The 122,251-nt window shown below is 39.1% G+C and overlaps 3 protein-coding genes across 3 annotated transcripts; 2 read left to right on the forward strand and 1 right to left on the reverse strand.

Annotated features, from left to right (window-relative positions):
• Nucleotides 1-11,327: 11,327 nt before the first annotated feature.
• Nucleotides 11,328-18,007, forward strand: LOC104593915 (dihydrolipoyl dehydrogenase 1, mitochondrial). The gene is made up of 2 exons (XM_010254008.3): nucleotides 11,328-11,685; nucleotides 16,612-18,007. The coding sequence occupies exons 1-2, from the start codon at nucleotides 11,404-11,406 to the stop codon at nucleotides 17,860-17,862; spliced, it is 1,533 nt and encodes a 510-aa protein (XP_010252310.1). The 5' UTR covers nucleotides 11,328-11,403; the 3' UTR covers nucleotides 17,863-18,007.
• Nucleotides 18,008-20,547: 2,540 nt separating this feature from the next.
• Nucleotides 20,548-65,664, reverse strand: LOC104593914 (ATP-dependent Clp protease). Its single transcript, XM_010254007.3, has 15 exons — nucleotides 64,418-65,664; nucleotides 63,968-64,029; nucleotides 63,510-63,607; nucleotides 62,668-62,747; nucleotides 61,531-61,581; nucleotides 46,774-46,848; nucleotides 46,601-46,678; nucleotides 29,684-29,740; nucleotides 28,192-28,262; nucleotides 27,982-28,081; nucleotides 27,708-27,812; nucleotides 22,074-22,136; nucleotides 21,857-21,979; nucleotides 21,493-21,642; nucleotides 20,548-20,870 (listed from the first exon to the last, which is right to left on the reverse strand). The coding sequence occupies exons 1-15, from the start codon at nucleotides 65,264-65,266 to the stop codon at nucleotides 20,796-20,798; spliced, it is 2,037 nt and encodes a 678-aa protein (XP_010252309.1). The 5' UTR covers nucleotides 65,267-65,664; the 3' UTR covers nucleotides 20,548-20,795.
• A 13,495-nt stretch (nucleotides 65,665-79,159) lies between these two features.
• DCI1 (delta(3,5),delta(2,4)-dienoyl-CoA isomerase 1) lies at nucleotides 79,160-81,176 on the forward strand. Its single transcript, XM_088887065.1, has one exon. The coding sequence runs from the start codon at nucleotides 79,976-79,978 to the stop codon at nucleotides 80,810-80,812; it is 837 nt and encodes a 278-aa protein (XP_088743191.1). The 5' UTR covers nucleotides 79,160-79,975; the 3' UTR covers nucleotides 80,813-81,176.
• Nucleotides 81,177-122,251: the final 41,075 nt, after the last annotated feature.

A 122,251-nucleotide genomic window follows, 5' to 3' on the forward strand; every position in this document is an offset into this window, starting at 1 on the left:
GTCGATTGGTCTTCCCAAGCTCCGTCAGAGCGGTGCTCGATCCCTACCATTGGTCTGGCGTCGATTCGCATTCTTGGGGGTTATAAGAAGGGGTGGACAGGCATTTCTCCTTTGCCATTTGCGAGAGGAGTTGCCTGGATTGCTTGGCGAGGTGTTGTTGGTATTGCTCGGCCTTTGCTCTTGTTCCTCGGCTTTAAGTTCGGTAAGATGTCTTCCTCATCCTTCTATTCTTCTTCTGCTTCTAGTTCTTCAAGTTCTAGTGAGTCTAATTATGAGTCGGAGGTTGGGGATTTCGAGACTGCCGAGGTTGAGGAGGCTGAGGTTGGTCCCTCCAAGGTAGAAGTCGAGTTTCCCTTGCGGGCTGGTCGTCAGTTCGGGACCACACCCTACGTCTTGACCCCTGGGGATATGGCTCGGATCTGAGCTATGTGCGATATCCCTGAGGAATTCAAGATGAGGTGCCCGCAACCCGACGAGATGGCAATAGATGCTCGGAGTATATTCTGAGCCTTAATCGCTGTACTTGAACTCTTAACTTAATGAAACTTTTTTGCTCCGAACTCGTATGTGTATATATTTTCTCTCTTCTATCTCTTTATTTTCCTTTTTGGGTTCCTTGGCCTTGCCTTGGCCGAGATCTTCAGTCTCCGGCTAGTGGATCCGGAGTATATTCTGAGCTCTCATCTCCAGGATGCTCAGTTTCTGGTATCGGGAGCCTTTGGGGCCCTTCGAGGGCTGGTCGTTGCTCGGCTAACTCTGACCTATTGTTAGTTAGTGGGTGAGTGGAGTTTAATGACCGTCCTCAGGCCTTGATCGGCGAGGGCGTTCTTCTCCACCTTAGGCTCGGGCTATGGACAGCCGAGCCGAGTTGGTCAGCAATATGCTGCCGAGCTATGCGTCGTAGGCTTGAGCCTTTCGAAGATCAGCTGAGTCAGTGAGTTGTGTCGAGCTACACATGTGTTGTGCGGCTATGTGGTGCGGCTGTGTAGTGCGGTGGTGCGTGTGTGTGCAGTGTGTAGGGCAATCAAGCGTGTGGCTGGACTAAAACATTCTACATTAATCACCAAACTACTGATATCGAAGATTCCCTGTGTTCCAACTCCTCAATATTGGTCGGCCATCGAAGTCTTCGAGTCTGTAGGTGCCCGATCCAAGGACTCTGGTGACTCTCTATGGCCCTTCCCAGTTTGGTCCGAGCTTGCCTTCCCCGGGTGCAGGCACAATGACTTTGTAGAGGACGAGATCACCTGCTTTGAACTCGCGTCGTCTAACTTTGGAATCATAGTATTTTTCCATCCTTTGTTGCTACGCTACCATCTTGATATGTGCTCGATCCCGGGCTTCTTCTATCCAGTCTAACTTTGCGCGTAGGTCCTTGTTATTCTGATCTTCATCAAAAAGCTCAGTCCGGAGAGTTGGGGAGCCTATTTCCACGGGTACCATGGCCTCGACCCCATAGGTCAGGCTAAAGGGTGTCTCTCCGGTAGCTGTCCGCGGAGTGGTCTTGTATGCCCAGAGTATGCTCGATAGTTCCTCGACCCACCTCCCCTTGGCCTAATCCAGCCGAGTTTTCAGGCTGTGCAATAGGGTTCGGTTGATTACCTCGGTCTGCCCATTGCTCTGGGGTCGATGTACGGCAGTGGTCCGATGGTCAATCTTTAGGTCGGTGCATAGAGCTTCGAACTTTCGGTTGGTGAACTGCGTCCCGTTGTCTATGATGAAGATGCGTGGAATACCGAATCGACAGACAATACTTTGCTAGAAAAAGTTCCGGGCATTGTGTGCGGTAATGCATGCCAAAGCTTCGGCTTCCACCCACTTGGTGAAGTAATCCACTACTACTAGGAGGAACTTCTTCTGTGCAACCGCGGTGGGGATCGAGGATGTCCATACCCCACTATGCGAATGGCCACAAGTTGGTGATCGGCTTCAAGAGGACCACAGGCTAATGATGGAGATTAGAATGTCGCTGACAACTGTCACATTTCCGAACTAGCTGGGTTGCATCTTGCTTCATCGTCAACTAGAAATAACCTTGCCGGAGTGCCTTGTGTGCCAAGGTGCGCGTGACGGGGTGGTCTCTGCAGATACCTTCATGAATCTCCTTGAGACGTAATCTGCTTCAGCTGGGGAGAGGCACTTCAGGTATGTTTTGTATGCTCTTAGCTTCAATCAGAATGATGTACTTTATGAGTTTATTGTAAATGAATAAAAGTGCATATTTGATTCATGTTCCCTTGGTATGTTTCTGTATAATACCCTTAAACTAGACACTTAATGAGACTCGTGCTAGTTTAGAATGTTCCCAGCTAGTGGGTCGGTCTGCGGAGACCTATCCTGATAAGGCTAACACTGTTGTGCCACCAAGTCGGTCGGGGTGGCCTGTCTCAGCTGCTAGGGTGAGACCCTAGGCACATACAGTGTAGGATTAATTGAATCTTTGAACTGGACCAGATTTCCAGTATTGCCCTGAACCTTGGAGATTGATGGGCAAAACTGGAAAGTTACACCCGACCCCTAGACTCGATTATGATACTGCACTAGGTGTCGGATTGGGCTATCTTTGATGTACCAATCAGTGAGATCCTTAGCGGGGGTCAAAACGTAGGTATGTTGGGACAATCTGAGAATTCATCTGAGTGGGTGATCATAGTGACAGGATCAACCCCTTTGTCAGACAAAGGTAATGATCGGGGATGCACTCTCACTGATGGAAACCAAGACTGCCGGAAGCCGATTTCAATCGTTGAGATTTGTTTTTGCAAAGTATTTTTTATATGAGATATAAAAGTATATATATTATGGTTTCTAAAATGTTTGCAAAAGGTTTTAATTCCCGGGATCCATATAAGTAGAGAGTGCAACACTGTTCCTTGCAGCCGAGGGAGAGGTCCTCTCTTGTCGGGCAGTGTATGGTCATTATGGGCTGAGAGGTTAAGTGTAAGACCATTGAGGATAATACTTGATGGGCTAATCTTGCATCTGCCCACAGTCCCTGGTGTTACAAGGTGGCTTGGCCCAGGGACCATTTAGGGTAAGTATTGGGCCTATAGAACCCATTTGATGGGTTTCAGGGGGTGCACTGTCCATAGCAGTGTATTCGACCAGGGCTTGTAACAAAGGCTGGGCTGAACCCATGTGGCTGATGTGTAGATAAATGCTTGGGTCCCACGCCATACAAGGAAGCCCAACTGTGTAGCAGTTAGGAAGGTTAAGTGAGCACATAAGCTTAATGGGCCTAAAGCCCATTTCGAACTGAACTTATTTAATAAGTTAAATATGGGCGAATTCTGAGATGGATCAGCAGATAGGATAGGGTCTTAACCCTATCCACTCAGAGAGTCCAGATCTGATTCAGATCTGGAAACCTCTTAATGAGATTAGGAGAAGGCTGATCTAATCTGCAGATAAGATAAGGGTTTATCCTTATCACCTAAGGGGATGTCTGATCCAAATATGATTTGGGTTAGCAACTCCTGATGGGATTAGGAGCTAATCCTTTGGGTTTACAAAAGAAGGAGGGGGCGGCAGCCTTTAGAAGAATCACATAATCAGATCCTCTTCAGAGCTGAAATTACAAAAGAAAGATTTCTGCAATCCCTGCAAAGATCTTTTTGCTGCCTCCTTCCTGCAGCCGCTAGACATCCAGTTTGATCTCCAGTTTTGGGAGAAGTCAAGATTCGATCTTGACATCAGTTCTTTGGGAAAGAATTGATAGGAAGCTGTGCTCACGTGCCATCCTACTGTTTCTTGCGAAGGACAGAGTTCTTGGAGAAGAACACTGCTGATACTGCTCCATCCTACATTGCGCCATCTTTAGTGGGAGTAGTCTTTGGATCCTTCCTTGGGCGTGAACACCTTCGTTGGGAGATCTTATTTCTCCGTATCAGGTATAATCCTCTCCTACTCCTTTTGGTTCAGATCTGGTTCAGTTTATGGTGCAAGATTGATCCTTGAAAATATATAGGGAATGCGATTCCTAGTTGAAAGGGAGAGAAAATTTTGAAATTCGCCCCTTTATTCCGCAAGATTTGAGCGTCCATACGATATATCTCTCATCCCTTCAATCCATTACTACTAGGAGGAACTTCTTCTGTGCAACCGCGGTGGGGAAAGGACCGAGGATGTCCATACCCCACTATGCGAATGGCCACAGGCTGGTGATCGGCTTCAAGAGGACCACAGGCTAATGATGGAGATTAGAATGTCGTTGACAACTGTCACATTTCCGAACTAGTTGGGTTGCATCTTGCTTCATCGTCAACTAGAAATAACCTTGCCGAAGTGCCTTGTGTGCCAGGGTGTGCGTGATGGGGTGGTCTCTGCTGCCTTGCTGATTCGATGAGCCATCCATGTGCAGAGTCCATATTTGTGGCGGCGGGGTCGGATCCTCGGAAGTAAGCATACACTCGGCAATGAAGTCTGCCAGAGACTGGGCCTTGATTGCGGGACAGGGTGCATACTTGATGTCGAATTCACTCAGCTCTACGCTCCACTTGATTAGGTGGCCAGATGCTTCCGGCCTTTGAAGGATGTACTTGAGGGGTTTGTTAGTGAGTACTTGGATGTTGTGGGCTTGGAAATATGGCCTGAACTTCCTGGCCAAGGTGACCAATGCCAGTGCCATTTTCTCCAACTTGGAGTACTAGGTTTCTGCACCGCTGAGGACCTTGTTGGTATAGTGGATCAGCCTCTGTACCCGATCTTCCTCCTTAACTATTACCGAGCTAACGACCTCATCCCCGACTGAGAGGTAGAGTAGTAGCTCATCCCCTGGGCTCGGTTTGGTGAGGAGAGGCGTTGAGCTTAAGTACTGCTTCAATCCCTGAAAGGACCGTTCACATTCCTCAGTCCACTGGAAGTCCTTCAGTCGCTTGAGGGCTTTGAAAAAGGGCAGGCACTGGTCCGCGGAATTGGACATAAACCTGCTAAGGGCAGCTACTCTACCGGTGAGTCGTTGCACTTCTTTGTGAGACCGGGGTGATTTCATGTCGAGGATGGCCTGTATTTTTTCTGGGTTGCTTCAATCCTCCTCTGTGTCACCATGAACCCCAGGAATTTATCGGAGATGATCTCGAAAGCGCATTTGGTTGGGTTCAGCTTCATCTTATACTTCCTATGGGTGCCAAAGACTTCTTTTAGGTCGGCAAGGTGGTGCTCAGCCTTCTTGCTCTTCACAAGCATATCATCGACGTACGCTTCTACATTTCGGCCAAGATGATCCTTGAATACCTCATTCACCAGCCGCTAATAAGTGGCATTGGCGTTCTTGAGGTCGAAGGGCATCACCTTGTAGCAATATAGGCCATGGTTAGTGATGAAAGCTGTTTTCTCTGGGTCATCAGGGTGCATTCAGATCTGGTTGTACCCCGAGAAGGCATCCATGAAGCTTAGGAGTTCATGGCCTGCAGTGGCATCGACGAGATGATCGATCCTTGATAGAGGAAAGCTGTCTTTGGGGCAGGCTTTGTTTAGGTTGGTGAAGTTGATGCATATCCTCCACTTTGGCTTTCTTCACCGTCACCACGTTGGCCAGCCAATCGAGGTATTTGACTTCCCGAATGAAGCTAGCATCGAGCAACTTCTGCACTTCGTCTACAATCACTTGCCACCATTATGTTGTGAAGCTCCTTTTCTTCTGCTTGATAGGTCGGTAGCGAGGGGTCGGCATTTAGGTGGTGCGTGATGACTTTGGGGTCAATCCCTGGCATATCCGCTGTCGACTAGGCGAACACGTCGGCGTGATCCCTCAGTAGCTGCACAAGCTCTTCCTGGAGGTGGTCATCTAGGAGAGAGCCGACCTGGACCATCCTCCTGGGGTCTTCTTCGTTGAGTGGTACCTAGATGAGGTCTTCGATAGGTTGACCGCACTGTGCTCTCACCTTGTCCCGTAGATCATAGGCCTCGGCCATAAATGTTTCTGTGGCTGGGCGTGGTCCTCGACAGGAGAGCAAGTAGCATTGTCGTGTAGTTCTTTGGTCTCCATGCGCCACGCCTATGCCATACTCGGTGGGGAACTTCATGACGAGGTGGAACGTGGAGACCGTGGCCTGTAGAGCATTAAGGGACAGCCTGCCGAGGATGACATTATAGGACGAGGGGCAACGAACCATGACGAAGTCTACCATGGTCGTTGCGGTAATGTCGCCATCTCCGATCAAGAGGGGAAGGGTTATCCTTTCAGTGGGCAAGTGGGACTCCCCCTAACAAGCCCATTAGGGGAGTGTTGACGGGGGGGTGAAGCACTCTTTGTCTATGTCGAGCTTCTCAAATGCATCTTCAAAGAGTACATCAGCGTAGCTACCTGTATCAACCATAATCCATCGCATCTTGAAATAGGTAACCTCAGCTGTGATTACCAAGGCATCGTCGTTCGGGATCTAAACTCCTTGGAGGTCGTCGTCGGTGAAGGTGATTGACTGGCTACGCTTCTTCTTGTATCCCCGATTGTCGATTTCACACAACCGCACATACTTCTTGCACCCTGAGCTACTCTCTCCTCCTGCGGCGATCCCTCCTGATATCACATGGATCACACCAGCGGGAGGAGCTTGGGATGGTGGTCGAGCATTCTCCGCAGGCTGTTCCTCCTATGTAGGTTTCTCGTTCTTGTTGACGAAACCGCTGAGGTTACCCGCGCCTGATCAGGTCCTCGATGTGGTTGCGCAGGTAGAAGCAGTTTTCCGTGTCGTGGCCATGGTCCCTGTGGAATTCACAGTACCTATTGCGATTCCTTTTGTTGCCTTGTGTTTTCATCTTCTCGAACCACCGGACGTAAATGCGGTCAGGGATTTGCATCAGAACCTCAGACTGCGGTGTATTCAACGGCGTAAAGTTTCGATATGTCGGCGGAGATATCTATGGTCTGTGATTAGGTCGATGATCTTGTCTGTTGTGGTCCTTATCTGATCTTTTTGACTTCCGCTCCTCTGTGTCTCTCCTCTTTTTATTGGGCCTTTCTTCCTCATCCCGTAGTTGTGCTTGTGCTTCTTCCGCATTGATGTATTTCTACGCATGGCTCATCAGCACAGCTAGGGTCTGCGGGGGGTTCTTGGAGATGGAGAAGTTGAATGGCGAAGGGCGGAGGCCGCGTTGAATAGCGGTGATGGCCACAGACTGGTTCAGGTTTCTAACCTGTAATGCCTCTTTGTTGAATCTTGCCAGGTAGTCTTTGAGGGATTCTGCTTTCCTTTGTCGCATTTGCATAAGGCTGGCTGAGGTCTTTTAGTGCTTATGGCTCGTTGTGAACTGTGTGCGGAACTAGGTTTCCAACTGCTCCCACGACGCTATGGAACATGGGGGCAGAGAAGAATACCACGTTAGGGTTGGACTTGTAAGGGTGGCCACTAGGGCTTTGCACATCAATTCCTCAGAAGATCCGTGCTACATCAGCTGAGCCTTCAACGTCTTGATGTGGTCAACGGGATCAATATTACCATCGTACTTATCAAGTTGAGGTGCCTGCCACCCTATGGGAGGCACCTCGTCCACGATTTCCTAGGTGAACAGCAGTTCCTTGGCGGTTGGCGTGGCTGGTTTTGCAGGTTGATCTACGGTTGGCGTTGTGCTTCTCTGGCCTTGGTTGCGGTCCAACTCTTCCAAGCATTGTCGAATGTCCCGGATTTTTGCGTCTCTGTTATCAAGGATCGTGGTACGCGCGGCTTTCTCCTTCTTGGACCGTGCAGAGCGGTCTTTCACTGAGCTGGACTCAGCGACGCAGACCACGCGAGGTGGCGTCCGCCTGCTGAGCCTCTCTTTGGCGGGATTCCACGTGGTTTGGTGCATCATGCTGCGGTTATCGGGTTCACGAGAACGGGCCGTGGAGGCAGATCTCCTTGCTGTGTCTTGCTTTTCATGCTCGAACCGCGCTCCCCTACTTTTCGGTCGATGTGTTTTGGGGTCCTTGGGATGAGGATCGTCCTTCGTACGTGTCGAGGCGTGAGGGGATACAACCCAGTTGGGCGGTGCCGCGAATCCTAGTGTCTGCATAATCTCAAAGATCTTATCGACCTTCTCTTGCATTGCTCGGAACTGCACAAGGTCAACCGCGACTGGAGATCAGCCTGTTGATCGTTCGGACTAGTTCTTGGGCATCTTGATCGCTTTCTTGATTACGTGATGAGGAACGAAAGATTTTCGGGAAAGTCTTTTTGTGCGTTTCCTACAGATGCCAATCTGATGCTGGTCAATCCGAGGTAGTGCACGAACTGAGGAGAGCAACCAGATAGTCCTTGCCAATAGGGCAGTGTCGAGCTACAAGGACGAAGCCGCGCTTCAAGACCTATGATCAAGAAAGGAGAAGTCAGAGGTCCGATGAGTTATCCCCAGGTAGGTACTCCAACGCTCAAGTCAGTAGGATGTAGTGGATGGTTGAGCCAAGCTACGTGGGTGCTGGTCCGAGCAGAGTAACAGTATGGGTATCAGAAGTTCGATCCCCTACCTTGAGCGGGGAATGCCTCTTTATAGCTGAAGACCCGTGTCTGGGTTGGATTAGGCTTCCAGGGTCGCCGAGATGAGGTTGACCGCCGAGGTTCTCGGGATAGAGTCCTATTCCCTAGCGGAGTTGTCTTCCTCTCTCTTCTTATCTCTAGTTGTGTTTATCCGCATGACGTGTAGCTAACGTGACTGAGGGGATAAGATGGGGGGCCACAATAGTAGCGTAGCTTGGCCGAGCTATCCCGACGTGGCTGGGTTATGCCGCCGTGGCCGGGCTGACTGGGCGATGATTGGGTGGCCATGTGTCACTCAGGACCAGCTCAGCCTTGACCCGAACACAAACTACTCTCAAACCCTTTCCTTTTACCTCCTCGATGGTAAAAAAATTCCCAAACCTAGCTAGTTTTCTTTTTAGGTGCTTTAGAATTACTAGGCCCAACATCATACTAGATTTGCTTGGTAACGGTAGCATTAGTTTCGACATGGAACCAAAGTGTAAGGGGGTCTGAGAGAAGCCAACCATTTTAATAAATATTAAAATCTAAAATTTATAAAAAATTCAACTAACCCGATAATTGCATTCCGTTCATGGAGTTCAGTCTGCCTATTTAATATTTCAACTTAAATGCAAAGCTTTTAAGTATCCCAAATTGTCAACTTCAACTTGAGACACTTGATCAAGCCTCCTTTTTGTTGAAATTTAAAAAATATTAAAAAAATTGAGAGTAGATTATAGAGTAGCATGAGAGTATGAAAATGGGAGATTGTATTTGATTGAATGAGAATGATTGTTGTTGCGATGAAAATGGGTAAGGGTTAGGGTATTTATAGGGGTTAGAAAAAATTGAATTGATCAAAATACCCTCTTAAATTAGTCGTTTATAGTTGTTGAGAGGGGGTATTTTGGTTATTTATAAAGTTTATTTATCACTTTACTTGAAATGCCTCCCCTAAACTTATTTATAGATAATAGGGGGGATATTAGTCATTTTCTACACCTCTTTGGTAAAACACACAAATACCCCCCAAAATATCTATTTATAGCTATTGGAGGTTTTTCTTGCTATTATACCCCTAATAACAGTTACAAAACAATTATATTCAGTCTGGGTTGTGGTGCGTGTCGCGTCTGTGTCAGGCCACGGGCCAAAATCCCTTGGCCCAACCCAACCCAGGAGGACATGCCAAACACGACCTAGTCCGTTTTACACCTCTAACTCCGACCATTGAAGGTCCCATTCCTAGAACATGAGAGAGAGAGAGAGAGGTTTGGTCTAGTGTAAGGGCACATGCCATGCACATTTGCAAGTGTAAGGCTGGTGGTGGATGTGAGGTGGTTTATACTCTTGAGGTCTAAGGAATTTGGCTTGGTTGGCTGAACCAAGAAGGGGAAAAGGGGTAGAAAAGGAAGTGGCCAGACCCCTGTAGTGGTTGCCTACATACCCTCCCTCGAGGGATCAAGTAAATACAGTTCATCGGTGCTGGAATTCTGATGATAGGGGGAGAAAACGATAGATGGCTGCATAGGGAGACGTAAAAGTGGTGATAATGATGAAAAAAGAGAGGAGATGGCTATTAAGGCCCCTTAAAATGGATGGGAAGCATCTTTTGAGTGCACATTCTAGAAATTTCTTAAGTTGTGTTTTTCTCATTTTACCCTCTTATTCTAGAATGTTCTTTCTACATATTTAAAACATGTGATTAAACCTCTTGTTAGTTGTCATTTCCTTATTTATCCTTTTGTCATTTAAATTATATGTCTATTTCCATTCTTGAATGTGCTTAGATGGATTTATTTCTAGAAATGTTAACCTATTATTTACATGTTTATTCTTATTTAAGAGTGCACTTTTGGTTTCTAGAATATTCTTCCTTTAGTTATATTAACTTTGTTATTGTGCTGGAATATTCAACACTTATATTAGTAAAAGTAGACTGAATTGACCCGGGTTTGATCTGAGGTTGGTTGGATTCTATACTTTTGTAGTCTACTTACATTAACCCTTTTAGGCCGGCAAGTAAAGAGAAAATATAAGTTTACATTATAATAAAATTTAACTTTTATGACCTACACCAAAACCAAGACAAGCATCATCTTCAAAATAGTATAGATAGATGTAAAACTAGTGATTATTCTTTGATTTATCTGAAAAACAAAAATGATAAATGTTTTAATAATAAAACAGCTCATCCTCAAAGTATTATTGATAGAGCTTTCAATTATCTGAGTGAGATAAAGAATGGAAATCTATTGACTGGTTCAATCCAAAACTTGAGACCATTAAAGTTAATTTTGATGAATCAAAGCCAACTGCATTGGTTTCATGTCGATTAATCATGTTAAAGCTTGGGCTGTTTGGTAAACTATAAACATTGTTACAAATTTCAAGGACTCCCCAATAGCAAATCAAGTGGTGGATTAGATTATATTGTATCCCGTGAGACCTTAGGTTAATTTTCTTTTTTTATTCTTGTGGCCAAGCTACCCAACTTTATTTTTTATTTTTTTGTAAAAATCCCTTAATGTCATATAAATATATTTACTATTACATATATTATTATAACAATTATTAAGTTGTTAAAAATCAATTAATAACTAATTAAATAATTTACTATAGAATAAGTAATTATTAAAAAATTAAAAAATCTATTATTATTATTATTATTATTATTATTATTATTATTCCTTGTGGGATACTCCGGTTATGGCTACCATAAAGGAGGAGGCATTTTAGGGTATTTTGAAAAGCAAAACAAACCATAAGTGTGAGTGTGTGACCACCCATAAGTGATAAAATGATAAAATCCCAATGGTCTGTGGCAGTCTGCAAATTAACCAAAAAAGTAAAAAAAAAAAAAAAAAGAAAAGAAAAGAAAACAACAAAAGGAGTCGTCCTTCTATTTCTCTAGTCTCCAAAAGCAGCCGTGGAACAAGCGCGCCACAGACTGAGCAGTTGGATTGGAGCGATGGCCATGGCGAGCGTTGCCAGGAGAAAGTCTCATCTCCTATTCAGGAGTATCTGTAACCCTTCTTCTGATGTCCTGAGGTACTCTTTCTCACTATCCTCTTTCTCTAGAAGCTTCACGTCTTCCGGATCCGAAGAGAACGACGTCGTCGTCATCGGCGGTGGCCCTGGTGGCTATGTAGCCGCCATTAAAGCCGCTCAGCTGGGTCTCAAGACTACTTGTATTGAGAAGCGAGGTACTCTCGGTGGGACTTGTCTCAACGTTGGCTGCATCCCTTCCAAGGTATTTTTCATTTCTATAGTGTTGTATTTATATCATTCTAATTAGGTGATATTCCATATGATCTGTTATTTCCCTTCTATGTTTGGATCTGGATTTATGCAAGTATTATATCTGTTGGGTTTATTTCTGAGTTGGAATGCTTGTTTTCTACTGTTTATGGAATAACGTTTCATTTAGAAATCTGTCATTAGACAGAATTTCGTTTTCTTTTCCCTGTTTAATTTTTTTTGTGTTATTTATTCAACTCTATGCTTTTTTTTTTTGAATTTTTTGAGGAATGCTTGACTTATGTTGGTTCTGGTTATGATTTGGAGCTCGAACTCATGAATGCTTCTTTGTCCCTCTAATATTTTATGGTAATTTATTGATTTTAATTTATCTGTTATTCAACAATTACATAACAGATCATTAATAGCCAAATTAGCAATTCGAAGGTTGAGTGACCACACTAGTAAAGCTCACATTAGCATACTAATTTGGGACCTGGTCATGTCTTGGAAGCAAGGCCTTGAAATCTGGCATAGAACCAAATTTTGACCTGGCTTAATGCTGGACCTTTTGAGAAGAAATTTGAGATCCTGTTGGAAATTTTAACAAGCGATAGGCATGCCTTAAGCTTAAAACTGAAATGAAAGGTTAGAATTTTACAAATCCCAAAGAAGTTTTAGTCCAAGTTGAAAGTAGAAGTGACGAAGAGAAGTCATACTAGAGTGTACATGGTGGGCAAAGAATAAGAATTAAGGTTTTGAATTATCAGGGAAAAAGATTAAGATCTGAAGCGAAAAAGAGAAAGAGGTGGAAAAGTTTACCTTTAGAGATAAAAAGAAAGAAAAGAGAGTATATGGGACCAAAGTCTAAGAAAGGAAGTTAAACCCATAATTTTCTGTTGGTCTATATGGGCCTTCATTTGGCTTATCATAATGGGCCAGCAGTTAGATTTTCACAAGTCCACATGAACCTAATGGGCCTAAAATGTTGTAGTAGTAAATCTAAATTGAATAAGTCATTGAGTTGAGCTCAAGAACAACCAAGTTCAGCCCATTCCAGATGCCCCAAGTGGTTAGCTGTCAACAAGTGGGCCTGACATGATTTGAATTTGATTCTCCCAATTAAATCATTGGTTGGATTCTGATTAGATACCGAAAAATGAGTGTATTCCTAATATTTACTTCAAATCTTCAAATATTTTGAATAGTTTTTTTAGCTCAAGTGTTTTTAGTTGTTTATTTGTTTAGAAAACTAAAATACTTTGTAGGTTTTAGTAAATCAATTGTGTTTCTCTACAAATACATCATGCTCATTTGAACCATTTTGTGAAGGAAAGAATGGATGAAGAGTTTTCTCTACTAATATGTTTGGTACTGACTCCCAACTTATAAAGGTTCTGATTTCTAGAGAAACCTAATAATGCTGGATCCATTCTATAATAGGTACATTATCTGCTTATTGTGTCTTGTGTATCTTGTTAATCATAATTTAGTTTGTTATATTCTTCTTCTTACCCTCCTTTATAAATGGATTTCTATAGTTCTCTCTAGTTCCCCCCTATCCTCTTAATATCCCATCTTTCTTTCTTTATTGCTTCTTTTCTAAGACAATGAGGTTATCTAAGAGATTCATTTGTTGTTGTTGTTGTTTCACCCATATGTCCTTCCTCAGCCTCTAATTATTCCTTCCAAATTGTCCATCCAACCCGTAGGCTGCATTTCCCATCTTAATTCCTACCAGACTTGTTCCCTTTTGTTTATTAATTTTTAGAACCCCTCTTATTTTCTGTACACCCCCAATTGGTTGTTAAACTCTATCAGCTCATTGGCTATAAGAATATCCCGGGTATGTTGACCATAGACAAAAGTACTCTGATAAATAGAGATGATGGAGCACATAACCTTCTTCATCCTTGTGGTCAACAGGTTTGCTATAATCTTATATACACTGCCAATAAGGTTTATGAGCCTGAAGCATTTTAAGTCAATTGCTCCACCCTTCTTAGGTATTAGTGTGATGAAGGTGGAATCAATGATTTAAAAGTCTTGCCTAGGCACACAGGCGAGGCATGTTTTAGGGTATGCACCCTCACCTAGGTCCTAGGCACAACACTTTCAAAAGTCGCATGCCTGGTGTGCCTAGGTATGCGCCTAGTGCGCCTTGCACTTTAGCCCAAGCACGCACCTTTTATTAAGGTGGCTCAAAGATTCAAGAATGCATAATGTTTAACATCACATTAGCTATTTGATGTAATACAATTGGGAAAATAATAAAGAGATTAAAAGCTTACATGCTTGTATTCACCATTTTCTCCACCTAAATTATAGAAAAGTGGAGGGAGGTAAACTATCTTAACTCCCCCAAAACAAAGAAAAGAAAAAGTACAAAATTAGAAATAAGCCCAAAACAAAGAATCCCTATTCACCCCTTGCTTAGCTAGCCCATCAACAATGGAATTTGCAGTTCTTTTCACCCAGCTGTACTTTATCACAATATCCCTTGCCAACCAGTTGAACTTTTTCCTCTCATTGCTGTATTTCCACATTTCAGTCTTATCTTCCTTTAACCAATTTACCACTACCTCCGAGTCACCTTCAATAATCAGTCTCCTAATATTCAGGTCTCTTGCCCTTTGAATCCCCTCCAAGGCTGCTAAAATCTCAGCTCCTAAGAGAGTCGCCCTCACCAATCGGGCCAGAGAAAAGGGCTAAGGTATTCCCTTTCTCATTTCTGAAAATTCTCCCAATACCTGATAGCCTTGGAGTGGATTCCCAATTCTTTGCCCAATATACATGATTACCACTTTGAGCCAAGCTCAAAATTCTTTTCAAACATGAAGTTAAATCTTAGTTTTGGTTTGCACAATAGATTATTTAGTTGATCTATTAAATTTATTTTCACTTTCTCTATGTTTAAATTTTGCTTAAACTAGCTCTATTATGTAGTTTGCTTGACAATTTAGCAACATATTATATTGTCTATTAACCTTGTTTATTAGCTTTGTTCAATGGTTTGGAACAAGATAATTATGCTTCTTTTATCAACTATTTTTACATATTTCACAATGTTTGTATTTTACATTATTTCTATACTACATTTCTGACATTTCCAACATGTTCCCTACATTTCATTTTCATCACCAATACTGACGTTTTAAATCTTGGACTGATTGTTTTGTTTTGTAAACCTTCAATATATCATCTTTATATTCCTAAAGACTCCAATTCCTGAATTCTTAAGATTGTTGAGACCATAGCAATCAAAGTTCATCTTTATTATAGTTAACTGATTAGGGGGTACCAATCAATTATCTGGGGATCTTACATTTGGAGCATATTAATTAATTATGATCCCTAATTGTATGGGGATCTTGCACCAATCAAAGGATCTTGGGTTGCCTGCACTACCCCCATCAAAGTTCAGCTTATTAGTGGTAGGTTGGCTACAAAAAGAAGCTGGATTATGGAGCTATAGTAATGAAGGGAAGAAGCTTAGATGATTGATACGAGACATGGATGTGAGATTTAATTGGGTCAAAAGAACAACTAATGGTTTTGCCAATTGTAACTTCTTCATTAAATTTGGGGAGAGTTAAGAGATTTTATCTCTCCCTCTTTGTATTCTATTCTCTGGTATAATGAAATATGAAGTTATTGATAAAAAAAATAATTATGATTAGATGGCCACTAAAGGCCATTGATAGGGCAAAATAGTGGGACATGATTTGTATAGCCAACCTCAAATAGCAGGGAACTTGGGATTGAGTCCAGTGATTTAAAAGGCATGCCTAGGCACACAGGCGAGGCGCATTTTAGGGTAGGCGCAGCCTATTCAAAAGGCGCTCACCTGGTGCGCCTAGGCGTGTGCCTTGCGCCTTTTGAAAATTTGACGCTTTTTCCTTTTCTTGAGTCTAGCGGCTGGGTCGGGGGCTCCACCCCTGGATCCCCATGCCACGCCCCCCGAGGCCAGTCCAAACAAGTCCATGTTAGGGCTTGCCTCGACGGGCATGGCACAAAGGCGGTTCGTAGAATTAGGAATGTAATATGTCACATTAGCTACTTGATTTAATTGAGAAAAAAGAGGTTGTGGGTTTTATATGCTTGAAAATGTTTTATATGCTTGATTTCATTTTTAAATTCTCATTTGAATATGCTTTACATATTATGTTTATGTATTTTAATTTTAGATAATAGGTTTTTTAAAACATTTATTTTAAATTTTAAGTTTATATTTTTATTAATATTATGTTTTATAATTTTTTGATTTTATTTGAATTTTTTGGCATTTTTTTGACATTTTTTTAGCTTTTTTTTTTTAATTGTGCACCTTGCCTCAAAAAGGCGCACGCCTCGCCTTGCGCCTCAGGTGCAAAATGGCCCTTGCGCCTTTCGCTTTTAAAACACCGTTTGAGTCTTACCCTTACTTCATATAGCCAATTAACAACCATAATGCATTTGGCACAAGAGGAGAGAGGGTGAACTTGATCCTCACTTTCTTTGGCTTTCTAATTTTTGTATAAAGGGACCAATAAAAAAATTGCATAAAAGGGACCTCAATCTGCACTAATAATGATGTCTGGTATCAAAATACATTTGGCTAGTTACCCCTATCTCTGGAGCTATTATCTAAGGTGGCATAACAAGTATTTGTTATCCCAGTGAAATGGCACTTTGGACCAAGCTTTGGTTTTCACAGCCCATACATAGATTAGAGATATTTTGTTTATTTAATTTACAATGTTCATCTATAAATACGAGGAGAATATCATGATTTCTTCCAAAGTATAGCCGGTTGCCTTTTATTTTGTAGCTGGTGTGAAGATGCCATGGATATTTATACAGGAAAAGAGTACATCTGGCTTGCTATATTGGATATACCGTTCTGATTTTTGCCTTCAATTGAAGAATTACTTATTGTCCTTTGTTCTCATCTCTCCAGGCTCTTCTTCATTCTTCCCACATGTACCATGAAGCCAAGCATTCATTTGCCAGCCATGGAGTGAAGTTCCCTTCTGTTGAGGTTGATCTGCCTGCCATGATGGCCCAGAAAGACAAAGCTGTTGCCAATCTAACACGAGGTATAGAAGGTCTCTTCAAGAAAAACAAGGTAAGCTATGTTAAAGGCTATGGCAAGCTCATCTCTCCTTCCGAAGTCTCTGTCGACACCCTTGAAGGTGGGAGCACCATTGTCAAAGGCAAGAATATCATAATAGCAACTGGATCTGATGTCAAGTCCCTCCCTGGCATCACCATTGATGAGAAAAAGATTGTATCTTCAACTGGAGCTCTGTCCTTGTCAGAAATCCCAAAGAAACTCATTGTCATTGGGGCAGGCTACATTGGCCTAGAAATGGGCTCTGTCTGGGGGAGGCTTGGTTCTGAAGTAACTGTTGTTGAGTTTGCACCAGATATTGTCCCATCAATGGATGCCGAAGTTCGAAAACAATTCCAACGTGCCCTTGAGAAGCAGAAGATGAAATTTATGCTCAAGACTAAGGTGGTTGGTGTTGACACGTCTGGGGAGGGTGTGAAACTGACAGTTGAACCATCAAGTGGTGGTGAGCAAAGCACTTTGGAAGCAGATGTTGTGCTTGTTTCTGCAGGTAGAGTTCCATTCACAGCTGGGCTTGGACTGGAAAAGATTGGTGTGGAAACTGATAAGGTAGGCCGAATCACAGTTGATAAGCGGTTCACAACAAGTGTGCCGGGTGTCTATGCCATTGGAGATGTGATTCCAGGGCCCATGCTAGCCCACAAGGCAGAAGAAGACGGTGTAGCATGTGTAGAGTTCATAGCTGGCAAGGAAGGCCATGTGGACTATGATCTGGTACCCGGTGTAGTGTATACTCATCCCGAAGTGGCATCTGTTGGGAAGACCGAGGAGCAGGTGAAGGCACTTGGAGTTGATTATCGTGTGGGAAAGTTCCCTTTCCTGGCCAACAGCAGGGCCAAGGCAATTGATGATGCTGAAGGGGTGGTGAAGATATTGGCAGAGAAGGAAACGGATAAGATACTGGGGGTACACATCATGGCACCCAATGCTGGAGAATTAATTCATGAAGCAGTGCTAGCCTTGCAGTACGGAGCATCAAGTGAGGATATTGCACGAACATGTCATGCACATCCAACAATGAGCGAGGCCTTGAAGGAAGCTGCAATGGCCACTTATGACAAGCCTATTCATATCTAGGAGAGGAGTGGGTAAATGCAACTTTTTTTTTTTCTTGTTCTACTTTTTGTTTAGATTTTTTTTTTTTTTTGAATCCTTTGTTTCTTTTGATGTCTCTTACTGGGACAAGACAATTGTTTCGATAGTCTACAAGTTTCCACCTCCACTTCTTTTTCTTCCACAATTGGTATATCATGTACTTAATAAGAGGTGGGAATAACTTCTGGGAAATACTGCACAAGTTTTCTTTTTTACGCTCTTAAAATTTAATCCAAGAAACTCTCATGGTATTAGATGGCTAGATGTTACACTTTGATTTAGGGGGTATTTGGTATATTGGTTTTGCTTTGCTGTTTTGTTTTGGCTTGATCAATACAAATGTGTATTTATAAGAGATTTTTTACCTAAAATGTTTTGAAAGTGTTTCTGAATTGATCGATATAAATTTTCTACCTAAAACATGAAATTTGATGTTTGAACTTTGAACCATAAATAGCAATGATCGCAGTTGCACTTTTCTAGTAGAAATGGCACTCGATGTGATAACATGTATCTTTAGGGTCCATTTGGTTTGCAGGAATGGCTGCTTGGAATCAGAATTGGAATGGGTCCAACCTCCCGGGGAGTGTGGTTCCATTCTAACATCTCAATTTTGTATTTTTGTGACAAAAATACCCCATCCATTCCAAACCCTAATCGACCCAAGTCCTGAACATTTCCTTCAGACCTTCCTCCTAAGGTTCAAAATATCAATACCTCCTAAGGTTCAAAATATCGATACCTCTGATACGTTGGTAGGGGTGTATCGGGCGATATCGATACCTTTTTTTTTAATTTTTTTCAAAACCGATTTAGGGGGCTGGTTTAGGGCTCTCACCCCCTGAACCAGTCAGACCCCCAATACACCCATTGTAGGGGAGTGTCAGAGAGGTCTCGGAACGATACGTATTGGCCGATAGGTGTCAATACTTTGAAACTTGCTTCCTCCAATATCTTCCTCCATCCAAGTAGCCGCCATCGACCACCATCTCCAACAAGGTAAGATTGCCAGCAACCACCATTTCTTCTTCCTATTCTTCTTCTTCTTTTACCACACCCTCTTCTTCTTTCAAATCAACCACTCCTTTTAATTGAGGCAAAACTGGAAATTTTGGCGGATTTCTAGTTGAACCAAATAACAATTGAATCCAATTCTGATTCCCGTCTGAACTAAATAGGCATCAGAAATAGGTGATTCCAATTCTGATTCTGGGATTCTCATTCTGATTCCAATTCCAATCCTGACCACAAACCAAATGGACCTTTGTTATTATTTCTTTTTGTTTCACGATAATAACCTTTGGTGGTTCAGTGCAACTCAAGTTGACACTGCAACTGTCAATCTTGCTTGTTTTTTTTTTTTTTCACATGTTTTCAATTTTCATCTGGTTATTCCTATCGGAGTTCCAACTTCCAACAATGGATCCCGCTGCACCCATGGGTTAATGATTAACTAGCCTCTCTCTTTGATTCCCCCCCTCTTTACCTTCCCCTTTCACCCTTCTCCACGTGGCAAGACCTAGTTGGCTCACACGTTTGTACATGAACAATAGATCTTGGTTAAGACAAATTCTGCTTAGACTTTTTTAGCATAAAAGCTACAAATAAGAAAATTTCAAATCTGATCTATAAATTTGAGGACAATAATTCAATCGCTACACCATGCTCCAATTTCTTGTCCTAGCCACATGGAATCTGAGTTTTAGCTTTTAAATATTTTATTCTTAGTGGAAGTTTGTCAATGAATGTTAAAAATTGGTTATTATCAATTGTATTTATAAATATTAACACTAATTATGTTGTTAATATTGCAATGGAGCTCGTATGAACTATGGTGTGAACAAAGAAGAGCTGGAGAGCCCTGTGGACAGTACGGGCTGTCAAATATAGATATAGCTAAAATTTTTACTAATCTTGGAGGCTCAAATGGTTACAAAAGGAGCAAATTTTCTATTGTTAGGTATTAACACTTTGAGGGGTGTTGAACAACATTGTTTTGTTTTTGAAATGAAAAACAACTGCAACGTTAGCAAAAACAATTTTTGTTTTCAAAAACAAAACCATGTTGTCGAATGTCCACTAAATCTTTTTTTTTTTCTTTTCTAAGCTGTCTTAGGTGGTTTTTGAAATCTGAAAACCAATTAGATATGTATCAATTATCCTTTCACTGCATTTTTGTTGCATATCTGAAAGGCCCACTTATATCTGAAATTTTGCTCACCATTTTTCGCTTATTACTACTACTGGTGATTGGTGAACATTGATTCTACAGGTTCTCGTTTCATCCTCCGGGCTCTTGTTTTCATTCTTCTTCTTTTTGGTGCGTGGTATTAACAGTATACATTGCAATAATATTCATATAAACTATGAAGGCTTAGATGATGAGGATGGTGACAATGGTGATATTTTGAAAACTTCTGTTAGAATAAGATTCAAGAAAGTTCATTACTGTTCATGCCTGTGTCAAGTAAGAGCTTCCTGCAAGTTAGTGACACCTGCTAAACGACAAGTTAGTACTGTGAAACAGCACGCGTAATAAATTCAGTATCTGCAGGAAAATTTGAGTAGGTTAAGCTGAGGCTATGGACAGTAACTACACAGCATTGGAAATTAAGATGTGGGAGGAGACAAAAGAGCCACGTCATCAGCATATGCTAGTGCTAGAAATTCCAAAGGGAAAGATCACTTATTGAATTGAAGGAGCAAATATGTTGTGTAAATTAGCCTTCCCCAAAATTAAAAATGTTTTGTACAAGAAACTATGCTTAAATTAGCAATTTTACAATCTTCCTTTTACACCTCCCAAGCCCTATGGGAAAAGAAGCTTTGCTGCTTTACAATAGTTGATTACATCAATTTCAATTGATAAATATATCAGAGACATTTTACAAGTTAAAAACTTCGTTGGTAGAAACCTACATGCTCATGGCTCTTGATGATGATACCTCTGATTCTCCCTCTATCTCCCCCTCAGCTACCTCACCGTTCCCCTTCAAACAGAGAAGCATAGATCAGTCAAATCCAAGATTAGTTGATTGCCAACAGAACCTAGGTGACTTGCCAACAAAAATCAACTAAAGAGAAAAAAAAAAGTAAACTAGAAAAAAGGAGCTTCTCATCAAGCAGGAATAAAGCCTTGAGCAGTTTCGAGACCTCTCCAAGTGAGTGTTAAAGAGATAACTAATTTTTTAACTTATATAACGGTTACTGTCCTCTCAGCTCTCATGCAGAGGACTTGATAAATAAAAGAGATCACAATTTGTAATAATCAACTAACCAAAAGTCTATAACCATTTTATCCATCATATTTTTTTTGATAAATTATTTTGCAATTAGTATCCACCCAGAAATGATATATAGACTATGGATACAGGGTCATCAGTAAGGAAAGTGGTTAATTACAAACAAGTTCCAACTTTAACTTAGGGGCAAGTCGGCTACGTTACCCAGATAGAGCAAGGACACGGTACCAGATGCAGAATTTACACTGAAAATTGAAGCATCTGACATGATACAGCACACTTTGCACAGGTATCTGGGTATCATAGGAGCACAGTAGGGGAAGACGGTACCTGAATGAAGGGGCATAAGAGAACATCCAAGAAAACATACCTCTGACTTTGTTTCAGAAAGGTATCGCTCCAAAGCACCATCTCCTCTAAGAATTTTTGCTCCAAGCCCTGGTGCATCCACTGATCCAACTGCCTCCTCATCAATCACAACAGCATCAACTCTATCATTTCCTGTCTTGACATCTGGAATCTGAGGATGGGTGATGGGTGCAACAAGATGATTAAATTAGGGAAGGTTATGGCATCAAACACAATTTGCCTGTCTATCATGCTTTCTGTCAGAATACTCAGCAAATAATTTAAACTAAAAATGGCGGCGGGACTTCAACCTCATGGATATAACCCACATGTTAAACATGGTGTCTGTGTATAGAAGTTGAATAAGAGTGGAGGTCCAGACACACCTCATACATGGCTTCAGTAAGAATGCTTTCCAATATGGCTCTCAAACCTCGTGCTCCAGTACTTTTAGCCATAGCTTTCTTTGCAATCAGTCTTAGTGCGTTGTCTGTAAAATGTAGCTTCACCTGAAATGAACTATGAGTCACAAACTATACATAGATCATTTCAACAGCTAGAAGATGTAAAGATAATGAAAAAGGAATAAAAAAGAACACTTACATTGTTCATGCTAAACATTTTTTTGTACTGTTTACCGAGAGCATTTTTGGGCTCCTTCAGGACCTATTTTAGAAAATCACAACATAAAAATTCTGTTAGTTTCCCACAAAGATTAGAAGAAAATCATCATCAACAATCCAAATGCAGTGGAGAGAGTGAATTCAGACAAATGTAGTTTGGTGGGTATCCAGATGGAGAGGTCTGAGGTGGAGGATTGTGCAGCTATCTTGGGGTGTGAAATTCGAGACTGGCCTATCAAGTATTTACGATTACCCTTGGGAGGAAATCCTAGGGATGTGTCTTTTTGGGAGTGGGTGATATATTTATCAAAGGGTTAGCTACATGGAAAAAATAACTATATATTTAGGGAGAGGAGCTACCTAATCAAATCCACCTTATACAGAAAATTGAGATGATGAGAAGTTAATTAGGGATTTTCTGTGGGACCCAGGTAGTATCAAAAGTAATCTCTTTAAGTGATCAGAGGTGTGCAAATCTAAAGAAGCTTGTTGGTTAGGAATAGGTATGGTAAACAAGACAAAAACAAGGCTCTGCTGGGTAAATAAATGGCTTTGGAGATTCACTAAAGAAAGGGATTATTGGGTGCAGCCTAATGGGTGGGATTAGGGACTGGCCAGAAATGCCAATGCAAGAAGCCCGTGAAAAGCAAGTTTGACTTTACTTCCTACCTTCTTGCAAGTTGCAACACATAAGATACAATGCAATATCTGGACAAGGAGTGAAATTTTGGGATATTTGGTGGGGAAGTTCTCCTTTTTACCAATCTTTCCCTACAATTTACAACTTAGCCAATGCCAAGAACAAACCCATTGCTAAAATGGTTAGCCTTGATGGGACAGGGCTGGTTTGGGTTTCAGGTTTGAGGAGACCTTTGAGAGACTTCGAAACAAACAAGCTGATTCCCTTGGTTAATATACTCCAAGATGTTAATTTGATCCCTTCAGGTATGGATGAGAGGGTGTGGGTTTCAACTGTCAATGGAAGTTTTACTTGAGCATCATTTTTCCAAACATTACTCCTTTTAAATGTGGCCCACCTTTTCCCTCTAAACAGCTGTCATCTAGCCCAAATCATAAATACATATGAAACACTCCAATGGAAGTGGAAGAATTGGTCTGTTGTTACTCAAGTATGTGTCTTTTGCCTGAAGAATGGGGGAAACACCATCTCATTTTTGAATTGCTCTATGTGTTTCAGGTGTGGCATCATTTTTTTCCATTGGTTGGAAGAGAATGGATGGCGCCTCATGAAATGGTAGATTTTTTTTTTTTTTATCAATAACAAGAAACTTTATTAAAGATATGAAACTATGTGAAGCTTAAGGTACAAAGAGGAGGTAAAAAGACTTAACTCCACACCAAAAGAATACAATGGAAAAAAGTAAAAAAATTAGCCCAAAAAATCAATTCCCTATTCACCCCTTGCTTTGCTAACCCATTAGCAAAAGAATTAGCAGTCCTCTTCACCCAGTTGTAATGAACCGCAATATCCCTACTCAGCCATTTGAATTTATTCTTCTCATTATAACTCCACAAACTGCTGTCTCCCTCCTTTAACCACCTCCGACTCACCTTCAAAGACCAGACATCTGATGTTCAACTCCCTTGCTCTTTGGATACCTTCCAGGGCTGCAAGAATCTCAGACCTAAGAGAGTCTCCTTTCCCAATTGGGCTTGAGAACATAGCAATGATAGCCCCCTCCTCATTCCTGAACATACCCCCAATCCTAGAAGGCCCTGGGTTCCTTAAACAGCTACCATCGAAATTCAGTTTTATGAACCCAGAAGGAGGGGGGACCACGAAGGACTACAGGTCCTCTTACAGAGGGAAGAGAAAGCTATCTCCTTCCAAGTTCTTACCAAATCAGCCACAGAATAATCTGAGAACAATTCCATAGTTTTCAACCAATGTGCCACCCTTAACAGAATTAGATCTAATAAGTTTTCAATGGTTCTTTCCTTATCTGAAAATATTCGTGAGTTTCTTTCTTCCCATCGAGACCAACACACTGCAGCCCTAATGCTTCTCCACATAGTCTTCCCTCTCTTCTTCTGAAGTAGGTCATTTGTGTTAATTTTTTCCAAGAAAGTTTCCCAGCAAAAACTACCAACCCGAGGAGGAATGGGCCTACTCCAAATGTTCAAATCAGACTCGGAGGCAAAAACTTTTGTGGCAATGTGTGCATGGAGCAGTCTTATGGGGACCCTGTGGAGTGAAATACTAGGATATTTGAAGAAAAACACAGCCAGGTTGAGGAATTGCAATTGATTGACCTCACAATGATAGGAGCTGTGCATTGGGCACTGTTTTGTGAAGAATTTCATGGAGTAAATCTTATGATATTGAGAGCAGAGTAATGCAATGGTCCCGGCAGGGGGGTGTTTGATGGGTGCTGTTTGGGTAATCTGGGGATGTCTAGAATGGGAGTTGTTACGGACCACCAGGGCAATATAATTGTCAGTTATTTGGATCAAACTGGTTTCTGGATGGCCCTAATTCAAGGTTTAAAACAGCAATGATGTAGGGTCTAATGAATGTGGAAGTGGAAGATGACTGCCAAACAATTATAGGCTGGATGAGATCTCAGAATCAGATTCCATGGCAATTCAAGCTTATGGTGAGATTAGCTCGCTCTCTAGGTACCAATTTGAGCAACCCATTCAATTGGGTTCCTAGGAATGCTAATATGTTGGAAGACTATTTGGCAAGAGCTGAGGTTGGAAGAGACTCTCTTGAACTTTAAAATGTCCCTAATTTCCCTAATATTTCCACGACATACTTCCATTTCCATGGGTAGCAACACGAAATTTTACTGAAATTAACATTTCCCCAATAAACACTATCAGCACTATGTGGAGTACAAGAAATAGTTTCTACGACATATTTCCATTTCCACTTGAATGGGTAGCAACATGAAATTTTTCTACAGTCAATATATTCACCAGTGAACACTACCAATACTATGTGGAGTCCAAGAGATAGTATTATAACATAAGTTGGGGACAATATTGTAGGTGCGTGAACTAACAATGTTATTGTCTACCTAACTTACATGATTACCACTTGGGCTAGCTCAATATTCATTTCAAACATGAAGTTAAATATTGGTTTTTTGTTCATGTAATAGATTATTTGGTTGATCTATTACAACCATTTACATTTTCTACGAGTTAAGGTTTACAGGGCAACTTCAGAATGTATTCTTTTTGTCTATAACCTTAGTTTCTTTAACTCATTCTATCATGAAGTTCTAAATCTTAAGGTTTACAGGGCAACTTCAGAATGTATTCTTTTTGTCTATAACCTTAGTTTCTTAGCTTTGTTTAATGATTTGAAACAGGATAATAATTTAAAAAGGTGTGCCTATGTTTCTTTTATCATTTCATAAAATATCATTCTATATTTTGTATATTTTACAATGTTTCTGCCATGTCTATAATTTTTACAATACTTGCGTACGATATTTCCGACATTTCTGACATGTTTCTTGTATTTGGATGATGGACCTTTCCACTGACATCGACATTTTAAACCTTGCTCTTGAATGGGGTTGGCCAGGATTGGGCTGTAATTTGTAATAATTATTTTTCCTCTTTTCATTATTATGAGGCTTCTGTTGTTGGAAGCTGTTATCTTTCTTGGCCCACTGCCCCATTGTTTTTAACAGCTTGGTGTTTGCTTATGATTAATGAAATGCTTTCTGTTATTTATAAAAAAAAATGTCCATTACAAGTCGGTTGCCTGTTATATTGACAAGTTTATTAGAAATAGCACGACTAGCAAGACATCATATTATACAAGATCCAGGGCCAAAGCTGTTGAAACAGTCAATGCTCCACATAAATCCAATCTTACTTCTATCACTCCAACAAGTGCTTCTAGTTAGGAGAGGAATACTAATCCCAAGAAGCATAATATAGAATCATCAAATTTAACAGTAGATCTGACCTCAGACCTCCTCAATGCATATGCATAGGACATAAATTGATATGTAGAATCAGTTATCCATAATCCACTTATCCACTTTCTGAATTCAATTTGCTTAAGTCATTATGGGATCCCAAGAATTTCTCTTTTCTTTAATATTGTTTCTTAAATAATTTTATTTTGGGAAAATTGCAGCAACCACAATTCAGATTGTAGAGAGAATGGGTCGAATGGCCCATAGGCTGCTTTTATTTGTTTATGTTATTAATGGGCCTTCTAACTAATGGGCCTTTTTTATGCTATGCTTAATTAAGTTAATCGCCCAATTAAGGGCCTCTCTGTAAATACCAAAAGTTGTAAATTATGTTTAATGAAAAGGGCTTAGGGAAGAGAGAATTCATTTGACAGTTTTCTCTCTAAACCCTATCTGCCGCCATCTTCTTCTTCTTTTCTCTTTTCTGCTATTTTCTCACACCTTTTTTCTAACACCTTGTCTCCAGTTCCAAAGCAAAGTAAATATTGATTGCCCAATCTGACAGAAAAATTTAGAATTTCCTTGTGGAGATTTTCTCTTTTTTTTTCATTTCCCTTTTCACATTCTGAAAGAGGCAATTCTGAGATTCAACAATTGTAAATTGAGAGTTTGAGTGAACTAAGTCATTTTATCAAAGGAGAAGACTCTACTAATGTCTTTCACCTCACCTTTGCTTTTTATGCCATCATATAAACCCTAGAGCATAATTATTTACAAGATGTATATGACTGGTCTAATCTCACATCCATGCACAAGCATGTATAATTATGCACATATGATGCATTTTATTTATATAAAACATCTTTTTCTAATTATATATGTATATATGTATAAAATATTGTATATATGCATTTATCAATGGCATGGCATTGTTGTATATTTTCAATCAACTATACTCTTAAATTGAGCTATAAAACATAATAAAAGGTGAACGTACAAAACATGTTAAAAAGTCCTTTCAAACCTAATCAACCTGCCCAGGCCCAACCAAGCTTGCCGGGCCCAATCTGTGTTGGGTTAAGCTCAGGTTGGGCCTGGGTTGGTAAATGTGAGCTTGACCGCAGGTTGGACCAGGCCCAAGCCCAAGGTTCAAGTCATAGAGTTGGGCCTGGGTCAACCCTCAACCCGACCCAACCCACTGAAATTGCACTCCAGCTAGGGAAATCTTCTCTTTGTATAAAAACCATTTCTTTTTTCTAATATCAATAAAATCATATTACTACCCATCAGAAGAAAAAAAATCAATTGTTGTTCTTTTATAACCGGAGAAGGTCAGTAATGAATATCATGAATCAGGATTCATAACATATTAAAAAGGTGAATCTAACAACTTACACATATGCATTGTAAGTATAAACAGTTTTCAGAAAGTTGTTTTGTATTTGAAATCTAATGTTTCATTGACAATAATATGAGATGCACAGATCAGTTGAATCTAAGATTAAGTTAAACTTTTATATATGAGTCCTCTTTTCTTATTCTTCCTTTTTTTCTTATATTAATGTTTGATTCAATACTCAGAACACCCACAGCCTGAGCTCACTAACTTAACGAAACTTTTGATATTACATCTGGCCATGCCTAGCCTCTACCCAAACATCCAATGAACGTTGACATGTACACACATTTACAGGAAAAGAAAAGGGAATCACCTGAACAAGTTGGCCTTCATTTAGAGCTGACAAACTAACTAGAATTGGAAAGCGGCCAATAAATTCTGGTATGAGGCCATATGCAATAAGATCTGCACTTTCAACCTGCAAATGCAAAAAATCAGGTTAGAATTTGCACAGTTAGAAAGAAAATTCTGTAATAGCTATTATTTAACATTCAAGGAACACTACCTAAGAAACTTAATATGTTTATTTACAATATTATAATTTAACAGATCCTGTCCCTTTGGCCTCAAACAATCTTGGTTCTCACCGATTCCAGTAAGGATGATGTCACTGCAGCATTAGTTAGTCCACCTGTTCTCATATTTGCACGAACTGGTGCTCCAAAGCCAATAGAAGAATCTTGTCGTCTGGTAAAAGCAATTGAAACATTTTAAACTTCCTTGAAGCTGCATTCTAAACAACCACAATAAAAAAGCTAAGGAATACTGCCAACAAGCAAAATGACAAGCAGCAGTACCTTTCTGAAATAGTCTTTTCTAAATCGACAAAGGCTCCACCGCATATGAAAAGGATATCTTTTGTATCTATCTGCCAATTCTCAAATTATATTAGAAATGAATTTCACTTACTAATAGCTAGGGTGCAAATGATGAATTTAAAAGCATCAAAGAGAAAAAAAAAATGCTCAATCTTTCAATTTCCCACAATTTTATGGATCAAGTGAAAGTGAAACTACCAAAACAATTAAACTGAAGCTCTAGTCTACTATACACCTCATCTTTCTTTTCCACACAATATCTTCTTTATAAAAATCTTCTGTAATTGAACAAAGAAAAGGAATCATCACTGAGAATCAGGTAGGTTAGTGAATGACCACATAGCCTAAGTCAAACTCAATTTAAGGAACTACTTATGTTTTCTCAATATAAAATGCTAAGACATCCAAAAGGCATATAAACTTGAAACTAGAAGCCAGGATTAGAAAATGAAGCTATTAACAGTTGCACACCTATATACAATGCACAGACTTGCAATACATGCCAATATGAAAACTAAGAGAAATCACCTCTGATTGTGAGGATGGATAATTGAACAATTAACTGATATGCTACATTGACATGTGTTGGGTGATACTCTGAAGTCTATGCTATTCTCTTTTCTAGGAACTCTGTAGGTAAGATAAGAACTATGAATGAAAAGGTAAGGTAAAGTATTATATTCACTGAAGGGCCATTAACTGGTATAATGGAATCTCAGGCTGGCAAGTCTAGGAACACGGATCAGAGTTTGAGGCGGCCACTTTGTGCATAAATGCCAAAGGTTAGGACCGAACCAAGTCTACCCTCCCAAGACCCTGATAGCTGGGATCAACATTGGGTAATGGCCTTAAGGTAAAGTATTATATTCACTAAAGAAAAACTATTTACAGACCTTTGTACAATGAGATTCTGTATAGAAAGATAACTTCTATTGCATTAAAAGATAGAGTACATGAGATGATGTACAGCAGAACAAAAACAATAAAAGTTTCTCAAGGATTACACAGGCTGGTCTGATCACTACACAAAGAATCCAAATAGGGCCCCAATTTTGCAAGATCATCTACTACTACATATAGTTCCCTAGATCCCCCTTCTCATAATCAAAATCACAACCTCTCTTAAAATATGGGTAAGTCTCAGAGGCAATGGAACTTGTCTCAACTTTCTCATTCCAAATTTAGTAATACTTTACCAAATGGATGTCAAAAAAGGGATTTCCTCCTTCAGATGAATAAGAGCAATGATGGTGAATGGCTTGACATAAATGGGATCAATCATAGCACCCAGTTGCAAATGCACCAAGAAATATCATTACAATATATAATGAACAATATCTAGATTGGGAAGCTTAGTTATAAGAGTCACTATTTCATTCATCTGTATACACCATTAGATGGAAATATTTAAATTTAAATAATGAACTATATGCTTAGAAAACTAAGGAAGCATATTTTAAATCTAGTATACCTGAATGTTGTCACCACGAGGATGCTTCCTAGCGCCCTTCTCAGGAACATTCACTATCTAGACAAGAAGAAAAAGCTCCGCATTTAGACAACCAACAGTGATCATTTGATGGTTTCAAAACTTATTTTCCGCATTTTGAAAGGAAAACACATACCACATGGGACTATAGTCTAAAGAGCAATTAGATTTGTCAAAATGAAAAGGCATGTAGAAAGAATTAAATTAGCAAAGTGACTGCAGCAGCATAAGATGACAAAAATGTGAAGGATTAGAAAATAAGCTTACTAAAAAAATAGATACTACACTTCCTGTAAAACCATAAATATTATCAAAGTGTGTATTCTGGACTTGGTTAAGCTCACTAAGTTCATTTGTTGAAATAGGTAAGGCAAGAAAAAAAGAGCAATAACAAATGAAATTGTGTGACTTACAACCTGGAATGTCTTTGTTCAAGGATACTCTACCAAAAATATACACAAATTCGTCCAAATAGTTACTCTAATGGGTTTTTAGCATTAGCAGGGATACTGGTAAGATGGGTTAGGATAAGTGACCTACAACCTGGAATGTCTTTGTTCAAGGATACTCTACCAAAAACATACACAAATTAGTCCAAATGGTTACTCTAATGGGTTTTTAGCATTAGCAGGGATACTGGTGAGATGGGTTGGGATAAGTGATTTAGGAGGTTTGGTTTAGAAGTACTGGGATTAGTGTATCAATTGTTATGCATGTACTGTGTATCTCTTGACCCATCTGGTCTGCTGGATTTTACTCTTGCCTTGTAGTACCAAAGAGATTCTCTTCTGCTGGTTTTAGCATTAGCAAGGCTAATGGTGGACTGGTTTTTATTCTTGTCTCCTCTGACTCTCTCTCCCTCTATTTCTCGTTTGCTTTTATTATCTTTATCTGTCTTTTCCTGGAAAAGAGGTAAGGTGATGGAGGAATGACCACATTATGACGCCAAATGAACTGATTATAATGTCTCAGATAGGAAACTCATGGATATGATTAAGTCACTCGTGGGCCCCATATAGGCCCCATGAGTATGGAATACTGATGTGTCCATCACGGGTTGGTTGTTTTTGCTGGGAAGCCTACTTGGAAAGAATACCAAAGAGCTGTTCGTCTCCTTACTGGTGTTGTCTTTGTAAGGTTGATGGTGAGAATTGCTATCATTTATTGATCTCTTGCTCTTTTGTTAAAGGTTTATTGGAATGGTTTTCTTCTTTGTTTGGAAGCAGGTGGGCCCTACCATGAGATGTGAAAATTCTATTTGCTCCTTTCTTCAGGCTGCCAAAGAAAAGGGGAAGAATAATGTGGTGTTGTGTAAGGGCTGCTGTTATATGGACTATATGGGAAGAAAGGAATTCCAAATTATTTTCAAGAAAGGAGAGGAACAAGGAAACTATTCAGGAGGTGTTTGCCTCAGGGTCTTCCATTGGATTAAATATTTTACTCTCTAGATGATCTGTCAAGAAAGTGGAAAGAAATTGCCTTTTCAGCCCTGGCCCAGGAGGTTTCAGCTCCAGTTTGGTCCCCTCCCCCAAGTGGTTTTTACAAAATGAATTTTGATGGGAGTAGTATTGGCAACCAAGGGCCTTTAGGTATTGGAGGTGCTTTTAGGGATGAGAATGGGATTATAATTGCTATGTTTTCAGGCTCAATTGAAGAGGGTAATTCTCTTAGATCTGAGATTCTGGCGGCTATAGAAGGTGTTCAGAGAGCTAAGGACTTATAGTCAAGGAAGTTGATCATCGAAGGAGACTCCAAGCTGGTGGTAGAATGGCTGAAAGGAGATAAAAATGGTTTGTGGATGTACAATGATGAGAAGAAGAAATTCCAATGGCTGATAAAAGACATGGAAGTTAAGATGGTTTGGGTTAGGAGATGTGCTAACTCCCTTGCTGATGAGCTAGAAAAGCAAGGGGTGAATAGGAGGAATTTGTTTTGGGCTCAATTGCAATCTTTCTATTTTTTCTTGTTTGGGGGAGATAAGAGAGGTTATCTCCTCCCTTTGTACTCTTTTTACTCTTTTTATTGATTAATGAAATCCTTTGTTATTGATCCAACAAAAAAGAAAAAAAGATAGGTTGCCCAAGAAGATGGGTTCATCTGGATTCTAACTAATGTGTACAAGCCTACTTCTTAGTTCTTATAGGGAGAGAGAGGGTTTGTGGGAGGAATTAACAGCAATTACAGGTCATTGGCAGGGTCCTTGGTGCTTGGAAGGAAATTTTAATGTGATAAGATTCTTACATGAAACAAACAACCCTAGCCACAGGATTACCTCAAGCATGAGAAAATTCACTCAGTTTATGAATTCTAATGAACTTAGAGAGCCGCTGTTGTTACAAGCAAATTTTACCTACTCAAACTTTCAAGAGGCACCCATCTGTTGCAAGAAACATGCCAGATGAGACTATCCTAAGAACATGGGGTTACTGCATCTTGAATTCACAGTCAAAGTGAAAGAGTGGTGGGAAGAGGATCAAGTGGAGTTTACATGGAAGGGATATAGATTCTAGATGAAGCTACAAAGGCTGAAGGCTAGGATCAAAAGTTGGAAAAAGGAGGTTTTTGGCAGAGTAGAGGAAAGATAAGATTGGATTGCACACAGGATAGGGGAGTTAGATGGGCTGGAAGGAGAAAGAGGTCTAGGGGTGGAAGAAAGAAAACTTGAGAAAAGAGGAAATTAACTGGAGACAGAAATCCAGGTGTAGATGGATAAATGAAGGTGACGACAACACAAGTTTCTTCCACTTGGTAGCAAATGGTAGAAAAAGGAGAAATATTGTTTCCCAGTTAGAATGGAATGGACAAGTTTTAACCAAGGAAGAGGATATAGCACTAGCCGGACCACTTCAAAGCCATTTATTATGGCACGGGTACAGTGAGAGAGAGCTTAGAAGACTTTGTTTGGAGGAGCGGACCTAGGGAGTTAATGGATGCTTTGAAGATAAACTTTGAAGTCTGGGAGGTAAAGGAAGCCATTTTCTCAATGGAGAGGTCCAAAGCTCCAAGTTCAGATGGCTTAATGACAGCTTTTTATCTAGATTGTTGGGAGATTGTTGGTGCTGAATTTTTTGAGAGGGGTAAATTTAACTTGGGAGCTAAGGTGACGTTTATTGCTTTAATTCCTAAGGAGGGTGCAATCCAACCAAGGATTGATTTTAGGACCATAAGCCTAGTGGGAAGCATGTACAAATAATTGATCAAATCCTTATTGCTAATGAGTGTGTAGATTACAAGAAGAAAAAGGAAGAAGGCTTGGTATGTAAGTTGGATTTGGAAAAAGCCTATGACTTTGTGGACTGGGAGTTCTTACTAGAAATCTTAAAACAAAGGGGTTCTGGAGTGAGATGGTATAAATGGATAAAGGGTTGCATATCCTCTTTTCACTACTCTATCTTGGTTAATGGAGTAGTTAGGGATTTTTTTCCTACTAGAAGGGGCTTCCAACAAGGAGATCCTCTTTCCCGTTTCCTCTTCACCTTAGTAGTTGATATCCTAAGTGATTTGACATCAAAGGCCGATGCTAATAATCTCATTAAGGGTTGGAGAGTTGGGAGGGAAGGTGTGGTGGTTACACATTTACGGCTTGTAGATGACCTTGTCGTTTTTTGTGAAGGGGAGAGGGAGGAAATGATCAATTTGGAGAGGGTGGTAACCCATTTTTCAAGGATCTCTAATCCCGAAATAAACCGGGGTAAGAGTTGTGTATCAAGAGTTAATAAAGAGGGAGAAGAGATGGAAAACCTTGCTAGGTTGTTGGGTTGTGAGATAGGGGACTGGTTGTTACTTTACTCGGGGGGGGGGGGGGGGGGGGGGGGGGGGGGACTTTGAAAGCTTATGGTACCTAGTTCTGGAAAGATTCTCAAAGAGGCTTGCAAGGTGGAAGAGAAATTACATCTCCTTAGGGGTAACCTTGATCAAGTCAACCTTGACTAACTTTCTAGTCTATTTCTTATATACCTTCAGAATCCTTGCTAGAGTGGTCAAACAAAATAATGGAGTTCCTATGGGAGCCTAGGGACACAAAGAAAGGTAATTGGTGAAATGGGAGATAGTTGCTAGACGTAGGGATGATGGGGGCCTAGGTATAGGAAATATCAGACTAAGGAACCTAGCATTGTTAGGAAAGTGGTTATGAAGATTACCTTTGGGACAAGATAAACTGTGGCATAAAGTGATTGTAAGTATCCATGGCTTGGCAGACAATGGTTGGGATGCTGGTCTCAACTATGGGGTGTCATAGTCTTCTCCTTAGAAAGCAATACACAACATCTTGTCACCTTTCCTTCCATATATCAGATTTGATGCTTGTGTAGGGAATAAAGTATATGTTCTAGGAAGATGTCTGGTTCAGGGATACCTCTCTTAAAGATAGATTACCATCAATTTATGCCATCTCCCTAAACAAAGGAAGAGTAATCTCCTTTGTTTATGGAAATGAAAATTCTTGGGATTTGGGGTTGAGGAGAGGGTTAAGAGAGTCTAAAATAGGGTTGGTGGATGACCTCGTTTTGGACAATTTGGTTGGTGTCCCCTGCTGGTTCTTCTACTTGTTCCCCCTTCACTGCACTTCTCCAATGTTCTAACCTGGCAGGATCTTTTTTTTTTTTTAACAATAACAATTTCATTAATTCACCAAAGAGATTACATAAGGAAGACAAATACACTTATCTTCCAAGTACAATCAAGAAAACAAAAGAATAGGTAGAGACAAAAAATTACAACTTAGCCCAAAACATTGAATCCCTTTCTGCCCCTTGTTTAGCTAAACCATCAGCTAGAGAATTGGCTGATCTTTTGACCCAGCACATTTTAACTTCTATCTCCCGCACCAGCCACTCAAATTTCCACCTCTGATTACTGTACCTCCATAAACCATTGTTGTCTGCCTTCAGCCACCCTATCACCACCTCCAAATCCCCTTCAATTAAGAGTTTTCTGATGTTCATCTCCTTGGCTTTCTGGACTCCTTCCATAACTACAAAGATCTCAGCTCTAAGGGAGTCACCCACTCCAATTGGGCCTGAGAACAAGGCAAAAATGACCCCATTCTCATCCCTAAAGACACCCCCAATCCCTGATTGTCCCGGGTTCCCCCTACTACTCCCATCAAAATTTAATTTCATGAACCCAGCAGGTGGAGATGTCCAAGACACACTCATTACTGACTTGGTCTGTGTGCACTTTGCTATTTCACCCCACTTCCTCAACATGCCATCCACTGTGTAACCTGTGAATAGTTGCAAAGATTTCAGCCACTGTACAGCCCTAAAATAAATGATAGCCTTTAGTTCTTCCACCCCTCTCTCAACCGCTGAGAATATCCTGAAGTTTCTTTCTTCCCATATTGTCTAACATATTGCAGCCCTCAAACCTCTCCACATAGTCCTTCCCCTTTTCCTATGCCACCTAAAGACAGAAGGGGAAAAAAGGCCCTGCAGATCTGATGGAGGGTTCCATCTACACCCAAAGAGGGAAAAGCCCATTCCCAAATTGACCTTGCAAATAAGTGAAAACCAGTCTCCCCATCCGCTTTACATAGAACACACCAATGGGGTGACAAGCAAGTATTGGGTCGCTTCTTTTGGAGTAGATCACCAGTGTTGAATCTTTCCAGATAGGCTTCCCAACAAAAACTACCAACCCTAAGAGGGATTGCTCTGCACCAAACCTCATCAACAGGGAAAGGGGGGGTTATAGGACTGGTGGACTGGCTTAGGACTTTGAAAAATGAAGCACAAGAAAAGAAGCCAGTGGGGGTAGGGGTCCAAATTCTAGAGTCCACCCTTGTGGGGTCTAAGACATTATTATCAAGAAGTTCAAGAAGGCTCGAAATATTAGCAAAGTCTGAATCCCTCAAGGCCCTTCTGAGACCCAAATTCCACCCAAGCCCAGAATTGGAAGAGGACGGGGTAATGAAGGATGAAACTGGCTCATTTTTAAGATCAAATAGAGCATACAAAGAAGGAAACTGATCCTTTAGAGGGGCATTCCCCACCCAAGTTTGTTCCTAGAATTTTATGGAGTTACCGGAATTCATATCATACCTATTATTGGGGGAGAATACTGGAAGCAGGTCGTGAATGGCTTTCCAAGGAGAAAAGCTTGTGGTCCTAGCTTTGATTCCAGCATCCCAACCATTGTGCTCTAGCCCATGTATACTTGCCACTATTCTAGCCCATAGCTTCTCCTTCTCCAAGGGGAACCTCCACAACCACTTCCCTAAAAGAGCCATATTCCTTCTCCTAACATTCCCGAGCCCCAAACCACCACAAATTTTACTCCTAGACACTACCTCCCAGCTGACTCTATGATCCCTCTTCTCCTCTCCCAGCTCCCACAAGAAGTCTCTCATCAACTTCTCCAACCTATTAGATACCTTCACTAGGATTTTGAACACAGACAGGAAGTAGATGGGTAAATTAGCAAGCGTGGCCTTAATCAGTGTAACTCTTCCACCAAGAGAGGTAATTCTTTTTCCAAGAGACCAATCTTTTTTCAAACCTTTCCAGCATCGGATTCCAAAAGCTCTCCCTCGTAGGATTGTCACCTAATGGTAACCTTAAGTAATTCAATGGCCACCCTAACACTTCACACCCCAACACTTCTGCACTCTCCCTAATCTCTCCCTCCTCCATATTCACCCCTACTATACAACTTTTCCCAAAGTTCACCTTCAAGTTAGACATTTGCTCAAATAGTTGTATCACCAACTTCAAGTTCCTGATAAAGCTCACATTGCCACCTTCACAGAATAGAATCGTATCATCAGCAAACTATAAGTGAGTGAGGGGGGTTTCCGTCCTCCCAACTCTCCAACCTCTAATGAGACCCCTCGAGTCTGCTCTGTGAATCAATTTCCCCATGACCTCCGCAATTAGTATGAACAAGAAAGGAGAGAGAGGGTCTCCTTATCTTATACCCCTACTGGCTGGAAAGAACTCTACCACTGTCCCATTCACTAGCACTGAATAATGACAATTCCGACACAGTCCATGATCCAATTGCACCATCTACCACCAAACCCAAATTTGATCAAAACTTTCCTCAATAATTCCCAGTCCACCAAGTCATAAGCATTTTCCAAGTCCAACTTACAGACCACTCCCTTCTTTTTAGCCTTCTTAAAGTTCTCCGCACTCTCATTAGCAATTAAGATTTGATCAGTGATTTGTCTTCCACTCACAAAAGATCCTTGATTTTGTGCGATGATGTCTGGCAAAACCTCCTTCAACCTCAATGACAACACCTTAGCAATGATCTTGTACATGCTATTAACCAAGCTAATTGACCTAAAGTCCTTCGGGTGGGAGGCATCTTTCTTTTTTGGAATCAGAGCTATAAATGTAGAGTTCACACCCGGATTGATAATTCCTCTCCTGAAAAACTCCTCAAACACCAGCAAAAGATCATCTTTCAAAATATCCCAACAGTCCTGATAAAAATCCATTGTTAACCCACCCGGTTCTATCCATAGAAAACACAGCCTCCTTAATCTCTTCCAAATCAAATCTTCTTTCCAACCTTCTCCTGTTCTCCACCCCTACATCTAGCCAATCCAAGCCTTCTACCCACACCCTTCTACTTACCGGCCTTCTTAGAATGGATTTAAAGTGCTCCACACAAGCCCCAGCTAACTCCTCTTACTGTGTTAACTCAACTCCACCTACTACCAATTTGGAGATAAAGTTCCTCCTCCTTCCATCTGCCAAAGAGTGAAAATACCTAGTGTTTCTATCTCCCTCCTGCAACCAATTACACCGAGATTTTTGCCTCCAGCTTATTTCCTCCTTATGCAGGCAATCCTCTAACTGTCTTCCCAAGCCTCTCTTGAGTTCCTTATCTTCCTCTCCAAACTCTCCCTTTTTTTTCTTTAGAGTCAATGTTTTCAAGTTGGTCCATCAGCGCTTTCTTTCTTTCTTCTACCCTCCCAAACTCCAAAAGATTCCACTCCTTGACCTTTGCTTTCACAAATTGTAGTTTCTTATGGAATCTTATCCCCTCCCAATCCACCATTGGATTACAGTCATACCACCACTCCCTTACTTTATTGGTAAACCCAGGGTGGAGTACCACATGTTTTCAAATCTAAATGGGGCGGCTCCTCCACTCCTTCTTTCCTCCTTACAAATCACTATGGGCCAATGGTCCGAGGTCACCCTTGGGAGAGCTCTCGAAGCCAAATTTCCCCAATGTTTTTCCCAATCCAAAGAGAACAGGAATCTATCCAACTTAGAGCAGATGGGACTAGATTGGAGATTTGACCATGTAAATGTTTTGTGGGCTAAAGGAATCTCTTTAAGATCAAAGGCATCCACAAACTTGTTAAACTTCCGCATGCTTTTTGTCACCCTCTGATTAATCTTATTGGTTTCCTCCGAGTATCTAATCACATTAAAGTCCCCACCCACACACCATGGCCCATCCCACAACACTCTAACGTCAGCCAATTCCTCCCACAACTCCTTTCTCTCTCTGTAGTCATTTGGTCCATATACATTTGAGCACCCATACATAACCATCCTCTTGCTGCTTAAACTTCATGGAAACCGAATACTTCCCAATCAGCTCCTCCAAGCCTTCAACCGCATCCCTCTTCCACATTGTTACAATCCCCTCGAAGCACCCCACGAAGGAGCAACCACCCAGCTAATCCCCTTGGCTTTCCATACACTCCTCGCCCAACTATTATTAAACTCCATTCTCTTGGACTCCTATAACAGAACAATATCTGGGTCATACCAACTTATCACCTCTTTTATTGTTGCTCTTTTTCTTGCACTCCCTATTCCCCACACATTCCAACTAAGTATCTTCATTGCCACTTCTTTCTTGACCCCCTCTCTACCTACCCACTACTTTCCCCCTTTTCTTTCATCTCCTGTTGCCCCGAACTTCTTATCCCCTTCTACATCTCTTTTCAGTCTCTTTACTTCACTCAGCTTCCTCTTCTTTGTTTTTATCTCCTTCTTCCTCTTCTGTAGACCTTTCAGCACATTCAAATCTTCTAGCTTATACCCCATCTTCCCCACAAATTCTGCCATCATGTCCTCTTTCACCAAATCCTCCACCCCTATCCTTCCTGCACTTTCCCCTCCAACTCTGCCCCCCTGCCCTTCCCTCCTCGCCTCTGGTCCCACCCTTCTTCTCTCCTCTCCAACCATCCCCCCACTCCTGTTACCTGCCTCCAGCCATATTCTCTCCCCACATTCCTCTCCCACTCTACCCTCCTTCCTTTCCTTCCTCTCCACTAACCCCTCCCCTCTTCCTTCCTTCCCACCCCTCCTCCAAGTCAGAATTCCTTCAACTTCACTAAACACTCTTTCAATGATTTCCCACACTTTTTCGTTCCTATACCTCCCTTTGCGCTCCTCCCCACAGTCCTTCACTCCCTTCTCCACTACCTCGGACAACCCACCATCTAGCTTGGTTGCATATTCATGGGCTATAGTACATGGCGCCGGGATGGAATCTAGAACCAAAGACACAGGAGACACATTAGTAGCACAAACCGAATTCACTTTGTTACCTGGGATTGATAGAAAGGTTGGAAAAGGACTATTCTCGGCCTCCCTCTCTTGTTCCAGAGGTTGGTAAACGTTTGTATCCCTGAGTTGGTTGGAAAGTACTTATGTCCTTTGGTCACACTGGTGATCTCTCCTCTCTACCCCTAAATCACCCCTAGGAGGTGTGTTCTTGCTCTGCTTCAGGTTCTCCCGATTTGCCCCTTTTGTTGTGCCTTGCACACTGGAGTCTTGGAGATGAATTAGTCTGGTTACAACCTTCACCCTGAAATAAGCTTGCAATATTCCACCCATCCATGTCACCTCCGGCATAGCCACCTTCGTCGTTTACACTACCCACGTTGGTACCATCATCTGAGCTTTCGTCCAAATCTTCATCTTCCTCACTGCATTACGCCCAGCCTTCATCCGCCTCTTCCCTCTCTTCTGCTCTTTCCCTTGCATATCTTGGATTCGGCCTGTCTAAGGAGCGTTGTAGGGAGCTAACCTCCTCAGTTCCGGCGGGGGACCCATTGAAAGTTCCCCTTCTCCAACTTCTGTTGTTGCGGACGTCCCCCATCCATTCTCGCCATTTGGGACGAAGATAGACCAATTTCACTGTCTAGTAATGGTCTATGTTGTGTCTCCTTACCCCAACCCACGTGACAACTTAAGTTATCACGTGGGTCATTCGAAAAAGACCTGTGTTCGGTATTAGGCCCGCTCGACCCGCCCGCATGGCCACTTAAGTTGTCACGTGGGCCCTTAAATGAGTGGCCCAGTTCACTTTCCAACCCACCCACGTGACTTTTTAAGTTGTCACGTGACTCCTTCCAAATTTGTCCCAGTTTAAACTTCAGCCCGCCTGACCCACCCACCACCTTCACCGGCTCGGACCAAGCCATTTTGCTCCCAGAAGCAATCTGCTTCTCTGTCATGTCAGCATAAGATGAAGAGTCCGCCCTAATTTTGTTTAATTCAAACCCATTTGAATTAATTTCCTTAAATAGGTTGCCTACCGTTTGGCTTTCCCCAGCCGACACAATAACCCCAGATTTAACCTTCATCTGCTCCACCTTTTCACCGCCCTCCTTCTTCCCTCCATGTGTCCACCACCCTGCCATCTCATCATCTTCAACCTTAGGACCTCCTTCCCACCACAACCGTTCGACTTCTGAAGCCACCCACACCTTGTACCAGGCTTCATCCGAACAAATATCAAAGAACCTCAGCAAGTTCTCGTGTCTAACACCAGCAACCTGTAACTCCACTGCACTCAGGTTACGTCTATCAGCCTTCACTAAAACACCTCCCAGGCTCTGCACTATATACTCAAGAACAGGGTCCCGCCATAGGTGAAATGGAAGGCCTATTAGCTTCAGCCAAACACACCCATCTTGAACTTCGACTTCATTGCAGATTGGGCTCCAGTTCTGAACCTGTATCAGACCTCCATCCACCACAACTGCTTTGAAGCTTAGTTCCTGGTTGCCTACATCAAGCATAGCTTTCGTCTCCGCAAAAGGAAACAGCATTGCTTCATTCCCAGCACCTATCTCTCCTGCAACTGTACTCAGAACCTTCTTCCAACCTGTCACCCCTTTATCAGCCACTAACACCATTCTTTTCTTCCATTCCTCCTTCCCCACTCCTACCAATATTCTTCGATGAATAGAAGAGCAAGCAACCACCATTTCAGGACTCAAATGGCCTTGCACTTCTACACTTCCAGAGGTACCAATCGATGCTGCCTCCTCCTGAGTTTTTTGACTCTGGTCTTCAAGCTTTTGGCCAGTTGCCTTCCCTCCATCCACTCCCTTCTCTTCCGAGCTACAAGGTAAGACTGCAGCACCTGCACAAAAGCCATCCACCCTTTCTGCAATCTCCCTTCCGGCACACAAAGCATTTGTTTTCCATTTGTTCCAAAAAACTCCACCACAGTGACAAACCACCCCTTCTCGTTTCTATTCAGTTCTGTTGCATATCTCTTGCCTGGAACTGACATGGAGTTTTTCCAACCATTCACCTTACCAGAGTTGATAGCCCCATCTACGAAACCTTTCATCCATGCTATAACCTCTTTTGACACCAACACTGTCACCCTGTTATTCTCTCTGATTTTCAGTACAACCTTGCCTTTGGTCCTTTCCTCTTCGAACTTGAACGTCTTGGCTTCGATCGATACCTCAGACCTCCATCTTCCTACTGCTCTGAAACCTCTCTCACCCTCCATAATCATCTCCAAGACTATGTGGTTTGGTTGTTTACTGCTGTAAATTTCAGAAGACAGAGGGTTTAAAGGGAGTGATTTTTGGGTAAGTTTTATGTTGGTTTCTGGTTTTCTGCAGAAAATTGCAGCAGTTGGAGGGTTAGTTTTCTTCTGTAAAACCATAACAAATTGCAGCAGACATGGTGGTTCCTAGTAGAGGTTTCAGAGTTGGTTTGGTCACTTGGTGTAGGTTTTCTGATGCAAATTACAGCAGTTGGGAGGATTGGGAGAGGTATTCTTGGGACTGGTTTACTACAATAAGGGATTTTTGCTACTGCTATCCTCTGGTCTATTTGGGAAGAAAGAAATAACAAAACCTTTCAAGGAATTGAAAGATCCACAGAATAAGTGATTGACAGCATAACTATTAAGATTATACACTAGTTGAAAACACTTGAGATATTCCAAGATTACTCGGTTGAGGACATTCATACTTTCTTAGAGGCTGGATGCCACTCTTCTCTAGAGTTGGGGGAGCTTTCAACGATAGGGAGGGGAGACTGATTGCACTATATTCTGGACCAATAGGTGTGGGTAACTCGCTAAAAGCTTTAGTACTGGCTTTACTTCAAGGCTTGAGGCTGGCTAAGCAATGGGGACTGCAAAACTTTGAGGATGAAGGAGATTCTAAGTTACTATTAGGCTGGATGCAAACAAAAGACAACAAATGAGGGAAACTTTCTGCTTAGCAAGGGAAGCAGGGGCAATCTTCAAATGGTCCAGGAGATATGACAATTATCGTTCAATGGGAAAGGAGGTCAGCAAATGGGTTAGCTACAAAAGGACAGGAGATTAATAAGTGAAAGCAAGTTTCTTCATTAGCCTTACACATAGCACACCAATGTGAGAATAAGCACCAATTAATTCTTTTCCTTTGGGGTAAATCGCAAGTATTCATTCTTTCCAGGAAGACTTCACAACAAAAACCTCCTACTCTTGGAGGGATAGGATTACCCCAAACCTCCTTTACAGAAATGGTACCGCCAAAGAGTCAAAAGGTTGAATGAGGGCCTTGGAGAAGAAGCACAAGAAAAGGCACCAAAGGAGGATAGGGTCCAAATACGACTGTAAAGTTTCGAGGAATCCAAGTAAACCCCATTAAGGATATGAAGAAAGTCAAAAATTCACCAATTTTAGAAACCCTCACACCCCTCCCACCCCTCCTCAAACCCAAATCCCAATCAAAACCATTTCTTGAGCTTGATGGGAACAAGAAAGAGAACACAGGTTTATCTTTATATCTTTCAAAGAGAGAATAGCCACCCAAACCAGTTCCAAAAATTTTATAAGGTTATCAGAATATAGGTCATACTTAACAAAAGGTAGGAAAGATAGGAGGATAACATGGATGGCCTTCCAAGGAGAGACTCTAGTAGCCCTGTCAGTATTCCAACATCCCAACTGTTAGCTACAAGCCCATGAATGCCAATCACTATCTCAGCCCAAAGCTTGTCCTTATCCACAAGTAGCCTCCAAAGCCACTTTCCTAGCAAAGCCACATTCCTTTTTTGTAAATTTCCTAGACCTAACCCACCAAACTTCTTGCATCTACTCACCATTTCCCAACTAACTCTACGGTCCTTTTTCTCCTCCCTTGGTTCCCACAAGAAGTCCCTCATCAACTTTTCCAATTTTCTACTCACTCATCAGAATCTTAAAATCAGACATAAAATACATAGGAAAATTGGCCAACATAGCTTTTATTAGTGTGATCTTCCCCCTAAAGACAAATAGCTTTTCTTCCAAGATGAAAGTCTCTTGACAAGTCTTTTTACTACAAGATCCCAAAATTTGCTCTTTTTTGAATTATTCCGCAAAGTAAGCCCTTAAATACTTTGGCGGCCATTATGACACCTCACAACCCAAAATATTTGCATACTCCAGCATCTCTCCTTCTTCCATATTAACACCCACAATATAACCTTTATCAAAATTCATCTGAAGGTTGGAAATTAACTCAAACTGATATACTGTCGACTTAAGATTCCTAACCCAATTTCTATTTCCTCCTTCACAAAAAAAGCAAAGTATCATCTGCAAATTGTAAGTGTGTAATTGGAACACTGCCATAACCAACCTTCAAGTCCCTCAACAACTCTTGTGAGTCTACCCTAGACGTAAGCATTCCAAGGACCTCAACGATTAGAGTGAATAGAAAAGGAGATAAGGAATCTCTTTGTCTAATCCCTCTTAAGGCCATGAAGAAATCCACCACAGTTTCATTCACAAGGAGTAATAACAAGTCTTAACACATCCTCTTATCCATTTACACCATCTTTCCCCAAATCCAAAACTCCTCAAAACTTCTAACAAAAAGGACAAATCCACCATGTCATAAGCTTTCTTCAAATCCAATTTACAAACAAAGCTTTTCTTTCCAACTCTTTTGAAACCCTCCACACATTCATTAGAAATTAGGATTTGGTCAGCGATTTCCCTACCCCTTACAAAAGCACCCTGATTTGGAGAGATGATGAAAGGGAGAGCAATCATAATCCTCAAAGATAAGACCTTAGCTAGAATTTTATAGAGACTATTTACCAAGATAATGGGTCTAAACTCACGAGGATTTGTTGCATCACTTTTCTTTGGCACCAACGCAATGAAAGTTGAATTAAGGCCAAGATTAATTACTCTTCTTTCATAAAATTCCTCAAACACTCCCAATGGATCTTTCAAAATGTCTCAATAATCTTGGTAGAAGGCCATTATGAAACCATCCGATTTTGGTGCTTCGCATCTATCCATTGAGAAAATAGCCTCCCTAATTTCCTCTTGCTCAAATCTCCCCTCCTAGTTCTTCATTTCACTTGGGATCCTCACCCAATCAAGCCACTCAGCCACACTCTTTCCTTCAAATTCCTTCAAAGGCATGCACAAGCGAGGCACATTTTAGGGTATGTGCCTTGCCTAGGTCCTAACCTAGCACTTTTAGAAGGCGCATGCCTGGTGTGCCTAGGTATGCACCTTGTGCTTCAGCCCAGGCACGCGCCTCTTGAAAATATATGCATTTTTTCTAGGGGCTCCGCCCCTGGATCCCCAACCAAGCCCCTCAAGGCAAGCCCAAACAAGTCCATATCAAGGTCTTAAATTCTCAATCCCTATAAAAAAAAGGTTTAATAACTTTAAGTGTCTTTTAAAACTATCTTTCATTTGGATGAATGAATGAATGAGCAACAGTAGCAAATATGTTTACATGCTTGAATATTTTTTATATGTTATGGTTGACTTTATTTTTAAACTTTCATTTTAAATATGCATTACATGTTATGTTTATGTATTTTAATTTGAGATAATAGGTTTTTAGAGCATTCATTTTAAAACTTAAGTTTATACTTTTAATTAATAATGTGTTTAATATTTTTAATATTTAGCATTTTTTAGAATTTTTTGCATTTTTGTGCCTTACTTCAAAAAGGCATGCATCTCACCTTGTGCCTTGGGTGCAAAATGGCCCTTGCACTTTTTTTGTGCCTTGCACTTTTAAAACACTGAACTCTATAGAAACATTTTGCTCTAGTGGCGAAAATAAATTCAATCCACATTCTCTTACCTGTTGTTACTACATGAGATTGGCCTCTTTATCATTTGGATGTTGAAAATTCCTTCCTATATTAGATTCATAGGAAGAAGTTTATAAACAACCTCTAATTAAGTCAGTAGAAGAGAAGTTCTTGAAAAGCTGCAAAGCTTTCAACCAATGTATAATCTTGATGGTAATGCCCTCAAAAAGTGCTTCCTTGGATTTTTCTTGCCCTTGGAAAATCCTGTTATTTCTTTCTTCCCAAACCGACCATAGGACTACTGCTCTTATTGTTCTGCACATCACCCTACCCCTCATCTTTGGTTGTTGGAAGAAGCTAGAGTCAAAAAAGTTCACCACACACAAGGGAGGATTCCACCTACATCCAAAGAGAGAGAAGAACCATTCTAGATATAAGATACAAAAGAACAAGAGATTAATAGATGAATCTCGCAATCTCACCACTCAAACAAAGGATACAAACATGTGGGAAAAGGCACCAATTTGGCTTTTTTTTTTCTTTTAAGCATGTCCATAGTATTGATCTTTTGGAGAACCGCTTCCCAAAAGAAAGCCTGAAACCGTTGGTGGAACAGGAGTACACCACAATAGCAAACTAAAGCAATGCATTGAAAAATAAAGAGCAAGAGAAGAAACCGAAGGACTCCTACCAAATTCTATTATCTAGGCAAGACTGATCTAGGAAAACTAAACTTAAAAGGGAGAACAACTCATCTCCAAAAGCCACTTCTAAGTCCCTCAACCCTCTTTTCAGGCCTAGATCCAAAAAACCCTTAGACACACGTAAGGAGGAAAAAACCTTGAATTTATTTAAAGAAAGAGAATACATAACTCGGAATTTTTCTTAAGGAGAGTGCTTCCAATTTAAATATCCCCCCAAAACAGAATTTTGTTATCTGAGCAAGCATCATATCTGATGAAAGGTTGAAAGGAAGGCTGACTCCAACAATGACTTTCCAAGGGGAGAAATGAGAAGCCCTAGGGTCGATACTAGCATACCATCCATTTTCCACCATTCCATGAATACTTACTACCACCAAATGCCACAAACTATCATGCTCAAAGAGAAATCTCCATAGCCACTTCCCTAACAAGGCTAAGTTTCTTAATATGATATTACCAATGCCTAAGCCCCCATGTTCCCTTTTCTTGGAAACTACTTCCCACTTCACTAGATGGTCCTTTTTTGAGTCCCTTGGCTCCCAAAGAAAATCTCTCATAAGCTTTTCAATCTGATTTGCAACCTTGACAGGTAGATTGAAAGTGGACAAGAAACACACACCATAGGTTGACCAAAGTAGACTTGATTAATGTGATTCTACCCCCTAGTGATATGTAATTTCTCTTCCGCCCTACCAACCTCTTTGTGAATCTTTCCAAAACTGGGTATCAAAATATGTAAAACCAGTATCTATCTTTTATTTGTACTTTTCATTTAACCTACAAAAAAAATGATACAACTTACTAGAAAAAAAATAGTAGTAGAATCCCCATAACCAGCACTACTTGTCAAAAGTTCACATAGAAATTTTCTTAGTAATAATAAAATTGAAATGAAGACAGCAGTTTAGGTTTCATGAACTCACAGTCCCTTCAAGCATTTTCAGTAATGCCTGTTGAACACCTTCACCAGATACATCTCTGCTAATGTTTAAGCTCTCAGCCTGCAAAAACCTTAACAATGATGTATGTGGCCAATACATAAATCAATGCATTCTACCAATATTCCAAAAAGAATAAAGAAAGAAAAATAAATGACCTTCTTAGTGATCTTATCAACTTCATCAATGTAGACAATTCCTTGCTGAGCTGCTTGCACATTGAATTCAGCAACCTGAAGCCATATTTAAGAGAAGAAGAAACTGCATTAGTAGTTATTGACAGTAACTAGGTAAGCAGCATAAACAACCCAGGATAAAAATGAAGAGTTCTCATCTAGGAAGCAAAAGACAGTGAGGAGTTCATATCATCTGGAGCCAGATTTTATTAAAATAAATTTTGATGGCAGCAGCATTGGCAACCCAGGACTCTCAGGTATAGGAGGGGTCCTTAGTAGCTAAAAAGGAGAGATCTGTACTTTGTTCTCAGGACCAATAGGGGTTGGAGACTCCAGGAGAGCATAACTGATGGCAGCAATGTATGGGATGCAAAAGGCTATGGAATTGGGGGTTGGAAAAACTTGCTACTGATGGAGAATCGAAGACTGTGATAAGTTGGTTGCTGTATTCAGAGGAAGTCTTGTGGGAGTTCAGAAATGAAATTAAAAAAACTAAGTGGTTTCACAAGGGGCATGCAATTGAAGTTTCACTCCTTGAACTTGTCTTAATTGGATCGAAAGCATATGCATCTGAAGGCTGTTAGTCTCTGTTAGTTTTGTTTGTTTCTATCATTTGTTTTGTATTTTGGGTGATGCCTCAGCACCTATTACCTTGTGCCTTTCTCCATTTAATGAATTTTCTTCTTTTTTTATCTTCAAAAAAAAAAAAGATTCAGTGGGTTCATAGATCAGTAAACAACATAGCAGACCATCTTACAAAACAGGGCACATTTAGAGACCACCTTTTCTGGGCTACATTATAAACTATTTGGGGGAAAACTTAAGGGTTCGGGTTGAACTTCTTTTCTGTTGATTTACTCATAGAGTTCTGTTTGCTTATTGGTTATGTTGTAAGTTCCTTATTGGTTAGCTGAGGCTAACTTTTTTTGAGTGTGCACTTATCAAAAAAAAAAACAAACTGTTTTTGAGTGTACTCTTGAAAAAGTTTAATAAAATTCTCCCTTATTTATAAAAGAAAAAATGAAAGGTCAGTTTTGAACTTTTAATTTAATGAAAGGATATGTTCCAAAAACACAATTGAAAGTTTTGTGATAATGTCTATCACATTCTTGCACCCAGTGTCAGCAAAAGACCAAGAGTATATTCATACATGAAAATGAAAATAATTGCGGACCCCGAGCCTCAAGAAAAAACCATGAAATAGAAAAGAAAATGCAATTGAGGAGCTTTTGCATACTTTTCTATGTTCTTTTAATTTTAGTGCCCATTGGGAGGGCTTTCACATAGTGGCTTTTGGCTTAGTAAGGTGAGCCCCATCTAGGCAGCCTATAAGCAATGTTTGGTGAAGAACTCGAAAAGCCTAAATTAGATGTATTTCAGCCAAAAAATGGCTTTTCCAGAAAGTTTGTTTTAGTGGCTCCTCCAAAGAAGTTCAACAAAAGTAACTTGACAAAAGCTTCAGCCCTTCCAAATAGGGATGCAAACAGATCGGATCGGATTTGAATCAGGGTATATCTGAATCCGATTCAATACTATAAACTGTAAGTCTGATCCTATACGAAGATCCGGATCTCACAAACATTGATTTGAATTCGAATCTGACAAGGATGTCAGATATCCAAATTTGATCCGATCCTATATATATATATATATATATCAGGTTTGATCCTTTCAAATCGGATAGGGGGCAATCCGACTTTGATCCAATTTTTAATTGGATCCTATTATCCGATCCAATCTGATCCGAAAATCCAAAATGGGGATATCCAAATCCAACAAAATGGATCGGACTTTGGATCGGATCGAATCATTTACCAATCAGGCCCTTGATAAAATATTTTACCGATCAAAATAAAAATGCACAGCCCTCATGAGGCTACCTTGTAGAATTGGCAGATCTAGGAATCCAATATGGGGACTATATCCCACCCATCTCAATGGATCTATTTTGAAGGCCGTGCACTGGTAAGTCCCTATATAAATGATAAAAGCTTTGTTCTCATGAATTGATTTGAGAGCACATAATTAAAGAATGGATATGGCACTGAATAGAGCAGAATGGCGGAAAGGATTCATATAGCCAACCCCATATAGTTAGGACAAGACTAAGTTGAGATGAGTTAAGTTGAGTTCACTTCTCATGCAATCCCTTGTGCCAAATGATCCAACATATACCAGGATCACCACACCTCCATTATCCTTGAAATAATCCTCCACTTCTCTCAACATTTATCTATCAAGAATCTTTCTTGGATACCAAGTAAATAGATAGATATTCTACCATCTCCTTTTTCCTCTATTCTATAGTAGATAAAATCATTATTATTAATAGTCAACAACAGTCGATTGTACTGCAATGATGGGAGCACCTTAAGGATTAAGGAATGGAACAAGGATCATTTCACAATATTAGAGGAAAGGAAGCTGAATCTTATGACTCGAATTGAGGAATTGGATGAGGAGAATCAGTCTAATCTTAATGAGGAAGAAAGAGAAGTAAGGCGAAACTTGAAGAAGGAATTGGAAGAAGTGCTTTATAAAAGGATGAGATCAGTTGGAGGTAGAAGGCAAGATATAGATGGATCAAGGAGGGGATGGGAATACTATGTTTTTCCATGCATTAGCAAATGAAAGAAGAAGGAAAAATTTTGTGGCCAAACTAGAGGTGGGTGGGAAGTCTTAACTAATCAATAAGAGATAGCTAGGATTTTTGTGGACCATTTTAAGTCTATTTTTAGAAGGCAGTTCAATGAAAGGATAAGAATGGAAGGACTGGAATCGCCAAATTTGGGTAATGATACAGTTAGATGGTAGGAGAAAAACTTTGAAGAAGAAAAAATAAGGAAAGCAGTTTTCTCAATGGATAGATCTAGGCCCCTGGTCTGCACAGTTTTACCATGGCTTTCTATCAAGATTGATGGGATGTGGTGAAGGATGACTCACGTGAGGTGTTCTTTGAGTTTTCAGATAGCCCACGTTGTAAGCTTGGGGATCAACACCATATTCCTAGCTTTGATACGTAAAAGGCCCAATACTAGTCACCCAAAGGATTTCAAGCCCATCAATCTAGTGATTTGTATTTCAGGTCCTATCCTTGAGAAGGACAAGGAGTAAAGATTTTGTCTGTAAAGATTTGGAGAAGGCATACAATTTGGTAGACTGAACTTTCCTTATTCGAGTTCTGAAAATCTATGGCCTTGGAAATAGGTGGTGTGAGTGGATAATTGGCTGCCTACAATCTTGCCACTACTCCGTTTTGGTTAATGGGACAGTCAATGATTTCTTCCCTATTTGTAGAGGCTTAAGACAAGGGAACCCTTTCACCCTTCCTTTTTACCTGTATAGCTGATGTGTTCAACAGGTTAATCTGCAAAGCTGATCGGGAAGGGGATTTTAAAGGCTGGAGAGTGGGAAGGAATAACATTGCAGTCACCCACCTTCAATTTGCAGATGATATAATAATTTTCTGCAAAGGGTGCAACCTTACAAAGGTGAGAAATTTGAAAGCTGTTGTTAAGAGTTTAAAATTGTTATCAAATTTAAAAACAAATTTGGAGAAGAGCTGCATTGCAAGATTGCAGGAATCAATTTGAAGGGGAATTAGACTTAATAGCTGCTTGCTTAGAGTGTTCTACCCCTAGTTGGACCTTAACTTATTTAGACCTCCCATTAGGTACAAACCCAAAAGAAAGTAGTTTTTGGATTCCAATGTTAGAAAGGTGTGCCAAGAAGCTAGCGGCGTGAAAGAGGAATTACACCTCCTCAGGGGCTACGATTTCCTGGATAAAATTTACTCTTGCTACCTACCGGGTTTTTTATTCTTTTTTTATCAGCAACACAAATGATTTCATTAAAAATAGAGAAAATAATTACAAGAGGTTGTGGGAAAAGAGAAAAAATTAGCTTTAGAAACCATCCAAAGAATTACAATTGAGCCCAATACAAGGAAGTTGATTGTACCCCTTGCTTAGCTAAACCATCTTCCAGACTGTCGGCAGTTCTCCTAACCCATTCAACTTGGAATTGTCATGTCATTTTACAGCCATTAAATCGCTTGAGTTCAATTATTAGATGCCATGACACCCCCTCCCCCATCAGCCAGTTCACAACAGTTCTCAAATCATCCTCAATGAGCAGTCTATCAATACCAAAACCTTCTCAACCCCATATACTGCAGCCAATAGCTCTGATGTAACCACATCACCTTGTTCAGACTATGATATTTCCTTCCTCATCTCTAATGACCCCTCCTATGCCTAAGCGGCCCAGATTGCCCACACAACTTCCATCAAAATTCAGTTTCTTCCAGACACAATTTAGGGGTGACCAATCAACTATTTTCTGTTTTTATGGGCAATGAGGCAGCAATTACACCCCAAGACCTGAAGAAGTCCTCAACTTTAAAATCTGAGAAAAGTTTCAGACTTTTAGCCCAGTGTACCACTCTTAGAGTTATGACTTCTACCAAAGCTTCCTTATTTCTTTCTTTTATCTTCAAAAATTCTTGAGTTCCTTTCCTCCCAAACAGTCCAAAGCACCACTGCTCTAGTACATCTCCCCAAAATCCTGCCCCTCCTTTTAGTACAGCTAAAAACAATAGGGCTAAACAATCCTTCCAAACTGCCAAAAGAAGACCATCTGCATCCAAAAGGAAAAGAAAACCAATTCCAGATAAGCTAACAAAAGGATAGGAGATTAAGAAATGAAAAGCAGTCTCACCGTTTAACATACAAAGGAAGCACCAGCTGGGGGGGAAAACACCAGTTTGGTCTTTATCTTTGAAGCAAGTCAAATGTATTAATACAGCCACGAAACACTTCCCAACAGAAAACATTGATTTTTGGGAGTTAGGAAAACACCAAACTTCCTTGACTAGGAAAGGAGAAGGGGAGGTGGCTACCAGGGAGTTAAAGAAAGTTTTGCAAGAGAACAAACCATCAGGATTAAGGCCCCAAACCCTAGAATCCAAGCCACCTTCTCCCAGGAAGGAAGAGAGTGCTGGCCAAAAAAAATCAAACACCAATTTACCCTAAAGACTGGAAAGAGCAAAAAGTAAAGGAAATCTCTCCCCCAGAGGGAAATCCCCAATCAACACATCCTCCCAAAACCTAACTTTTTGACCTGAAGCCAAATCATACCTGGCATGATTAAGGAAAGAAGGAAGAATCTCATGAATAGCATTCCAAGGAGCAGACAGAGTATCTCTACGAAGATAACCAGCACCCCATCCGTTGCTTGACATGCCATAAATACTTGCAACAACTTTGTGCCATAACCTCTCATTTTCTTTGGGGAACCTCCAAAGACATTTACTAAGCAAAGCCAGATTTTTCAACTCGACATTACAAATTCCCAAACCCCCTTTTGCCTTTAATTTCACCACTTTCTCCCATCTTACTAAATGGTCTTTCTTTCCTCCAGCTCCCAAATAAAATCTCTCATGATTTTTTCAACTTTCCTCACTACCTATTGAGGCATCCTAAACACTGACATGTGTACACTGGGAGGTTGGCAAGGGTGGACTTAATAAGTGTTAGTCTCCCGCTTGGTAAAATATAGTTCCTCTTCCGCCCAGCTAACCTCTTCTCCACCCTCTCTGCCAGTAGGGTCCAAAAACTAACAGATCAAGGGTTGTCACCTAAGGGTAACCCTAAGTATTTCATAGGCCACTCCCCCTCTCACAACCTAAAGAATTTGCCATAGCCCTCAAGTCATCTTCTTCTATGTTGATTCCAGCTATTAAACTCTTAGACCAGTTAATCCTCAAATTGGACCATCGCTCAAAAAGCTTCACCACCAACTTTAGCTTTTCCACCACATCTCTACAGTTACCATCACAAAAAACCAAGATATCATCTGCAAACTACAAATGGGAATCAAGATGCTATCTCTCCCAATTGACCAACCTTTGAACAAGTGCAAACAATTTGCTCTTGAGATCAACTTACTTAGCACTTCAGCCACCAAAGTAAAAAAGAAAGGGAAAGAAAGGGTCGCCTTGTCTAAGTCCATGGAATCCCTCAAAGAAATCGGACACTGACCCATTAACAATAACTGAGTAATGACTAGTTTGTAAGCATCCTCTAATCCATTTGCACCACAATCCCCAAAGCCACACCTTCTCATGATATTAATGAAGAAATTCCAATCCACCAAATCATAGGCTTTCTCCAAATCCAACTTGATTGCAACTCCCGTCCTCTTTAACCTCTTTTGGGCCTCTACACGTTCATTAGCAATCAGAATTTGATCAATTATTTGTGTATCTTTAATAAAAACCCCTTGAAATTGTGAAAAAAGTGGGGTAATCACCTTCTTTAAGTCTCAGAGATAACACCTTTGCAATTGCCCTGTAGATAGCGATGACTAGGCTGATAGGTCTAAAATCCCCTGATTAGTTAGCATTACTCTTCTTTGGGACCAATACAATGAAGGTGGAGTTCATACCCAGACTAATGACACCTCTTCTATGAAACTCACTAAAAACTCTGAGCAAGTCAGCTTTTATTATGTCCCAACAATCTTGGTAGAAGGCCATTGTAAAACCATCAGGCCCTAGAGCTTTTGACCTATCCATTGAAATTGCTTCCATAATTTCCTCCTCAAATATTCTCTCCAACAGCTCCACTTGATTCTCCCCCAAGACCTCCCAATCAATGCCTTCGACTATCCACTTGTCATTTAGAGGTCTTCTATAAATTTATCTAACATGATCCAAGAATGTCTTACTAATTCCACATTGGTCTGTAATCTCATTCTCCCCCACCATTAAGGATGTAATAAGGCTTTTTCTCCTACAATTTGCAATAGCATGGATAAATCTTGCATTACCATCTCCTTCCTTGATCCAATTCTCCCTGGACTTTTGCTTCCAACTTATTTCCTCTCTTAATAATGTCTTCCCCAGTTCCTTCTTCAAAGACCATCTCAACTCCTTATCATTAACTACTAAGGAACCCTCCAATTCTTTCTTATCAATTTCCTCAATTTATGATATCAAAGCAATTTTTTCTCCTCCAATCTTCCAAATTTCACCCTATACCAATCTCTAATTTCCTTTTTCATTAGTTGCAGCTTCTTTAGGAATTTTTGGCCCTCCCAGCTTGGTATCTTATCTAAGCTATCCCACCAAGACTTGACCTTCTCTTTAAATTCCAAGTGAGTGAGCCACATGTTCTCAAACCTAAAAGGTATTGGGCCACCACCAGTAAACCTTTGGAGCAAACAAATGGGCCAATAATCTAACATGATTCTAGGTAGAGTTCTCCCAAATAATCATTTCTAATGCTCTTCCCAATCAAGTGACACTAGAAACCTATCAAGCTTAGAACAAATGGGATTAGATTGAAGGTTTGACCAGGTATAGAAGATTGACCCAATGGAATCTCTCTCAACTCAAAGGCCTCAATAAAAGCATTGGATTTCCTCATGCTCAAAGTAATCCTTTGTCTACCCCCATTTGACTCACCCACAAATCTGATGGCATTAAAGTCTACCCCTAAGCATCATGGTCCTTCCCAAAGTCCCCTAATGTCCTCTTAACTTCTCCCACTTCTTCTTCCTTTCTCTATTAAGAGTTTGGCCCATAAACATTCGTGAGAACCCATTCAAATCCATCCTACACACTCCTCAATTTAGTAGAAACTGAAATTTTGCCCACCAATTCTTACAAGCACTATACCACCTCTTCTTTCCAAATTGCTATTATGCCCCCTAAGGTACCCCAAGAAAGAACAAAACTCCAATTGGTATTCCTCTCTATCAAAAATTCCATATCCACTCCCTATATACTACTTGAATCTTGGATTCCTAGATCAACACAATATTCAGCATCTCCCTCCTCAATAATTCTTCAATTCCTCTTCTGTTTGTAACGCTCCCTAACCCCCTCACATTCCAGCTAATAATCTTCAAATCACAAAGAAACCTAAATCCAACCCTCACCTTTCCTACAAACCTCTCTTTCTTCTTCCTCCTCTAGCACTAAACTCCTTATCCCCTTCCACATCATTAATAAGTTTTTCAACTTATTTAACTTTCTTCTCCTCTTGCCTCCCCTTTCTTTATTTTTCTTACTTTGAGATTTCACTTCCTTAGATTTTTCCATCTTCAAACCCATTTTGTTAGCCAGTTCCATCATCAGATCCTCTGCAATCTGTACTTTTCCACTTGTTCTATTCTTTCCAGACTGGCAAGAGAGATAGAGAAAACTATGAGGGGTTTTCTTTGGGAGCCAAGAGAAGGAAGAAAAGATGGAACTAGTGGCAGAAGTAAGGAAGGTAGAGGGTTGAATTTTTTTCTTTTTTTTTTTTGAAGAAAAATAAAGAAGAAAATTTATTAAACTAAAGAAAAAGGATTACAAAAAAGGGGATAAGGCATCACCCAACACCAATAAACAACCAAACCACCCCCAAAAACTAACAAAACCACCTACCTTGTACCAGACCCAATAAGACTCTCATAGCCAACCACAAGCAAAGCCCAAAAGAAGACACATGAAGCCCGACTTACCCCCCAAACTTTCCTTAGAATAAATCTAGTCAGTCCCCTAAAACATAAAACAAAACCCATTCACTTCCCCTCCCATATACAGAAAACAAAATCCATTCACTTTAGTCCTTCACCAATTGAAAAACGAACCCCTTTTTTCTCTTCACGATTTTTTTTGTCCTCTTGACCTTCTTGTTAACTCCAACCCCAAATAAGCCTCCCCTCAATCTATAAAACACCTTCAAGACTGGCACAATTCAGTTATGTTTTTGGTGTCTAAATCTTTTAATTGTGTTGGGAATGACCTCAAAACTCTTCTTCTCCCCAAGATTATCATTAGTCCTTTCAAGTTCCAGAACCGCATTCTTCTCAAAAACTTGCTCCGCTGTCTAAACCACGATCTCTCCAACTCTACAACTGTAGATTTATCCACAAGGTTCAAGCTGCCCTTCTCATGAACCTTCAACTAACTACCAGAAATTTCTTCAACTTCCTTAAAGGCCTTCCTTGCAAATTCCTCACCCCCCAAGAAAAATAAGCCCAGTGTTTTGCTATGTGTTTCATCCAATATAATTGCATCATCCTCCTCTTCATCTTCAGCTTCCAAACCCTCATCAATAGGTTTCATTCTATAAGTAATTTTTCTTTGGTATACCCTTGTTCCGTTATCCCCAACCTCTTCCATCTGCTCCTTTATCCGATCCATCCTTTTACTGCTAATTCCCTGATTTATCCTCCTCTTCATTTCCAATCTTCCTAAAGTCCCTTTCCACCTTTTCCTTTTCCTTTTCTTCAAACCTCTTCATAGTATCTTCCCTTCCATATACAATGACCAAAATAGAATCAGTTTTAATTTCCTAATTAACCTGTTGCAGCCTGCTGCTAAGAAGAGAATCCCATAACTCGCCCATAACCTCCTCTATTGACTTCTCAATTCTAACCTTCTCAGCTCCCTGAAAATCATCTGACAGGTGCATGTTAACAGTCATCCCCAAATCCACCCACTGAAAACTAAATGAAGAGGACGATGATGGACCAAAAGAACTTTCCATCAACATAAAAGCCCATAAGCCCCGTCTATTTTCAAAGGATTATAAATATATGACTCAGGTTCCTTGCCAGTTAGTCACATGATTATTTAAAATATAAAAGCCCATAAGCCCTGTCTATGTTCAAAGGATTACAAACATATGAACCAGGTTCCTTGCCCTGCCCAACATCTGGGCTTCATCGACATGGGCCAAAACATAACACTCAAATTTCCTCCTGCGTGGTTACTTACTTACTTGAGCCATCACATGAATTGGCTTGAAACATTTCAATTCTCACTTCCTCAAATGGATCACTTCCTGGATCATGAACAAATGACTTGAATTCCCTCCTTAAATTGGCATGAGCTATCTGGCAAAATCTGAGCATGACATTTAAATCCATCCACCTGAATTGAACAGCCCATACTTGAATTTTGTAGAACATGGCAATTGGTGCCCCCTCTTTTTGATTTCTTGACAGTTCAACTTCCTCTAAAGGTGAAAGTTTGCAGTGCTCACACATGTCCTCTCTTCTAGAACCAAGTGTGCTAAACAAGAAGAATATAGCATTGCTAGCGAAATGGTTGTCGAGGTAGCCTATGGAGAAGGAAAGGTTATGGTATGAGGTTATTCCCAATATTCAAGGCAGATAGGAAAGTGGATGGGATGCACATTTATCCTACAAAGCAACTTTGGCATCACCCTAGAAGGCTATTCACAACATTCTTCCCTTTTCCTCAATTTTATAAGGTTTGAAGTTTGGGAACTATGTTTGGTTTTGGAAAGACTTGTGGCTTGGTATTTCTCCTCCCTATTTTCTATCTGTGTTCAAAAAGATGTCTGTGTTAAACTTCATTAATCCTCCTATCGTTCCTTTGAGTCACAAATGGAATTTTGGTTTTTGTAGAGGGTTGCTGGATGATGAATCAGTAGTTGTGGCTAACCTTCTGCAATTACTTGACAAGGTCTGCGTACACCCTCCCTAAACAAGATAGAAGAGTTTGGATCCCACATCCTAAGAGCGTTTTTTCTTGGGCCTCCTTTTTTCGGCCTCACCCCAGGTTTTCCATTAATGCATTGTACTGAAGTCTAGTGTAAACTGGTCCCCCCCCCACCCAAAGTAAGTGCTTTTTGTTAGGAAGTGTGTGTTGGGAAGGTCAATACCTTGGACACCTTGCAGAAAAGAAGAGCTTTACTTTCTTATCCCCAAACTGGAGTAGTCTTTGCAAATCAAACAGAGAGAGTTGTTACCATCTACTAGTATCCTGTTCATTTACTGTGGATATTTGGGAATGGCTGTTTTCTTTATTTGGGTGCAAATAGAACTTGCCAGTAGAGGTGAATTGTCTCTTCGACTCTTCTACTTTTCTGTGGCCTAAGAAATGTGGAAGAACCATGTTGAGATGTGTAAAAGTAGCTTTAGTCAGGACCATCTGGGAAGAAAGGAATGCAAGAATTTTCCTATAAAAGGAAAGAAACTTGGAAATGTTAAAAGAATGTATACTGGACAATGGCAATCAATTGGTTGAAAACTTTGAATACTTTCTCACTGTTCTCTTTTGATGACCTTTTGAGGAATTGGGAGGTGGCAAGAAGTTCCTCTACAAAGGAGAAAGCAGGTACAGCTTGGAAGCCCCTCCAAAAGGTTTTGTAAAGATTAATTTTGATGGGAGCAGCCAAGGCAATCTAGGCCCTTCAGGAGTTGGGGGTTATATGGGATAAGGACATGTCCTTGCTCTTTTCTCAGGACCAGTGGGGAACTCAACTAGAGCTGAATTGTTAGCAGTTTTGCAAGGAGTTCATGTTGCAAATGAGCTGAAGGTGAGACTCTATGCTGGTGGTGGGGTGGATGAAAAGATCTGGAATCTGTGATTTGGAGTTACAGCAATGAAATAAGGAAATTCAAATGGCTAACAAGAAACATGACCTTGAGTATACATTGAGTGAGGAGTACTGTTAATACTTTTGCAGACATTATAGCTAAGCAAGGGGTGAATAAGGATATGTTGTATTGGGATCATTCATAAGCTGGTATTGTTATTATATCATATGAGGGGAGAGGTCAAACCTCGCACCTCTCCTAGGGAGGCTTGTACCGGAAACTACTTTGATTAATAAAATTCATTTTTTTTATGAATAACTATTAAGTTTTATTAAAGAAGAATAATTGTGAAAACAATTCTATATACAAATAGAAAGAGATAAACTCTCTTATCTCTCCCCAAATCCTTCTGCCCTATTTTACAAGCATGCCCAAAATAACTGATTTCTTCCCACCCCCTATTTACTAGAGCATTGGCAAAGGAGTTTGCACTTCTTTTGACCCGTTTTATCTTCACTTCTATGTTTTGTGTCAACCATTTGAATTTCTTTCTTTCATTGCTGTAACTCCATAATTTTGCCTCCTCACTTTGTAACCATCCCGCAACCAGTTTGGAATCTCCAATAATTAATTTTCTAATGTTCATACTTCATGTCCTCTGTAAACCTTTGACCATTGTCAAGATCTGATCCCCTAGAGATCTACACTGATTAGGCCCGAGAATAAAGCCAAATTTTTTCCCTTTTTATCCCTAAACACCAGCCCCTCCTATTCCTGAAATTCCCAAGTTACCCAAGCTACTTCCATCAAAATTGAGCTTAGTGAACCTACTTTCCTTGTGGAGACCAAACAGGATTGGTAGAAACCTTGTTTATAGCAGAATTGGCCACCTCCTTCCAATTCCTAAGTATGTCTTCCACTGAAACATTAGAGAAGATTTCCTAAAAATTCAACCAAAGGACCATTCTAATCATAATAGTCCCAATGAGAGCTTCTTTGTTTCTCTCCCTTCCCAAGAAGATTCTTGAACTCCTTTCCTCCCATATAAAATCCATTTTATCTATCAATTAAAAAAATCAGATAGCAAGGGAAAGGACGCAATACACAGCACTAGGCTGACAACTAAATTAAAATAGTAGATAAATTCATAAAGGCTTTGTTCCTTTAACATAAAATAGAGGGAAACTTTTCCAACCTATAAAATCTCAACAATATTTCTTCCTTTTTAAGGCCAAAACTTTGCTTCTGCACCTTCTACAAGGAATCAAATGCAGCCTAAAGGAAAATAAAACACATACAAGGAGTACATGACCAAAATCCAAAAACCAGAAAAGAAAACAGAAAAACAAGGAGTGCCATATAGAAAGAACCATCCCTGAAGAACCCTCTCTTTATACCCACTACTGTACCCAAAAAAAAACACTCATCACCCACATTTTTTTATTGGAAACTTGATCGATTTTATAAAGGAGACCTACACCCCTAAAGGGGGGCATTACTTGGTGTAATGGTAAAATCTCAGGTAGACAAACATCAGAACACAAGCTAAAGCCTAAGAATTGGATTTTAGATGATCCACAGTTAGCATACAATCCGAAAACAGCAACCATGCAAAAGCCCCAACCCGTGGTGGAATTGGATACCCCATATCCCATTTTGTTGGAACTCCCTACATGATTTCTTGCCATCATTTCATATTAACAGGAAGTGTTCCATCCAAACATTCTTTCAACCACCTTGCATCTGGTCCACCCGTTTTTATCTTCATCGCTTCCAATTTAGAAAATTAAATAGTACACTCCTCTATCTCTCTATCCAGCAGTTTACACCTGAATACTGTATTAGTGTATTCCATACAATCTGCTCACCCCCTTTCCAAAAAGATTCACTCAGCTTGATATCCTTTGTGCTTGGCCTATATAGACTTGACAGTTGACAATACTACAAATCCTACCATTCATCTTCCAATATATGGCTGGGAAGGTACTAGGATGAATTTTTGGGGAGATGTACCACCAAAAAATCTCCCCAAAAACTCATCGTAGTACCTTCCACACCTTATACTTGGAAGACCTTGAAATTTTCAAAATTCAAATAGAACTTCATAATCCCTTTTTAAACACACCCTGCACATAAGATGACTTCATCCAGCCAAAATTAAACCCACCCCACCAAGTTCATAGCAGATATGAAGAAGAAAATATTCAAAGTACAAAGATGAGTTTCCAAAGGGAAGCTGAATTAGCCAAGATGAATTGAACCACTCAAAAGAGATGCTAGCCCTGGGCTATTTTGTATTCCCTTCATCCTCATGCATGAGGTATGAGGTTTCTTATTTCTAAGTATAAACTTATTCACTGTTATTGATGAAAAAAGGGGAAGCCAAAGTAGCCTGCATGGAGAATACTTGTATCTGAAACTTATCAAGAATAAATAAATAAACAAAAATGCATGTATCTGTACTGTTATCATCCATACCATGGATGCTAAGAAAAAAATTTGTCAATGACCATAGCCATGACAACCCCAACACCTGTATGGCTCTACACTACCATTAGAATTTTCAATGACAATAAACCATCACATGAAAACATAGTAAAAGGGGGAAAAGAGAAGGAATCCAAAAATAGGATAAGTTTTTGAGCAACAAAAAACTACATATCTGAAGGGGTTTTCACATCATCATCAAGGAAGAGTAAAATACAAAATGAATGGGAACCACCTGAAGATAATTTTTTCAAATTAAATTTTTATGAGAAGAGCAGTTCTGCTAATCCAGGCCCTTCAGGTGTGGGAGGGGTTTTAGGGACAAGGAAGGTAATATATTAGCTTTGTTTTGGGGTCCAGTTGGCTTAGGGGATTCCACAAGAGCTGAACTTCTTGCTGTTTTATATGGAGTACAAAAGGCAAAAAGAAATGAAATTAGAGAGGGTAATCATTGAAGGGGACTCTAGGTGGTGGTTGGATGGATTAAAGATGAGAAGAAAGCAGTTTGGATTCACAAAGAGATTATAAAGAAGATTAAGTGGTTAACAAAGAACACGGTGATAAGAACTCATTGGGTATCAAGGGTTGCAAATGGTTTAGCTTATTCTTTAGCTAAGCAAGGGACTAAATCAGTCGTATTGGACTCAGTTCTAATTAATCATATTGGAGTGAGGTAGGTACTTCTACCTCACCTTGGGATGACATAATTTCTGTTTATATTAATCAAACTTTGTTCCTTATAAAAAATACATATCTGAAGCAAATAGGTAAAATGTTACATGTTTGCAATCCCAAGCATGCTCAACAATTCTTAGATTCCCAAACTAGTTTAGATGTGTTATTCAGCAATTCAGAAAACAACAATCAAAAAGTCTGCATGTATATACATGAAACAAACAAGAATCATACCGTAAGTAGCTTGTATAAAATGGACTCCACATCTTCTCCAACATAACCTGCCTGCACAAAACAACAATTGCGTATTTCAGAATCTCATTTAACTTAAATAACTATCACAAATATATGGAAGCAAATCCATAACACTGAAATAAGAACAAAAACGATATCAATGACTTTGTCTGCCTACTGTTGCATTTTTCTGGCATTCTTTCCATTTTCTTCTAGAAAGAAATGCAGTTCTTTTACAATCATTAAGTTTAACAGACAAGCATGAGAATGCACGCTCAAGTTTGAGATCAGCCACTTTGTGTAAAAAATGCCAAATGTTAGGTCCATATCCAGTCTATCCTCATGATACCCTGGATAGCTGGAACCAACATTGGGTAAACGTCCCTTGATTAAGTTTAACAGGTAAGATCCTTATAGCAGGGACCTATCTAAGAAGGGCATGTCTGTGATTGTGATGTTGAAGATATTGTATGGAAATTCACATTGATAGCCAAGTCTGATAAAGTTGCTTTGTGTAAACAGCCAGAGATTAATCTTGGAATAAATAAAAAAAATAGAAAAGAAAGCAGAAACAGAGAAGAAAACAAGACGGAGAAAACAGAAGGAACGAGAGGAGAGTAAAATGGGAGTTAAAAATCTGTCCTCTTCCATCTGCCACCTACTATGTATTATAATATGATAGCAAGTACAATGACAACTTTGCCCCTCCTTAAGTAAACTGACCAATCTACCCAGCCGCCTATACATATAGAAAATCTAACATATTTTAGCACTTCTAAGCTTTTTCTTTAAACTTGGTATGTTTTATCATTACTGATTGAGGAAAAGAAAGAAAGATAATTTGTATAGTTTAATTTTACGTATTTAGATATAAGAAGGAGAAATGTCAGACATAGCCTATTCAGGTTGGAAACTTTAAATCTCAAAACAAACCCATGTGTATTGCAATGACACAATACACATTGATAGTAATCAATTTCAGAACATCAGAATGATCCATCACACAATTAGAGATGAAAGCACTTCCCAATTTATACTAGGAACTGAAACCATATAAGAATCCAGCTCTATTGCTGTAATATGATTTCCACCCCTTCATCATGGAAAGTGCCAAAAAAGATAGAATAAGAAGCTTGCCTGAGTCAATGTTGTCGCATCAGCAATGACAAAAGGAACATTCACAAAACGAGCCAGTGTTTTTGCAAGTAATGTCTTTCCTGTCCACACAAGTATGTAAATCAGACTAGTGTTGCAATGAATCTCCTAAATGGAAGGAATGACCACGTTGGAGAAGCATCAGACTCTAAAACTTAATGGATTATTGAGGAACACTTCTACATAATGTTTTCCTCTCTCCTTCGCTATAAATGAACAGCTAACATACAGAATGAGTGACATTTTTCTTATAAAATGTTATTAAGCAACAAAGATAGACTTTAGGACCTTTTCCTATAGATAAATAATGGTAAAAAATAGTTTATACATTTTTATATAAAAAATAGTTTACACATTTCCAGCTTATCAAAAGAAATAGTTTATACATTTTTATATACTAGCAAGAGGAAGGAGGGAATAAATGGACTAAAATTTTTGGATGGTTGTCATTTTGACATGAGTCCAAGGCAAGTATAGGCATATACTAAAGATGTGTCTGTGAGTATTTTTTTTGTCTTGCTGAGTTCGAGACACGTTTTGGATTCTGATTTTTGTGTCCGTTTCCATGCAACACTGGATTAGACCAACATACATACTCAGTAACTGTTTATCATGCTAAAACCATAAATAAATATTATAGATACCACTAAATTACTAGCAAGCCTGATACAGCAGCAGTTGCTTGGTTAGATCAATTTGAGGCTCTTTGCAAGCTTTAAAAAATCTTAAAGATCTGAAAGACAAAAGGCCTGAAAAGGTGTCATGGCCTTGTATCTTCATCACATGCTGCAATAAAGGTTTGGAATTGCAAGCAATGGCCATACCTGACCCAGTAGGCCCCATCAATAGGACATTGCTTTTCTCCAGCTCCACTGAGTCATCGTCATTTTCAGCCTCTGAATTTCCAGGTTCTGCTCCAGACCTGGAACTTAAGTGGTTTAGCTTTAACAATAAGCAGTAGAAATTATTTAAGGGCCCATAACTTAACAATGGATATGGCACTAAACGGAGTGAAATGGTGGAAAAGGATTCAAGTAGCCAACCCCATATAGTTAGGACAAGGCTTAGTTAAGTTTGAATTGGGTTGAGGTTAAACTAGCAGCAGTGCAGCACAACAGAAACAAGCACTAAATCTCTGGTAGCTAAAGAAAATATATGCCAACTGTTCACAAATTAATTGGATCTAAAGCAAACAAGCTGAAAACCCAGGATAACCTGATCCATGAAACATTAATATCATTGACCACAAACCAAGTACAACAAAAGGTTCATTACAACTAACCCTTTTTGCAAGGAGGCATGATATATCCTTTTGTAGTGGTTATATACAGCCACAGAAAGAACCTGCACCATGAAACATCGATTAAAGGTGCACAACACCCAGAAACACCCAATAAACAAAACATGGAAATACACACAACTATAAATTCAAAGATGAAATTTGCATTCCAATGCAAGGCTAAAATTCTATTCTTTGTGTACCTACATCTAACTGCAAATTCTATAAAACAAAACCAAGAACAGGAAAAAGAGAGTGAAAGAACAGAAGACTAATAAAAGTGCTTATACACATCAGTCATCAACCCTAACAATCAAACAGCACTCAAAAACCAGACAAGAGAAGAAAAGAAACAAAAAGGTTCTACTTAAGGATTCTCCTAAACATCCATCATCAGTAAACTGTAAAAGACAAAAGACAAGTTCATGAATAAAATGAGCATAAACTAGCAACCTTCTTTGCTCGTTGCTGTCCAATAACAAACTTGTCGAGATTCTTACATATCTCTTTGGGTGTAGGAAAATCCTTCCCCAAATTCGACCCACCCCATCCATTCTTCTCTCCAAAAGACCCACCACCGCTCCCGTTGCCGCTGCCACCGGACCCACCGGGCCCAGACGCCCGTATAACGTTCACCCCAGGCGCAAAAGGCGGGCCTGGAGGCGTATGCACCGCCAATCCATTCCCATTCCCCGGAGGTGGAGCAGGTGGAGGCGGCCAATTCTCAGGTGGGTCCCCACTAAACGACCTCAAAGTCTCCCAGAACGAAATCCGAAGCCTATTCCCGTAATCATCCTCTCCGGTAGCATCGCCATTGCCACTCCCACCATCGCCGCTGACGGATTTCTTCTCCGAATCCTTTCCTCCTCTAACCCTCCCAATCTCAATGAAGCTTCCCTGTAAAGGAGCAATCTTGGAAGGGCGGAAATAGTAAGCGGTCTTGCAATTGGGGCAGAGGTTGACGGCCTGGTAGCTGCCTCTGTCAGCGCCGTAGATGGGTGGATGCCGATTGGAGAAGAGAAGGTCCATCTGCTTGGAACATCTCGGGCAATTGGCTTCAGCCCGAATCTTCCGAGTCTGGAAATCGTCAGAACCGCCCTCCCACTTGTGCCGCTCCTGGTAACCGATAAGCGACTCCCGGCGACGGTAAGTCCCGACGTGAAGGCAATTGAACCGAGTACAGATGGGCGATTTCTGCGAGAATCGGTAATTTGACCGGGTTTCCGATACGGAGAACCGGGCGGCTCTGCCCGCCGTTTCTCGTATTACCCTTTTCCATCTGAAGATTCCAGACCCAGACATCCCTCCAATTCAAAACATAGAATTGAAAGACAGACTAACACTGTGAGATCAGACTTCAAAGAGAGAGAAAGCAAGGAGCTTGGAATCTGTTCGTTGTTAGATGTTAGATTAGATGAGTTTGTTTGTTTGTTTCTCTTGTATTTAACGTTTTCTTTTCTAGCTTAATTTATAAGGCGTGAACAGAGAGAGGAGAGAAGGAATGTAATAAGAGAACATGCACACACAAACACACATAGAGAGGGAGATTATCGTTAATGAGAAAAAAACGGAAATTTTTCAGAGATGGATAGAGAGTAGATAAAGTTTAGAGATTTTGTAGGAGAAAATGGCGAAATTCACTCTCCATCTTTGGGTGATTGGGTCTCTCTCTCTCCGTCACTCTGATTCACAAATTGATCTTAATCCATGGAAAGTCTTTCGTTTTTACTTTTTTACAGTGCTATTTGGTGACACGTAGAGACACGGTCTAAGCCAAGTTTAGGATGACACTTGGACTGGGAAGGGTTGAGAAGTTGCTTGCGTCAAGTCAGTGCCCTTTGCCTTTCTTACTCAGCAGTGCTGTTTTTTGTCTTCCATTTTTTGGATCTAGGCACATGGGTGGAGATTGTTGAGAGAGAGAGAGAGAGGTGCATCATATTAGGTGTCACGTGCTCAGGAAGAGTAAAATATACGAATTTTCTAAAATTCAGGTTTCAATTTATTCGGTGAAGCCGGACTAGTAGTGGTGATTGTGGCCATGTTGATCATCTTCATCATCATGGTAGTGATGAATGTCTATCTTTGTGTTCATCAAGGTTTTGACCATTTTATGTAGGTCAATGGTTTTAAATCCTTCCTTCACAACAAATCAATGTTTTTGAACCATCGTTGATTTGGATAGTCAAACCATTCTGCCCGAAAATCGTTCAAGCAATTGATTTTGTTTCACCCTTAATTCATTCTTGGGTAAAAAATAATTTATTTCGTCAGAAATCCGCTAACCCGGGTGGTCGAACTGTCGACTCGTTTGACTTGAACAGCAATTCGCGGTTTAAGAAAATTGTAGAGTGGGGAGAAACTGAGAGTCTGAGACACAAACTTAGATATGAGATCCAACAGAGAGAGAGAGAGAGAGAGAAAGAGAGGAGAAGAAGAAGAAGAAGAAGAAGAAGAAGTTGCACATAAATCGATCTCAGATCTGAGATCCAGAAAAAATGAAAAATCGATCTCAAATCTGAGATCCGAGAACTCATATCTTAGAGCTTCCATTTGTGTCTATTACCACCGCCTCCTCGTCATCGTCGCCATTATCATTGTCGGTGAGTGTTGAATCATTCTCCTCTTCCATCCTTCCCTCTTTCTTTCCTTCCTTTCCTTTCTCTCTTTTTTCCGTTTTTCCTTTCTCCTTCCTTTCTTTCTTTCCTTCTTTTCTTCTTTCTCAATCGACAACAGTCTCTTGACTCTCTTCTCCAGTTCTCCTTTCTCATATAAGTATATAACTATTTGCCTTGACGCAAATCGTCCAAACCGTTCGACCTAGACGGTCGAAACGCTGACCCGAAAATCGATAGCTAGAACGGTTTCGTTTCCGGGTAGGTTTTTAAAACCTTGTAACAAACTAACTTGTTATTCATTAAAATAAGATAAACTCCAAAAACATCTTTAAACTATGTAGGGTGGAAGTAGGATTTCTTCTTAAGAGTGGTCAAAAGCTAATAAACATGCTACTAAATATAGATGGGTCAAAATATAAGTGGAATACAAATGGGGATTGTAATGTAATTACATGTAGATTGACATCAAGGAGATTTTAAATAGGGCCATGATATCATGCAAAGGTAGCCACTATAGAACTTGCGATAAGCATTGTAATCGTCGTCCGAATTGTCATGAAATCATAATCACATACCTTTGCAATGACTCAAAATTGCACAAGGATGACAAGCACACATATGCATACTTGTGATGTTCTGTACAAGTCGCTCATAACTATGCAAACTCGACAATGAAACATGGTGTATGGGTGACCATGACGGTTCTCCATTATGTCGAGCCACATTACCGCCTAAAAACCTCATTTCCATTATGTGACCAAGAGTAAGCACAAAGGGGATGTAGTTAGAAACGTGCCCACATGAGAGTCCTAAGTGATGAGAAACCCCGACCCCAAAAGATCCTCATTGGACACGTGGCAAAACCCTCACAAGGCTTACTCGTTAGGTATTCAGTGAATCGTGATCTCCTTTCTTGGATAAGAAGAGCTCCTTTTATATGTTTCTTGATATAGACACGAAGATCTGTACATGAGATCTCGTCTCAAGAGCACTAAGGGAGTCCTTGCTTCCTATCCTTCTTGCCTCCTTCACCTACAATCCTCATATCCCTTCTCACTAAAACCCATCCACCTTACACACCCCCGATCATCCTTTGCCTTACCACCCTACCTACATTAGAATCTCTGATTATTCATTGATCACAAGATGGCAGCCAAAAGAATCAACCTTTGTCACATCCAAGAAGAGCCCTCTATGAACGAAAAATATACCCAAAATGATGAAACTGAGATCGTTGTTCCCCCATAATCTAGGGATCGTGCAGATATAAAATTTATGTTCCATAAGGTTTACAAGTTCGAAGACCACTTCGATTGGATGAAACATCATCAGAGGAGATGAAACAGATGTTGCAGTCACTCCTATAACACACAGCCACACTTGAGTGCTCGCCCTTCACCACAACCAGACCATTTGTTCAACCTGCCATACATCCCAAAAATACCATGCCTGAACCAGCCAGCCCCTAGAACCAAGAAACCCATGGCTCAACTTTCCCAGTAAGGAACGTAGGCTAGACATCCCACTTTTCTCATTATTTCAGCCCCACTCTAAAAGTCATAGTGGCTGGACCAAACACCATCCCTTCTAAAGCACCAATAAGCTAGGTGGAGTTCCAAGAATATGTCCAGAGCTTGATAGAGGCCAACCAAAGCAAAACCCATGTTTCCACCCTCCTACAAAAACCGTATTCAAGTAGGATCCTTTACAAATTTTATCTAGCCAGATACACCCTAGTAGTGGCCCCTAAATGATGGACAAAAAGGCAGTCCCTAAGAGCATGTAAGCAAGTTTAAAGACGCATTGAGGTCTTTTGCCTTTGATGGGGACCTCAAAGTCTACGGGTTCTCTAAATCATTGACCAGACCATCTTACTCGTAGTTCATAAACCTGACACCAGGAAGCCTAGATTCATGGGAAGAGCTCACCAACAAGTTCCTGGCTAAGTGGTTCACCCTAAAGTGACACCTTACCATGGCTGATTTGTGCAACATTGAACAATGCTCTGGGAGGACCTCCAAGCATACATGATGTGATTCCAAAAGCTTACTCATACAATATTTGACGAGAACACCACGGAGAAAGACTTTGTTAAGCAATGTGTTCAAGGAATGTAGCCAGTGTACCAGAATGGGATTGAGAACATCGAGTTGGCAAGTTTCAAAGAGGGAAAAAGTCATTCCCTTGATGTCATGTCAAATATTATTAGCAAAGAGGTTAATTGCAAGTGATCACTTGGGTTGTATTGACTTGATTATCACATAATACGTTGAACCAATAGGTCCCAAGTAATTTTAACTAGTGTTTAGAAAACTCGACTAATTGGCTGGTCAGATTGGTTGAATCATGACTAGAGCCCTAGTCGATTCGATCACACCCCAAGAACCATAATGTCTAAAAACTCAATGAAAACCAATTGACCAACCGGTTTAACCGAAAAACAGGTGAACTAGTCCCAGTTTTATGAAATTGCGGGTCACCAAATAATTGAAATTCTAAATGAGTGTGATAAGATTTGAACCATGAAATCTTATTTTCATATATTACTCAATTATCACTAAAACACTTCTTTATTTGTGTTAATTAATGACTTATTATTGTATATATTACTTTATTATAAATGTATTTCAAAGAAAATGTAAATTAAGAGGCTTTAACCCTAGTCATTTGCTTTAAAAATTAAAGAACTTGCCATCCATCCACCATATTTTAGTATAATAAAAGTTGCAAAATATATTATATATAGTATTTATATGATCCATAGTATATATACATATATGCCACATCATCTTAGTTCAACCTCTATTTCGACCCTATTTAAACCTCTAACTCGTGAACCTCTTCCTTTTCTAGTTCTATGCTTGGTCCAATTCTTTGAACATTGTTTTTAAGTATTTAGACACTTAATGGGCCTGATAACTTAAGCCCATAATAGTTATGAAAAAATTAGCCTTGTAGGCTAATTAAATAATTAAGTTGCCACCCCACTAGCTCATAAATCATGTGGCATGTTGGCTCTCCCATTAGTTGCGGGTCCTATGCCATACAAGTTATAATCTGCACATTGGATGAATGTTTTCTAGAATTATTAAAGTTCTAATGGATAATTAAAAGTCTCACATGAGAATCCAAGTCAAACTGGTATTCACTAGATAGTCTACTATGACTAGGATTTTGCTAGTTTAACTAGCTATTTAGATTTCAATCTAAAGGGTTGGATTAGGAGAGCAAACTCTCTCCAGCTTAATTCTTAACATGTTAGGGAGTCATAGATAGACAAGGAGAGGGGTCTTGTAGCCCTTCATGGTCTATAATTAGAGAACAATAGGTGGGGAATCAAACAATGCAAGTTCTCCTCAACATTGTTGAAACCAATCCAACCATGTGAGATACCTTAAATTAGGGTTTTGAACCCCACTCGACCAAACCTATTAGCCATCCTCCCTAGCATTGTACTAGACTTATTCAGGGTTAAATAAATCACACAAACTTGCGTGAATGATCATACCTTTGCTGCTGTAAATTTTGAAAAAACCAATCCAACACTACAAATACACAATTGAACCATCTTCAACTAGTTGTAGTGATTCTGGAAGATTCAAGCTTGGGTGTAAACACCACTTCGATTTTTGCATTTATGGACATCATATTCAGGTACTACACTCATTCTTGTTCCAAAGGCTTGATCTTTTACGGTCCAAGAATCCCAAACGATCTAAGGAAGAAAATCGAGTTTTCTCTCCATGTGCAATTCCAACATTAGGGTATCAAGGAAATTTTGATTTTCAACTTCTTTAATTGCTAGAATTTTTGCACAGTATGATCACTAGACGAACATCTTTCATAGAAGAGCTTTAGAGAATGCCACTAGTAGAAGGAAATGGTTTTTCAAGATGTCTTTATATCTACATTCTGCTCTATGGGATCTCTTAGTCTTAATGAGCTTTTGGATAGTCGCAATGATGGGTATAGAGGTAAGCTTGAGGGAAAAACTTTGGATATTTAGAAGAAGAAAAAAAGTGTGGCTTGTTTTCCAAGTTCTTGCACATGACACATTACCTAAATTAGGTCCTTGTTTGTACTTTTTACTAGAACAATATTAATTGCAAATATTCGTTTACCCACATTCCTGATAATGTATCATACACAAAACGCTCCCATAACAACCCGTGTTTTTTTCTATAGAAGCATAAAGAAAACCTAGCGAAGAAGGGCTCTATCCCAACTATCCATTGCACAAATGAAACTTAGGTCCCAAGGGAGTTTCGAAGAGAGCTCATAGGAGCCTAATGAACCTAACCTAGCTAACCAATTTGCCACTTGGTTGTCCTCTCTCCACGAATGAGAATATGCAACTTGTATTGAGCTGCCTTCTTTTTATGTTGAGACACAACTTTATGATCATCTAACACTTCCATGGAGGGGGGAGCTGTTGAGGAGATTTTCAATCACTAGTTTGGAGTTTCCTTCAATCCAAATGCTGTTGACATTACTTTGCATTGTGGTCTTGTGAGCTTCCAAAGCGGCAATGCTTTTAACTATGTTGATGGAGGTGATGCAAATTGGTCCTGCTTTTACGACTAGCACTTGACCTATAATCCCTAGCTATACATCAAAAGGATCATGACCCATTGCTTCCTTTTGAAGCATCAAAATTAATTTTTATCATTCCTTCTCGTGGGGGATTCCATTTGACCCAGTGCCTTGTTTTCTCATGGCCACTTGTTGTGGCTTTCGGGTTCATGCTAATGTATTCTAATAAGGTCCAAGTTGCTTTTCCATTAATTTTCCCGAACTAAGGTTCTTATTTTGGTAGACTTTAGTGCATCTATTTTTCCAAATATACCAAAATAGAAAGACAATTTTTTCCTACAATCAATTCTAAGTAAGGTGAAATTGCTTTTCCTCGACTTTGCACCACCATTTAAGGAAAGTTTCTTGTCTCTCCATGGGGAATTGAGTTTCTTGTCTCTCCAAAAGTGACCATGTTTTTTCCAAACAACCGAAGTTTTCCCAAGCTTGATAATTTCTTTTTGTAGTGAAGTTTGAACTAGATTTACTAAAACCATGATCAGTTGAAATTTTCTTTGTCACTTGATTTTGTTATGCTAGTTTGCAACTTTTCTTCATGTTGGTATATATACTTCTTGCAATGCAATACTGAATGGAACAAACATGCAATATGTTAAAAGAGTTTAGAGTGGCTAAAAGCTCTCCCTCTCACTTCTACTAGGCTCCCTATCCTTTTTCCTCTATCTTCTATCTACCCTTTGCTTATTACTCATGGGCAAAGATAACCTATCCCATGTACTTCAAAGGCCTTTTATGCCCATAACTTATTCATGTTGAAGCAAAAGAAGGTGGTAGGTTTGCAGATAGTCAAGAGTGCAGTTGTTTCTTATTTTTATGATTATTTCTAATAAACTACCAATGCTAGTGGCATTGTATGAAGCACCCTCCCAAAGCTGGAACCTAAGGGACAAATCAATTACTTCTAAATTTATAGATGATTCCTATAGAGACAAGTTCCCGATGGAGGATGCTCGAGATAATGCCTTCAGGTGTGGCTCCTATACTTCTAATAATGAATATGTGATTATGAACAAAGCCAAAACAAACACCAAGCCCCACATTTATAAACTTGTTTAAGTGGGCCTATGGATGCATATTCTAGGGTTGCCTATTGATTGTTTAACAAGAAATATTAGCGTTCATCTAACTTCCTACACTGGAGAACCTTATGAACCATGAGATAATAAGGTTGCTTGATGGAGTAAATTCATTAGGCTCAAAGCTTCTTTCTAAGTTTACAAATCACTTGTTTGTGAAGCCACTTATAAGCTTCTCAACTATGAAGTCATCACAATGATTTATCAATATGAATGTTTAGTGTGTTTTTGTGGACTATAAGGAAGATTGAGACATATTTTTGAATCATATAAGGATTCTTGATCATTGAACCCCACACCTCCTTGTCGCATTGAAGAATCTCTAAACTAATCTTGGAAGAGGACGAGTGTGATTGAAGAATCTCTAAACTAATCTGGCGGTGGTTTTATCTTGCACTTCATCTTTCGACACAGACAAGGTGGAAAGTGGGGGTGCTAACGCTAACCAGCCACAAGATGATACACAAAATCATAGTGAAATCAGAATTCCAAAAATGCTACAAGGAGAGAATACGGAAACCATGGAAAGCCACACTCATTTGTAAATTGCTTGGAAAACCAATTAGTTTCCAATTTCTTTTAAAAGAAAATCCACCAAGTTTGGAATCGTTTTAGAAAGTTGGATACTATTGATATTTTTAATGGATTCTACATTTTTTGGTTTTGCAATAAAGAAGGTTATGATAAAGCAATGTCTCATGGACCTGGGGTTGTTGCGAATCAATACTTGTCTCTATGTAAATGGAGGCTATATTTTTTAGTAGCAAGAGAAGAAATTAATAATACTGCAATGCAGGTGCGAGTAGCGGAACTACCTATTGAGTATTTTGATCACAAGTTGTTGGAACTAAAAGGCAAAAGAAATTGGAAGACTCGTAAAGATCGACTCTGTAACTCACCTGGCATCTAGGGGTAGATATGCTAGATTGTGTGTGGAAATTGATCTCAAAAAGTCTTTCAAAACTCATATTAAGGTGGAGCGACAGTGGTATGTTGTGATTTATGAATGGTTGCCATTAATTTGTTTCAGCTGTGGGGATGTTGGACATAAAAAAGAAGAATGTCCAGAAAATCCAGAAAATAGTAAAAATGGAGATTAGTGATAGAGAATCCAATTTGAGCGGTGATTTGGGTCCCTAGATTCAAGTTGCTAACAAAGCCAAGAGAAAAAATGGCAACATTGTTGATGGAGGGTGGTTTGGTTGGTCATTCATAAAGTGACACATGGCATGCCGAATCGTCTGATGACACCTCGGTGCCACATGGGATGTGTATCCCAACATAAGGAGACCAATCGGACACCCCAAAACGGGGCGACACTTTCTACCTTGGGAGAAAATGCCGAGGACCTCGAAGGCCAATTTGCACTCCTCTGACCTATACTCCTCCGACCCGAGCAGCTAACAATCTAAGTAGCCAACTGACTTATAGGGTATTGACCTGACAATCTACATGGTCAGGTCAACACCCATCATCCCTCTCTTGCAGATCGATACATTGACCTCAACACCCATCGTCCGAGCTGTCCTCCAGTAGGGAAGCAGGCGATTTTGCGTATCATCAATTGGCTCCAATTGTGGGAAACTAAATGAAAAGCCAGTTTAGCCTCTCATTGTGCTATGCTCATTGACTACAAGGTCCACACCATCACCAAAAAGACATTCAGAATGAAGGAACCTACACACGGGGGCAACTACTAATGCTTGAGCTGTCCTTGGTTCCGTCAGAGTTGACCACACCTAGTTCTAGGAACTGATGCAATCTTGGGAGTAGTGTTTCGCTACCTTCAAGCCAACACTGTCGTAGGTTCCATCTCAGAATTAGCAACTATTGTCGGCATAGAACCTAACATAGAACCCAATGTAGGATGTCGGTCAGAACATGAATAGTTCAATTACTCCCCAAAAGAAAGACGTTGGCTAGTGGATCTTTTAGCGAACAGAATAAGGATCCGGACCTTTGAAGCATAGGATGCAACCTATGTCCCTAACGAGGATATCAACAGAGCGACCACCTCAACCAAGACTAACAACACCATATCAAAATCTAGGTCCCGAAGAAACAGGCATAGGAGACATCGCAAACACAAGCCCATCAAGATCCGTCTTGGCCTACAAGTGAAGGACCCCCAAACAATCTTAGTGAGAGACCAGGAGGTGACTAGGTCCAACACTCCAACTATAGCCCCGTTCTCTTGGGCCTCACACCTTGCGGTCGAGATCCTTGTATCCCACCGACAAACGGACTTCAAGGCCCTGATTTTGGAGTCTTACGACGACATCGGCGATCTAGTTGACCATGTGGAGAGCTTCCAGTCTCTTATGCAATTACACGGTGTTGTCGAGGCCAGCATGTGAACGACCTTCCTGGCCACTTTCTAAGGCACAACTCGGATGTGGTACTCTACTATATTACTATTGAATCCAATCCAAGTGGTTTATGATATGAAGGAAAACTACTATTGAAGCTTAAATATATTAAAGCAATTCAAAAGAAGTTGTTGATCCTAAAGTTAAATTTAAGCATCATATTTGATCTTTTTAGGATCTAGGTGTAGATGTTATATTAAAGAAAATCAAAAGAAGTTGTTGATCTAAAGTTAAACTTAAGCATTATATCAAATCATTTTAGGATCTAAGTGTAAATTAACTTGATAAAAGTAAATCAAACAAAAATCTCTTTCCCCTATAAAAGGTGGACCTTAGGAGTTGGGTCAAACCAACCGGAAATACTAGAAAGTGACCAACTCGGGTCGAGTTGGGTCAGTTTCATTAGTTTGATGAACATCCCTATATGAAATTAATTAATGTTATTTTGTATTTAAAAATATTAAAAATAATATAAAAATATAAATAATTATTAATTATTTAAAAATTAAATTATAAAACAATTGTCTACTCTTATATATTTCTATTATTTAACTTTCACTTAATAAAGTATGTGCATCACATGGGTCCTTTCTAGTATATTACTAATATTTGAGTGTTTTAAATATTTAAGTAATATTTATAAAAATTGTAACATTTAATCATTAATAAAATAAAATAAGTAAATAAGCAATAATAGATAATATATAAAAATAATATATTCATTATTTTTTAAAGGATCTTTACTAAACACCTATAGTTTCATGAATTTACTAAAACCTACCCTATAGTTTATGTTTTGCTAAAACATCCCTTTTAGTTTGCAATCAATTTACTTAACTGACCTTCTATTAGATGAAAGTGAAAAATGACAGTTTTAACCCTAGTAAAACATGGATAACCACTCTAATCTTCTCTATTTGGTCAATTTTGTTTTCTATACAAAAGTATAAGGGGTACTTTTGGAATAAACAACCATGGATCTGTACCCTTGAACATTTTCTACTCAGTTTAGGGGTACTTTTGGAATAAACAACCATGGGTGAACATTTTCTACTTAGGTTAGGTGATCATGTTACTATATTCAGATGGCAAAACAAATATTTCTTAACGTAAAGTTGATTAAGTAAATAGGTTGCATACTATAAGGGGTATTTTAGTAAAAAGCAACTATAGGGTAGATTTAAGTATATCTGTGAAACTATAAGGGTGTTCTAGTAAATGACCCTTTTTTAAATAAAAACAAGAGGTGCTACACAACCTGGGGGGTAGCACACCCCCAAACATCACTAAAGCAAATCAAAACAAGATCCTTGGGGAGATTACAAGGATTAAAAGAAATCAATCCATCTGAAGAAGAAAGCTCTATTTGCCTCCCTGTACACGTGCTTGTAGCTAACTGTACTCTCCATCTTGTCCTTCATGCAAGCACTCTGTGATGATACTTCTAAGGTTCCAAGGAGGGGAAGACAACCCTTTGAGACAATGAATGTCTAGGTTCAAATCCCCTTCAATGATGATTGAGTGGTTGCAAAAGTTGACCGCCAAGTTATGTGCTTCCCACGGAGCCTAGCTTTAGCCGAGTTGATCGTGAAAGTATCTAAGAAATAGCCTTTGAAGTCCAAAATCCAGGTGGTTCCTCACGATGGCCGCCACGGAACACCTACCATTAGCCATCTATTGGTTCCTTTGAATTCTCTAGGATTCAGAGGGACCCAATAGATGGCTTTCAAACTTCTTAATTCTTTTGTGGAACTTGGATTCTCAGTTAACTCCTCATATTCAGTAAAAGCCCTCAAAGCTCTACCCAAAACAATTTGTGGGGGGTCCTCTTTATTACTGAATGTCTTATGGTTTCTATTTTTCCAAATATGCCAAAGAACAAAGGCACACTTTTCCTTCAAATGGCTCCTCTCACTTAGGTTGTGTTTGTTTCGAAGGAAAAAGGTAAAGAAAGGAAGGGAAAGATAGGGAAACCTATAAAAGGTTTATACATGTTTCCCATCTTTTCCTTTTCTTTCCTTTCCATACCTTTTCCTTCAAACCAAACATGGCCTTAACTCTTTCTTATGAATTTCTGTCCACCATTCGCCAATTTCAAAGTTATTCCCATAAGGACTCCCAATATTCAATTGAAGGTTATTCCAAATTTGATTCGAAGCACTGCATTCAAGGAAAACATGATTGGTATTTTCCTCCATGCCAGCCACATATGCAACAATCACCATCAATATCGAATCATCTCTTTCTTAGAATATCCTTCACAAGCATCTAATATTTAATAGCAAGAACATGAACACTTTTATTTTTGGAGGGATTTTAAGGTTCCACAAAATTGCAACCCAACTTATTGTGTTTGATCTTGATGAATCATCCTCACATTTAAGCTTGTACGTCGATTTCATGGTGAAAAAACCCTTGGGATTCAAACCCTAAATCAATTTATCTTCTCTAGGGCTCATAGGAATAAAAATCGCTTAGATTTTATTCCAAATACTAGGAGGAACAAATATTCTAATTTGATACTCCTCCCACACTCCTTTATCTTTCAAGCAACCTACAAGAGAATTCTCTCCAACCCAATTATTAGTCCAAAATTTAATAAAGTTTCCATTACCAACCTCCCATCTAAGGCCTTTCCTTAAAAGGTGCCTAGCACTCAAGATGCCTCTCCAAGCCCAAAACACTCATTTCCTTTTTCTTGCCTCCCAAAAGTTCTCTTTGTCGAGGTATTTACCCTTCACCATTTTAGTCGACAAACTATCCTCCTTTAGAATTTTCCATCCCAGTAAATGGCCCTTTTTTAAATAGGGCAAATTTCTTAAACTGCCCCTATTATTTAGATAATTAACTAACTGTGCCCTTATTTTTAACTATTGTCTTAAATCGCCCCTATTATTTTTGACAATTGACTAGTTCTACCCCTATTATTATGGTCGTTAATATTTGGTCAAAATCCATATGCATGTGACACCAGGTAATGTATAAAATTTTTTAAAAACCCAATATTACCCTTTATCCCTCTTCTATAAGCCAGGTAAGAATCACCCCGAGTTGGTGGGTTCATGCATGCCATTGCCACTGCCGCTCACTTACACGCTATGGTCGTTGGCGTGTTGTTTGAATGACGGAAAGAGGGAGATGGAGAGAAGGAGGGACAACCCAGGGGAGAGAACGTTGGCGCATGGCCTGAACGACGGAAAGAGGGAGACGACATGTGGCATCTATTTTTCTGTTCTCTCCGAGTCCGATGAAAGGGAGCTGCCATTAGTATCAATTGACCCAAATGCTCTTCACTTTTTTGTTCTCTTCGAGTCCGACGAAAGGGAGCTGCCAACAATAATTTTCTTCAGGGGTGACTAGCTTGCTGAAAGGCGTTATCTTGACCCATAAGAGCTTGATCTCAAGAGTGACTGATTTTGATGAACCTGTTTAACACTTCTGGTTTTGATGCACTCCTTCACTCCCTACATATTCAAACTATAGTTTTGATGAACTTTTTTAACAAATGCAGCTTCAAACTGTGAGGTCTTGGGAAAGTTGAGAACACAAGGTTTTCTCACCATCATCGCTTCGCTTCTTTGTGCCGTGACCAACTTTACGATTGGAGTCTAGCCTTTTGGGTGTCAATGTAGTTTAAATGGATTCAGATCGAGAATCCTTCCATCGTCCTCACTTTTGAGCAACTTCTTGATCGAAGTTTGGGTGTTACTCACCTATTTTTTATGAAAATCAAGAAGAGATTTCTTGCTCAACACTGAAGGGAGAAAAGATAGACTATCTTGATCAAAGAACAGAGAACGAGTCACATGAGTGAATAGCTCAAAGAACCATACACAATATGTGTGGCTCTTGTGCTGACACATTGGACTTAGGTTAGATATTAACCCCAAAGGACTTCTGTGGTAAGGAGCATAGCTCGAAGTGGTGATGCACACAAATGGTTCTCACTCCCAGATGCTTGCGAGGGGTTGACGTTAGGGTTGTAAACGGTATTTGATTATTCGATTCCGAATTCGATATTCAACTTAATTGAACCAAATTCGAATGGTTCAATAAATTTAATGGTCGAATTCGAATTTATACATTTTACCGATTAATTTATCAATTCAAATTCAAATTCAAATTCAAATATAGGGGTTATATCAATTTAAACTTAAAGAGGGGTCATGTCCATACTAACCTACTCGAGTGGTCCTTCTCCATAACCCCTCCCCTCCTCTCTCTCTCTCTCTATTGTCCTCCGTCTTTTTTATTCGCAATTTGTGCAAGTTGCGCGCACCAAGCAACCACCATTCATGTTTTATGATCAATTTCCTCTACAGCTTTTCAAGAATAACAAGTGGTGCATTTGCTCACTTTGTTTTACGTTTTTTCAGTTTACTCTGTTTTCTTATATTTTTTGTTCAATGTCTTGCCGCTGACGTTTCTCTTGTTCAATGTTTCGTTGCAGATGCCACGTATCACTTGTTAATTTTATTTTTAAAAGATGGGATCTACCTCCTCTTTTCAATTTTCTCAATGCATTTAGCTTTGTTAGGGTTTACAAGAAAAGTGAAAGTAATGAGCCGAATTCCAACCAAATCAAATATTCAATATTTTAATCCATTTTAAATTCAGTTGTTGGTTTTACATCTCGCATGGATATTTAATTAAATTCGAATAATTTTTCCTATAATTTAATTCAAATTCAGATATCATTCGACCTTTTCTCCTCCTTGCCTTTCTCCACAATGATGATTCGACCTTCAAGTACCGAGTGATCCAGACACTCGATGCAACGATCAGCCTCCTTAACCATAGACATTGTGACAAACCCAAAGCCACGACACTCTCTTGTCCAAGTACAGTAAAATGAACATCTGTAATCGTTCCTGTAGGTTGAGCGTTGCACATTAGCCTTCCGAGCGCTGCACATTGTGGGTGCCGATAAGAAAGTAAAGCTGAGCTTCCTGTAGGCCGATGGATCAGCTACTATCCTGGCTTACGATGAGAGGAAGCTTTTCGGTGTGATTACCCTTGATGTTGTTAGGGCTAAAACCTTCTACACCGGAAAGGCCAAAGTTCCGATTGCCATATACTTCTATTTTCACCATTTGGATGTGCTTTGAGAGTCCTAGATTCTTTCCGATTCTGTTCTTTTGGAGGGCAAGTTTTTGCAAATTTGAAAAATAATGAAGGGCAAAAGGGGATATTTCATCCGTTCTGTTATGATTTAAGATAAGGGGTAGTTGAAAAAATTTGCCCTTCTAAATAACATTGCATTCGTTCCACTTTTTATCTTGATAAATCCATTATCGCAGAGTCCCCGCTATTAGTAGATTGCTTTCCTCCATTTCTCCTCTCTCACTCTTCACGATCATGGAGAAATACAGAACTCTAGAAATCGTTCAAGAAACCCCATACTCCCATGTTTTTAGAGTCTACCTAAACCTCCCGTCCCTTCGGAACGCTCTCTCTGCAGATTTCTTCTCCGAATTCCCAAAAGCCCTCTTTATCCTCGACGAAAACCCACAAGTGAGTGTCATCGTCCTCTCCGGCCACGGCGATCATTTCTGCTCCGGAATCGACCTCAAAACCGTTAACTCGCTGCTCTCAACCAGTTCACCCACCGAGTATAACGACCGCGGTAGAGCCGCAGAACGTCTCCGGCGATCTATCAAGGGATTGCAGGATGCGATAACTGCCCTCGAACGGTGCCGCAAACCGATAATCGTCGGAATACAAGGTGGGTGCATAGGAGGCGGGATCGATCTCGTGACGGCCTGCGATATCAGGTACTGTACAGAAGACGCGTTCTTCTCGGTGAAGGAGGTTGATTTGGCGATCACGGCTGATCTCGGGACGCTTCAGAGGCTGCCGGGAATCGTCGGATATGGAAACGCGGTTGAGTTGGCCCTTACCGGTCGGAGGTTTTCTGCGTTGGAGGCGAAGAGCATGGGTCTGGTCTCTACGGTTTTTCGTTCCAAGACGGAGATGGATGAACGCATAAGAGCTATTGCTGAGGGGATTGCAGCGAAGTCACCGTTGGCTGTGCTCGGAACGAAGGCGGTGCTACTGAGGAGCAGGGAGCTTACCGTGGATCAGGGGTTGGATTATGTTGCCACATGGAACTCCGCGATGCTCCTTTCTGATGATTTACCAGAGGCAGTCTCAGCACATATTCAGAAGAGAAAACCCATCTTTGCCAAGCTCTGAGAACTGATATTTGAAGCTTGAATGACATCCCCACTCATACAGACTGAGTGGGACTAGGTATCGTTCTCCTACGTCTCCGTAGATTCAGAGGAACTAATCAGGGAGAGAAGCAATAGTGATACCACTGTATCATTTCTACAGTCTTGTATAAATAGATAGAAACATTTGAATTGAAATATTTCCTTTCTGCAGTGCACTCTTTTCAGACAAGGAGCAAATAGAAGGAATAAATGTACATGGATTTCCCCTAAATAAAGGACGCATTTGCTAAAAAGATACAGGCTGTTAGGAGCCAAATGCACATTCTTGATGCTGTGAAGCGACCATTCCTTTGCTATCATCAATGTTGATTACATTTTTTATTTCATTGGATCTTTATACATTTTTTTTGATAATATACAAAAGCTCCAAAAAGTTCCTATACAGTGGGAGACTGTACAATCAGAATAAATTAATCAGGTGAGATGAAAAAATTGGCCTTCCTGATTACTTCCTCATTCTAGTACCTCTTATTGCCAAAAGTTCTGTTATGTTCCTTCCACATAACCCAAATAACAGCTAAGGGAATACAGCTCCAATCTAATTTAGTCCTCCTGTTTGGATCCTATGCCATCTTGCCAAGTATCACAGTTTGATATAGGAAAGCACCAGCTGTGATTGAAAAACTAAAAGGAAACGGTTCCAAATCATTGAACTCAACTGATAGTGAATGAAAGATGATCCGCCAACTGCTCTTCAAACTGACAATATGTGCATCTTGATGAAAAGATTACAATGGCTATCCTATGCAATTTGTTCTTAGTGAAGCACTTTTCTGACACTGCAGTCCAAACCACAAAAGCGACTTTCTGTTCAGCCAGGCATCATCCATCATCATCTAAGCCTTATCCCAACTATATGGGGTTGGCTACATGAATCCTGGTTAACTATTCCATTCTATTTACTGCCATATCCATTGTTAAACCTTTGGTTCTTTAATCATATCTTACTACTAACCATGTCCTTTTTGGTCTAACCCTAGCCCTTCTAGCTCCTTCAACTTGCAACATATCACTTCTTATGGCTGCTGTTGATGGTCTTTTGTGCACGTGACCAAACCATCTTAGTCTACTTTCTCTCATTTTATCACCTATTGGAGCTATTCCTAAATTCCCTTGAATGACTTCATTTTTGATCCTATCCTTTCTAATTTTCTACTCGTCTATCTCAGCAATAGAATTTTTCTACCTTTGTAAATGTATACAGGTTTTTCATGTTTTTATGTTTGAAGTGAATAATTATTGCTCTTCATCAGGTTGATTCATCTACTTGCATGATAAATGTATTGCATATTTCTATCTTCCTTCTTGGTACTTTTGTTTGGAATTCTGTAAATATGTACTCAACATGTGTCTCAGGTTTCATTTTGTTATTTTAGTATCAACTAAGCATGTTTTTTTTTTTTTGATAATCAACATAACTTTCATTAAAAAGAAACCCCGCTAACAGGAAAGCAGGCTAGGATACAAAAAAGGGCTTCCACAAGACAGCCCAGAACCAAACAACAGAAATACAAGTAGCATATTTTAGGAATGCATTTCAATTTTACGATAGAATGGAGCTTGTACCCAATGAAGTCAGAAACTTCTGCACAATAGTGGAAAGCATTTTGTGGATTGGTGGGCTAAGAAGGTGAGTTGAGGTCTATCATCAATTGGACTCAATTTGATATATGACACATATCATAGTCAAATTGTTTTCTTAAGATTTACAGCCCAACGCTTAGTTATCAAAGGAAGTAAGGTGAGAATAGACAATAGGGTACCGTTTTGTTGCCTAAGGACTTCAGGCCCCACCTAAGTGCTGGTTACGTAATGCTTTTTTTTTGACAAATAAGATGTATAAAAATATTGATAAAAAAATAAGATGTATAAAAATTTATGGGATATGAACCATGTTAACATGTGCCATATTTCAATTTCTTATTATTTTTATTGAAAAACACTAAAAGAAAGAGTAGTAAAAACTTCTGAAAGAAAGTTATTAATCGCGAATTTTTGCATAAAAGGACACATTACATCTGTTAAGGAGTTCGGTTTATGTTTATAGTTTTCTTGTGTTCTATGTTTATGGTGTGTATTAGTCATAGATTTATTACTTCAAGAGAAGATCGGTAATCATCAAGAGTGGTTATTTAATTAAGTTTTGGTCCCTTATACATACAAGTGTGTATGTATCAATAATTGAGAGGTCAGTAGGAGCAACGAATTGAATCTCACAACCTGTTCTTTTCTCCCACTCCAATTCTCCTTTATTTCTCACATTTTGTGGGGTTCTCAAGGCTGAACTGGCTTCATTGTATTAGTGCAGTAGATTGAACAACTCATTCTCCTTCTCCTCTCTCTCTTTTTCTCTCTCTAATTATCTATCTATCTATCTATCTATATACCCCTTGCTCTTCTAGCCCCTTCCACATGTAACAACTCACTTCTTCTAATCGGAGCTGTTGGTGGTCTTTTATGCACATGACAAAACCATCTTAGTCTACTCCTAGGTTTCTACTGATGGCTTCATTCTTGATTCTATCCTTTCTAGTTTTTCCACTCATCCATCTTAGTATTCTCATTTCTACCACACTCACTTTTAGAACATGCTGTTTCTTGACTGCCCAACACTGTGCTTCAATTTGGGGTATCTGCATGCAGTGCGGGTTAAACTAGAAGATGTGCCCTGCTCGATCGAGGTCTTCTCTGATGGTATTTGGAATAGGGTTTGGCTGCTCTCAGAAGTTGGAGTAATGTGGTGGAGGGAGGCAATCAAGGTTGAAGATGCTTCTGATGTGGCAGTAGGGCATGCACGTGGAAGACTTGGAGAGGAAATGAAAATGGGTAGAGGCAATGCAATTAAGGAAGCTGAACAATCAAACAATGATGGAGGATTTGACTAGTTTAGAAACAAATTCAAATTATTTTGAATTAAAGGGAAGGACAAAGTGTAATAAAACTCATGCTGATGTGGCTCGAAAAGAAAAGCTTTTTTTGAGTCAAGTAAAAAGTTGGACAAGACCCTATGGTTTAATCCTAAACCGGTTGAGACCGGTAATGGTTCGGTAGCCGGACCGAGTAAGGAGAAACTTGGCTTATGTGATAACTTAATCCACCATGTGAGTTGGGGAGAGGAGAGTGTGCTGAAGACTATGGATGATAGAAAACCTCTATCATTGTTTCAAATGAGGAACATTGATGCAGGTTATCAGAGAGAGGTGCTTTTGAAGGGGAAAATAATACAAAATGGATCGCTACTATGGGTGTAGAGGCAGGAGACATCAGCAAAAAGTATTCCTTCGTCTTCAAACAATTGCCCTAACCCTAGATATTCGAGAGGCAGTCGAAGAAAGGGACGATGAAGATGATGGTTGGATTAACATAGCGAGAGCAGAGAAGATTGCCTGGAGGAATGGAGAGCGAGTGAGAAGAGAGGGAATTCATGCAGGTAACCACCTGGAGAAGGTTTCAAAAGGCTGAGGCAAAAGAACTACTCTTTGAAAGGTACAAGGTAAAAGGGAAGATCACACTAAAGATTAGGGAATTGAGAAAAGCTATGGTACTGCTGGTAGGGCTTGATGTGGTTAAATGGCTCAGAGAGTTTGTGGAAGGTGCACTACAAACTGGTAAAAAACAGAATGGAAGAGCTCGGAAGAAGAAGATGAAAGAAGATGGAGCAAAAAGGGTAGATTTTTGGCTTTGTTTGAATACTATGGAGAAGGAAAGAAACAACTACTATGCATCCTGAAGGAAGAAATGGTTCAAGCTGGAATACAGGACTTCCTGAAAATGGAGGAGGAAAGAAAGGAGATAAAACAACGCATTGCAGACTTAGAAAAACCTTGTTCTGAGAAGACAAATGTTTCGGGAAAACAAATTCTGGTGAGTGTATTGGGGATTGATAAACTGGTTTGCAACACAGAGAAAGAAGATTGGGAGAAGAAACTGGTGGTTGAAGTAAAAAAGAAACCAGAAAACTGGCGGATGGTAGCAGTTGACTTAATCAAGAATTTGAAGGTAAATGGCCCGGTACTCATCACCCCTTTTGAAGACCGTAAAGTAGTGCTTGATTTGTTGGAAGATAATTTAGATATGAGGGCAGTAAATCTTTAATTGAAGACTGGGACAACTACAGTATGAGTTGGTGTAACCATTTTGGTTTACCCTTCCATTTATGGAAGTTGGAGGTCTTTCAATTGATTTGTGCAAGGCAAAACTTCAAGGAGTGTTCTTATTAGAACTCCAGTCAATGGCCATCCGAGTGAGTGGAGTGAAGCCTGAAGAAATCCCAAGAAAGGTAGAGGTGTTTATGGATAATATTGTACTCAGCCTTGCTTTTAACCTCCATTGAAGCTACTCTATAGAAGGACTCTAGGTGTTTACGGATAATAGTTTTTACTCAGCCTGGCTTTTAACCTCCACTGAAGCTGCTCTATGGAAGGATTCTAGGAGGTTGAAAGATGAAGAGGTTGAAGAAGATTACTTATGTGGCTCACAAAGGTTGGCTCATTTCAAATTAGCTAAAACTTACATGGAAATGGAATGTCTAGGGACAAAGAATGAGAAAGGATGGTTGATGAGGGGTAAAAGTGACCTGCCAATTATTCACTTCTACATGGACACTCAAAATCACCTTGAGCTACCTCGACATCTTATGTGGTAGGACCTCGGAAGAATGCTCCTCGGTAGATCGGCTTACACCGCCCAAGTAATGTCGGCTCCGCTTGAAAGCAGATTGGTAGGATTGACCAAGAAGGACAATAACAACCTTGGGCCACTTATGTGACTTGGACAACCGACGACATGGCAAGCTATCTTACCTCGTAGAGTTTGACATACATGGCCTACCCACCTTGATCCGTTTGAGCCACTTAGTGATCATGAGATATGTGGAGGGCACGTCGCCCACATGGCGACTATTACCCCGATTTCTCTTGTTTCTTGGGGAAACGATGATAGGCTAACCTAGTGACCATTCCCGAGTATCCCCCGAATTTCGGTGGTAAGGCCCGTTACCTCCAAGTATGGCGAGAACGTTTTGATCGAATCCAAGGTTGTATACAAGGGCGGCCCATTGCCCTCTAACAGTACGCTCTCATTAGCTCTAATACTCTTCCTCTCACTCTATTATGATCTATGCTCTCAACTCTCTCTCTCTCTCTCTCTCTCTCTCTCTCGTAGCTCGGTATTAACTTGACCGCCGAAGCTCCTTTGCCCGGGTCCACCCCTTGGGCTTTTTGATGCATGCTTTCCTTGTAGAGCCGACTTGCTGACCTACTCATCCTTCGTTCGAGTCGTCAGTCCAACAGAGACCGATGTAGTTTGAGCATCATCAATTGGTGCCATCTATGGGAAATGTACGGAAGGCCATCCCTACATGTTTTCCCCATGATCGTTTTCGACATGTCGTCACCTAATGGAAAAGACACTCAGCAAAATGTCATCAGATCATCTTTTGGAGGGCATCAATAGAATGTTGACCCCTAATTGGTCCCAGTCAGGGTAGATGCCCACTAGTTCCAGGAACTCATGCACTACATCTGGGGAATGGACCTTTGCATGCAAGCCTAGAAGCAGCGAATGGCCACATTAGGGCTCCCCTAGCTTTAGGTACTTGTGCAGGAGCCTCCTCGAGACTAGAATCACCAACCACTTAGAAGCCAGGGTTGCCAGCCTCCCCAGAATTGCGACAAACAACCTGTTGCCGTGAAGAAACAACAGACCTCGCGTCATTGCAACCAGGAAGACCCCGCGTAAACCTGGACCACATAGCGGTAGGACCCTACCTATGTCCCTGAAGGGGTGGATAGTCGAGCAACCACCTCACAAGGGATCAACACCTCCCGCTCTGTGATGGGCTCTCGCCAAGATAAGCGTAGAAGATGCCCATGTTGCATGTTGGTGAAGGACCACCTTGGACCTTGGGTAGAGCCACCAGCCAACATAGCTGAAGATTGTGCTGAAGATTGTACGACAAGCTGTAGTGAAACCCCCGACGTCCACGAGCTCTTTTGTCCCTCACCTTTGTTCATCGACATCCTTGTTGAGCCGCGTCTGAAGAATTTCAAGACACCCAACTTGGAGACATACACGGGACCATCGACTCTCTGGACCACGTGGAGAGCTTCCAGACCTCATGTTGCTCCACGGGGCCTCGGAGGCGAGCATGTGCTTGGCCTTCCCCACCACTTTCTGCTAGACAACATGGATGTAGTACTTGGGACAGGCACCGGGCTCCATCACGAGCTAGAAACAATTCTCCGAGCTCTTCATCACACACTTCGCCACTAGTCAAAGACACACAAAGACTGTGGTCAGTCTGATGACCATCTACCAGCGCTTCAAGGAGAGCCATCGACAATATGTTTGGAGGTTCAACCTTGAATCTTTATAGGTTTGAGGGTTCGATCCATCCGTGCAGGTGATTGCCACCACCCATGGTGTCCGAGACCGTTACCTTTGATTCTCCCTAGCCGAGAACCCTCTAGACAACATGAAAGGCTTTCTCAATCACGCTCAAAAGTACATGAACGTAGAGTTGAATGGGGAGCGGAGCGACTTGGGAGAAAGGAAGAGGAAAGACTACGATGAGGACCGTGGAGAAGGTAGTAGCAAATGAGGTCAACATTATAACAGGTCATCCAGACACTCCATGTCGTTGGCCAAATGTTCTTGAACTCCCCCAACAAAGTACCGTATTTTTACACCACTAAATGCCAAAAGGGGGGAGATCCTCACGTAGATAAAAAAGATTGACTACCACAAGTGGCCACCATGCATGAAGGGGAACCCAGAGAACAAAAATCAGGACAGGTACTTTCACTTCCACTAGGCCAAGGGCCATGATACAAGTACTGCTAAGATTGGATAGCTGATCAGGCGGGGGTACCTAAAACAATTTATTAAGAAGGATGGCCGATCACCTGACCAGTCGAGGAATCAACATAACGAGCCCTAGGGGCTGCTGGGATGATTGCAACAATAATTGGAGGATCCACGGTGGCTGGATGCAACACCTTGGCCAATAAGAATTTTATGCGGGAGTTAGAGCGTGAAGATGAGAACCCTTCAAAGAGGCTGAGGTCCGAGGAGGTAATATCGTTTACTGAGGATGACTTTCGAGGTGTCCACCTCCCTCGCGATGATGTCTAGTCATGAAGTTGTTGATCGCTAATTATAAGGTGAAGCAAATCCTGGTAGACAACAGCAGCTCGGTCGACATGATGAAGTCGGACCAAAAAGACCTCATCCCAACCGACGTGCCTCTGGCCGGTTTCAGTGGGGACATTGTTCATCCCATCGGAAAAATAAACTTGTATGTTTCAGTAGGGACCGCGCCGAACAGGCAGAGGGTATAATATTTTTTGATAGTTGATTCACTATCACTCAATAATGCCATTATATGCCGCCCATTCTTGCACGCCCTCTTAGCTGTGGTATCCACTTACCACCTTGCAATGAAATTCCCAACTGAGCAGAAACAGTGCAGTTGGAGCATCATCAATGGTCAAGGGGGAAATTTTAAAGCGTGTACGCAAAGGCAAAACCCTAGAGTCTAGCAGAACTTTCATAGAAGTCCTGACAATAGGAGTAATGGTAGAGCCAGTTCATCAGTCTCCCCGAAGAAACTCGGTTGATTTATGTGCCGAACCTACTTTTAAGCCAAGGACCGAACCAAAGAACAAAAGGTGTTTGCGGACCTAAACAGGTCTGAAGTAAAGTTACTGCCAGGCTTTTGAATGGGCCTTTTCGTTTAGGTGTTGAAAAGAGGTTGACTAATACAAGTGGGTCAGTGGCAGAGGAAAGGTTACGTGAGTTTTTAAGTACTCATGTGATTAGAAAGGGAGACAAGATTATGGACACTAGCTTAGGTGTATCATTGTATCTTTCTCATCCACTGTTGAAGAAAGCCATCTCAACTGAAACGACTACGACAGGGCTTGCTTGGAGACCAAGGCTGGTCTCCTAATCAAGTCCAGATTGTCCAAACCCAAGATATGACAGGCGAAAAGGAGACGAAGAGGAGTTTGATTTACATTGGTGAGTTGCAAAGGGGAAAGATCTACTGGGAAAGCTTATAGTGAATCCAGTATCGGAAGTATTGACAAAAGCGGCAGAAAAAGTTTAACTTTGAATGTAGACTTGGGAACTAAGCTGCTCTTTGAAGCTTCTTCACCGGTTGTTTCCATCAAGTCTTTGGAAACTCGAAAGAGTTGTGGTTTGCAAGTTTCTCCCTTGAGAGAGGAGAATACCTCAACAAAAGGCAAGGAAGATCCTTTCCAGATACAAAGAGTCAAAGGCTAGGGTGTCTATTTTTCGATTAAGTCTCCCCACTTAGTAAGCAACTCTGTAATTTTTCCCCTACCCCAAATAACATGAAGGTTGATTTGGAGGAGACCACCCCAACAAAACCCCTCCTGTTCGAAAATCTTCTGGTCCTGGTCTCTTTGTGGGTTCCTTTGGGTATGGTATTGGCATGTCAAACTTCCTTTTCTCCTTTTTGTGTACGAGCTAGCATTACCCCTTCCCCTTTTATTGGTGTTGTACAGCTTGAAGGTGTCTCCACTCTTTGTCCAGAAGCTACCAATCCTAGTGTTTCAGTGGAAGTAACTGAAGTTTTAGGGGAGGTTGAAGGTGTAGCAAATCTTAAGGAGGAAGGGGAAAGAATTTGGGAGCTAATAATGCATATCTTTTAGCAGTTAGTACATGAGGAAGTACATTCTAGACATGGAAAGAAAGAGGAAGGTGATACCCCAACTCCACAGGAAAAGGAGAGGAAGGGCAACAAGAATCTTGTTGGAGCTAAAAAATCAAAGAGTAGGAATAGAAAAAGGAATTAGAAGAAAGACCCAATTCTGGACCAAGAAAAAAGTCCTAATAGGAAGGAGGGAGAGACAATGGAAAAAAGAAGAAGATGAGTGGGATGGAGAGACTTGGGTGTGGAGTGGATTATGAAAAAGCAGGTATAGGGAGAAAGGAGAGAGACGTGCCAAGTTATGGAAAATCTATTAGGTTTGGCTTAGTTGTTTCCTTATGAAGATAACCAATTGGAATGTAAGAGGTTTGGGAAGTCTGAGAAAATCAAAGGTGATTAGGGAAGTTTTTAGGAAAGAGAAATCGAGTATTGTGCTAATTCAAGAACCGAAGTTGACAAAGGTGGATAGGAAGTGGGTAAGGGGTGTGTGGTTGGTTAGAGGCTTAAATTGGACCTTTGCACAATCATGGGAAGCTTTAGGAGGCAATACAATTTGGAAGATGAAGGATATGGATTCTACTGAAGAACTAATTGATAATTTACAACAAGGATTTAAATATCGATACGATACGCCCGATACTAGGCGTATCGTATTGGTATCGGTAGGGGAAGATACGAGATATGCCATGACAGATAACGTATCGTATCAATTGTGCATATCGGTCTCATACGCTACTGTATCAGCGCGTATCGTAGTGTATCGAACCCGCGTATCGCACAGAAAAGTGCTTCACTATAAAAGGAGTTTGCTGTGGTTCGATCACTGAAACCCGAGTTGCGTAGTGTCCAAGAGCGTAGGGACCTTAACCATCAAGCCACCTTCCATTTCGTGATAATAAATGGAATAGATTTTCTTTTATTATACTTAATTATTACATTTAATCTAAACAAATAGTATATTCAATAACTCCAAGTACAAATTAGCAAGAATAATATTCAAAATTTTTATTTTATTAACCAATAAAAATAATTTATCAAATCCACATATATATATATATATATATATATATATATATATATAAATGATTTTTAATTTCAATATATTTATACAAAATAAAAATATTATTAATAGAATAATTATTTTAATACTTAGATTTATTTATGTAGACTTGATAAATTATAATAATTATTTATAAATTATTAATTAATATTTTAATTTACATTAAATAACAATGTATTTATTATTACAAAGATAAAATATTGTTTACAGAATATTTAAGAATATAATATAAATTGAATCTATCAAATCAATTAATCTACATTTAAATAAAAATATTTTTTTTTTTTATTTTAAAAAAATTCATAAAGATAAAAATATTAATAATGAATAATTATTTTTATAATTAAAATTTATGAATTTTCATATGATATGCATCTTCAAAATTTCATTTACATTTTATATAAACTTATTTATTGTTTACAAAAGTGAAAGTATTATTTACTGAACATTTGCAAATTAATTTTTAGTTGATTTTTTTATTGGTGTTAAAAACTGAAATAGTAAAATAAAAATAATTGATATAATAATTCAAATATATTGGTTGCATTTTTCTTGTGCCTTGGATTTTAATAAAAATAAAAATTGATGCATTATCAATAAAATTGTATAATATCTATGCATTCTGTTATATCAATAATAATATATTTCTTCAAATATACCATTAAAATATACAATTTCTATGTATTTATACGTTATTATAGTTATTTTGATATTAAACTTGAAGTTATTAATATAATTATTGAATTTATATGCATTTCCTTAGTGTATCCAAGCATTTTCATATTTTTCATTTGTATCCATGTGTTTATCAAGCGTATCTGTATCCATATCCGTATCCAAGTTGTCCGATACGATACCCTATACCGATACTTTAATCATTGATTTACAGTTACAACTAAATTAAGGAGGAAAAAAGATGGAATGGAACGGGCATTAGCCAATGCCCATGGACCCAATTCATATAGGGAAAGGGAAGAGTTTTCGGAGGAGCTAGCAAGTTCTAGAGGTTTGTGGAATGGTCCTTAGTGTTTGGGAGGTGATTTTAATGTCATTAGGTTCATTAATAAAACAACTACCCCAACCATGGGATTATTTCTAGTATGAAAAAGTTTAACCTTTTTGTTAAATCTTTGAATTGAAAAAGTTGCTCTTGTTGGACGAAAATTTCACGAGGTCCAACTTTCAAGAACCCTTGTGTTGTAAACTTGATAGATTTTTATTCTCCTCAGATTGGGAGATTGCATGGGGGGTTTAACAGTAAGGGCTCTTCTTAGACCTACATCAAACAATTGTCCAATTAGAATTTTCCAAGAAAAAATAGGAAGCCTTTTCGATTTGAGAAATATGTGGTTTCTCCATCTCAACTTTATAAAGAAAGTACAACAATGGTGGGAAGAAGATTAGGTGGCTTTTAGGTGGAAGGGATATAGATTTTATAAACAATTACAAGTTTTGAAAGCCAGGATTAAGGCTTGGAACAAAAAGGATACTGGAAGAGAGAAAGGAGTGGATTGTTACAAGAATTCAAGATGGAATTGAAATAGGAATCGGAGGAAATCATTAGAAATGAGGATGTAAGTTGGAAAAAAAAATTTAGATGTAAATGGTTAAAGGAGGGTGATGGAAACACTAAATCTTTTCATACCCTAGCAAATATAAGAGGAAGAACATTGTGGGAGCATTAAATTTTATACCCTAGGGGTGCCACGTGTCTGTCAGGATTCGAGAGATAATTATTGTTGTATCACATGCCCTCCGCTTTCGAGTTCGAAGCCGAAGCAAAGGCTTGTTTAGATGGCCCGAGTTTGGCCTTGGACAAAGAAAGTAGGTGGAGTTCATCTAAGTAGGTTCCATTTCTCTTGTGCAAAGTCCTATGCATTTTATTCGTTGGTGCAGGTGGCAGTTTGAGATTGGTGAAAGACGTGGTTCAGGATTGCTAAGTCGATAAATTGAGAGGTATCATTTCGGCTCCCAAGGCATGTACCACGCGATACCCTTGGCGTAGGAAGGCAAAAAGGGCACGATCTAGACTATTGGATGAGGTTGACCCTAATTGTTTAATTTCCTATAAAAGGAGAGGTTAAAGGACTGAGAGTCTTGTGATTTGCTATTGTGTGTTACTTGAGTGTCTGCAATTCACCTTGAATTGCTTTCAGTGTCTTCTCTCTGAAGCCTTTGTCCTCTTCAAACTTTGGTAAGTCATCGTCTTTCCCACTATCTTCTGACTTTGATAAGGAGGCTTATGAGCTTCCACAGTGGTCCACATGCCCTCCACTTCCACGTTTGAGGCCGAAGCGAAGGCTTGTCGAGATGGCCCGAGCTTGGACGAAGGAAGTACTTGGAGTTCATCCTAGTGGGCTACATTGCTCTAGTGTGGAGTCCTATGCGTTTTGTCCGTTAGTGAAGGTGGTGGTTCGAGATTAAATTGTTAGAGTCCTGGTCACCTCTGTATGGGGGTTATAAAAACCACATAGTGGTTCTAGACCCATCACTGTTGGCCCCAAGATCTAGAAAGACCAGTGAACTCAAAGAGCTAACAAAGAAAGAAGCACAGTACAAGCATTCAACAAAATGGCCAGAACACATAGCGGAATCCAAACGGGTACGACTTTTGGATCCGATTTCTTATTTTTGTTTCACTGTTCATCGATTGAATGAGTCTTATAACTTGCAGAGAAGTCATCTTTTCTTCTTCTTCTTCTTGTTTTGGCTCGTTTCAGCGTTGCTTGCAGTGGGTAGTTGGCAACTCTTCTCTTTGTGTTTGTTCTTTAAAAATAAGCGCCTAGTGGATTAAACACATATTTTGCTTTTGGAAATAACTTATTATTCCTGAGAATAAATGATTAAAATTGGAAAAAAATTCCGATAGTATTATGTACTTTGGCTCGAGTGACAATTTGGTCCCTGAACTTTAAAATGCAACAATTCAATACTCGAACTTTACCCAAATTTTCAAAATGTGATAATCCAGTACCTGCTGTTAACCAGCTCGTTAATCAATCGTTAAGTGACATTTGAAAAGTCAAAATTGCATTAAGAATGCCATCTAATTCTCTTTATCAACCACCCTAACATTGACAATAAAATGAACAGTCCCAAATTCTAGTTTCTTCTAAACATTTATCAACTTTTTTGAATAAGAGAGGCTAGGATTTGGAACTGTTCAATTTGTTGTCAATGTTTGGATGGTTGATAAAGAGAATTAGATGAAATTCGAAGGGTATTTTTTGACTTTTCAAATGTCACTTAACGACTAATTAATGGACTTGTTAACAACAGGTACTAGATTGTCACATTTTGAAAGTTTGGGTATTGAATTGTTGCATTTAAAAGTTTGGGGACCAAATTGTCACTCGAGCCAAAGTATAGGATACCGATCAAGAATTTTCCCATTAGAGAAACCCAAATTTTTGTCCGCTTATTTGTTTATGAAAACTCAATTGTCAAAATCATTGAAATAAAGGAAAATCTATAATATAGGAGCAGAAGAATTTTGACACAAGGTTCAAAATATCGATACACCCGATACGTCGGTATGGGTGTATTAGGCAAATTGATACCTTTTTTATATGTTATTTATTTATTTTTTGCAACTGGTTCAAGGGGCTGGTTTAGGTCTCCTCCATCTCTTGGACCAGTCAGACCCCCGGGGTGCCAGAACGATACATATCGGCTGAGACGTGTTGATACTTTGAACCTTGTTTTGATGTAACACATGAATTTTGATGAATAGAATTTGATTTAAGGAGTGTTGTATAACGTAGATGAGAAATTGGGTGGTGTGTTTTCATCCACACCACACCCCAACAGGATAGATGTTCTGCACCATGGACAAAATGTGTGTACTAATCCATACCACACCTTAATGGGCGTTCTGCAAAGTGGCACATTTTTGTCCACATCTTGTGTTTGATTATATGCATCTTAATTACAAACATGTGAGATTATTTGCCGTTAATCATTAAAATACAATATTTTATTTTTTAGTAATATATGTAATAGAAAAAACATTAATAAATTAAAAAAAAATTAAAAATTAATAAAAATAATATTAATAATACTAAAAATAATATTAATAATATTTCATAACAAATAATGATATTAATATTTACTAAAATTAGTAATAATAATAATTAAACAATAATTAATAATATTAATAATTAATGTTTAATAAAATAATGTTAACAATATTAATAATAATATCTATAATATTTGATAATAATTAATAATAGTGTTACTAATTACTAATCATTAACAATGATTAATAATATTAATATAAATAATATTTAAAACTTATTAATTAATAAAAATATTATTAATAATATTACTAATATTGATTTATGAAGTTATTGACAATTTGACATTACTACTATTTATTTATGTAAGATAACATGGTTTTTAAAACCGTACCGGACGGTCAGACCGGAAAAATTGGCAACCAGTCAGGTGACCAGTTCCGTTTTTTCGCCAAAACTGGATTTTGGCCAAAAACGTTAATTTGTTCAGCAAATTGTTGACCTGGGCAATCGAACCATTCTAATCGTTTGAACCGTTCAACGGTTTTGATCGTTTTTTTTTTTCTATCAGAACGGGCCGACCGTTCGACTTGGTAACCAGACCCTTGACCTGTTCGTTCTCTGGGTCGGTTTTAAAAACCTTGTAAAATAATAAATAATAAAATATACATTTATCCAATTAAATGTTATTACTTTTTCCAACTGTTTTCAAAACCGGACTAGACGGTCGGACCGAAAAAATCGGGAACCAATCAGGTGACTGGTTCCTTTTTTTGCCAAAACAGAATTTTGGCAAAAAATGTTGATTTGATTAGCAAATCATTGACCCGGGCGGTTGAATTGATCTAATCTTTCAAACCGTTCAACAGTTTTGATCATTTTTTATTTTTCTTTATTTTTTTTTATATTTTCTATTAGAACGGACCGACTGTTCGACTTGGGAACCGGACCACTGATCGGTTCGTTCTCTGGGTCAGTTTTAAAAACCTTGTAAAATAATAAATATTAAAATATACATTTATCCAATTAAATGTTATTACTTTTTCCATGGTTTTCAAAACCGGGCCAGACTAGATAGTCGGATTGGAAAAACAGGGAACCGATCAGGTGGCCTATTTTATTTTTTGCCAAAACCGGATTTTGGCCAAGAAATGTTGATTTGGAGCAAACCGATGACCCAGGCGGTTGAACCATTCAAATCATTCGAACCGTTCAATGGTTTTGATTGTTTTTTATTTTTGTATTTTTTATTTTTTCTGTCAAAACGGGCCAACCGTTTGACATGGGAACTAGGCCCCTAACCGATTCGTTCTCCGAGTCTTTTTTAGAAACCTTGTAAAATAATAAATAATAAAATATACATTTTTCCAATTAAATGTCATTACTTTTTCCATGGTTTTCAAAATCGGACTGGATTGGACAGTCGGACCGGAAAAATCGAGAACCGGTCAGGTGACCGGTTCCGTTTTTTACCAAAACCGGATTTTGGCCAAAAAACGTTGATTTGGTTAGCAAACCGCTGACCCAGGCGGTTGAACCGTTTGATCTGTTCAACAGTTTTAACCGTTTTTTATTATTTATTATTTTTTCTGTTAGAACTGGGTGATCGTTCAGTTCAAACGATCGGACCATTCGACTTGAAAACCGGCCCCCTGACTGGTTCGTTCTCCAGATCAGTTTTAAAAACCTTTACTTTTTTATACAAACTCAAATAGCATGATAGATGCAATGGTAAATATTAGATGCGAAGTATGGGATAATTCCTTATCCCAAACAACAACGTAGCGTAATTTAATGTACGAGATAAACCCGTGGAAATAAATTGGCTCGTGCAAACTGGTGGATTGGCCCACACCACGAACCAACCGAACGCCTTAAGGAATTGTGGTACAGACCAAAACTTAATATATCTTAAATGTTCCATGAAACCGAACACCGCCTTAGAGTCCGACTGCTATCAGGGAATGGCAGAGTCCTTGCTCGCACAGTTCACGTAGAATGAGGACACGCCACGCGTCTTTTCATTCGTGTGTTGGTTTAATATGTGCGAAATGAATTAAACGGAATCACCATCGCTAAATTCTAAGTGGGGAAAAGAGGATAAGGGGTGACAGCCACTCAATTATGTTTAGCACTTTTTACGTTATTCATAACGTGAAGAGGTAATAAATAAGGTCTCGTTTGGTTCATAGGAATAGGGGTCTGGATCGAGATCGGAACAATTTATTCTGGTTCCAACTGTTTGGTCGGATAGAATTAGAATCTCATTTCCGATTTGAGGGAATGGCCTTTTCCTGACCCTTTCTTGTGAATGAAATCCCATCTATGCTAATTCTAATTTTCATTCTCATTCTTGTCTGAACCAAACATTCTGATTTGGGATCCAGAGAATTTCGATTCTGGTTCCTATTCTAACTGCAAATCAAGTCTATCCTAAAATTCATGAAAATGGATAAGAAGTAGCATTTTACGAAAATGGGGTTAATTTAACAAGAGTTTAAGTGGATTAAAAGGAGCTTCAAATGTTATTTATTTTTAGGAAAATTGTCAAAAACTCACCATGAGTTTTCAGCATCTCTTAAACTCACCACAACTTTTCAAAATGTCTAAAAGTCACCATGTCACTAACTTGACGTTAAAGAGACTAATGGATGTTAATATATTACCATTTTAACCATCATAGAAAAATATAAAATATATACATATATTTTAATATTTAGATATGAAAAAAAGAAAAAGTTCAAAAAATATTTTCAAATATAAAATACATAAAAACACAGAAATTGCAAAAAAAAATATAAAAGAAATTATAGAAATTGCACACAAAATAAAATATATATTTTCAAATTATAGAAACTATAGAAATTAAAAAACAAAATCAGAAAATAAAAATTGTAGAAAAAACACCAAAAATTATAGAAAAAACAGAAATTGCAAATAAGTAACAAAAAATACAGGAAATTTTAGAGATTGTAAAAATAGAAAAATGTAAAAAAACCGAAATTATAACAAAAAACTAGAAATTATGACAAAACACTAAAATGTAAAAAAAAAAAAGAAAATTGAAAAATGAAAAGACCATTTTCCTCTAACTCGCCATTCAAGGGTGATTTGATCATAAAAAATGTTATTTATGCTAATGTGGACACCTCTATTAAGAAATATTAAAGGTGCACTAAGGGAAGGTGAGTTTTAGAAAATAAAAACTTACTGATGAGTTTTAGACGTTTTGAGAAGTTATGTTGAGTTTAAAAGAAATGCTGAAAACTGATGGTGAGTTTTAGACAAACTTTCATTTTATTTTTATAAAAGTTATTAAACCATTAAGTAAACCAAAATGAAATCAAAATGTGTTGATTACTCATGGAAGGATGCAATGAAAAAACCAGTGAGGGCGGTGACTCATCCTCGGAATGTTGCCTTCATGTCGTAATTTGGAAATGCAATGGGTCTAACGGGGTTGTAGAACAAGTCACAGATGAAGTTATCAGACAGTTGTGGACGTTGATTGTACTTTGCTTTGGCCAAACCGAACTGGATATGCATGTTGAGCATTACAACGTTCCAACAGGGGCTGTGCTTAGCAATAGCAAAACAAAGACCATCAACTTCTAGATGAACACTGGCTTTCAAAGGTTGATGATGGGGTGTAGTAGCTTAATCATTTACGGGTAGCTCGGGTAGTTGAAACCGAAGATATCTCTCTCTCTCTATCTTCCAGTTGATTGCTCGGAGAGGACACAAAGAGAAGGTTGCCGTAGCTCGGGTTGAGAGCTCTGTTTTCTTCTGTGGAACAGGGACTGGAGGGAAGAAAACGAATCACTGCTGCCTCTATTCGGTTGTCGTTGGGTTCAGGGAGAAGGAAGATGAGCAGTATATTATGTTGGTGGTGAGAGAGAGAGAGATGTGATAAAGACGCACCCGTTGTCGGAAGTTGCATCTGTGGCGGTGTTCCAACTTAAACGAAAAAACAGAGGAAGGAGGTGTTCGGGTAGTTGAAAGGACGGAAAAGAAAGAGAGGGGGAGAAATCATGAGAGAGAAAGAAAGGGAAGATTATGAGAGAAATAGATGAGGGAGAGATGACCGGGAAAGGGGATGTATTCACATCACATCCGCCGCTGCACGAGATGCAGTAGACGGATATTTTCATGATTTTTGGGATGTTTAGGGGTATTTTCGTTATTTTGGTTATTAAAAGGCAAATCGAAATGCCCATTGAACGGTGAGGATTTAGGGTCAAAGAAAAAAGGGTGGAGATGATCATGAGGGTGTATGGAGGTTCTGTATATACGGATTAATAAGATTGGCTAAAATGGAATCTTTTTTGTTAATAGGGCAAACTTGGGTATTTTTAGTGAAAATTAACGAGGTAGGGTTTTTGGGCATTTTGGATCGATTGGTGGGGTTAGATTAATCCAATAGTGCTCAGGTCAAGAGGGCCACTTTCCTTACCTTACCCCCGCTACACTCCCACTCCAAGCTACGCCTGCTGAGCAAGATGCATTGCGATTTCCTCTTCTGTGGACGCACCGGAGTATGACCCGGGACGGGAAGAGAAAGACTTTTTTCTCCGGCTCTCGTAAAGCCAAAGACGCCCCAAGACAAGGTACAACTGTTGGGAAGGGGACATGATCAATAGAACCTGGCTGGATCCGGGCTGGGATAGTGGCGCCCATTCCTAACCTGCGAAGAAAACTACAGGGCAACAAGCGAGAAAACGTAAGTGCGCTAACGCGCACTCCGGCTTTCGCAGAAATTTGTCGTGGGAGTTGTAAGTGGTTCAAAAACAAGTATCAATGGGGTTGGATAGTATCGAGGGCTGTACTAGGTGAAAAATCATGATTTAGAAAGTAGTGAGCAACGTAAGTCGTTGGGTTGGGATCTTTCTTGATTGAAGGGTAAAATGGTCATTTTGGGTCTAAATAAAAGGAGGGTTGTTAAGGGTGTCTAGGAAGGTGATAGAAGGACCTAGGTGTATTGGAAGGCATACCACGACACAGATCTTGAATTTGGGTAATTACGACCAATGAGAGGGTTTGATTTGGAATCTTTGTACAAGGGGTAAAATGGACATTTTTAGGTCTGAAATTTGTTAGGTGGTCAATCAGGTGAATTATGAAAGTTTTGGCGAGGTTTGGGTATCTTGGGAGTGTTGTTGTGATAGAGATGTATAATTTTAAGAGTAATGAACAATGAGGTTGTCGATTCAAAATCTTTTTATATGAAGGATGAAATGGACAAATTTAAGTCCAAAAAGGGTTCGAAATGGAATCTTGGTTTGATGGATGGGTGAATCAGGGAATTTTAAGTTGGACTTAGGTGTGGATTTTAATTACAAGGTTGTTGGGAGGGTTTGATTGTGTTAGAGATGTATGGATTACATGTTTTAGGCCCGAAAAGCATCATAGTATCAAATTCTTTGAAATAGAATATTTAATTGATGAACGGAAAAATCAAGAAATTTAAGGCTGAAATTTGGTATGATTGGTTGTTTAAAGGTTTTGTTACATGTAGTGTGGTCTATTCGTTTGAGAGGCAAGGTGACATGGCACGATTGTGACTGTTAGAAGGGAATCTTGTTGATTTAATGGTAGATTTAAGGGTATTTAAGCTGATGTTTGGTTTTCAACGGTTTTTACATGTTCTAAAGAGATTAATAGGGTTTGAGCAGGTATCTGGAGTGTGAGAAGTGGGTTTGAGAGGGGATCGAGGAAAAAATGGGTGCTAACAGCTGGTAAGGGAAATCTATCTTTGGGGCAAGCTTTGTTTAGGTCTATAAAGTGTATACACATCCACCATTTCTCGTTAGCCTTCCTTACCATAACCACATTAGCTAGTCAGTCAGAGTAATGTACCTCTCTAATGAAGTTGGCCTTGAGTAGTTTGTCCACTTCTTCACTATCACTTCCCATTACTCTAGTGCAAAGTTCTTCTTCTTTTATTGAACCGGCTTACAATTCAAGTTCATGCTTAGCCTATGAGTCATGAATAAGAGTTCAACTCCTAGCATATTAGTAATAGGCCATGCGAATACGTTGGTGTTGGTTCTGACGAAGCTTACCAGTTTGGAGCCTATATCCTCTATGAGGGACCTAATTTGCACAATCTTCTCAGACCTGACCTCGCCTAGGGGTATAGTTATTAGGTCCCTCTATAAGCTAGCCTCAACTAGTCTCCAAACCATCTCTAAGGTTGAGCCCGTCAACAGGAAGTGCCCCTTTTGTCTTTCCTTTAGGTGTTGTTATGTAGCACTACTCTGTTAGTTGTCGATTACCCCTTACCACTTCAACATCATTATCCATAGGGAATTTTATAACTATGTGGTATGAAGACACCGCTGACTTCATGGAATGCAATCTTGGTTGGCCGATGATTGCGTTATAAGATGAGTCGACCTTTACGACCAAGGACTTGGACTTGTCTTTTTTGCTATGTTAGCCATTATACCTTGGCTTGTCTCCATCTATCCTCTTCATGTCAGCCTATTCATCTCCAACTAAGTGCTTGTTGGTTTAAACCTCCTTCGTGTGCATTTTGGCCTATGATAGAAATTCTACCATGTTTAGAAGTTTTTTTTTTTTTTTTCTTTTGGCCTATAACATTAGGCCATTGGTGGTAGCTGCGGCATTAACAATTTGGTTGAGGTCTTTAACCTTCAAGGCCTCAACGTTGAAGAGTTGGATATAATATATTCTAGAGAGATTCCCCTAGTTTTTGTCTTATCACTATTAGTGTGGTCGAAATATTTTGATAGAATTTACGTCTCATGATAGAATGGAAGCTCTCAATATGGTCTTCTAGGTCCCGGCCTGGCCCATGAACAAGTCTAATCGTAGGTCTTCAAGTTGGGAGCTTTGAAGTTCAAGGGGAGAAGCCTATGGGCATATGGCTAATGGTGTGAGAGCCTCGCACGGATTTAACAAAAACATGAGCCTATGGGCATGTGGCTTGTTTACGTGATGTGCAAATGGTGTGAGCACATGGCTTGCATTGACTGAAGCTGAACTCTTTATTTTGCCCTTTTAACTTCTTTTATCTCAACGTGAATGATGCCAAGTTGGGTTGCTAAGTCATTGATCCTTCTGTTCGGATCACTTTTAGGGACCTCAGCTACGGGATCTCCCTAAGCTGTAAAAGATTCAGGTCATTATGGGAGTTTCTCAATACTACCGGGTCAAATCCACTCTACGTGCAGCGATTGTTGAGGTGTTCACGCAAGTTAGACACCAGGACAGATGAAGTCAAGTGACGATAGTAACTTTTCTAATGACTTGAGGCACGATGAGTAGTGTAGTGATTAGTGCACATTTAGGAGCACTAATGGCTACTGCTTTCCACCTTTGAGTTAAGTTTGTCCTTCGTGTGGCTACCAAGGCGTTGGCTGAAAGGTAGACGGTTGTCTTTCCTCCTACCATGGTGGTTATCGACGTCTAAGGGTTGGTCATTATGATGTTGGCCATCCACGAGTTATTGTAGATTGTGCACCTTTTAGACAAGGAGCCATCATTTATTGGAACTACTCGTTGCTAACATGGTCTTGAGGTCCTGAGGGGGTGAGTGATTCTCCATCCTGAAATCGTCTTGCTGATTGGCCATAATGATCTGAAGTGAGGATTCAAATATCATTGTTCCCACAAATGGTATCAATTGATGCTATCAAGGATTGTAGTAGTAGGGTGATTTAGAAACTTCTAAGGCGATTAGGCCAAGGGTTCCATCTGTCAACACAAAAAGATAGTAGAGGCCCTAGGGTGTAATCCCAAGGGCAAGGACTCCAACGGTAAAGTCTATGGAGATAATCATGAGCTGAGGTGCCGATGTGAGACAAGAGCAAGAGCAAATGTAATAGCTAGAGTGTTTATAGGTGAGGTCTCATTAAGCGCAACATTACTTCATTTATAATAACTCCGCACATCAGGGTACAATGAAGGGTAGGATTATTAAAGTGTTCACCACGTGGTCAAGCGTTACCCCAACATTGATGACCTAGAGACTGCATTCGAGGTCATAACACCCCAAGAGCAACCTAGCATTAAGGCTAGATGTGAAATATTGGGGATGCCCTCTAAGCCTATCAAATGAAAGGGTTGCCCTCCTAGGGGTGCCATGTGTTTGTTAGGGATTCAATGGATAATTACTATAATATTCGTAATAAACAAATATAGGGTATTTGAACTCAATTTGATTCTGCTTGATGACATGAGCAATCTTTGATTGACATTCAAAACTGATAAAGATGAGGGTTGTTGGCGTGATTTTTGTGCTTCTTAAGTATTTATATAGATTTCCTTGATTTTGGTGCTTTCAAAGAGTTGATGAAGATTTCTTCACTTTGGACTTCGTGCTTGATCGACTATTAAATATGCTTATTTAAGAGTAGCATTTTCCACATTGGCTTGATCATGGGAGAGCTTGAATGCATGTGTGAAGTAAAGAACTAAGAAGTTTATTTCCTTATTTCTTCTCTCTTGGTCTTGAAGTAAAGTTGGTGTTTGCAAGAGCTTTTGATTGCTTGCAATTCTCAGGTGCTGGTGTGAGATTGTTGGAGCTCTCAAGTATATTGTTGCAAGATTGTATAAACATTCAAGCATGTTAGTGTGATCATAAAAAGAGAGAGCTTGTTTCTCCCTAGGCAAGGCTATTTACAACCTAGCATTAGGGCTTCCACCTCAACCCACTTTTCTAACCAATCCCATGTAAATGGAGTGTTGGGCTAGGGTTTAACTCACATGCATGCACCATTATGTAGGAGTAAGTGGTTTTACAAAGGGGCACATTCTATTGCAGTAGGGCATCGGCCCAATTGGGCTTAGTACATGAATCCTTGGGGCATAAATTATGTTTACATAGACTTTGGTCCTGGGCCTATGGAAGCCCATATTATCTTGGGAGGCTATCATGTAAATTACAACTAGACCTGTTAATGGGTCGGGTAGCCCGACGGCCCGGCCCGCACCCCGGCTGGGCTTGGTCATATAATTAGGCCCACGGGCCTGACCTCGGGCTTAACACAGTAAGCCCGACTGTGTTTCGGGCCAGGCTCGGGGTTTGTCAAAAAAGCCCGGCCCGACTTAGTATTATATATTTTATAAAATATATAAATAATATAATATTTATTAAAATATATATTTATAATTTAATATATATATATTATTCTTTTCTTTATAATTTCAATCTATCTCTCTCTTTATTCAGCTACTTCAACATTAATAATAATAATAATAATAATATAGGCTAAATTTCGGGCCCGGGCCCAGGCTCGGGCTTTGGGCTTTTTATGACGGTCGGGCTCGGGCCCAAATTGTAGGCCCGATGGTCGGGCCGGGCTCGGGCTCGGGCCTTAAAAAAATTTGTTAATACACAGTAAAAGCCCGGCCCGGCCCATGAACAGGTCTAATTACAACCACTTATTTGGCTTAGAAATTCATATGTCTACATCCACATCTCACCATTTCTCTGGGAATTTCCATGTCTTAGATGTGTAGATACAAATCATGTTGGAATAAGCTAGAATAGTTTTTTGTTGGAGCAGATCTACAGATTACACGCTAGTATATAAAACACTAGCATGTTCACATGTTATTGGTTATGTTAGTATATAAAACACTAGCATGTTCACATGTTATTGGTTATGTAACACTCGATACACAACCAAGTGCCTTCCTCCAACATTGAAGCGAGGGTAAGTTTTTTAATGCATAAAAAGGGTAAATTACAAAGACCCCCTATATTGTGGGGTTAGTGATAATTACCCCCCTAAACTTTCATTTGCCACAAAGACGCCCTTGAACTTGCACTCTACGATAAATACCCCTAGTCGTTAAGTAAGATGTCAAAATGTGTTAAACTATCAAAAACCCACATGAACTTTCCTTATTTTCTTTTTCATGCCCATTTTCTCTTAAACCCTAATTGACCAAAAAATACCTCAATTTTCTCTAAATGAAACCAACTTAAATAATAAGAATCATTTCAATGACATAGAAAAACAAGTTTCTTTGAGTTCATCGTAATCCAAAATCCAGCAAAAACAATCCACTTGAACTTCAAATGAATATCTTTCTTCATCTTAAAATGTACAAGTTATCTAGGGTTGCGAATGGATTGGACCGGATTTGTTAAAGGGTATATCCGATCTGATTGATCCAAATCCGATAAGAATCAGTTAGACTTTCAGAAGTATGATTTGAATTTGAATTCAAATATCTTATCAGATATCCAATTCAATTAAAATTGTAATAAAAATTTTATAATATAATATAAATAATATATTATATTATTTGTATAATATAATAATATATAATATATAATTATATAAATAAGATATAATATGTATATATATATAATATACATATATAATATATAACATTCATAACTAACACATCGTGTTGGGTCATGGCGGATCGGATCGGGTATATTCGAATTCAATCTATTAACTAAATGGATCTTCTATACCAATCCGATCTGATTTGTTAGGATCAAGGGAGGTATCCAAATTTGACTCTTATTAGATCTGATTCGGATTCAAATCATTTCTGATCTGACTTATTTGCAGCTCTAAGATCATCCACTCCTTTCTTCAATAAACCAAGAAAAAACAAATGAAGTTTTAAAGCTATGTTTGATTTGAAAGAAAAGGTAGAGAAACCCATACAAGGTCCTTTCCCTACCTTTTTCTTTCAAACCAAACATAGCCTAGACTTCTATCTATTACAAAGAAACCTCTACCATTTCATCTGAATATTGAATCCAACAAAAAATTTGCAATGATCTTTTAGAGTAATCGAGAGAACTTCAATATTATATTTAAGAAACTAATCGAATCATAAATAGTTAAATGAGTAAGAAAATGATAGTTTGGGGATTTAAAAAAAATTTAAACAACTAGAATGAAAAGAAAAGGATAGTTTGGAGATTTAAAAAACTTTAAATAGCTCAATGAAAATCTTTTTTGAAGTCAACTAACAAAACTCTAATAGAAGAAATATTTACCACAAAGTAAAAGTTCAAGGGATCTTTGTCAGTAACGAAGGTTCAAGGAGGTAACTATTACTGACCCATGGTATAGGGGGTCTTTGTAATTTACCCAGAAAAACAAAACAGAGAAAGCAATTGGCACTTTATTCCCATTCGTACATTGTAATATATAATCTAATGATGCAAATGCCCCTTTAGAACCCACAGGAGTCTCATTTGTCAATCCCTCTTCCCTCTACAAAAGTTGTTGCAACATTGAGAGTGATAGTTTCAGTTCGCTGGTCATCTTACACGTGGCTAATTGTGAGGGACATAGATTGATCAAGACTCCAGGGTTGGGTTGCAGCAAAAATAAGGGTAAATTGCTAAAACTTCTCTTGAAGTTTCTAACCATTGTTGAAATCTCTTTTAAAGTTTGGTAATTGCAATTACCTCTCATGAACTTTCTTACCAGTTGCTAGTAGACCACTTCTATTAGAATCCTCTAAGGTTCTAATAAGAGGTACAAAAATGTCAAAAATACCCATTTAGTTACTATTGAGGCTGGTTTTTATGGAAAAAACAATATAAACTTTATAAGCAACAAAAAATAAAAAAGAATTAAAGTTGAAGCTTTCCTTTGAGTGAAAAGTCATTGATATAAAAGGCAAATTTAAAAGATAAATCATCATTTTCAGGAAAAGAGACTGAAACTGTTTGGGCTAGTGATTAATATGAATATAAAATTTGAAAAATAAATATTTTGGTCAAAAATAATTAAATTGGTATTTTGAACATCTTCATGCCTCTTTTTAGAGAGTTCTAACAAAAGAAAAAAGAAAAGAAGAGTATGGAGCTTTGTTTCACAGAATCAACAAAGTGGGATCTCGGTCCATGCGGCATTGCCCATTGAGAACGATGGCTGCAAATCAAGTGGGCCCACTCTCATCCGATCCACGTCAGCAGCCAGGAAAGAGATTAGAGAGGCATGGCTCAACCGCTCAACTCAAACCCACGCCCACATGGCCACTACCTGTCTAACGCTGGCCATCTAAAAACTCGGCTCATTTTTAATGGCCCGCGATATCATCCAATCAATAATAAGTTGGCTTGATGTGATTGCTAGCTTAAGTGAAAGGTCTGAATTTTCCTTTAAAAGTTTTGAAATTGCAGAACGCCAAAACAAAGGAAAATTTGGACCGATTCAACTCGGATCGTTAAAGTTGTCACGAGTCAGAACTGTTGCTAGTCAAAACTCAAAAGGCTAGGAATTACACGTTTTAAGTATTTTTATGGGATCGTTTTTAGTTTCTTTTTTGCAAAAACAGTTAAATAAAATGACTCTGTCTCTCTCTCTCTCTCTTCCTTGTTTTTTTTTTTGTTTGATAACAGTCTCTCTCTAATTAATTAAATTATGATTTGTATGTTTAAAAAAAAAACAGAACATGCCACGTCACATGGCTTCTTTCTTCTCTCACATTATCCAACCAAGGCTTTTCTTTGGTTTTCAAAATACCATTCCTTATCTTTCTCGCTTGCCACCTCAGCATCTCTGTTCTCTCTCTCTCTAGATCTCTCTCAAGTTCCCAATCACCTAAGACTCTGGATCACCTAAATCATCTATTCTCCTAAAATTTTTCTAAACTATCTCTCCACCTAAAATTTCTTCATAAAATATCTCCTGATCTCATCTCTTCCCTCCCCTTATATTTATCTTTTTTTATTTTCATCTCTATCTCTATCCACCTTGCAAATACATGAATTTAATTTTTCATCAATGTATTGAAATATTAATGTTTAAGTTAAAACTTTTTTTGAAAACAATTTAAGTTAAAACTTAAATATTGAAATAAGATGAGTAAAAAATATCTAAGACAATAAAAAGAGAAAGAATAGATAATGCAATAAGACAAATAATAAATATAAAGTAAAAAATTAATAATTAGCTAAAAGTTTTATTATAATTATAAATAATACAATTAAAAATTAAGTAGAGTTAATTTATTACATAGATTTAATTACTCTCAAATAATTATTGTTTATTCATTAAATTAAGTAGAATTGATAATTAGTTACTTAATTAATTAATGTTAAATAATTACTCTTAACAATTGATAAGTAATTATAGTAAATTAATTACCGAACTTTTTTGTTGAACATGTAGAGCTCACATATGCTGGATTCTCGGTGGCAACCTTATTAGTTTTCAAAGTTTTTTTTTTTTTTTTGAAAGAGGGAGTTTGATTGACGAATAATTTGCATGAAAAGAAAAAGACAAAAAAGGGCAAAACATCTTCTCCTTCTCAGTTTTTGTTTTGTTTTCTATTTTCAGTTTATAAAGAACAAAAATTGGTATGTGGTTGTTTGGGATTAATAGAGGATTGGTTCGGGGATGAACAAAAATCGGTATGTTTTTGTTTTCTCAAACCATTGTTAAATGCCATAGCTATTGACCCAAAAAACCCAGAGAAACAACATAAGTTGTTTAACTCAATCGCTTCATTGGATAACTGGCTGCTCTAGCCACAATAAGTTTGTAGTTGTTCATTAATGGAAGTGGTTTTCAACAGCAAGAGTTAGATTGTTTTGGTGGGACCCCAAAACCCAAGAAAGCCTACAAGTCATCCTTGGCTGAAGCTAAAAAAAATTAGCTTTTAACAACAGGAAAAAACACAAGTCCATATTGCAGATGACTCGCGCTCTTGATTGAAGATTTGAGTAGAAGAAAAACTGATCTTTCTTTGCAAAACTTTCACTTTGAAGTTGCAATCGTTAATGGCTTCCTGTCCTAGCTAAATCTTGAGGAAGAAAGAGAATTCTGCTTGATATGGGTTTCCCTATTTTGTTTTTTGTCCAAACTCTTGAGTCTTCAATACTTGATATGGATTTCTTTTTTTTTCACTTTTTCTTGTTTTTTAGGGCCTGTTTGGTGGTACTTCGTACTTTGTACTTTCAATAGCTTTAAAGTACAAAGTACATGGAATATTTTTGGTTTCTACTTTTACTTCAAAATTGTTTCGATGCAAATTTTTCAAAAACATGTTTCCAAAGTGATGAAGCATGTTTTTTGGCAGCACCCTGTTATTCGGACTACTTACAGGTGGCTGATGACTCAAAGGCCAAAGTGGAGGATTTTTGCTGGATGAGGACTTGAATGCCGAGCTAACTAGGTCGAGTTGGGGGGTAGATTGGCTGCTGAGTTAGGTTGATTGCCAAGCTGGGTAGGTCTTCAGAAGAAACCTCCAAGGAATCAATGTTAGAGGACCCGGGGTGGCTAACCCGGTGAGGTCGCTCCAATGCTTAAGTCAGTATTGTGTTGTCTTGGTTGCGAGCTGAAAGCTTGAGTGTGGAGAGAGCTAGTGAGCAAATAATCGTGCGTACCTTTTCGTGTCATTGGGGTTGGTGCCTTTATATAAGCTTTGTTTGGCGTAGGCTTCACGCACCGCATCCGAGATTTTTGGGAGGTCGCCTATCTAGTCCGACATCCCCGAAGGTAACCGCCATGCATGTTGGTCGTCCTCCGGAACATTCGGTACGTGGGCCAACTTCCAAGAAACTTGGGAGTGTCGGGATATGCATACCGAATTTGTCGGCGAGCACAACTCGTAGGTCGCCTCCTGGACCTCAGTCAGGTCAGCAAGCCCTCGAGGGAGATCGCTCCTCGCATCGAGGTCACATTGACCAGTAACGAGGTGCTCCTAGCCGACCTAAGTTGTGGTCGAAATCGCTAGGTTGGCAGTAAAGGCAGGTCGCCAGGTTGGGGCGAAGATGAACGACGATCTGGGACTCCAAATGATCGCTTAGGTGGCATTTGGGTGTCATTCAGTTGTTTTGGGATGCCATGTGTCATAATGTCATTGGAGGGCCAAATCCGCCCTCATCACAAAGTAAAAGTAAATGATGGTATTTGGATACAACAAAAATGTTTTATACGTATGCACACCATGTGGCATCACATATGATGCTATGTGGTGTTTGAATGTAAGTCAATAATATGTGAATGTCGCATGGCATCATATATGGATGCCACACGACATTTAAATATAAGTCAATAATATGTGGACGCCACGTGGCATTTGAAAGTAAGTTCATGATATTATATGCCATGTTGCATCATAGATAAATGCCATATGGCATATAATTGTCAAGAATTATGTACCAATGACATGTGGCATCAATATATGCCACGTGACAAAATATTTGGATACCATGTGGCATCTGAATGATGGATTAATGGCATGTGGATGCCATGTAGTAGCACACATATGAATGCCATGTGGCACCTATCAACGATACTATATGCCGCGTGACTGGATACATTAATGTGTCTATACTTCTACATGACATTCATATATAAGTTCATGACATTATATGCCATATCGCATCATAGATAAATGCCATATGGCATATAATTGTCAAGAATTATGTACCAATGACATGTGGCATCAATATATGCCACGTGACAAAATATTTGGATACCATGTGGCATCTGAATGATGGATTAATGGCATGTGGATGCTATGTGGTAGCACACATATGAATGCCATGTGGCACCTATCAACGATATTGTATTCCGCGTGACTGAATACATTAATGTGTCTATACTTCTACATGACATTCATATATGCTACTACATGGTAGGGTGTATAAGAATTACATATGTAGTTGATGCACACATTTTAAAAAGTATAAAGTATATTAGAGAGCCAAAAAGCATGAAGCATCAAAGCTAGTTCCATGCATTTCGTATTTTTGTACTTTTATTTTGTGTTTTTAAAAGTAAAAAACACCCCAAACAAACACGTTTCGGTACTTTCATACTTTTTGTACCACCAAATAGGGCTTTAGTTTAAAAAATTGCATCATGTAAAAGAAACTTGCGGTTTAGCTTTCTCGTACATGTGAACCGAGGTGCCCATGTGAATTGTGTGATGTGTTTGATTAATTATGATTCGAAGTGCCCCGTTGGCACACACCATTTGGAGTGCAGGAGATCTCGACTCCCAAAACTTACCTCTCTCTCTCTCTCTCACACACACACATATACAGAGGTTGATAGAGAGTTGATCTTGCATGGCCATTACAAATCTTTTGCAATTTGTCTCTCTAGTGGTGATGCTAGTTATGGGTATATCTTTTACAGTATGGCCCATATGCTTCCTTACTTTTATTCAATGTTAAAATGGATATCATGTATCGGATTGATTTGTTGTATCTTGAAGGGAGGAAGACAATGAAGGGAACTTCATAGGTAGCATGCAAGAAAGAGAAGAGATGCTTAAGAGTTTTATAAGGAGAAGGGGCTGATTTCGCAAATCAAAGTGGTGAAGATGGATTATGTAAACACAATCATGGAGAGGTTGGAAAAAATACAATATGAGATACATGTTCATGGTGGCCGAAAACAAGCTTGATCAGTAATGATGCTAGAACAAGCATACAATGTTATTGCTTTTTTAACATCACTTCGTTGTGTTATAACTTTTTTTATGTGTCTATGATGACCAACAAGGAGAGTATTATTCTTTTTTATTTTTATTGCTGCTTTTTCATTCTCTACAATTATCTCCTTTTGCTTTTTTTATGTCTTATTTGGATAAAATAAAAATATGGTAACAGTTGAGTTGACCTTCATAAATCATAGCAAAGGTTCTCAACCATTTTATTTCTTGCCATATATGAATTATAACCTCATTTTTCCTTTTTTTGTTCTTTTGGCCCAGTTTGGAACGAGTACAAATACAAATATGTATAATACAAAACCTTGTATTTTGTATTATTTTGTATATATTTGTATTTGTACTCCTCCCAAACTGAGCTTTGGTAACAAAGAGCTAATCAGACAAAATCAGTAGAAAGGTTTTTTAGGGCATTTATTCATAAATAAAAGGGTAAAATATAAAAGCCTCCCCTAAGGTTTTTGACAATCATAAAATCCTCCCCTCAAGTTTCACTTTAACAAAAACCTTCCATGACCTTTTGGAAAACTCAACACAAACCTCCCTTCCATGATAGAAAACATTTGACTGTTGCATTATTTTTTTCAAAAAATACCTATTTTACCCTTTTGTATATAATTTTACTAAAAAAATCCTAACTTGAATAATCCATTTGTCTTTCCTCCCGTCTCTGAAACTCCATGGAGTCCAGAAGAAAGGCAGCATTCATCCATCGACCCACCATAGACTTTCCCACTTGATATGTAGTGTGCTCACTTTTCGATCGGAGTTTCAGACATGGTAGTGTGTGTGGGAGGTTGGAATTGGAGTTAACACTTCTCTGTTGCCTCAACCTTTCTCTCATCCATTCTTAGGCATGGTTGGACAGGACTAAGCATGTGCTCGGTGAAAGGAAGTAATCGCACTTTCTAAACTGAAGACTTATTTATGGTATTCAAGCTTCAAGCATGTGCTCAATGAAAGGAGTTACCACTATTCCAAGAACCAAAGTCTTCTTCAGCTCTTCTATTTAACTTTCCTTCAACTCACAAGACAAGGAGGTTGGAAAAAATATAAAATGGTATTCAAGCTTCAAGCATTTGCGGTTTTCCAACCTATCAAGGCAATTTTTTGTGAGAATAAACAAATTATTCTATGGGTCTTATTTGAATTCTTTCGATCTTCTTATTGTTTGCAGTAGAGAGTTTTTTTTTTTTTTTTAAGTCACATCGATCCAAATGCTTGTATGTTGATATATGAGGAACCCAACTCTTAAAACCGTTCTTAGACCAACCTAGGATTATCTTCTGTAATTTGAAAAATGTCATAGGAGCATGCAGACCTTGATCTAGAAACTAGGCAATGGAGTCGGTTGAAAAATGCTGTTTTGATCTTTAGCAAAGATGCATCCACTATTCATCGAAGAATTCGATACTCACTGTTGGAGAATGGGGTCATTGAAACTTGGAGGAGAAGCTTTGAGGCACGTCTGAAGACATTGTCTTTAGAACATTATTTGCCCCCATTCAGTTTCACTGAGTTTGATGTTGGGTTACAGGAAAATCCGTTCCTAGGATACAATAGAGCCTTGGGAGATAATCTACAACCAGCAAAGTTGAAGAGTTTAGAAGAAACCTTATATGAGACAGTAGCAGTCCGGACTGAGAGAGAGAGAGAGAGAGAGAGAAAGTAATTTTCAAATTGTTTTGTGTGTGTGTGCAAATGCTTGATTTGTGCTCCTTAAATAATCTTTAAAGAGTCATGAAGGTATTGGTTCAAAGAAAGCACATTGAATAGTCACAATTTCAAATATTGTGACTGTTAAAAGGTAGTTAATAGTTAATGACTGTTAACTTTGAATTGTGCCTCTTGATCACACCTGATCGAATCGTGGCCATTGATCACATCAACGGTCAACATTGCACCAAAACCAAAGCCACCCTTCGCAAGCCATGCGAGTGCGAGCAAAGTGTGCCTCTAAATTGCCTCATTGCACCGCACACACGCGTGCGCACACGTTGCACGGTAGCAAGCCTCCATAATCTCCTCTCTTTATCCAAGGAGTGTAAATCAACTCCTATTAAAAAATGCAAAACAAAATTTGTAATGTTCCAATGTGGGACAAGTTAAAACTGGTTTTAGTAAGAGAAAGACTATTTTTCAAAACATGTGTGCAGGTGAAAATTCTCATGTAATTGACCAATAAAATCCATTAGATTTAATCTCTAATGAGATTAAAATCCAAATGGTAATAAGTGGGGCCACAATGGGCCTTACTTAGTTCCAAGGGTCGTTTCAAGAGTGGGAGAAAGACTTGGCTGTAATTTCATTTCACAATGTTGCCACCGGCTGCATTTTATCTATTTGATTGGAGTTTGGTCCGAAGATTCTTTCATACCCCATGGCAGTACCCATTTAAAATGGTTGTCTTCAAAGCTCAGACACATCTGCGAGCAAAGCTTTGCCATCCAGACTTCAAATGGCGGAGTCTAAACGTATGGCCCTATGGGTTTGCAATGGAGTTTCAAGGGTTGGGAGATTGAAAGAGGAGAAAAAAAGGGTGGCAAATGGTTATTCAAGTGAGTTAAAGTTTATTTCAATATTATTTTAGTAAAAGTTTATATAAAATCATATATAAAAGGGTAAATTGGGTATTTTAAAAAAATAATGCATCAATCAAACGTTTTCCATCTGTCTGTAAGGAAGGTTTGTTTTGAGTTTTCCAAAAGTTTAGGGGAGGATTTTGTTAAAGTGAAGCTTGAGGGGAGGTTTTTATGATTGTCAGAAACCTTGGGGAAGGTTTTAACTTTTAATATTTTACCCTATATAAAATAAAATGTTATTAGTTCTATAGACCATTGGCCTTTGTTGTAGCCAACCCTAAATCTTTGGCCCATTAGAAGAACTATACATGGGTCTAGGCTCTAAACATGTATTGGAATTGGCAATCAATCACATTAGGTTCATTAGTATTGGAATTTGATTTTATATAGTTAATTTTACTTCATAGGCTTTGCATTTTATAATTTATGGGATAGGTTTAGCAGTTCATCATCTCTATGTTCTTTCCCATTGTTGATGAAGGGTGTTGTCTTTGGTTGAGGACATAGAATTTGTATTGGGTTTAATTTGGGCCCTCATAACAAACTTACCATTTGTTGTAGGTTTGCAACAAATGTAAGAGATTTATTGGATAGAACGTTTATGCAATTCATACAAGGGGGTGTTTGGTATGATTGGTATAAAGGAGACATGGTGTGTTAAATTTATTAGGCACCACCATGGTAGGATTGGAAAGATAAAACTTAGAATATCTTTTCAATTTGTAATTACTAACTTATTCTTAGGCTGGAATCAGTGTAAATCAAGAACGATGTAAAAGTTTACACCGGTTCATTTTTGTTGGTGTTTGGAAGGAGTGTAAATGAAGATCGATGTAAAACGCCACTCCAATATAGATTTGTTGGCGTTTGGATGGAGTGGAGTTTTACATCGTGAAATGTAAAACCTCATCAAGCATAAAGTTTTACATCGATTATCAGTGTAAATACTACATCATTTTTATCAATGTAAAACTTTACACTTTTTTACCACGGTTTTCAAAATGTAACGGTCACCTATTATATGATTTGTGTAAAACGTTATCAATGTACTTTTACACTGATGACGTTTTAGACCAGATCCAAATGAAGCCTTATAATTGTTAACTACACTGAACCTAATGTTGAAGGCTGATGTTCTGACCATGACTAAGGTGGTGCTCCAATATAAGAGAAACTTCCCTTTTTATTTTTATTTACATAAATCATCAAGTTGAGTCCTTTCATCTGAGAGAGAGTGGGGAAATGTGGTTGATGTGGGTCGTTTTCATGGCTATGACATAACCATTCTATCTCAATATTCTTATAACTCATGCAACAAAGTATGTTATATTTGAGTGCAATTAGCATGCATGTATACTTATTATAAATTTTCAGTCTACTTCTTTCTAATTTTCATTGCTTATATTCTTTGGGAAGTAATTTATAAGTCTCTAAGCCATTTATTTTGTCCAATGCCATATTGTAGTGAAAGTAATTTGTAGTGTCAAATTTTTCCTCTACTATTCCTCAAATTTTGAAAATAAAATCAAATTGATGAAAAATTTTAAGAACCATAAGTTGAAAAATTTGTTCTTTCATTAAAAATAAAATTTTAAAATCCTAAAGAAGAAAGAAGCGTACAATGACTGATTATGGGATCCCATACGAAGTCCCAATGGCGACGAGCCGTGGGTGGTCCACCATGCGCCATTCCCACCAGTCCACCTCCCTATATCTTCTCCTTGTCTAATTTTTTCTTATTGATTTTTGTCCAATCAGCCAAGCAGCCATGTTTATGTTGTTGTTGTTGCTACTGCCTGGAATTATGAAAATTGACGGTGGTGATGAAGGAAGATTCAGCTAGAGAGGAACTAAGGAAGAGAAGGCAATACCAACACATTTACACTTCCTGCCTGTGTCGTTCCTCTTTGAGAAACGAAACTCAACCACAGAAGATGACCTTGCCCCTTCAACATTTTTAATATATAGGCAACCAAGATTGATTCAACCCACCAAACACTTGGAACCATCTTAAGTAACTTTTCTTTCTCTATATTTTCTTGGGATTTTTATGGTTTTTTTTTTCTTTTGATATTCAGTGCTTATGCACCTTTAATAACTTCCCCTTGACACCTTTTTCCCCAAAGTGTTGGTTGCAGGATTTGATTCCGTGTCAACGCTGGAACAACCCAACTAATACACCAACAAGCTAGCCCTTGGTTGGTTAGGATTTTTACAACTCAGTTCACCTCAGAATTGGTCAATTTTTTTCCAATGTATTTATGCCTAGCTCCCCCTATAAAAACATTCCCCCTGAATTTGGCACCTTCCCTCTCCCCCCAAACTATACAATTATATTGTGATTGTATTATGAATTCTGAGGTGGAGTGAATGATAAAAACCCTTTTTTTTTCTAGGTCCAATGACACTAAACCCAACAGGATTGGTGGTGTTTTCCCATGCTCAGGATGAAGAAGGGGACACAAGCTAAGTTATGCAAGAAAACTACCTAGAATTAGGGAAATCTACAGTGGTGATGGAGGAAGATTCAACTGGAGCTAGAAGTGAGTTGATTATCTCTCTTTGTTCCTTCACACGCTCTGGTTTGATTATCTCTCTTAAAGCTTTTGACCCTTCTGCAGTTGACAATAAAGCGAGATTAGCCCAAGGCTTCTCTTGGTTTGCTTCCCCATCCACTCTATCCCTATTTTTCTCATCTTTTAATATCTTTAAATCTTTTGAGGATGGACAAGTGGGATTAGAACTATTCATGGGTCGGGTAGCCCGACGGTGTAGCCCAACCCGACTTAGCCCCAGATGGGCTTGGACATATTATTAGGCCCACGGGCCCGAGTGCAATTATTTAAGCCCGACTTAATTTCGAGTCGGGCTCGGGATTTTACATGAAAGCCTGTCCCAACCTAACAATGTATATAATTTAAAATATAATAATATTTTTATTTTCTAAATATATCCCTAGTTTTCACTTGATACTCTCCCCCAACCTCTGTCATACTTTTCAATTTTCATTTGATAACTCCCTCCTCAACCCTTCTACATAGTTGATGAACATCTACCAAGACTATCATCAACAACGGTGATCGACGACCGGTGACCCCATCCTCAACACTTAACAGTAGCGACCGACAACCCCATCCTCAATAGTGGCTACCAACAACTGGAAAAGAGGATTCATCTCCATTCACCCATCTCGCATCCCCCAATAGCGGTTGGCAGCCCATCCTCAACACTCAACAACGGCGATCAGTGACCCATCCTCAACACTTAATAGCGGTGACTAACGTCTAGGAAAGCAGATTCATCTCCATTCTCACATCTTCCATCTCCTAACAATGGTCAGCAATACATCCTCAACACTCAATAGCGGTGACCGATGACTAGGAAAGTGGATTAATCTTCATTCTCCCATCTCCCATCTCCCATCTCTTAACAGCGGTCAATGGCACTCCGACAAGCGATAACCAATTATAGGTGTTTTGGGATTTGGGCTTGGGCTCAGGCCTAAAGATTTTACGTTGATAACAAGTGAAAGCTTGGCCCAAGCTCGGCCCGGCCCGACCCATGAACAGGTCTAGGTGAGATAAGTCACTAAGAGAAGACAAATTTTGTTAAGAAAGAAAAATCCCATCTTTTTCATCGACTTTCCTCGACATGATTTGTCGTTCCATAAATGAATATGACGAGGGAGAAGAGTTGGTTTTCAATAGGGCAAAACAAAGTAGCACAACACACAACAACGTTAGGGAAGAGCTGCCAGTGTGTAAAACAACCTATCTCAATACCAATCGGAGACGGAGAAGGAGACAGAGATCGAGTGGACTTAGACAATTTGTCTAAAAAGGCATTTTAGGAATTCTTAGAAAATATATCAATCACGTGATGACACATGTGACGAAAAGTTAACAGAAAGGGAGGTTTTAGACAATTATTAGAAACCTTAAGGGGAGTTTAAGACAATATATAAACAGTAAGGGTAGAGTTGATCAATTTCCTAAACCATAGGAAAACTTTAAGAAAATTTCCCTAAAAATTATATTGGAATGTCTTATCTTTTAAATATATATATTTTATAATATAAAAATATGATTATGTTTGTAAATGTGCATACTTTTACTAGATTAAACATACATTTACATGTAAAATAAGACTAACTTTTTATTTGGTATTTCTAAATAATAACATAGTAAGCAAACATGTTTCTTTTTTAACCATACTATACTTTTTTGTGTAAATTTGTTTGTTGTCTTCTATTTTTTTATGCTCCATGGGACTACACAACCCTAGGGTAGGTAGCCCATCCCCTAACCCCATAACCCCTCAACCCTGGTGCAATGGGATTTGATCCTAAGTCTTTGCTACAACCAACCAATTGGCACCTTGCAGTCATCTCGTGTTTTGTTAATGTTAGTTAAAAATTTAAAATTGTAGTAAATTTTAGGCATTGTTAAATTATGAGTAGTGTACTAGACTTGTTGAAATGTAACTTGGGACTTTGACTGCTTCAGTCACACCCTAAGAATCATAATTGTTAAAAATCCAGTGGAAACCGATAAATGAGCATGTTTAAGCAAAAAAATGAGTTGGTTGCAATTTCATGAAATCATCCATGTCATTAAATAATTGAAATTTCAAAATATGAGTGACAAAGACTTGAACCCATGACCTCTTACTTTCAAGCATTGTTTAATTATCATTAGTCCACTTATTTACTTTTGTTAATTAATGACTCTTATTGTATATATTACTTTATTATACATGTGTTTTACAGAAAATGTAGATTAAGAGGCTTGAACCCTAGTAATTTGTTTTAAAAATCAAGGAACTTGCCATCCATCCACCATATTTAAGTATAATAAAAGTTATAAGATATATTATAAGTATTTATATGACTCGTAGTATATATATGTATTTGCCACATAATCACAGTTCAATCTCTAGTTTGATCCCGGCTGAACTTTTCTAATTCTATACCTGATCTGGTTCCTTGAACTTTGATTATGAGCACTTTAATCGTTTCTTAAAACTTTGACCAATGCCTTTTTTGGTTTGCTTCTAATCTTCTAAGCCCCTTCAACTTGTAATTAATCCTTTTTTATTGGTGTTGTTGGTTTTTTACGCACAAACTACCCAAGTCTATTTTTGTTGATTGTACTACATACTCAAGCTATTCTTAAGTTCCTTTAAATAAACTCATTTCTAACTCTAACGTTTTTAGTTTTCCATTCATCTATCTCTGCACATGTATTTTTGCTACACTCATTTTTTTGGATATGTTACTTCTTGATTGCCTAACACTTTGCCCCTAACAACTATTTTATAAAACTTTCCTTCTAACCTAAGTTTTATATGTCTATTGCATAAGTCTCCAGATGCACCCCTCCATTTTTCCCATCCCACTTTGATAAATGATACATAATCTTTTTGAGGAGTTATGGTTCAATGTTTATTTTAGATAGATTGGTCTATGAAAGAGAAATTCTAAAGTTTTCACATATTAGGCATCCTCTGTTAAATGTTCCGACATTAATGGGTAAGATTGGGCATTTGGTTTATTTTGTAAAAAACCGAATTGAATAAATTGAAACAAATTAACTAAAACTCTAAGAGGGAAAAAATGAAATTAACAAAACACATTTTAAAGGCATAAACTTAAAGCAATGCTAAAGCATAAACATTAGTTCAAGCATGTACAATACATCAAAGTGTATTGTATTTTGATTAATTTGTTTTTTAGTTAACTTAACTTTCAAATCTCATAATCAAAATACCATAAAACTGAAATAAGAAACCACTACTAAACTAATGATTGAAATAACCAAACCAAATTGAAAAATTGAAACCAAACGTTTGGATTGGTTTTTCTGCTTCAATTGAAATATGCCCACCCCTATTAAGGGTTTTTAAAGGAGGTAGACAAATAGTTAGTTGGAATTTGGTTGGGGATTTTAAAACCAAATCCACACCTACAAGTTATCATATTTTGTCATGCATTTTTCATTTGCCAAATCTGTTATTTTTATCTGAAACACCTGGGAGTCTAACAATAAACTAGTATTTGAGGATGGTGCATTTTCTCTTAGGTTAGTGCTTGGAAATTGCAACTGTGAAACCATAATAGAAAAGTGACATAAACACTTAATAGGCCCTAAAAAGTTATTTAGAATAAACTCATCACACTAATAAACCAAGCAAGCTCAATTTATTTTCACTAACTTTAGTGAATCATCATCATCATTATCATTTGAATTTCTCCCAAATATATGGGGTTGGCCACGTAAATCCTATTTATTAATGGCTTACTAGAAGAGGAAATAGTCATTGAGCTTTCAAATAGTCAAAAACATTTTTCTTCGTGAAGTAGTTGATTGGCACGATCAAATAGTTGATTACTTTATCCTGTTATAAGTAATAGTTGATAATTAGGACTAAATAGCCAATTACTATACCTGTAGGAGAGAATTTTTCTTCATTGGCAGTCGATTACCACAAATTACATAGTCTCGACTGTTTCAGATAATTGACTAGTAGTTAAATTAGTGTGGTATCAAGCTTAATTGTGACAGGTAGTTGACTACTACCTTCTAGTTAGTCGACTATAAGGTAACACTAGTTTCAGCTGTCACTGATAGTCAATTACTACCTTATGGGTAGTTAACTACTTAACCTTAGTAGGTGACTCGTATGGTCTAGGAGTCGGCTTATTAGGCTTCCAAACTTAGTATTTTTACAATTAAGTTTTGTAATGAGTCCTTAAAGAACCTAAAAACCTTTTCTAACCTAACTTTTGGATTCTAAAATTTTGGTATAGTGAGATAGGTTTGAATATAGCCCATGTAGTGCGTATTTTTCATTTGGTTTACAACAAATCCTAATAAATGTAGAAGCAAACATTATAGACTCGGAATCATTTGATACTATTTTGTGTCTCAAATCATCAACTCTTTTAGGTTCATTTGATGAATCATCTGATAAAGCTATACACTTATCTTTTAGAACATTAGTACTCTCAATGAGTTTGTTATCATCAAAACACATAGGGTCAACAACATCAAGTTTTTTTTTTTCTTTTTCCTAAAAAAGGTGAGGGTTTAAGGTAGTTCATTACATGCTATATTAATAAAAAAATATTTACAATCACAAAAGAATTGGAATACTTTTTTATTGTAAAGAAAAAAATTGAAACTACTATGGCAAATGGGTTGAAATAGGGGATTGGGATTTGGAAGGGCAAAAGTTATTCAAGAAGGTACTTACTAGACCATGTTTGGTTATTTACCAAAAAAAAAGACTATGTTTAGTTTGATAGAAAAGAAAAAATAAAGAAAATAGGAAGTTGAGGAGAAAAGTTGTTAACAAATCTTGTGAAATTACTTAACAACTTTCCCTCAAATTTCTATTTCCAGTAGAATTCTATTCATACTATCTATCCAAACACAACCTTGATGATTGAACTAATTATGTCTATCTAAATTTACCCATAACCAATTTAGGTGTTCTATAACATCAATGTTTTTGTTTTCATTTGTTTTTGAAATCACCACATTAGTAATAAACAAAAACATATTATTGAAGTTTGTTTTTGTTTTGAAAGGTAAAAAAAACAAATTGGCTTTATTTCAAAAAACAATAGATGTTTTTAAAACCATCAAAATGATGTTTTTTAAAGGATAAATTTCTTAAACTACCCATACTATTTAGCTAATTGACAAATTGTACCCTTACTATTTAACTATTGTCTTAAGCCACCCTTATTGTTTCTAACAATTAACTAACTCTATACTTTTTTTTAAAACCCAATGTTACCCTTTGTCCCTCTTTTCAATAGTTGATTGTAAATCTTGGGGGCTGAACTGTGATTAGGCACAGTGGTAGGGTTTGCGACCAATACATCATCCGAGAAGCAAAGGAGTACCCCCTCCACCTCTGACCTCTCTCTCTCTCTCTCTCTCTCTCTGTCCTTCCCCTTCATCCCTCTTTTCAACAGTTGGTTGTAAATCTTGAATCTACACTCGAACATTCAGTGGGTGTTTCTTCTCCTTTTCTAAAAACCAGTAGCAATGGTGTTTGGGGGTTGAACAGTGATTAGGCACAGGTGGCGGGGTTTGAGGCTGGTACATCATCCGAGAAGTAGAGGAATACCCCTCCACCTCCTCTCTCTCTCTTTCTCTCTCTCTCTCCTTCTTCCCCTTTGTTTTCTCATTCCCTTCCCTTGTTGTTGTGAACTATTTGGAGATGAGAGGATGTTTGACCATGGAGGTATGAGATGGCTTGGTCCAGTTGGTACGCAATGGACATGCAAGTCTTCCACGGAAGCAAAGACTCTCCATGATCATGTAGTTTCTCCTACAAGCTTCTATTTGGAACATACAACCATAGTCACAACCACCTGTTCGTCCCTTCAATACCATCTTGCTTCTGACTACTCATCATGGTGATGTTTCTCTCCCTCTCTCTACTCATCCCTCATGGACTTCTCTCGTAACACCTGAGAGAAGAAAGAATTCTCTGCTCCCTTTACAAGAACTTAGACTGCGAGAACTCAAACTACAAGAACTCGAATCTTCAAGCTTCAAGAATCATCCCCCGTAGAGTACATCCAATTTCTCTTCTTATTCAAAAGCATTTGGCTCTTGAATGCCTTGGAGGT

This window comes from Nelumbo nucifera, chromosome 5 (assembly GCF_055504915.1).
Source record: "Nelumbo nucifera cultivar China Antique chromosome 5, China Antique-T2T, whole genome shotgun sequence".
Taxonomy (NCBI): Eukaryota; Viridiplantae; Streptophyta; class Magnoliopsida; order Proteales; family Nelumbonaceae; genus Nelumbo; species Nelumbo nucifera.

What these genes read in the sequence shown, in the direction of transcription:
- LOC104593914 (XM_010254007.3), bottom strand. Translation starts at nt 65,266, where the DNA reads ATGTCTGGGTCTGGAATCTTCAGATGGAAAAGGGTAATACGAGAAACG. An exon ending in GACAGCAACGAGCAAAGAAG is followed by an intron (nt 64,030 to 64,417) that starts GTTGCTAGTTTA and finishes TTCATGGTGCAG; the next exon opens with GTTCTTTCTGTGGCTGTATA. An exon ending in TTACTGAAGCCATGTATGAG is followed by an intron (nt 21,643 to 21,856) that starts GTGTGTCTGGAC and finishes ACCCATCCTCAG; the next exon opens with ATTCCAGATGTCAAGACAGG.
- LOC104593915 (XM_010254008.3), top strand. Translation starts at nt 11,404, where the DNA reads ATGGCCATGGCGAGCGTTGCCAGGAGAAAGTCTCATCTCCTATTCAGG. An exon ending in TTGGCTGCATCCCTTCCAAG is followed by an intron (nt 11,686 to 16,611) that starts GTATTTTTCATT and finishes TCATCTCTCCAG; the next exon opens with GCTCTTCTTCATTCTTCCCA.
- DCI1 (XM_088887065.1), top strand. Translation starts at nt 79,976, where the DNA reads ATGGAGAAATACAGAACTCTAGAAATCGTTCAAGAAACCCCATACTCC.